Here is a 143550-nt window from a genome sequence, read left to right on the forward strand (position 1 = left end):
CCTAAGGGTTGCAGCACTGTGGAGCGCTGGAGTAGGGTGAAGGAGGTCACTGCAGGCGGATAGCAGCCAGGAGCCTTTCCACAGTCCCCCTCCATACCCCACAGACGACACCCACCCTACCACCAGGGCCAAGGGGGTGGAGGGGGTATTGAAGAGGTTTTCCTGAAGAAAAGAAACGTTTGTTCTTTGAGACACTGAGCCACGAGATCTTACCCTTCCCTAGCATGCCCAACCCCAAGTTTAAATCTGTTGTTCCTTCTCCCTGAGGTCTTGCCAGCCAGGGAGGAACCAGATCTGTGAACAATCAAGCTTTATTTCTACAAAATGAACATTTTAGCATGTCTCCACAGCTAGCCTGAGGTTGGGCTGGCTCAGAACTCATTCAAAATTTCAGGGTTCCCTTTGTCCTTTCTTGGTTTCAAAGCAAGACCAGGCCACACAGTACCCCAGGAATGAGTCCCCAGCCCTAGAGCTTGGTCAAAGGTGGGGTCTGACTGAGGTGGAGGCTGGTGTCACAGGGTATTGGCAGCCTCCCCTCTCCTTCCAGGGAAGGGGCCCAGGAAGGGCCCAACTGGGAAAGCTGGAGCACCTCACCTCACTCCTGTGGTGAGCTGGCCCGGCTCTGAGAAGGGGTGGGCCTCTCTCCCCCGGCCAGATCCCTGCTCTGGCCAACAGGGAAGCGAGGCCCGGCTAAGCTCAGCTGAGCAGCAGCAGGTCCCTTCCTTCCACCTGGCTCCTGAGAGGGACTGCACCCCTGGGTAACCCCAGTACCCAGGAGTCAGCAGCCTTTAGTGCCTGAGTACCATGGTCACAGGTCAAGGAACACAGGCGGGGCCGGGGAGGAGGTATCACTGCACCCTGCAGACAGCAGAGGTCCCTGAGTAGCTGGCTTCTCTGGCCCACAGGCTGGGGTGGCCCTGTCATGGCGTTTGAAAGTCCAGGCCATGGAGGTTGTAAGACAGCGCAGCGTAGAGATGCCTGGTGGTGAAGCGCAGGCAGTACACAGGACTGCTGAGGGGCGTCGACGTGAGAGGGAAGGCCTGCACGGGAGGGACAGGAGTGGCGAGAGCGTCCCCACCGGGAGCAGGGGGAGCCCAAACCCAGGATTCCCAGGCCTAATGCCAGGGGACAGGGGCCACTGTAGGCTTCCTCCCACCCCCTCCAGGCACACCCGCTCCCAGCACAGCCCCCAGTAACAAGTCCTGGCATCCAGGAGGCCTGCGGTGGGCAGGACGCTTACGTGTAGGCAGGCCCTTTGGCGCCGGTCCCACAGTCGCACCACACCGTAGTAGGAGGAGCCAGTGGCCAGCAGGTGGTTCCCGTCCGTCTGCAGGCAGTACAGCGTGCTGTCGTGGGGCTCTTCCCACTCCATGACACACTTCCTGTCCGGGAGGAGGTGATGCAGGGGGAGGTTTGGGGGTGCCCTCCACCTCCACCCCAGCTTCCCCAGAGGCCTTAGGGAGCCACTCTGGCTGGGAGAAAGAGATGCCGAATCACCAAATTCCTTTAAAAGCAGACTTAATGGGGGAAAGCCTCCTCAGTAAAGATCTCTTTCTCAGCAAGTCCCTGGCCCCAGGCAGGTTTATGCCTCGTTTTCGCATCACATGGTTGCTGTGTGTCACCAGACTTAAGGGGCAAGAAAGGCCTCGAGAAAGCTGGGACAGAATGCTGAGGGACAGCACCCTGATGGCTCCCAAGGAGGCTCTTAGCAGGGCCTCGTGGCTGTGGTCTCCTGGGTCACAGGACCAGGGCCGCCAAGGTGGGGAGTCTAAAGCTTGATCTGACCTTGTCAGCTGCTCTCTACCAGCCCCTGATACAGAGTTTCCGTCCCTCTCCTTTGGGCCCGCCAGGACTGGAGGGAGGGCCAGGACTGGCATGGGGTTCTCACCACCTGTCCTGCTGCCCGGCACACTCACCGGACACTGGCTCGGAGGTCCCAGTAGCGAACGTAGGTGTCGTAACCACAGGACAGGAGTGTGGAAGGGGACTCGTACATGACGTCCAGCACCCCCGCCCCTGGGGGAAAGTCACCGCCCAGGTGCGTCATCAGCTGTCCGCTGGGAAGAGAGGCAGGGCAGAGGATGAGCGCTTGTCCCACCCTGGCCCACACACATTCTCTTAACCTTCAAATGGCATCAGTTCCTGGGGAAATGCAGCTCTCCTTCCTGAGCTAGAATTAGATTCCCTTAGGAGGGAGGCCAAAGGAGGAGATGCCCTAGACTCCCACCCCTCTCCCCGCTTCCCAGTCCCTGCCTCTCCCCCAGCTGAAGGCCTCAGTCAGCCACCAGCAGCCCCTCCATCACACCTGCACGCTGGCTGCCTGTCGCCCAGCCACTCCTCCTCGGGACGATGAATGGGCCGTGCTGAAGGGGTCGGCCCCCCTCACACACACACACTTGGTTACTTTATACGCCTTGATCCCGCAGGTCATGCGGTTCTGCGCTGCCTGAGTCCAATGCCTTAATTCCTGCCTGTAATCTGGGGCTCAAACCTCACTGGGGATAAAGACCACACAAAGGGAGAAGGGGAGTCCCAGGAGATGTTAAAACAAGTAAACACCTTTGTGTCTGGGGAGAGAAATCGCTGAGAAAGCAGCTTAGCAGGCTGGTCCCTGGTGTTCCTGGCCCGGCTGGCCCCCGGCCCGGGGCTAGCACGCCTCTGTGATCACAGCCACCAGCCTGCTGGGCTCCAGCTTGCTGCCCCCACCCTTGCCCCTCCCGGTGGCCGAGAGCAGATTACCGAGAAGAACAATTTCTTTGTGACTGTGTAATTCCCTCCGTGACCGCGGCAGTGGGCAGACCCCTCGCCCCAATGCCAGACCCCTAGCAACCACGTAGGGGGGCCTCCTGGCCCTAGCAACTACCCCTCAACATCAAGTGTACCCGCTAACTCCTGTGGCTAGGGGACGGGTAGAAGCGGTGAGTTTCTGCAGAATGACTGGGGGGAATGAAGAAGGGGACATGCTCCAGGCCAAATTCCTCAGCTTCACCCAAGAGATGCTGGGCTCTCCCCCGTGACGTGACGGGAGAAACTGGGCTGTGGACACTTCACAGGGACACCCAGGTGAGAGGCCCCGGCACAGGTTAGGGAGGACTTTGTGGTCTCACCAGCCCAGCTTCGGCCCAGGCAGGTTTCACCAGAGAGCCTGAGGCAGACGAGGCCACCAGCCACATGTGTGAATGTGGACCTTAGCTCCAGTCCTACCTCACACAGACTCTCTGACCCTCAACCTCCCTTCTCCTCAGTGGAGCCGCCATCTTCCCTGAAGGAGTAAAGGAGGAGGCTGTGGGTTCTTTTCTGCCCAACTCTGCCCACGAGTCCTGGGCAGTGCGGTGACCCCCCAGCGAGAGCACTGTTGTTCTCCAGTCAGGGTGGGGGGCGGGGGGTAAGCCTTAAGTCAGCACCCGTGTCCCCAGCCTCCTTCCAAGAGAAGCGCTTCTTCCTCTGTGTGCTGAGGGATCAGACAGAAAGCCTTCTCCCCAGATCAGCATCTCCCAGAGCTCACTAACCTCAGCTCCCAAGAAAGCCCACCTTTCCAGATGGGCCGCCAGCCATGATTCACCACCCCTGGGCAAGCCAGCGCCCTGAGAGGGCCTGGGGTCATATTCTTTCTGTCTGTCTCGTCCACTGGGTCAGGGCTATTTTGCTCCACAGTTCTCCCTCCTTCCAGATTTAGGGGCCCTGCCCCCTCCATTAGTGAGGCCTTCAGGAATGACTGAGGAGCTCTCCCCTTTAATCTGTAGAAGTAATTTCATGTTTGTCTGTTTGAAATAGAAGATGAAAGGCAGTGGAGATTGGGGGGCGTGAAGCCCAGCATGGCTCTACCTGCCCACCCCTGGTCCCAGGGCTCAGAAGGAAGGAGAGCTGGGCACCCATGGACTGAGGGTCGGCAGAAGAAGGGCCACACCCAGACCAAGTTGCCACCCTGGGCCCCTGCCCAGGCAGGGGGGCATCTGAGCCACCGCTGGGAAGTGTCATGCCAGTGTGTGCAATAAGAAACACAGAACTCTACCCTCTGGGGAGACCCAAAGGCCGAGCGAGCACCAGCCCCTGGAGACCAGGACAAGTCCCCAAAGCCCCCTGTCTGCCAGCCCAGCCTGGCCGGGGCCTGAGGAGCTTCTGCCATGTTAGTCCTCTGATTCTCTGAAAGGGCCACACACACTTTAAATGGGCCAATAAAAAGATACAGTTTCTTTTGCCTCTGGGCCTGGGACCCTCGAGGCTCTGTTGTGCAGTGCCTGTGAGGTTAAGTTCAGAGCATAAACTGACACACCAGGCTCTGGGAAATGGCCCGTCTCTTCAAATAGCAGCCCAGCGGTGCCATAGGAGCCCCGCTGGGGCTTTGATTTGGGAAAACAAACAGAAATGGCACCGTGGGCCCTTCGTGGCCCCCACCACAGGACCAATTTAACTAGAAAACTCCAGCTCAACTGCTCTGGTGGAGGAAGCAAGATGAGCTCAACAATAGCCCCAAACTTTGGGGGGAAGGGGGACAAAACAAACTGTTTGTCTCCTCAGCCCCTCCTCCGGGTTCCTTTTCTTACTCCAAGTGTGTTCTTGTAAAAACGATTAGATTGCAATTTGTATAACGTGGTGACCCCCAAATTCAGACGTTTCACCCCTTTTCTCTGGAAAGAATGTTAAGAATGCCTCTCGGCCTCTCACGGTGGGGGGCGCAAGGGGGGCGTGCAGAGCCTTGGCTGTCGCACAACTTGTGTGGGAAAGGGGCTGCCGCTTAGAGCCTCAGGCCGAGACAGGAGCAAGGGCCAGCTCTGTCACTATAGAGGGCCAGACAAAAAGTCCATTCCCTTCCAACTCCTGCGCACAAAGCCGGGGCCTCCAGGAGCCACTGAGGGCTGGGGGGCCTCCACCCCAGCCTCCCCTCAGCCTGACTCCAGCAATTCTCTCTTGACCCAGGGAAAGATAAAGACAGATGGGGCTGCCCCTGTGAGCCTGATGAATGAGACACAGGCCGGGGAGGCCTGGCTGTGTGTGGCTTCCCCCAGGAGTCCCCAGAGTACCTGGGTAGGAAAAGCAAGTGGAGTGTGGCCTCATCCCAGGGACCCTTGAGGAGGGGATCAGGTGAGGGAATCAGATCTCCCTGGCCCATCCCAACCTGCTGCCCAGGCAACTCCACTGAAGCTGGAGGGAAATGGGATGACAGGAACTTCCTGACAGTCAGGGAAGAGGAAATTTAAATAAGATACTTATACCACCCCCCATCACCATCTTTGTGGGGACAGCTAACTGGAGGTAGGCACTGGCCTTGAAGACCCAGATGCCCTGTCTGGGAGAGGCCCTAAGCACCAGGCTGGAGTTAGGCACAGAGGGGCAGTCCCTGGAAGCCCCCTTCCACCCTACCCCCAGTCTGGGTCCTGCAGGCCAGGGAAGCTGGGTGACCTGCGTCACTGCCTTCCTCCGAGTTCCCTCATCCCGGCCTCCACACGCCTCCCTTGCCTGGCCCGCCTGAGCTCCCAGCACAAGCTGTGACCCATAGAAAGTCCTCCTGTGCTAAACTGCCCTGAGGTCAGATAACCCTGGCTCTACCTCCTCCCCCACATCTAAGAATGCCCATGGCCCTCACACCATTTACAGCCACTGTTAACACACTGGGTTCCTGATGATGCTCCTTGGAGATTCTGTGGGTGTTCATTCCTGCATCTGTTTGGGTGTGAGGATACCCCATCTGGCACGTGCAACTGCAAAAATGCAACGATGGCTTTTGGTGAGAGGGTAGAAGGGTGGCTAACACCCCACCTTCCTACATCGTCTCTGCCCCCAGGGGACAGATGGCCTGAAGGTATAAGCTGGACCCAACATGGTCACTAAGAAAATAGGAGGGTTCTGCTCCCTTCTTTCTTTCCACCCTCTCCTTCCCTTTCTTCCTTTCTTTGATCAATAACCATTTACTGAGCACCTTCTGTATACGAGGCATTGTGCCTAACAGAAACTGCAGGGAGATGTGAGATGAGACTTTGAGGGAGACACTGTCCCTTCTTCAAGGAGTTTTCAGTCCAGGGAGGGAGAGAAGTCTGTCATCTATCCAACTAACAATACAAGGGGAGGCTCAGTGGGTACCAGAAGAGAGATGAAAGAGTTTTATAAGGGGACAGATAAAAGAACGTCTCTTCAGTGAGTGACAGGATCGTGACAGGCAGTGACAGGAGATGGGGGGCAGCTCAGGAGAAGGGCCAGCAACAACAGAGGTGCAGGGCTGGGGCACCTGGCTTGGCTGGAGGCATGGGTATGTGTGGGGCACAAGCTGGTGGGATCTGGCTTCCTGGCCACGATGGGCCTCCGGGTGCTCACTGCTCAGCTGGCATGAGAGGAGGGAGTGGTTGTCCTCGTCCAGCCCCCTGGTGGGGAGGAGGGAATCAAGGGGGCAGACAGGTCCCACATATAACCACCCAGTCCGTGGAGACCAGGAGAAGCCCACCAAAGCTTCGCCTACCCCAGTCCCATCAGGTGAGCGGGAAGGGCCCTTTCCAAGCCATAGGGGTCTCACATGCATGCGCGTGCGCGTGCACAGCCCCAGCACCTGCCCATGCACACGTGTTCAGACATTGTGGCTCAAAGGCCAGGCAGCCGGGCAGCCCACTTTGTACTGCTAACAAGAGGACCGTAATTACAGGAAGGGGCAGCCGGGCAGATAAAAGGATACAAAATTTCAACATCTGTTGCCATAAAGGGATAAGGAGAAGTGAAACGCAAAGTATCAGTTTGGTGTCAGCAGGCAGAGAGCCAATTTCAAAGAGTTGGGGTGGGGGGACAGAGGGGACAAGAAAGAAAAAGGGAAGGGGTGGGGGGAGAAAGAAAGAAAGAAAGAGAAAGAAATTACAGGGTTCCTCAAAGAGGTAAAGAAAAAAGAAAATGAGAAAAGCTGTCAATAATACTTTCAAAGGAGAAGGCAGGTACTTTAAAGAGGGGCAATTCCCATAATCACCCCGACTGAGGGCCAGGCCCCCTGCCCCAGGTGGAGGTGGAGGGCGGGGTCAGAGACAAAGCCACACCTGGGTGGGATGGGCACTAATGATGCCCTCAGAGTGGCTCAGCCTGTGCTCAGGACACCAGTTCTTTCTGCAGACAGTTAGAAAGGGTTGCAGCCAGGCGCCCATTGTCATTCCAAACACCATCAGATGCCATGACGTGGGTCTCCCGTGTTCAGTCCAGGGTTCCAAGATAAGTTCCCAGCCTGAAGGGAAGCTATACCTGGCCACATGGTGGCCATCAAGGGGGCCCTATGAATGCTCTAAGGTCACCAACTCCAGCCACAGGGGTGAGAATCAGGGAGGGCTTCATGGTGGAGGTGCTATTTATGCTGAAGAATGAGCAGGGTTTCAGTAGGCAGAGAGGGGGTATCCCAAGCACAGGGGTCAGCTAGAGCAAAAGCTCAGAGGGGAAAAATATAGGGTGTCTGTCAGAATATGTGAGAAGCTTCTTTGCCCCTGCCTTTGCTGAGAAAGAGGAGATTTAAGGGCTAAGGATGGAAATGGAGGAGTCATGGAGAACTGGGGATGATGCGGGCCTGAAGGGAAAGGGGAGATGAGGTGGGATTATGCAGGGGCCATGAATATGGTCACACACATACAGAGCAGTGCAGTACCTAGCCAAGGACTCAAATCCTCAATGCCCTAGGAGTAGCCAAGTCGTCAAAACCCACCCCTACTGACTTCCTTACCCAACAGTCCCCAGGCTGGCTTAGGACCACAGCTGGACCCACCATGACATCTCCAACGCTGAGATCACAGGCCTCTCCATCCTGGTGCCTGCCTCCCCACTGCCACTGGGGTTGCCCGTTGTGCCCTGGTCTCAGGGCACCAATAGTAGATCCAGCTCAAATGTACCTTGGCAGAAAAGGTAAAATCCACAGCAAGGGCAAACCCAGGGGAAGATCACTGGCTTGATGTGTTGTCAAGCCAGTCAGAACCGCCACCCACCACCCGGGTCTTCCAGCAGCAGAGGCGTGCCCCACACAGATAACACCTTCCCTGGGGCTGAGCCAAGGGCCCTGATCAAATGCAGATGGAGAACACAAGATGGGCCTTAATTCCTCCAGACCCAAACTCAGTAACAGGATGGCTTTGGCACAGTTCCTCAGGGCCTAGCTAGGGATACTTCAGTGGTTGGCTATCTGCACAGTCTCTCAGGATAGAGCCCTTGGGGGCCAGGGCCTGGGCCTGAATGCCATCTATCCTCGGAAACAGGAACACTCTAGCACGTCCAAATTGGGTGAAGGACTCTTTCTTCCCATCTGATTTAGACAGGTTAGAAATCCCCTGTCCTTTGGCCTGTCCGCAGCTCTAGGAGAGAGAAGGGCAGGAAAGGAGGAAGGGAGAGGGGGACAGCCAAGTTCCTTACCATCTAGGCAATGGCTTTGTGCCCACGGGTGCTCTCAGACCTGCGTGCTTTCAGCTAGCACCTCCCCATCCCTAGCCCAGAGGGAGAACAGAGTCTCCAGGAATCCTGATGAACAAAGGGCTGAGGGAGCCATGGTGACCTTGAAAGAGGTCTCCAGGCACTGTGAAAAGCAGCCTGAGGACCAGTACTGGGAGAGACACAGATGAGGGTGTGCTGGTGCCCAGCAGGCTGCCTGCACCTCTGAGCCGCGTCCCAGCCCCCACCATCATCCCGAGGGCAGCCCCTGGAGGGGCGATGATGCTCTGAGCAAAACTGCCCCTCCAGTACTCCTCCCCCGCAAGTTGTAGCACACACATAAAAGAGAAAATCCCAGAACTCCTCAAGTTTCAGCGGTGGCAGGTTAAAAGCAAAGAATCCACCCAGCACCAAACACCGCCCGGCAACTGAGTCCTGCCGACGATGTTGCTCCACCTTCCAGATTGGCCTGTCAGTCAGGCTTTGGCATTATTGAAAGATCAAACTCTGTCCTGCCTGTTCATTACCTTAATCCTATTTTCTACATGGCTTTATTATCTGCTTGGGCTTCTCTGGGAAAGACAGCTACAGACAGTCGTCCTGTCCATCCGTTTCCTCCCACCGAAAGCAGATGCCTCCACCAGGGCATCTTTCCCTCAGTCCCTGCACCACTGGTCGTCCAGGCTTCCCTGGGAATGGAAGAGATGTTTAAGCAAGGCCTGGCTCCTCAGTGGTGAGGAGGGGAGTCCGGGAGCTAGAGAGAAGGGAAAGCCAAGTGATGCCCAGGGCGGCCTTGCCTCAGGCTGGCGTAAGGGTGCAATGGCTATTGTTGTCTGGCTTCAGTGAGAACTGAGGCCATAGCTGTCTTGTGCCCATTTTCATTCGGGTCCTTTCTGGGTTCTGCAAAGACCCAGTGTTCAGGGTTAGTGAGGTCTAGGGATTTCATAAGAGAATGTTGAGGCAGCTGGTGCCTTAGAATGCCATCCTGACCATAAATCTGTGCCCAGAAGCATCCCTACCAAGGCAACCACGGGCAGAAGAGGCCGAAGACGACTCAACCTTCCAGATAAAGCTGGGTCACGGTGGGGTGGTGTACACCCTCCCTGCCCCAGCTTGTCCGCCATCCCAGGCCCAGATCAATATTGATGCCAAGCATAAGGTCCAGCTATGTGACTAAATAAAACTGACTTTCAGCAGAAATGCCCCTCTGCAACCTCAACGGTGAAAAAGCAAACAATCCAGTTAGAAATGGGCAAAAAGCATGAGCAGACATTTCACCAAAGAGAATATACAGAAGGCAAATAAGCACAAGAAAACTTGTTCAACATCACTAGCTATTAGGGAAATTCAAACTAAAACCACAATTAACACATCCATTAAAATAGCTAAAATAAAAAATAGTGACACTACCAGATGCTGTTGAGAATGTGAAGAAACTAGATCTCTCAGACACTGGGATCAGAATATAAAGTGGTAAAGATACTCAAAATAGTCTGGCAGGTAAAAAACTAAACACACACTTACTAATGACTCAGCAATTGTTTTCCCCCGCATTAATTCCAGAAAACTGCAAATATATGTCCACACAAAAGCCTATACGCAAATGTTCATAGTAGCTTGATCTGCAATAGTCAGAAAATTGAGAACAACTCAAACGTCCTTCAGTGGGTGGATGCTGGTCAATGGGGAAAGAAACTTTGGTACATCCATACCAGGGAATACTACTGAGCAATAAGAAATAAAGCACGACTGACACATGAATCAACTTCTGTGGATCTCAAGGTAATTATGCTCAGTAAAAAAAAAAAAAAAAAAAAAACTCCAAATGTTAGATATATTATTTCATTTATATAATACTTTTTAAATGACAGAGATGAAGAACACCTAAGTGGTTGCCAGGGGTTAGGGCAAGAAGGAGTGGAGGAGGGGAGGAGGATGGGTGCAACTATAAAGGGGTACATGAGGGGTCTCTGTGCTGATGGAACAAACAGTTCTTTATCTTGACTGTGGTAGCAGTTACATGACTCTACACATGGGATAAAACCGCAAAGAAATACGTACACACACACACACACACACACATACCACACGAATAAGTACAATCAGATAACGGTCTATGGACTGTACCAATGTCAACTTCCTAGACTTGATATTATGTAAGATGTTACACAGGTACCTTGCCTTCCTACTTTTGTAACTTCCTGTGAATCTGTAATTATATCAAAATGAAAGATGAAAAAAAACCCAACAGAATGGCAGGTAATCAGGTGGGAATGTGTCAAGCCTGCCAAGGCAGAGAATTGTGAACAAAAACTGGATATATTTTAACTGTTCTGTATTGTTCTTCTTACGGATCTGTAGGCCACTTCCAAATTTTCTTTATTTTAGAAAAATCATTTCTGAGGATAGATGGGATTTTCTATAGCCACATAGTCAGGCACTCCTTAGAGAAGAAGTATCATGCATCCAGACTGTTGTTGTTGTTGTTATCATAAATTCTACATGAAATTATTTACCTATTATAAATTACTTCAACAGTCTCCTCAAGCTAACAAATGATTCCATGTGCGAAGGTGCCACAGCGGAGGCTGTCAGTGGGTGTTGGGGCAGGGTCCTTCCAGCATCCTCCTGGACCACTCGGCCAACTGAACCAGGGGCTGGCTCAGCCAGCTTTCCTCTGCTTCCCAACCGCTCCATCCCCGCCCACCCTGGAAGCCATGGTGGGCTCAGGAATCTCTTACCTGTTGAGGTCCCAGATTCTTAGGGGTGAGAAGTGCCCACAACAGGCTGTCCCTGTCACAAAGGAGCTGCCAAACAAAAGGAGAGCCGTTAGGTCTGGCTTGTCAGAACTTGTGGCGGAAATGGCTATACAATTGGAAGTGCTGTGCTCATTCTCCAGGGGATCATGGGGTTAAGCCAGGATGAGAGAAGCAGCCAAGAGAGCCATCAGAGAAGTTGTGGGAAGACCATATGGAAGCAAAGTGAGGGCTGTAACCTCCCAGAGCTGCTTGGCCAGAGGACCCATGGATTCAATAGCTGAGTTTGCTGCTTAGACCTGGTTGGGTAGTCTCTGCCCACCATAAAAATGGATCTCTAGATGTGCAACTGAGGCCAAGGGAGAGCAAGCCTGTTGGGCTTCGGTTGTATGAACACCAAGTTCACAATGCCACACCACAGAAATGGTCTCCTGGGAATAGGTTGCTGGGTGCCAGAAGGGGATGCCCTGGTCAGAGGTGAGGGAGGCTGGGGGGCTTTACCGAAGGTTTTAAGAGCTGGGGGAATATGGTAACATGGTACAAGCACCAGGCAGGTATAAAGGCACCAAACTGAGAAAAGGTCAACTATGAAAGGTGGGTAACAACGTGAAAAGGTGAGGGTGGGAAAGTAGGGAATGTGAGGGGCCAGGCAGCCAGGACTGCTGTGGAGTGGGATAGGCGTCAGACAGAGTTTAAAGGATAATGACAGACACTGCCAAGAGGCAGGAGAGAAGGAACACTCAGTATTTCCCAGAGTCTCTCTTAAACCCCTAAAAAGTTCAACACATACAATCTGCAGAGTTTCATTTTAAGTGGAGGCCCAAACCCAGTGAGAAGAAATCTGTGCAATGAGCCAGGCTGGCCATAGTGCTAGGACTAGAACTTGAACCCACAAGCCAGACCACACCTTTGTTAGAGGATTTGGAAGGGGTTGGGAGGGGGAGCCTGCAGGAACCCTGGGCTTGAAAATCTAAACTGGAACAAGAGAGCTGAAAGCAGTTATGTCACTCAGGAGCCCTGGGGCAGGGAAGGGCCATGTCCCTACACGTCTGGGCATGGGGGGAGGAACTGGACATACTAATGACATGTTAGCAATGTGGGACAGCAGTCCATTGGCCCTGGCCTTGCCCAGCACCTGTGGCTCTCTGATCCCAAGCACGTCCGTAGGGAGGTGGATTTCCGCAGTCGGGGCTCTGAGAAGCTGATGGCTTTGGCTTGGCGGGGGGTTGGCCTGCTAGTTGCTGATGGGGAGATGTTAGGGCAGGCATTGGCCAAGCCACTGATTTACAATCAAAATTGCAGGGCAGGGATCTATGTTTCAACCCCAGGCTGACAAAAAGGCCACATGAACCACCCTGGAGCATCCATGCCTCAAGTCAAGACTTCTCTAGGGACATGCTCGGTCTTCCCAGCTTCCTCTCAACCCATAGGCATGCCAGCAGCCACTAAACTAGAGTGACATGCTAAAACAGCCATTCCATCATGCCCCAAGTGACTCCCAGCCTGGGAAGCAGCCACTGGACACTGAAGCCCCAAACTACAAAGCCAGGTGTTATCCTCACTTCCCTCCCCCACCAACATTTTTCTCTTGAGGGTAATCCATTAATAACTGGTAAAGCCAATTACTTTGGGTTGGAAACATAATAGCCACTTAGAAATCATTCGAGCGGGCAATTGGGCTCTCCAGACTTTTGAGGAGTAGGGGGCCAGGTGAGGGGCGCCAGCACAGACATACAGACAACTCTTAAGGAGGCCTATGGCAGGCCTCTGACAGGCAACAGGCCTAACTTAGCGTCAAGGTAAGTCAATGGAGAGAGATGGGAGGCACCTGTAAGCTGAATCCCTGTCACTCCCACAGCTCTGACCCCCAGCAGGCCGGGCCGGGGATGGGAACACCTGGCCCTGGACTCCTGCCCTCTGTCCCTGCCCACCCGGCCTGGCCCCGGCCCTCTGCCTCCAGGAGGAGGGCCTTTCCTGATTGCCTGGACATGACGGCCATGAACATTTCTTTCCAAAAGCTGCCCTTTTCCCTTGCTTAACCATGTGAAGCAGGGAGGAGGCACAGGAGGGAGAGTAGAGAGTCTCCCTGGCATTTGAGGGCTTAAGGGTTTAATCAAATATAACACTCAGTAAAAAAAAAAAAAAAAAACCATGTATGCAACAGTCAAGCAGATTTGGAGCCAGGTCCTGCTTGGAACGTTCACCAAGTCTCACATCCAAACCACAAGGACTATCCAGGAACAGGGATGACAAACCTGTGCTGAACAGGCAGAGGCAGGAGCTGCTGGCTGCTTGGTAGCTTGACTGGCCTTCCTCTTAAGTCCTGCCACACCCTGATCTCACCTTCATGAGACAAATGGTATTTGGGGGGTTATCTTCCCATCTTCATTTTGAGATCATGGACTGTCTGGTGGCTCTTGTGTACTCCGGTGCCCAGCACGGCGCCTGGCCCCAAAGAGATGCCCCAAACAAACCTGTGGGCCTCAACTGAAAGGGCCTTCCAAAGCTCACAGCCAACAAGGCTGGGCAAGCTAGTCACACAAGCTGTGAGCGGGGGGGGGTCCCTCTGCTTCTTAGAGGAGTAATTCCCAAATCACCAGACTCAGACCTGAATGACACATGACATAGTCATACATCGTTGGAACAGTGAAGTCCCTCATAAGCAGTGCAACCAGATAACAGATGAGAAGTACCAGCAATACCTAAAAATGTCAACACACGCATAGACACACATGCTCTCACACAAGTGCATGCACTCTCTCACCCTGAGGGTCTAAAAGTCATTCTGACTCCACAAACTCTACTCTTTTTGGACCAGAAAGCCCTTATCAGAAGCCAGCCTTCTACAATTTCTGGTCTGGGATCCAGTCCCAGACCCTGCCCAGATCCCCAACCTACCGTACTGGCCTCCTGGCCCCAACTCAGGCAAACCTGGCATCACAGAGATCATCATCAGGCCCAAGAAGTAGACGTAAGAGCCCTCACATCAGAGAGACCAGGAGAGTTAGGGATTCTGGTACTCAAGTTGAGGAATAGAAAATAGCAAGATACAGAACAGAGGAGAGGAAAGTACGAAGGAAAATTAGTTGGGTGTGGGCACGGTGAATAGCAGGTTGACCCTGCTGCCTCTGCCTTAGTTTAGACCCTCTTAATTACATTAGGAATTGACTTGACTGAGCACTTGCTGCGTGCCAGGTTCTTTTTTTTTGCGGTACGCGAGCCTCTCACTGTTGTGGCGTCTCCCGTTGCAGAGCGCAGGCTCCGGACGCGCAGGCTCAGCAGCCATGGCTCACGGGCCCAGCCGCTCCGCGGCATGTGGGTTCTTCCCAGACCGGGGCACGAACCCGTGTCCCCTGCATCAGCAGCTGGACTCTCAACCACTGCACCACCAGGGAAGCCCCTCCCTTTTTTTTTTAATAGGCTCTCAGCCATTTTACTTAAAAAAAATTTTTTTTTAACTTATTTATTTTTGGCTGCACTGGGTCTTTGTTGCTGCGCACGGGCTTTCTCTAATTGCGGCGAGCGGGGACTACTCTTCCTGGTGGTGAGCAGGCTTCTCACTGCGGTGGCTTCTCTTGTCACGGAGCATGGGGTCTAGGCAGGCGGGCTTCAGTAGTTGTGGCACGTGGGCTCAGTAGTTGTGGCTCGCGGGCTCTAGAGCGCAGGCTCAGTAGTTGTGGCGCACAGACTTAGTTGCTCCTCGGCAGGTAGGATCTTCCTGGACCAGGGCTCGAACCCATGTCCCCTGCATTGGCAGGTGGATTCTTAACCACTGAGCCACCAGGGAAGCCCTCGTGCCAGGTTCTGAGCAAGTGTTTCAAAAGCATTTCCCTGTCTAATCCTTGTAACTCTATGTAGCAGGTACCACTTTCCCTATTTGACAGACGAGGACACTGAGACACAGAAAGGTAACATAACTTGCTCTAGCTCACATAGCGAGCAACTAGTAGGACTAGAATTTGAACCCAGTTAGTCTTAATTCCAGAGCCCAGGTGATTTTACACCCTGTGCCCCATAAGTTCTCTCCCTAGCACCTAGTATCATGCCTGACACATATTGAAAACTCAAATGCTTACTGAATGAACAAATGGACAAGTGAACAAATGACTCCACCTGGAAGAAGAAAGGAGCGACTGTGGGGCTCTGAGGAGGGGCAGCAGAAGGGGCGTGCTCGGCAGCTGTGCCCCGTGGCTGGCCTGGAGCTGCCCAGCTGGCCCAGGCCCCAGCCGCCTCTGAGCTGGGGCTGACACACTTTGGCAAGAGAGGCCACCAGAGCTGTCACATCATTCACCAACATGCCCATCAAGGGTATTCAGTTCTCTTCAACCCGCATTGGCATTTTAATTACTGTTGGGTAAACTAATTTGTACAAATGAAGGCCGGGCTGCCTAATAGAATATGCAAGCTCTCTGACCTCTGACAGGCACTGACACGAGATACAAAGGCCGCCGAGGAAGGCTTTTTATCTGAGCCTTATTACTCTCTATTACTCCAATTAGTCAGGCTCCAGTGCTCCTAATTGGAGGAAAAATTGCAATTAAATCAATTTTTGATGGGCTGCAAGTGGGTTCCCGAACCGCCCTGCTTGTGAAACACTGATATTATAGCAGCAAAGGTCACAGGCTTCATCGGCACCTGGGGACCCCCGAATTCCCTCGGCCCCCTCCTAAAATACCTCAAGGAAACCTCTGCCCCTCCATCGGCTCGGCCAGCAAGGGTGGGAAGGAGAGAGTCATTAGAACATGTCAGGTCTCATCGCTGTTGCCACCATCTGCTAACCTGCGCCATTGACATCATTATAGCGGCTAAGTCCCAAAGCATGAATGCAGTGCGAAGGTCACACAAACTCACTGGGTGAGGAGAGGCCAGTAGCAGAAGTGCAAGTGACAGCACTGTGAGGGAGGGACCAGTGGAGTGGGAACAGGAGGTCAACAGAAGTCAGGAAGAGGAGAGACATAGTCCAGGGCAGGTGAAGGGTAAGGCAGCCAGTTCCTAATATCCAGCCAACAGGGCACCCCAGGCCACCCAAGGGGAAGGGAAATAGATGTACTTGGGAAGGAAAAAAAAGAAAGACAAAGGAATCTTGTTCTTACCAGCAAACATCCCACCTCACAGTGGGGAAATATACACCTGAATGCTGTCCACAGACCAGAAGGCTGAGAGTCACATCCATGATGGGGGCAGGAGCACACTGTGGGGCCTACCATCTATATAGCAGTGCCTGCCTGTGACGGCTGGGGAGGGAGTGCACAGAACTAAAGCTTAAGAGCAGGGAGGGGAAGGTAAACACAACTTCGTTCATCAAACTAAAGGATAACAAGACCAAGAAGCCTATCTGAAGCTTGAATGAGTAAAGTTTAAGGCAAATGAAAAGAAGTTCCATTTCACGTAGCAACTGGCATACCACTACCTCAAAGAGATGGTGCAGACAGAAAATATAAATTCAAAAGAAGGTTAGCCAACTTCATGGGTGATTGAATCAAAATGGATTAAAAGGGAAAGAATGATGTGCCTTGTCTTCAAGGGGTCAAGACCAAAAACATGTTGAATAAATGATGGTCCATCTACTTAATGGAATATTACACAAACATTTAAAATGATGTTCCCAAAGAATATAGACAAGATGTTTATGATACTATTATACGAAAAAAAAGTAGGGTACAAACAGCATTAACAGAACTATTTTAAGAATAGCTTGTGAGGGGAAGGTAAACACAACTTTGTTCATAAAACTAAAGAATAATAAGACCAATTTTTTTAAATTACAAAGGAGGCAAGAATATAAAATGGGGGAAAGGACAGTCTCTTCAATAAATAGTGTTGAGAAAACTGGACAGCTACTTGCAAAAGAATGAAACTAGACTATCCTATACTATACACAAAAATCAACTCAAAATGGATTAAAGACTTGAATGTGAGATCTGAAACCATAAAACTCCTAGAAGAAAACATAGGCCATAAGCTCCTTGACACCAGTCTTAGCAATGATTTTTTGGATCTGACTCCAAAACAAAAGCAACAAAAGCAAAAATAAACAAGTGGGACACATCAAACTAACAAGCTTCTACACAGCAAAGGAAATCATCAACAAAATGAAAAGGCAACATACTGAATAGGAGAAAATATTTGCAAAGCATACATCCAATAAGGGGTTAATATCCCAAATATATAATTTTGGATATATATTATATATATTACATATATATAAAGTTGCAATTTTGGATATATATATATATATATAAAGTTGCAATTTTACAACTCAATTGCAGAAACCAAAGAATCTGATTAGAAAATGGGCAGAGGACCTGAACAGACATTTTTCCAAAGCAGACATAGAGATGTCCAACAGGCACATGAAAAGATGCTAAACATCGCTAATCATCAGGGAAACGCAAATCCAAACCACAATGAGATATCACTTCACACCTGTTAGAATGGCTATTATCAAAAAGACAAGAGATAACCAGTGCTGGTGAGGGTATGGAGAAAAGGGAACCCTCGTGCACTGTTTGTAGGAATGTAAATTGGTGCAGCCACTATGGAAAACAGTGTGGAGTTTTCTCAAAAAAATGAAAAATAGAACTACTATATGATCAAGTAATTCCCTTCTGAGTATTTATTTTTTAAAAACACAAAAATACTAATTTGAAAAGATATATGCACCCCCATGTTCACTGAAGCCTTATTTACAATAGCCAAGACATAGAAACAACCTAAGCATGCCTTGGTGCATAAATGGATAAAGAAGATGTGGTATCCATATATACAACGGAATACTACTCAGCCATAAAAAAAATATGGAATCTTGCCATTTGTGACATGGATGGGTCTTGAGGTATTATGCTAAGTGACATAAGTCAGGCAGAGAAAGACAAATACTATATGATTTCACTTATATGTGGAATGTATAAAAAACAAGCGAACAAACAAATCAAATCAAAACAAAACAAAATGAAAAACCAAGTTCATAGATACAAGGAACAGACTGGTAGTTGCCAAAGGGGAGGAGGTAGGGGATGGGAGAAATGGGTGAAGGGGGCCAAAAGGTACAAACTTCCAGTTATAAAATAAGTCATGGGGAGGTAATGTGCAGCATGGTGACTATAGTTAATAACACTGTGTTGTCTGTCATACAGAGTGAAGTAAGTCAGAAAGAAAAAGACAAATACTGTATGGTAACACAAATATATGGAATTTAAGGGAAAAAAATGTCATGAAGAACCTAGGGATAAGACAGGAATAGAGGTGCAGACCTACTGGAGAACGGACTTGAGGATATGGGGAGGGGGAAGGGTGAGTTTTGACAGGGCGAGAGAGAGTCATGGATATATACACACTAACAAACGTAGTAAGGTAGATAGCTAGGGGGAAGCAGCCGCAAGGCACAGGGATTTTAGCTCGGGGCTTTGGGACAGCCTGGAGGGGTGGGATGGGGAGAGTGGGAGGGAGGGAGACGCAAGAGGGAAGACACATGGGAGCATATGTATATGTATAGCTGATTCACTTTGTTATAAAGCAGAAACTAACACACCATTGTAAAGCAATTATACCCCAATAAAGATGTTTAAAAAAAAAAAAAAAAACACTGTGTTGCATATCTGAAAGTTGCTAAGAGAGTAAACCTTAAAAGTTCTCATCAAGAAAAAAATTCTCGTAACTATGTGAGATGACGGATGGTAACTAGACTTATTGTAGTGATCATTTTGCGCTGTATACTAATATCAAATCGTTGTGTTGTACATGTGAAACTAATATAATGTTATACCTCAATTAAAAAAATAGCCTGGGTGTAGAAAAGGAAAGAGTGGAAGGAAACACACTAAAATGCTTTAAGCGACTGTGTTTGGGCAACAGAGTGATTAGCAATTCTTTCTTCTTTTAAATTTTATTTTCCAAATCTTCTTTAATGAGCATGTGCTACTTTTTAAAGGGAAAAGCATATTATTTACATCTTGTGAGAGAAAACACAACATAACCAGATATTCCCGCCCACTGACTCACGGCCAAGGACAAGTGGACCCGATAATGAGCTGCCTGCTGGAGCAGGTGTCAGCAATAGTGGTCCTGGCACACCTTGGGCTGAAGCTTTGGGATGGGCCAGTAGCCTAAGGTTAGGACAGGAAGCGCCAGATCAGAAGGGAGGGATCTTTCTCCCAATTAGGTGCCGGCCAGTAGAGAGCAAGACTGACTCCTGATTCCCACAGCGGGCAGAGGCCTGGAACACCTGTCCCAGTGTCCGTCTGTCTGCCTGCCTGTTTTGTCTGTCTCACACACACACACACACACACACACACACACACACACACACAGGCCCCTCTCAGCCCATGTGCATCAGGACAGGATGGTGCAAGTAAGCCACCTAAAAGGTCAGGCTCTGGAAAGAGTGTCCAGAGGCTGGGCCTCCCAAGGCTCACCCTCCTACTGCAACTCTAACAAACAAGGGCAACAAAGCAGGCTTTCTGCTGCCCCACAGAGGAGTACAGTTCAACAGCTGGGAAATTCCTCTATAGAAACACAAAATGTTCATTTTCCATTTTAACCAGTGGTAAAAGGGCAGCCTGGCCAAGCATATAAGACCCTGGCCCAGGCTAAAGAGGTGGAGGCTTGATGTAGCGGCTGCTCTTCCCAAATAAACCAATTCCACTCAAGAAGCAGAAACTTAAGGACCTCCCTGCTGGTTCAGTGGTTAAGAATCTGCCTTCCAATGCAGGGGATGCAGGTTCGATCCCTGGTTGAGGAAATAAGATCCCACATGCCGCGGGGCAACTAAGCCCACATGCCACAACTACAGAAGCCGATGCACTGCAACTAGAGAAGCTCGCATGCCACAACAAAGACCCAGCACAGCCAAAAATAAATAAATAAAAATAAATAGATCATTAAAAAAATCAGAAACTTAGAAACTTAAGCAATGGAAGGGCAGAGTTAATAAAGAGAAAAAATTAACTACATTAAAAACAAAGTCTCACAGTACCATGGAGTAACATATGTTCATTCAATCTATTGAATTTAACAAGATATGTTGGAGAAGAGTTTCTACACTCTATTTTCCATCTATATGGCCTCTAAACACAAGCTTCATCCACTCCCAAGAAGAAGAAATGGCAATATGTTCCAGTGCTAAAGGAAAGACTGACCCGGTCAGACTTCCTGAGAAATGATGAACATTGATTCACAAAACTATGTACCTAACAAGAGGCATGGAAAAAGAAGAAATACATATGGTCTTTATTTGCAGACACTATAACTGTCTACCTAGAAAATCCAAAAGACTCAACTAAAACTATTGCAACAAATTCCAGAGTAGGATGAGGAGGAGGGCATGCTGTGGATGATAGTGGAAAGGAGTGTGGCCTCAGGACTGCTGTCTCTGCCACCCAGTAAACATGTGATCTTGCATGAGCAATTTAACTGGGCTCTAAAGCCCAGTTCCTTTATCTATAAAACAGAAATAATATTAGGATCTAGGCACAGGCTTACTGTGAAAATTATATGAGATAAGATGCTTAAAGCAGTGTATGGCACACAGCAAATACCCACAGATGTGAGCTACTATACACCAGCAATCACCAACCAAAATGAAATTAGAAATCCATTCACAAAAAAGAATTACTTCTGGGCTTCCCTGGTGGTGCAGTGGTTGAGAGTCCGCCTGCCGATGCAGGGGACACGGGTTCGTGCCCCGGTCCGGGAAGATCCCACATGCCGCAGAGCAGCTGGGCCCGTGAGCCATGGCCGCTGAGCCTGCGCATCCGGAGCCTGTGCTCCGCAACGGGAGAGGCCACAACAGTGAGAGGCCCGCGTACCACAAAAAGAAAAAGAATTACTTCTTTACAATTTCTTTGTAAAATAGCCAAGAATAAATCTAATGAAAAAAGACAAAAACAAACAAAAAACCAAGACAGCCCCATATGAAAATACTCTGCTATATCCTTTACTAATGGACACAGAATTGCTGCATAAGTGGAGAGATATATCATGTTCCTGGATGGGAAGCCTCAAGATTATAACTGTCAGTTCTCCCCTAATTAATCTATAAATTCAATACAGTCCCATCCAAACAAGATTTTTTACTTAATCAGTTGATTCTAAAATTCATCTGGAAGAGAAAGTGCACAGAAGAGCCAAGAAATATTTACAAGAACAATGAGAATCAAGTCACTTGACCATGTTATCAATGCTAGAATAGACAAATAGATCAATGGATCAGAATAAAGAATCCAGAGTCATACCCATATATTTGTAGGGTATCAGCAGATCCTAAATGTGGCATTTAAAGACAGTGGATGAAGGGACTTCCCTGGTGGTCCAGTGGTTAAGACTCCATACTCCCAATGCAGAGGGTGGGGGTTTGATCCCTGGTCAGAGAACTAGATCCCGCATACTGCGACGAAGAGTCCACACGCCGCAACTAAAGATCCCACATGCTGCAACTAAGACCCGGTGCAGCCAAATAAATAAATATCTATTAAAAAAATAATAAAGACAGTGGATGAAAGACGAACTAATCAATAAATGGTATAGAAACCATAGGACACACATTTGGAAAAAATAAAATTAGAGCCCTACCTCAGAGCAGACATCAATTCCAGATGGATTAAGGACTTAAACATTTTTTAAAACTACACAGAAAACCCATAAACGTGTTAGAAGAAAATACAGGAAAATAGTTTTACAATCTTGAAGTAGGATAGACATTCATAAGACAAAACAAAACTCTGAAGCCATAGGGCGAAGAAGACAGAACCTCCAAATTACAAAAACTTCTACATAACAGCAGACACTGTAAACAACAGGCCGAAAGGAATCACCAAATATAGGTAGTAGTCAAAAGATTAATACCCAGAACATATAAAGATATCCTATAAATCGCAGGGGAAAAAGTAGATGAATGAGCAAAAATTTTCAGTAAGTAATTTATAGAAAAAAATATATACCTGGCCAAAAAAAACACATGAAGTAATGTTAAACCTCCTAGTAATCAAAAAATTGCAAATCAGAAAACAATGAAAAATAACTGCAAACACATATCGCATTTACCACATACCAGGTACTGTTCTAATCACTTTATATAATTAGTTCATTTAACCCTCAAAATATTCCTACAGGGACTTCCCTGGTGGTCCCGTGGTTAAGACGCCATGCTTCCACTGCAGGGGGTACGGGTTCAATCCCTGGTCTGGTAACTAAGATCCTGCATGCCATGCAGGGTGGCAAAAAAAAAAAAATCCTACATATTTGATGATATTTTTCAGGTATGATAATGGTATTATAATTCCATTTTAAAAGCATCACTATCTTTTAGAATATACACTGAAATATTTATTTATATGCCTGATATCTGCTACAACATAATATGGGAAGGGAGTGTGTGGGCAGTATTGATGAAGCAAAATTGGCCAAGAGTTGATAATTATTCTACTTTTGCGTATTTTTAATTTTTTTTAATAAAAAAATTTTTTTAAGTCACTATGAGGTATGTACTACCACTATCATCCCCCTTTTACAGATGAGGAAATTGAGGAATAGAGAGGTTAAGTAACTCTCTAGGGTCACACAACTAGCATGTGGGAAGACTCATGATTTGACCTCAGCCAGTTGGGCTCTAGAGTCCAGTTCTTAATCACTATTCTATACTCATTCCCAAAGTTAGATATCATTTTTTACCCTCTAGAGAAACAAAAAATTTTATTTTTAAAAACCTGATATTATCCAGTACTGATAAGTGTAAGAGGAAATGGGTATTTATATACTTTGTTTGTGGGGTATATAATCTGATATAATCCAACTGGAGGGCAATTTGGCAGCATCTAAAAACTTTTAAATGTACTTACCCCTCAATCCAGCAAGTTTTTTTCTAAGTATCTTTCCTAGAAATATATCTGACTATATGTACAAACAGGCAAGTACACAGACGCTTCCTGAGGCACTGTTGGTAATAGCAAACCACTGAAAACAGCCTAAGTGTCCATCAACAGCAGGATGGCTAAGTAAATGATGGTGCATCTATATTATTCTGAATTAGAATGCAGCAGTAAAAAAAAAATGTGTTCTGACAGCAAAGGACCTCTAAGCCACATGGGTCCCATAGGAAGAATTCAAGTTGCAGAACGAATGCATATTGTGAGCCTAAAACAAAGCAAAACCATGTATTTGTGTGTGTATACAGATACACATACACACTCATGAAATTATATGATGTCTGATGTTCGCTTCAAATTAAAAGATCTGGAGTGACATATACAGACTTCCTACAAAAAAGGGGTAGGATGGGGGGAGGGGCCACAGGAAGCTGAAGAGAATTTTAATTTTATATTCTCATATATATTTATATACTTCTATATAATTTATATATTTTTAAACTGAACTTTTTACAATTGGAACATATTTATATATTACTTATCTAAAAAATAAAACAAAATAGAAAATGAGAAATTAAAAGGAGGATGGTAATAAGAATTTCATTTTTAAGTTGCCTGAAAGAAGAGTTGGGGACTTCCCTGGTGGCGCAGTGGTTAAGAATCCGCCTGCCAATGCAGGGGACGTGGGTTCGAGCCCTGGTCTGGGAAGATCCCACATGCCACGGAGCAACTAAGCCCGTGCGCCACAACTACTGAAGCCTGTGCGCTTAGAGTCCGTGCTCCGTAACGAGAGAAGCCACTGCAATGAGAAGCCCGCACACCGCAACCAAGAGTAGCCCTCACTCAACACAACTAGAGAAAGCCCGCGCACAGCAACGAAGACCCAACGCAGCCATAAATAAATAAAATAGAATAAAAAGAAAGAAGGGTTGCATATCACTGGCACCTGAATTCAACATAATTCCGAATCTCACACAAACCACACAGTCTCATGACTCCCTCCTGAACCTGGCTGACGCCCTTTGACAGAGACCCTTCACCTGGAGGGCTTCTGAGTGATTAAGGTCTAGAAACAGTTGCCTATGAGAACTCCAGTTTCATCCCTGCTCTTGTAGTATGTACTCCCTAAACGTCTGCTTCACAACCACTCTCTCTGTAAAGAGGTTAACAAGGAGTTTCTTCAAACAGGTGAGCTACTGAGCTCTGCTGGGAGCCCATCAGGGGTTGAAGGCACGGCTTACCCCACAACGGTGCCCTGTACTAGGTACTCAAATGACTACTGCTGCTCTGGCTAGCTAAGCACAAAATATATTTCCAACTTCAAGACGAATCCACTTTTTCCTTTTAGACAGTCCATTTTGTCATCATAGTAGTGGTCACGCCCAAGGCCTGGGTCATCAGGCTGCTAATGTCTTCTCCTGGGCATGGGTGGCCCACATGGTCTGGTGTTACTGGGGAGACTGAGGCCAGACAAGCTCTGGTGTTTTTTCAGGTTTCTTGATGAACATCAGTGGCTGGCATTTGAATAGGGGCATGAGATGGAAGGAAGACAAGAACCACTAGAACCAACTGTGGCCCTATAAACAGAAAGGAAAGTAGAGCTCAACTGGACAGATGCACAGATAACCCAGATACCAACTCAACAATTAATTTTAAAATCTGATTCTTCCTAAACATGCCCACATTAACAAACCACAGAGGGACCCTGAGATTCAGACCTGATCCAGATTTGGGCAGGAGCATTAAGTGTTTATACCACAAATAGAAGAGAGATGAGGACAGGCCAAAGAGGACTCTGTGTGACCTACGATCCTGAGGTCCTATGTCCCTGACCCACTGTCACACTTAAGCCCAGCAATGGAGTTCCCTAGAGATTGACTGGCCTGGCTCTTATTTTTATTCTCAACATTACATAAGCACCAATGTAAGGTATTTTCATGTGGCAAGCATCAAAGTATAATCAAGACCTTCTAGAATGAGGTTCTCTCTGAGGAATCAAAGGGCAGGAGAGCCCACCCACACTACCCACTCCCTGACTGCATGGCCTTCCTCATCCACTGGCCTCATAACTCTGACAGGGCTTAAAGGGAAAGAGGCCCTGATGACTTTCCAAAAAGAAGCCCACGGTGACATCAAGCAAGCTGAAAAAAGGGAGGCAGAGGGTGTGAGTGTTGACCTATGGATTCACCACCACCATGTGCATCCCTGGATCACTTCTCTTCCATCAAAACAGGGGGAGGAGAAGGGGAGATGAAGCTCTGTACTCCTCAACCTGGTCTGCTTGCTGTGGCATTTTCCACCATTACCCTGAAGGCTATTAGTGGTAGAGGAGTGGTCAAGGAGAGGGAAGGGGGTGTCATGGAAGTTGATAGGCCAGTAGGGCCTGCTATGCATCATAAATTATACACAACAGGGCTATAAAAGTGGGATCCATGAAAAGAAGAAAGGAAAAGAGAAGAAAGGAGAGGACTATGTCTATGTACACAGTAGGAAAAACCGAGCCCTCAAGAAAGAAGGTCTCTATCGTAGAGGAGGACCACCAGCTTGGTGTGAAAATTCAACAAATAACTCTCGTGTCAACTCCTTCCCTGTCATGATAGACACCAAAGGCCCCAGAGTCCTCATGCTGGCACAGACTGAGGCTTACTGTACAGGGGGAAGTGGAAAAATCATACAGCTGGAGATAGTAGAAAAGTAAGAATACTGAGGTCCTTTCCTGCAAGACTTCCATTACAGGGCTTCTCAGGAAGGCGAAGTTCCAAGGAACTTCCTTGTTTCCAGATTAGTTGGCAGCACCAGGAATCCTGAACTTGAACTTTGTTCCTCCCCAAGATTTCCTGCCCTCTCGATAACGGCACTGAGGAGGAGAGAGGCAGGAGTCTCTGTGTTTCATCCTGTTCTGCTGGAGTCCTGGAGCCTTAATGCAGGCCACCTGCTAGTCATTTTCCTCTGGAGGAGGCCCAGCCAGGTCAGGTCTGTGCCATCCCAGGACTTGGCTCCAGTCTCTCTCTGCCCCACTGGGAGGGTCCTGGGCCACTGCTCATTTGTCCAACTTCCCGTGTCTACAGTCAGGTTCTTTCCCCTATGCATGTCACATGAGGAAAGTGGCAGGTTTTTCTAAGGACACCATCAACAGCTTACAGAGGCGGAATGTCTAAGCAGCAGAGCAGTAATGAAGTGAAAAAGGAGGTAAAAGGCTGCAGCGCCACGGTTCCCTCCAGACTGACTGACTTTGAGAGCTGGCGGCCAAGGCTCTGAGCTCAGTTACCATCCACATACTAGTGCCATCCACCTAGACACTTTAGGACTGGATGTCAAGGAGTAATTTGCCCTTTATGAAAATACTAGACACTGATTCTTGTCTGCACTATATGCTCTCTCCATACAGGTGATTCCTGAGAGACTTCCCATGTTCTTACATACTCTCCCTCCCTGGCCACAGTTAACTGGTCAAGGGGTGGGCAGCTGACCCAAGCAGGGCCAGTGAGTCTCTGCCCTAGGGTTTTTGGATGCCAGTCACTCTCCATGACCTAATCTACGAGCTGCCAAACTCAGAAACTCTTGGCAAGAGAAAAAGGAAGGAGCTGAGATCAAAGAAGAAACAGAAAAAAAAAAAAAAGAAGAAGAAACAGAGATGAGCACCCCAGAAGGGTAAGTCCTGGCAGCACTGTGGTCTCTGGGTCCAGATATTCCTGAGCCCCGCTGCATTTGTGCTCTTCCTTTGGCTTGGTTGCTCAGCTTTGCCCTTGGATTTATGAGCCAAACATTCCCAGTTTTATTCAAGTTAATGTGAATTTGGTTTCTGTCACTTCCAACCAATTTGTCCTGACCACTACAGAACCTCTATTCAGTAGTCACTGGGCTTCTCACCCACCTGAATGCCCTCACTGACAGATGACCAAAGGGCCTTGCCAGGCACCTATGGGACACCTTGAGGCCTGGCTAAGAACAGACACCTCGACCATGAAATCAACAGCTGGTGGGTCTGCTAGGAGAGCAGATAAACAGGGCAATACCGTCTGGCCTGGAACTTCAGACGGGGGATGAGGTGTTCTCTTATACTTAGGCCCAAGGAGAGCGCCAGGGAAAAAATCTACTCTCCCACACAGCGGTGGGTGGGGAAGACAGTCTATACAAGAGCAGATAACAAGGATGCTGCTTGAGGGATGGGATTACAGTTTCTAAGGAAGAAAGCCCTGATCTTCAGAGATCTGGCCTCTGGGTTCCTTTTTACAGACTGATGAGAGTGAAAGTTCTGCCTGAAACCACAAGGCTCACTCTGACAGGACAGAGTTTGGTCCACTCTCAGACCCTTCCATTTTCAACAACTAGGGTGCGAGGCATCTGAGAAACAGGCAGTTTAATGATACTTTCCAGGCACTTACCTGACTTGAATAAAGACACACAAAATAATTAAAATAGTGATGAAAACACAGGAGTTAACTTTACTATAAAATTAAAAGTTTAAAAATACACACACCCGAAATTTAAACTTTGTAACCCCAAGCAATTCCTTTGTTACAACTTCTTTTTTTTTTTTTTTGGTCCGGTATGTGGGCCTCTCACTGTTGTGGCCTCTCCCATTGCGGAGAACAGGCTCTGTACACACAGGTTCAGCGGCCATGGCTCACGGGCCCAGCCGCTCCGTGGCATGTGGGATCTTCCCGGACCGGGGCATGAACCCATGTCCCCTGCATCGGCAGGCGGACTCTCAACCACTGTGCCACCAGGGAAGCCCACAACTTCTTTTATCTCTTTCCTATCTTGACCCAGAACCAATGGTACCAAAACCAAGGGAAAAATAAATCTGACCCTATGAGCAATCTCAAATATTCCACTGCTGAATCCCTCTGAGTGACAAATACCACAAAATGAAGAAGGAACCAAGCAGAAAGTTCACACATAGGATATAAAATTTTGTTTTTCTTAAAAAACAAAAAATAAAACCAAAAAACCCACATTCTGTCATACAGAGTGAAGTAAGCCAGAAAGAGAAAAACAGGGACTCCCCTGGTGGCGCAGTGGTTAAGAATCCACCTGCCAATGCAGAGGACAGGGGTTCGATCCCTCGTCTGGGAAGATCCCACATGCTGCGAAGCAACTAAGCCCGCACACCCTATAGCCTGTGTGCTGCAACTACTGAGCCCGCATGCTGCAACTACTGAAGCCCACACGCCTAGAGCCTGTGCTCCACAACAATAGAAGCCACCACAATGAGAGGCCTGTGCATCACAACAAAGAGTAGCCCCCTACTCGCTGCAACTAGAGAAAGCCCGTGTGCAGCAACGGAGACCAATGCAGCCAAAAAACAAACAAAACAAAACAAAAACACAGACACACACACACACACAAACACAAATGACAAGCCAGAGAAAAATTCTAACAAAAAGAAAGAGAAAAACAAATACCGTGTGCTAACGCATATATATGGAATCTATAAAAACAGTACTGATGAACCTAGTGGCTGGGGCAGGAATAAAGACAAAGACATAGAGAACGGACTTGAGGACAAGGCGGGCAGGGAAAGGGAAGCTGGGACGAAGTGAGAGAGTAGTATTGACATATATATACTACCAAATGTAAAATGGATGGCTAGTGGGAAGCAGCTGCATAGCACAGGGAGATCAACTCGATGCTTTGTGACCACCTAGAGGGGTGGGATAGGGAGGGTGGGAGGGAGACACAAGAGGGAGGGGATATGGGGATGTATGCATACATATAGCCGATACACTTTGTTGTACAGCAGAAACTAACACAACATTGTAAAGCAATTGTACTCCAATAAAGATGTGAAAAAAACCCCACGTATACCTAAAGCAGAGTCCACCCAAAAACTCTCTCTCTTTTTTCTTTCTGGCCTCACAGTGTGGCATGTGGGATCTTAGTTCTCCAGCCAGGAATCGAACCTGTGTCCCCTACAGTGGAAGGACAGAGTCCCAACCAGTGGACTGCCAGGGAATTCCCCTCTCTCTTTTTTTTTTTTAACTGAAGCTGGCCCTATGTCAGAAAGACGTTTGAAGTCATAAATCAGAAATTAAGTATGAGGAAACCAGGGCCCATTCATGGACAACCACATTCTGGAGCATAAAATAATAAATGATATCAGATGTTATATAAAAACGCTATAAATATATCACTATATATTGCACGAATAGACACATGTGTACATGTGTTTATGTGTATCTATCTATATACACCTATAAAAATTTTAAAGCAAAACATGACAAGCATTTGAGCTTCAGGTTCCTCCAAAGACCCATCTCCTTACAGGTAGTTACTGTGCGGAGTCAGACACAGTGAGCAGCTCCCCGTTCCTGCTTCTCTCCGAGCTATTCCACACCCACCCAAGACCCCGAAATTCCACCCAGTCCTTGCTCTACGTAAAACCTCACCTCCACGCTCCTACTCAGGACTTTGTCAGCAGCCCTCATCTCCCCACGGCCAGCCTGAAGGCACCAAATTCTACCTCCTCACGCCCCTTACTAGGCAAATAACTCGGCATATTTGTTTCCTGGGAAAAGTCAACCCCTCGATGTTTCATTTCACCTCTTTGGAACACTGGAATAAAGGCCAAACACATCAGGAGCCACAGCGAAGCGCTGGGGCCAGGGCAGTACCTGACTCAACGTCATGCCCACCATCAGCGCCACCAGAACCTCCCTTAAAGTACCAACATGTGGGGTACGGTACCTACCTACCTATGCCACCTGTGATCTGTGGGGACACGTGTGCATACACACCTATAAATTACCAAATTACAGACTTTTGACGTGTAAGTCTACTGCCCTCCCCAGATAAGATAAAATAAGATCACCTTATCTTTCCAAATTGTGCTTCTCCTTGGGAAGAAGAAATTTGAGGGGAGGGGTTTTGCCAACTGGAGAGTCCCACCATAAGCCGTATCAGCCACGCCAGATACCAAGAAAGCACATGCCAGCCCAGGCCACTGATTCCTTTCCTGCTGAGTCACCGTACCTCACCCCCACCCAAGCAACATGAAGAACACTGAGGAGATTAGCAGGTCCATCCTTCACCACCTCCCCCCAGACCATTCTTAGCCCAGGGCCAGTAGGTGGCTGCCAGCCACTCAGCCTTCAGTTGCTGACTATCCGAGGTGGAAAGCTATGCTGTGGCTCAACTCCCAGATGTAGGTATTTGGCTCCTGGAAGGACAGAGAACATGGGCCCAGTCACAGCCTTGGGAAGAGGTGTATATGCCCAGCTGGGTTGTCTTGGCCTTGCCCTCCTTTGCCGAGAAGGCACACACAAGTAGACACACACATACAGCCTGTGTTTGCTCCTTTCGGTAAGGGGGCACCCAAGATGCTGCACACATAATCACACAGCTGCACCCACTGCTTGGTGTTTCCACTCCTGATGAGGAGAGGAGAGCAGTCCGTGGGCACACACATGCCCCCCACATATAAACCCCTATGTACCCACTGTGCCCTGCAGGAGGAGTCTCTCTCCTCAATCTTCCTGGGTACTCGTGATTTTTAGTCAGCCCAGGTGTTAAGCCCCGGCCATTTTCTACCCACTTTGGCCTGTCTCTGTCCCTCCCTCTGCCTGCCCACGGTAAGTGCTTTCAGGCCACACAATGAGTGGGAGGAGGAGAAACACTTCTATTGAGGAAGGCGTTTTGTTGTTTCATCACTAAGGGGGGGCTGGGGTAGGGGAGGAGGGGGGACCCACAAAATTTCTAATAAGCAGTTTGTCTCCTCAAAGCTAAAATGATTTTCCTTAATTGCTCAGTGGGCCAGTTTATTGGGGGGGGGTCTCTGGCCCCCCCAGCCTAATTGACTTACTGAAGTTTAACAGGGGCTTTCACCTGGAGAGACTGCAATTATTCCCCCCATCCCACATTCGTACCTGGGCTCTCCCCGCAGGGGGCCTTTGTTCCCCCTAAATACAGCAGTGACACAAATGTCCTCAGCAGCAGGGGAACGCAGGGAAGTGGTAATTTTCAGCCCAACGCAATTAGCTGAGGGCTTTTCAGCCTTCCCCTTGAATGGTGGGGAAACTTCGGCATGTGGGAACGGTGAGCTGGGGCTGTTCGGTGCAAGTCAAACAAAAGAGGCCTCTGAATTGGGCCCTGTGGTGAGCCAGACCAGGGCTGGTGGGGGCAGCTGGGACTGGGGGCTGGACAAGGGACCTACATCGTCACCCACCCAATCTGTGTCTTCCAATCAGGGCCAGTGGCCGCAAACAGCTTTCTGGGAGGCAGAGGCACGCAAGACGGTTGACTTGTACCTAGCACCACAGATCTGCATTTATGAAGCAAAGAAGAAGGAAAAGGTGGTGGATTGAGCTGGGGCGGGACAAGGGGGGCCAGAGGGCCACAGTGCTGTGTCTGTCCGGCTCTCTCCAGAGGTCCTGGGGCTGGAGCTCACATTACGTTTGAGCCTTCATGGACAGCCCTAAATCAGGAAGCTTTAGGGAAAGAGACGGGCTCCCCTGGGAGTGCAGAGACGGGAGACCCAGGGCTCCTCTAACACTTAGGTCTACTGTTGCCGTCCCAGCAGTCCCTACTGCCCAGCTAAGCAGAGGAAAGCGAGTCCTCTGCTTAGGGGCGGCCCTGAGGCTAGGGAGGCACAGGGTGAAAGCAGCTTGTGGCTTACCTGAGGTCAGTGCCAAGGTATCCAAATATGGGCTCCAGCACTGGAAGTAACCACGGAGCCGGCAGCAAGCAGGCCTGCCAGCCTCTCACTACCAGCCCTAGGAGAGCCTGACCCCAGACCCAGGAGAGAGAGAAGCAGTTCTCCTTGAAAGAATGAAAAAATGAAAACTAGAAACAGAAGGGCTGGGTGACAGATGAGCTGTGCATGGGTGAGGGAGAGAATGAGGAGCTGAGATCCGTGCCAGGCAAGAACACAGGCCCGGGCAGGCAGCAAGGCAGGCAGCACTGTGGGCACTGGAAAGGGCCCGGAGCTGGGACTCAGCAGGCGAGCTTTCAGTGCCAGAGCGGCTGCTCACAAGCTGTTTGACCTTGGGCAAGCCTGTAACCTCCCAGGGCCTCACATTTCTTGTCTGTACAATGGGAAACAGTTGTACCAGAGCATTGTCTTTAACTTTTTATAAAAGCAACAGAAAACTTTTGTGAGTTAGCATCTCTAATAGATTTCTAAAACAGGAACCAGAGGAGCTGTTCCGGTTGAGCACAGGTCAGGGGTGGGGGCCGAGCCACACCCACGTGGCCTCCAACCTTCCTGCCTTTGACGCAGACCTCAGAGCCCTACCGGGAAATCCCAGAACCTGAAACCATCCAGGACTACCATACTACTAACACTCCACTAAGAACATTACTACCCAGCAGAACCCAGGACTGATGAAAAGGAACAAAGCTGAGCTTCCCGTAGCACAGGCCACTCTCTACGGCCCTGCCTCCCGGCTGCCCTGGAGTCACACCAACAGAAGTGGGATCATGCCCCCATTTGCCATCAAAACCCTCACCACACACGACAGTCTGTGAGAGCCCAGATGAACTATATTCAGGGGCAATTACGTCTGGGGCACCTGGAGCAGTTCCGCATGTGGCTGATAGACAGTGGTCAGGTCAAACTTTTAACCTCTTTATCCAAAATTGAGATCTGGCTTTAAACACTACTACAGTATGACATGCTCCCCCAACCCCACTCCCTCACTGGCCTGGACTAGCTCTTAGGAACGACTGTTCCTGTCCTCACCCCACCTCCAGCCCTGCCGAAAGAGGTTCAAAGTGATTCCCTGCAGAGGAGTCTACAAGGTAAAGGGCGGCTAAACCAAACACCCACAGTTCAGAGACGTGAAAGTGGACCCTCCCCTCACGCCCTGCCAGCCCTGGAATGGCCTCCTCCTTCTGGGAGCAGCCCATACTGACCACCTGCAGGGGACAAGCAGGCCTGTTGCGCAGAACAACTGGCTTGGCTCCAGTCACATCAAGCCTGGATTCTGTCTTCCCACCTTCTGCTGCCCCTGCATCAGCCTAGTGTCCCACCTGCACAGCCACCTCCCCCTTCAGATGGATGCTCCTGCCCTGGGACTGACCACCACTCTCATGGAACAAGGCCTTGCCTGGGCAATTCCTGAGCTGGAGGCAGGCAGAGATAGGGACCTCATTCTTTCAACAAGTACCTGAAGGCTATCCAAGCCAGCCCTGTGCTAGGAGCTAGGATGTTCAAGAAAATCAAAACTCAGCTTTAAGGCCCAGCCAGACAGTCAAGTCTTCAGTTCATTTTTTTTTTTAATTGGAAACAATTCAAGACAATCAACAAGTTCTAATCCCAAATGAGAGCAAGATCCCTGTGGGCTGAGAAAGCAGACAGGGTAACACAATGGTTAAAAACCATGAGCTCAGGGGCTTCCCTGGTGGCGCAGTGGTTGAGAGTCCGCCTGCCGATGCAGGGGACACGGGTTCGTGCCCCGGTCCGGGAAGATCCCACATGCCGCGGAGCGGCTGGGCCCGTGAGCCATGGCCGCTGACCCTGCGTGTCCGGAGCCTGTGCTCCGCAGCGGGAGAGGCCACGGCAGTGAGAGGCCCGTGTACCGCAAAAAAAAAAAAACAACAACAACAACAAAAAAAAAACCATGAGCTCTGGAGTCAGATGCCAGGACTCAAACCCTGGGTGCATTAATTACCAGATGTGACTTTGAGCATGTGAATTAACCTCTCTTAGGCCTCAGTTTCCTTGCTTGTAAACTGACAATGGTGACGGTACCTATTTGGAAGGATTAAGTGAGATATAAAGGGCTCGGCATAGTGTTGGCGTTTAGCTGGCACCCGTATGTGTCAGTCATCCTCGTCCTCATCATTATCACCATCATCAGCTAGGCATTAGAGAGGCACTGGGGACTCCTGATCCTGAAATGGCCTAGTAAAAGGAGCCTGTATCATTCCCCTCCTGAAGCACCAGGAACTGGGTTAAGAAGAGAGACCTCGGGTTCCCTGTCCCTATTCTGCAGATTACTTCAGAAAGCTACTGTCAATGCTGATGACAGATAGGACGAATTAAACCTGGCCAGGGACGCAGGAGATCTTGAGCCAACCGGGGGCCTTAAAGGGGCAGGTTGGAATCTGTGCCCCCTCAAACTGACCACAGCCCCCTTGGCCCTCTCCCTCGCTCCTGCTCACTCTCTCCCATCAGCCTGCTGGCTGGAATGCAGGGGTCCCTGTGCCAGAAGGCCCAGGCTAGGCAGGAGGCCGGGAGGCACAGGTGGTTCTCAGAGGAGATCCCTGAGCTCCAGAAAGCATTTCCCCCACAGGCCCAACAAAGCTGGGGCTTGTTGTTGGTCAAGACGCCTTTGCTTGTCTGGGCTGCAGCCCAGACGGTGAGGCGGCTGGGGGAGGCCAGGGGACGCAGGGCTGCAGGGTGTGTGTGTGGCAGGGAGGATCGGCCAGCCCTTTTGGCACCAGCTTCCTCCTTCCCTGGGTTTCTCACTTTGTTCAGCACGGCAACCCAAAGAAGGCCGGGGAAAGCACTTTTCACTACCCAGCAAATAAAACCACAGGGAGAAGGAGAAGGATGAAAGGTTTGGGGGTTTTTTAATTTGGTTTTGGGGTATTTAGGTGGTTTTAAAAAATAATAAAAGGAAGTTGTTTCTGCAACCCAATTAATTTCAAACCCAGGATTCAGATCATAGCCAACAGTGATCTCACAGCACCTAACACATATTATCCCTCTTCTGAGACTTGAAGTCCCAGTGGAGCAAGAGTTGGTCCCAAGAGGCCAGGAGGGATGTTTTCTACCTCCTGGATGGGAGTGGTTAGGGATGGGGCACAAGCATGGCTTCAATCAACCCTACCACAAAACTCTGGGAGTTTCAGCTCCCCAGGTCCACAAACACCCATGCAGTCCTACTAGTCATGGGTATGCATGGCTTTCCAAATGGAGGTGGGACACCAGAGGCTGCCGGAGCCCACTTATTCTTAAGAATCATGTCCTCCTAGCCCCAGGCCTTGGCAACGGGCAGAGGAGATTCCAATGGGGACCTTAACTTATCTGTTTCCTTCATTATTTCCACGAAAGGAGCCCTCACTCACAGGTCATTCTGCCTCTGTTGGCTCTCTTCCACTGGGCCCCAGAGCACTGACTCCAGACCTTCCTTGGTCCTACTACCTTAGAGAGAATGAGGGGAGGGATTATTCACACTGGGTCTTTGACAAAGGAGAGCTTTTCATACAGCAGTTTAAGGAGACGTTGGGACTGGGAATTCCTTCCCTAAGCAGCTGCCTGCCATCCCATCCAATTCCTCAAGTCTAGCTCAACCCACTCACACCACATGCCCAACACTTGCTTTGGAACAGATTTTTTCCTGGCGGCATGTTTTTGTCATGCATTTTTGAAGTCACAAACTATAAAAACTACGGGGTTTTCTCTTTGGAAAAACATTAGGATACCAAAAAGCTCATTTGATTGTAAGTTTCCTTTCTTTCCCACTAAGGCACTTGGGATGGGACACAGACCTTTCAGAAGAATAAAAGAAATGACACAGATTTGCAAACACACTTGACAGTGCTGGGGGTTCCTGATTTACTGACTGGGTGACCCACCTCACTTCAGGCTTTCATTGCTACACAGTACCTGTGCCACATACTGGGTACTGTTAGCTGCTGCTAAGTTGAGGTATTCTCAAGTCAAAGGTTTCTAGAGAACCCACTTCCCATCCGCCTCCCTGCTTCTTCTGTGGAAAAGCCAAGGAGTTTAGACCCTCATGATAAAGCTGCTCAGAACCCCTCAGGTCAGCTGCCACCAGCACAGGCCTGGGCCTCTGCCACTTCAACAGCTCCTGCCTCTTCTGTGCTCAGGCCCTGCATTCTCCCAGACGACCACAACTACCCACCGTGACTTGCTTGAGAAGCACACATCTTCTTCCAGAAAACGACATTTCCTTGCACTCCACCACCAATAGGAGGAAAATTAACAGAAAAGGGGAGTCCCAAAAAGAAGATTGGGAAAAAGATAATCTGGAGAAAAATATAAGACCTTCAGGAAACACAGTGATTGCCAGAAACTCAATAACCAGGTCCCTAGCTCCTCCTCCATGCTCTAGGGACGAGAAAATGATGAAACCCAATGGCTTTAAGAATCCACATATATGTACACTCACTTATGTCGAGCTGTCTTCTTGAGGTGACCCCGTCCCAGGAGAAGCAGTGACATCAACATAAAGTAATGAAGGTTAAGGCAGAGGATTCCATGTGGATCATCTCAGGTTGTTCTTGCTTGGGGGGAGGGGCACCCAGAGACCAAGGAACCTGCCTGACACCCTGACACACACTTTACAGATGCCTGGGCTCAGAGACAGGTGACAGATGCATACACAAAGAGCTGCAGAGAGAAGGGCACAGAACCTGTGCCTGAAAATTAAAAACCCAGCATTGGCTATCTATTATTCAGTTAATTTTCATTAGGTGCTAACTGCTTCCTCTGATCATCTCCTCTCCTTTTCTTTGGAGAGGTAGAAAGTGCACAAAGGGATACTTCTCCCTCTTTGTGGGGAGGAATGGGGAAAATTGAGAGGGGGCAGAGAGGAAGATAGAAGTAAGCTGCCTCGTAAGTACCTGAGAAATAAGGTGCTCAGTGAGCTCGTAAATCTCACCCAATCACCTGAAGAAAGGGATCAGGCCTCCATCAGGGATTAGGTCTACCCACCACAGGAAGACATCCTGTATATTTAACGTCCCAGGAACCTCAAGGAGGTTAAGCTAAGTCAGAGACCTGTGGATTAAAAGCAAAGGATGGTTTGAGTGGGAAAAAGCAAAAACTCTAGTCCTTTGATGAAGTCACAAGCAGCACTGATCCTAAATGAGATTTTTTCGAACTACCATACGACCCAGCAATCCCACTACTGGGCATATACCCTGAGAAAACCATATTTCAAAAAGAGTCATGTGGGCTTCCCTGGTGGCGCAGTGGTTGAGAGTCCACCTGCCGATGCAGGGGACACGGGTTCGTGCCCCGGTCCGGGAAGATCCCACATGCCGCGGAGTGGCTGGGCCCGTGAGCCATGGCCAGTGGGCCTGCGCTCCGGAGCCTGTGCTCCGCAACAGGAGAGGCCACAGCAGTGAGAGGCCCGTGTACCAGAAAAAAAAAAAAAAATTTTTTTTTAAATAAAATAAAATAAAAAAACAAATGAGTTTTTGTACCCCTGCTCTTAGGACCCAAGCCATGGGGAAAAACTCTCCCATGACAAAACAGTACCTTTTCTCAGCTTCCGTAAGAACACTGAACACCAGATAATCTGACTGGCTAAACAGAACCTAGACAAGTTGTGTCTTTGAGCAAGCCCTCTAGATCAGAGTTTTCTTGGGGACTGATTGTACTTTAGACATGAGCCCTAGGGAAGCAGCAGCAGGAAAAGGAGTCAGAACTTTAAGGCCAAGCTCATCTGACTGACTCAGATAATCATCCATGGACAGGACCAGGGAGCCCCTGCCTGGACAGAAGTTAATATGCATCCCAGAAGGCCCAGTTAAAGGCCAGCCCAGTCCAGCCCACCCCTTCCCTGGTCCCAAAGGAGAAGGGCCTATGCTTTCTAGGAAACAGCAGTTGTGTTAGACCACTGCACTGCATCTGAATTCCTCCATTTTGTAATTTTAATACAAAAGTTAAGATGGTCAAATATCAAGTCTCCCAGGATGGCAGGCTTTCTGATCAACATTTTTCTTGTCATTCCAAATTCTTCAATCTTAGTTCCAGGGGCTTCCCTGGTGGCACAGTGGTGAAGAATCCGCCTGCCTATACAGGGGACACGGGTTCGAGCCCTGGTCCGGGAAGATCCCACATGCCGCAGAGCAACTAAGCCCGTGCGCCACAACTACTGAGCCTGCGCTCTAGAACCTGCGAGCCACAACTACTGAGCCCGCGTGACACAGCTACTGAAGCCCACGTGCCTAGAGCCCATGCTCCGCAACAGGAGAAGCCACTGCAATGAGAAGCCCATGCACCACAACGAAGAGTAGCCCCCACTTGTTGCAACTAGAGAAAGCATGCGAGCAGCAACAAAGACCCAACACAGCCAAAAATAAATAAATAAAATAAATTTAAAATCAGATTCTTTCATCTTAGTTCCAGAATTGAGGTGCCCACCCCCACCAGAGCTTTTTCGCCTTTTACTGTCAAGGAATGAGGGTGGACTCTAAGCAATCTCCACTGGTCCATCGCTCCATCCACCTTGCTCCAAACTCTGCCTGAAATCCCTGGGTGCTCCACAAAGTTATCAAGAGCAATTCCTGCCTCTTCTTCCAACCTAAATACAATTATACTTTTAAAAGGGAAAAAAACAGCCCAGGGAATCCCCAAAGAGGCCTGCTGCACTCTTCTCCCTTGCAATGAAGCTTAATAATGAAATGCCCCGTGCTCCAATTAGTAAGAAATGCTCATTTTCTCCAGCTGAACACCCCCTATAGATACGTCTAATTTGTTCCCATGCTTCCGTCTCTCTCCTCCATCGAGCTTGCACTTAAAGGTTATGATCTGTTGGTGCCTCCCAGCCAGGCCCTGGCAAGACAACCTGGGGGAAGAGACAGTGTTTTCTATAACCTTGGAGCCCCAGCCTGACTATCCCTGATACCCCTTCCCTTCATCATCACATCCATACACATAATCTGTCTCTTTCAGGCTCTTTATGAGTTGTCCACAAAATGGAAGAGAATGGAAAGGAGAAACAACATTTGGAAAAGTTAAGGGAAAAGAAGAGTAAAAGAAAAAAAGAGGGGGTGGGTATTGCTGTGAGTGCCCATTTCTCAAAGAAAGAAATGTCCTTTGCCACGGAGGGACCCAAAACAGGAGCTGCTCCTTCCTGGTGGGCCCCTTTGGAACTCAGGTCCCTCAAAGGTCTTGGAGCTCCAGCTTCTTTCCCCTCATCAGGCCTGGTGTGTGACTGGCACCAATTCCTGAGACAGTCTGAAGGGTGCCAACAGCAGCACAGAGGAGCCCCTGTGCTCGGGGAACCCTGGCAGGATGTCTCTCCCAGGCAACCTCATCTCAGTGGCCAGCCTGCATCTCTGCCTTCTGATTGTATGGAAAGTGAGGACACAGTCCCTTGCTAAAAACCTGACTCCTAGGATGAAGGCCCCACCCCCAGCACCACACCAGATGCCAGGACCATGGCCTGGCTATAGGTGTGGGGTGGGCAGGTCCTCCCTGACTCAAAGGTATCCCTAGGTTTCTCTCTCCCCAGAAGTAGAGCAGGCCACAACCAGGCTGATGCTCCCAGAGTCTTCCTCTCTTCAAATCATGCATATGCATCTTCTCTCCAGCCAGGCTAGGGGCCCAGAATGGGTAAAGACACCCTCTCCCCCGGCTCCCGGCACACGGCTATACTGCAGCGAGGTGAATGGTAAAGACCGAAGACATCCTGTTGGACCACGCCTAGTGGGTCTACCTGTTACGAGGCCCCAGTTCTTCTCACCGGGGAAAATGCCTCCCCTTCTGTCCCTGGTTTCTAGGGTCTCTCCCCTTAACTGCCGGAGATGAGCATTTGCGATTTGCCGATGCTCCCCCAGACACTTTGCCTCTTTTCTGCCTGGTCCTGTTCTCCCCTGACCCTTACCAATTGCTGGGTAGTCATCTGCAGCGGACTTATGCTCTCCCAGCACCCCTCCTGCTTGCCTCCACCTCCTCCGACCCCTGGAGACAAGGCCCTGCCCTGGCTCCCTGGGACTCACAATCTGTGCTCCTGCCGTACTCAGTCACAAGGGGGATGTAACTCACTTCAAGCTTTACGTGGTAGAACTAACCGCCCCCCTCGGGGGTGGGGAGGGGGGCAAGCAAGCGTGTGCCTGAGCATCCCAAGGTGCTCTTGTTTTCCAGGCACCCCGTCGTAGTCTATGACAGACGCACGGATGGGGGAATCCTCTGCCAGCCAGAGTTGGCATCTCACCCTATCTCTCAAATCTGCCACTAGCCTCCAGGGCCGAAGACCCTCCAAGAAGAAGAGGCCCTGCAAGACAAAGACCTGAGGCCCCCCAGCCTGGCCTCCCAGCCCAACACAGGCCCGCATTAAAATCAACACTCCGTGAACACACAAAACTGACAAGGCAGAGGGGGAGCACACATCGGATACAAAGATCGGGCTCTCGGGAGACGCGGCCTGTTGGTCTCCCATGTTAGCTCCAAGTGACTAAGCGCAGGGTGGGAAATAACGCCATCGTGGCCGCCAAAGCTCCCGCCTGGGCTCCAGGTTGGGCAGCCTTTTCACGGGGAGGATGCCTCTGCCTGGAAAAAAATGCAAGCATTGTGTGGGAGCCATTAATGCGTGAGCCTCTGCACATTCCTTCAAGAAGCAGGAGCACACTAGTCCCTGAGCCCCCAGCCCTGTGCCCCAGCAATTGTACAGGCTTGGAACACACTGCACATGCCACCTGGTCCTTCCCCCCAGGCCCCTGGCTCTGTGAGCGGTGGGGAGGGCCCCGCCAAACACCCTGGCTTCATTGTGCCCCAGAAAGAGGGGACTAATTACTCGCCTACACTCTGGAGCGCCCAGGAAGAAAACAGAGGCCAGTGGGGTGGAGAGGGTGGGAAACGGGGGTGGCGGGGTTTGAAGAAGGGAGAGAGAAAGCCACAGGATACATTTCAAAGTTTCTCTAGCAATTTAGGGGTGGGGGAAAGAAAGCCTGGTCCTGATGTGAAATCATACAGAGGTCAGGGCTGGGTCTCCCACCCTTGTGAGAAAGTGGTGAATCGAAGACGGTTTATCAAACGATCATTTTTTTCTTTTGAAACTGGGAGGCAGCAGCTTGGACAATTCTGCAGATGTGCTTGATGAATTAGGGACAAAAATGGCCCTTCTCTGCCCCCCTCCTCCCCTCCTTCTATAAGGGCTCCCATCGGGGGTTGCTTCTCCCTCCACTGCCTCCCGGGCCCTCCCCTCCCTTCTTCAGTGGTCAGCTGAGACCCCACCCACTGCTTGCTTTTGTACTCTTGGCCTTTGGACATACTGACAAGGGCCTTTATGAGACCCCAATCAAGACCCCCATGTCACAGGTACCTAGTAGAGACACCAGACCTTTTCAAACAAGGGACAACAAGGAGAATCGGCGGGCCCATTGTCTCTCCTCTGTGCTAAGTGAGATGAAAGAGGCCCGCAGCCCCCTCCCCACAGCCCGCCTGCCAATCACCTCTAGTTATTAAGGTCACAATGTGTAAATTCTTTTGACCTGCACCTAATCAAAGATTCACCGGCCCTTTCAAACCCGAATGGGGAGGAGGGGAGAGATTCCCTCCCATAAACCCAGCAAATTCTCCCTCAATAAAATTTCTCTCTCTGATTCCTTCTCTGCTTCCCATCTCCACCCCTTCGCTTCTCTTCACTCCGCCCTCTTCACCACTAGCTTCAAACACAACTGACAAGCCCCATGGAATTACTACCCTCAAAAACCCAAGGAGGATTTGAAAGTTTCTATTTAATTCTCTTTAAATAAAAAGTTTTTGGACAGGCATAGTTGCCCAAGGAAGCCCAGAACCTGGGCAGTCCCTGGGCTCTGATGCCAAATCTCTCCAAATGGCAAAGTGGTCGACTGGCTTTTTCCTCTCTCCTAAATTAGCCTCTCTTGCTTTGCCCAGGATACCACTATACATGAAGAAAAAAACTGGGATGAATGATACTCCCTCACATTGTCACTTAGCATCTCTAGCTCAGTTGCTGACCCTCCAAAACCCAGCTTACACTGAGTGGTTTTGTGAACTGAGGTGAAAAAAATTACCAAGCCCAAAGTAGGCAACCCTCAAGAAAAAAAAGAAAATAACCATAAGGTAGAACAACAGAGAACAGAATAGGAGCCAGAGGAAAGAACTTGAGAGAAAGCAAAACTTAGGATTTTTTGTGGTCTGAAAACTACAAAATGCTTAAATCAAGCAAGGAGAATAAAATGCTTGCCAATCTCCATCAATCAATATCAAGCTACGTATTTTTCTCTTACTTATCTTATCTGTCACTTAGAATGGGGAGAAGGCATAACAAGAAAGGTAGTGATACTTTATGTAAGTTGCCCCCAAATCCTCATTTGTCTACTGTCTGCTCTTGCGGATGCCTTGCTCTCCCTTTACCTGTCTCTCTCCTTCTTTCTCTCTCTCTCCTTCTCTCTCTGCTCCTACTTTTCCTCCTGCCTCTGTGATGGTACCTTTTGCTTCTTGGTTTCTCCCTGCCCAGCTGTCTTTACTTCTCTCTGAGCTTCCTTTTGGTGCTAATCCCTCATGTTATTTCAACTGTCGTCTCCATGCTGAAGCCTTCCACATCTCAACCCTGGGTCTGAGCTCCAGGCCACCACTCCTGGCTGTCTCTGGCCATGGCTACCTCACTGTCCCTTCACTGCCTCAAACAGAACTCAGTCTTCTCAAAGCTAGGGCCCCCGTCTGCCATCAAGACCATAGAGGAACTCAGGCAGGTCTCTCCCCTCTCTCCCCCACAAGCAGTCATGACCACCTACAGACTCTTTCCTGTTTCTCCTGCTGTCCTCAGGAATCCAGTCCGTTACTGCTAACAAAGTGTACTCCGGAAAAGCATCCAAACAGCCTCAGTCTCCCCGCCTCCAAAGTATCCTACACACTGTGCCACCACATTAATCATTTAACTGCTTCAATCTGGCCAAAAATCTTCCATGGTTCCCTATTATTCTCAGATTAAAGTCAAACTCTGCTCTTCAAAGCCCTCCAAAACCAGGCTCCAAAGCTCCCCTCCAGCCACATTGCCCACTACTCCTTTACACAAACTTGTCTGCTCTGAACTCCCAAACTTACCTGCTCTGAACTTCCAAACTTACATTGAGCTTACCTATCCTTTAGTATGTCTTTGCTCATACCACTCCCCTGCCCTCAAGTTCCTGTCTGCAATTTAAATAGAACCATCTTTTAAGTCCCACTTCAAATCCCATGTCATCCAGGAAGCTCTCCTTATTTAACAAAAAGGCTACTGCTTTCCTCTGATTTCCTATCGATAATCTTGACAGTTGATGGCACTCACACTGCGTATATACAGTGTTGTCTGAGTACATGCATAATTTTACCAACTGGAATATAAGCCCCTGGATGGTAAAAACTGTCTCTTGTGCTTCATATTCCCCATGCATCCTTGCACACAGCAGTATTCTTGATACATCTATAAGGCTGGCACTCGGAGATATGCATTACATAGAAAATTAGTTCTGGGTTTGCCTTGTCTTTTTAAAAAAATTTCAGTATTTTAACTTATTTCTTTTCCCACAAAAGGTCCCAAGTATGAAACCATGTTTAATGCTGCAAAAGCAAATGTAAGGAAGGACCTTTTCAGGGTGATGGAAATATTCTAAACTGAATCGTGGTGATGGATGCACAACACTGTAAATTTGTTAAAACTCATGGAATTGTACACTTAAAGTGGGTGAACTTTATATTATGTAAATTATACTTCAATGAAACTGTTTAAAATAATAAATAAAATAATAAATAAATGTAGGTCCACGTATCCTTAAGTTAAATAACTGTAAGGGGAAAAGGAAGGGTTCTCTCTACAGTTACCTGATATTGAAATAGACATTTAAATGTAATTTATGTTTTTTCTATTAATAAAAATAGGCTCATTATAAAAAAAAACTTAAATACAAAAAAGTAAAAAGAAAGTAAATGTCAGCAGAAATCTACCACATAAGAAATAACTGAAAAGATAGTCAAATAACTATCATACTGCTTTGTGACCATTTTTCATTCAACACTATGTTATGACATCTTTGGGGGTCAATAAATATGTACATCTATATCATCCTTTTAATGGCTATATAGTATTCTATTGGGTGAATGTAAAATATTTAACTAGATTCCTACTAATGGATATTTATGTGTTCTTAATATAAGTCTTTATGTATACATCTTGCATACATCTTGCATACTTGTCTGATTATTGCCTTAGGATAAATTTCTAGAAGAGGAATTTATGTGTCGAAAGGTTTTTACATTTTTATTTTGATACTCACTGCCAAACTAATGTAACTTTAAAACTAACTTTTCCTCTCCTTATTCTTAGACTTACCATTACCAGCCTGCAAAGAAGGATTTTCCTGGCCACAAACCTCTAACAAGTGAAGAATCCTTTGAATAATCTTTATTTTTTGTGTTAACTTTTTGTTTTTATTCTCAACCACAAGCTTACCGTGGATGCTAGTGAGACTCAAATTGGCCAGGAAAGTAGAGTACTTCAAACACATTAACCCACGTGTCCCTCTCTCTCTGCCAGATGTTACGAACCTCACCTTCATACCCAGCTGACCCTCCTCTTGGGTCAATTACCATAGGACCCACTCCAATCACTCACTTGGTCTTTTCTCATTCAGGCCCAGGAGGAAAGAGGCCCAGCCTTGGCCAGGACAACTAACGCTACCACTGCAACAAAGCAGAAAATAACAGGAGAAAAAGAAGCATTCTGCAAGAGTAGAGCCCTCAGGAGCAAGAGACAGTGGGTCACATGCTCTGAGCTAGGCCCTCTCTGTAGCCCCTGAAGGCCACGGTGCAGTGAGTTCAGGGTGAGGAGCATGTGCTAAGTGACGACTCAGTGAATCTGGACAGCGTCCTATATGGAAACTGTGCTCCTGAGACTCCACAGAGTTTTGATCAGGCACCACAGGAATGATCCAGGGCAAGACTCAAGCTAATCTCTCTCAAAATTCCCCAGTCAACAAAGAAAGGAGGAACGGACACTTATGGTGGCCTCAAGCAGAAAGGGGTCCATTTCACTTTACCTTGCACATCTCAGCTTTCCTTCCCTCTCTGTCCAGCCAGCACATGTCACATGTGCAACAAGCCACACACAAAGGAGGAGAAGTAACCCCCACCGTTGCACGGTGGCCTCTACGACTGGCGGATATTTATACTTGGAAAAAGCTCATCCTCCACACTGCCTTCTGGCCTCTCTTTGTGTCTTCCTGTCTAGCTCAGCTCCTAGAAAGAAGCCAGTATGAAGCTTCACACCAGACCACTTGCTATGCCAGCATAATGAAAGTGATGCCCATCCCCTGCCTATCCTCATCTCCATCACCACCGAAGCTTCCAGAAGCAACATAGACATAAGTGTCTCCAGCCTGAAGCCAAAAGCCACACCTCTCTAGGTGGGGCAGACAAAGCATGGAAAGTCAAGAACAAGGCCTGGTGACCCCACATTCTGCTTCACCAAGCCTGCCCATGGTATTAAGAGAATCAGAGAAAGCAGAAGATAAAGGGCCTTGGCCTTAATGCCTTCTCAAAGCAGGGAAGCTCCTGCCTTCGGGAGGTGTGCTCTTTAGCCCCCAGGGCCGGTGTGCACGTTGTCTAAAGTGCACCAGCTTTAGATAGGGCTGCTGTTTCCAGCCTGCTGCGAAAACCAAAATACTACACCATGACCACCATGGCCACTGTTCGAGAAGCTGGATTATGGCTTTGCTGTAGGAAGGTGCAGAGGAGGAGACAGCAGTGCACACTGAGCAGGGCTAGAGACCAGTCTGAACACAGTAACATAGAAAAGGTGTGTATGGTGGAGGAGGGAATCGCAACAAAATATGAGTTATAGTTATTTTAATCTCCTAAAAGTTTCTCTCTCAATACTTGAAATCCTCTTTTGCAAATTAAGGCCCTGCTGAAGATTCTGGATGTTATCACATACCAACTGGCACCCCACCTGCCCCTCCTATACTTTTCTGTGCCCCACTCATGTTTTAAATTTGCATTGCAAACTATGAAAAAGTAAAGCTTCCGCAGAAAGCAATTTCCTGGGCCAGCAGCTCTCGGACTAATACTCCCTTTGCAGTTACCAGGGATTCTGCATGCATGTACTCCCTTCCCTCCTCCCGCCAGCCCTCCCCCTCCCCCCACTCCTCCCTCCCTTGCCAGCACCTTCTACCTGAGCCAAGCCTATCTGACAGGGCACTACGGACAGTGTCACAAACCACCCCCTATGAAAATGCCCTGGACAGAAAAAGGAGCAAGAACCAGCTGGGAAAGAGGGGAAGGATTTTGGGTAGTCAGCTTAACAGAGCACCCCAGAGGCACAGTGGTGTGTCTGTAGTACAAGGCTCATAACTTATACAAAACAGGAAATAAAACCCCTGCCCCTAAAAGTTCACAATCTGAAACTTCAAAAAAATTTCACCACCAGGGAAGTCTCTCAAAGAATCTTTACAGGCAGTTTCCAATGGTGTCAACATCTGTCACCGCTAGTGGTATACAGGGATGTCTATTGTCTTCCCTGATGGTGTGAGGAAAATGTTCCAGTTCTTGGATCTCAGGCTGCTAACCCCCCAAAAGGAACTACTACAACAATGAAACTCACGACACTCATGGATGCAGGGTAACTGTCATGGACAGGAGAATTCCTGTTCTTGGGTCTTAAGGCCATGACCAAGCTGAGCCACATGCGACTGTCCTGAACTCAGAGAGGGGAAGAAATACAGCTGACTCTGTGGACTGCCACCTGGAGGTCCCAGGGACCAGGACTCTGGTAGATGGAAAGGTGGTGGGGAGGAGAAGACACCATTTCAAAAAATTTCGTTTGAAATGAAAAGGAAAACAAGGAACTTAAGTCTTGACTCCAAACTGATGTACTGAAATCTGCCCCAAATGGCCTGAGAGCCACCTAATGACAGGAGGATGGGGTGATACTTCCACCTCTGACATGATGCCCCAATATACAAAAACACATTATGCTACTAATCCAGCCACACGTTGCCTTTTTCACTCGGGCCCAGTACAAAGCCCTCTCCAGCCCCCAGTCTACTTACAAGAGTGAGCGCCATTGGCTCAAAAAGCTAAAAGCACAGATATTTCATGAAGATCCCTCTTTTGACTGATCTGAGGGCTGCAGCTAACAGGTGGGGAAATCTTAAACATACGAGTGTTATCATGACAAGACCACTGGAACGGATCAGTGCCATAAGTCAGACAGGGCTAGAAGTTTCCGCCCCACCATCAGGTTCCTCTTTAGCCTTGACAGATCAAACTCAAGCCGAAGCAGGCTACAGAGATCAGTTCAGTCTCCGAGCCAAAGGTCTTCACAGTGAGGGACCAAAGCTGCCCGGACTGGGCCTCTGCCGGCCCGTGTCCCAGATTAATCACCACCAGGAGGGGCTTGGACACCAGGCTGCAATCTGAGCCCAGCAGCACCTGCACAGGGGTCACCCCGGCACCTCCCTCACTCCCTCGGGCAAGACTCCAGGGCATGAGGGTGTCCACCTGTTGACTACGCTACTTGGAACAGGCAGGCCAGACGCTTAGCCATCTTCAATCCCACAGGTAAGTCACAGGCGGTTTGAGTTAGCGCAGAAGGTAGAAAGACATGGTGACTCAAGGAGTGAAGCCAGGGCTCCATGAGAAGGAAAATTCTCAGCCTCTGAACAGAAAGAAAGAGAGAAAGGCCTCAATGCCCCTCTCACCACTGTCTAGAGAGAAAATCTAGCTCAAGACCAGCAGTGAGTGAACTAAGCCCTCAGAGGTTATGAACTAATGAGATGCTCTGTGAGTGTTTGGGACACATTCTCGTCAGCCGTAGATCCACTGGATGCTGACAGGAAGGAGGGAGACCAGAGCAGGGATTTCTTTTCAAAACACCCCCAAATGCTGCCAATACGCCTGTGTGACGGAAACTTAGACATAAATTCACTCTGTGAGGGTGCAGGAGAGCTTCCTCTGAATGCCAAGACCTTGGAGAACAGTTTCCTCAAATGATCTACATCAGTAAGCTATTTTCAAACACCTGTACACATAGAGCTAGTGACTATGTATGGTGCATTACACATGTCTGTCCATGCTAGAATGCACTCTTTAGGACCAATGGACCCTATTATAAATTCTTCTCAGATGGCAATTTCTTTTATATTGTTGCTTCTCTAAGTCTACTAGAGTAGGAGAAAGTATTCTTGAGACAAAAAAAAAAAAAAAAAATCAAAAGGAGGAAGATAAGCATGAAGATCTGTATCTTAGAACGCTCTGTCCCAGGCACTAACTTGTGATATAAGGAGAAACCACTCGGATGGATGCACCCTTTTTCACCTGCCTCATGCCCCAGGGAAGGAAGGGTGGGAGGGGTCTGAGTCAGATTGAAGTGAGTGTCCCTTGAAAGAGTAGAGGAAAGCACAGGTCAGATAAGAGGAGAAAGAGCTCCTACACAGCACCTTCATTTGAGGAGGAACACCCACATCCTGACTGTTACACCTTGTACCTCCAGAGCTCCATCTCCAGGAATTCCCTTTGAACTCCCGGCTGCAACCCAGAGTTAGGATAGAGCAGTGGCTACAATTACACACTTGCTTGGGGTGGGGGGGGTGTGGGGGGATGCTGTATGTGACAGGCCATGAAAGGTCCCTGCCTATAAAACAGACTGGAAAACAAACCCTTAATTTAAATGTTAATGAAAGTGCTGTGGAGACATCAGAGGCTTCCCGGCTGCTCAGAGAATAGCTACACCAGCCACAGAATTTATGGCTCCCCTTCACCCTCCTGCCTCCCTCTCTGCCTCATCACCCACTGAAGTTTAAAGAGTGTAAAAAAAAAAAAAAAAAACAACTAATTTTAACATTAACTCCATGCTTCCACCTTGGGATGTGATTGCTAAATTATCTGTTGGCAGAACACTGATCAAAGGTGGAAAAACACAGGCACATTGCACACACAGCCCAGAAAAGTCAGCTGCAGCTAAGGCAGGAAAATTACCTTCTCTCTTCCTGATGTGGGAAGGGTAGAAGAAATAGCAGTGCAGGTAGGGACTGGAGCTGGGAGGTGCAGGCAGCAGGAAGAGGAGGAAGGCCCTGATCTCTCCCCTGTGTCTGCTCCCCATCTGAGAACTTAGCATGCCATATTTGCTAAGTTTCGTCTGTCTCTCCATCAGACTATGCTGTCTAGTTCACTGTTGTTTCCCCAAGGTCTAGCACACTGTAATGCTTAAGAAGTATCTGGAGAGAGAAAGAGAGATAGGGATGCAAGGAGAGATACAGAAACAGAGACAGAGCGGAGAAAGAAAGAATTTAAACAGAGGCTGAGGGATGGAAATGTACCCCTGCAGCAGGGGCACGGTCTTGAGGCACGGACTTCATGTCCACAGCATCCCGCCTTCCGCAGCAGCACTCTCTGCTTCTAGTTGCAGTGCTTTATTTAAGTCAGTTCTCCCCAACTAGCCAACCTTCCCGGCCAGGGAAGGAGTCGCTCCCACAGATGGGGTCTGGGCCAGCCAGAGCTGGTTGGGTTGCAGGTCTCAGGCCAGCAGCCCAGTACGTGAGCTTCCCTGTGCCCAACATGCCCTGGGTAGTGGCAGAAATCCAGGGTCTTGAGGAAGTGAAACCCACCCCTGTGGCATTTCGTCCTTGCTACTGAGGGATATGTCGGCCGGAGAGGCTTGGCTTAGCACCAGCAATGAACTCTAGGGTGGCGGGTGCTGCCCTGAGATTCAGCAGAACCAGACTCTGATTCAGTTGTCTCTCTACACTGATCTCTTTCCAATCTTAGGTCATTTTAGGCTGGACCAGTGGGCCCACCTAGCATAAGGCAGAGCTTCCTTCTTTCTCCAGGCATCATGCAGCCCCTTCCAGCCATGCCAGTCTCTGGTCCTTCCATGCTGTCTTTGTACCTCAGACTCTCTCATCTAGGGCCACCACACGCAGGAGACTCCCTCTAGTGTGGTCTTCAGCCTGGCAACAAGGGACACTGAGCCACTCCTCGCCTAGAGAAGGTGTCCTTTCCCTAGACAAGCCCCTGACCCTGGGAAGGGAGAAGAGACAGATCTTGATAGCTGTGGGCCACACCATCAGGATGAGCAGCTACAATGGGAAGCATGACAAAGTCATCCATCAGAGTCTTTCTTCAGGTTGTCAATCTTCAGGTTAGGGATCCCCTTCAGGAACCAGCTCTTTATCACCAACTAGAAAAAGCAAAACTCAGAGGCACAACATTTACTTTTGATTTGTCTTCCCCTCAAAGCACTGAGTGAGTTAGGAAGCCCAGGGCCAAAGAGTTGCTGAACCACTGAGAACCAAAAGAATCTAAACTAAAAGTTGGCTGCCTCCTTTTTTCCAATCTTTCAAACCTCTCTGTCAGAGAAAACTCCAGATGCAATTACCTTTCACTAAAGAAGGGCGTATTTCAAAAGGCTGGTGAATGTGTCTGCCACACACACAACACACAGTAAACCCTGTAGCCACTGGGAACAAACACCCACTCTCCCCAGAAATCCACCCCCTTACCAAACAGTACACAGTGATGGCTTTCCTTCCAGACTCTCCCTCACCTCTGGGAGAAATGAAGCAAGAAGGGGCAGCTCCTCCATCAAAACCCCCCAGAGGCCACAACTCACTTTACAAATTTGAATCGGTACATTACAGGCAGACTTGGACTAATCCCCCCCAAAACAAACAGGCCACCACAGTGAGCAAAATTACACTAAATTATATTGTATATTTAACAACACAGCTAAGAAAAGTTTCCACACCTATACCACTCATATGTTTCCCTAATGACAGAAACAAGAGAGAAGGAATTAAAACCCAAGGGTCCTGGGAAGCCTTCCTGACCACACTCACTCACATGATAGCAAGTGTTGCTTGGAGATGGGGAAAGGATTCTTCTGAGCACCTCCTTTTTCTTGGAGGGCAATAAATATGGTGTCTGCAGAGGAAGGAGGCACTGTAGGCTCCTCTCTCTTCCCCTCCAAGGCAAACAGGGCAATGGGGCTCCAGACTCATTTCAACATCAAGGCACCCCCCAGCCAGCTTGGAAGGGCCCTGCAAACCAAAGATCTATGTGCACTGGCACTCCTGGGATGGTGTAAGCATTCACAGCTACACAAATGAGCCCAGGCCTTGATTACATACTGCCTTCCTCCCTTCCCCCTCGCTATCTCAACTCTGGCCTCCAGAAATAGAATGTTCCCAGATCCCCACAGAGGCTTTCAAGGGCCACAGCTACTGTCCAAGATTCTGGTGGATGAAGGCATTGCAGTGACATAAAGGCCTGCCTCGTGGCCCTCCCTCTGCACCACAGCATGTGGCAATAAGCTGGAGACCTGAGCCTCTTCTGCCCTATCCCACATGTGCCCTTCTCTGAGCCTCAATTTCTCCATCTGCCAGGCGGGGAATGACCCTCTCTCTTCCTCCACCAGAAACAGACTAGTTTCAGGCACTTAGTATCATCTGGCAACCACTACAGTTGTGCCCCCATCTTTCCCCCACCACTGAACAAGATCCTCAGGAGAGCTACCCCACAGCAAGTGTTCAGTCAATGCACAGGGAGCACAGAGGAAAGGGAGTGAGAAAAAAAGAGATGGAAAATAGAAGGGATGAAATCAAGTCTTCAACAGTTCATTTCCTTATTCTGAGTATTTACTAACTTTATTCAGCTAGAAATAATCTTTTAATGGCAATACAATGTACTGCATGTTTAAAAAATTCTGCTTTTCTGTGATACTTATGGAAAAGTGCTCAGAACTCTATGTGACCTCAGGAGATCGTATCCTGAGACCAGTTAGGACCCACAATCACACCCAGACGTGTGCCCTTCCACCTCCAGCATCTCAATTCAGTTCCATCTCAACCAGTCCTTTCACTCATCAAACAGCTCCCAGTTGGGCCTCCTCTACAGGAGGAAGGCTGCATCTATAAGTCATAAATCCTAAAAGCAGAGTTATTAGTGTTGGGGCCAGAAGATGGGTTGGAGGGCACATAGGAGGTAGAGGGAAAGGTCCTTGCCTGCCACCTTCCCATGGAGCCTACTGGTTTTCCTTCTGTTTTTTGAGTACCTAAACATGGCTCTAAGCACATGACTGGTATTAAATATTATCCTCCAAGAGTGTTTACAAACCAAGAACTCAAGGTCAAGAAAGGAAGAAGAGGTGACATTCGGACACAGGACAGAATACCTGCTTTCTCCCAGTCATGAACACCTCAAGTTAAGCCTAGGGCTTGAGATTTCATGTTTCATACTACAAGTTTCTAAGTACACACATATGAAAAGAAGGCAGATAAGTCCCAGCATCAAAGATAAATACGATGAATAGCTCTGACAAATTATTTTAAATAGAAGAAAGAGACTGAGATGTGCCAGGTCTCCCAATTGTCCAGGCTCCTTGGAGGACAGCTGCTGGCCACCCACTCTCGTGTTTTTCACAAGGGGTTCACGGTCACATCACTTTAGTGACCCTGACGACCACACTCAACAAGAAAGGTGGCAGGGAAGGGAACAGAGGCAGCCATGGAGGGCAGGAAAACCACAGGGGAAAAGGAAAGGAAAGAGATTCCTGCTGAGTCCGAACCTCAAGAAGAATGCAAAAGAGCAGTGTAACTCCAGGAGGGACAGGAGAAGCCCCAGGGAAGGGTGGAGACGTGAGAGCAGCTAAAGCAGCTAAAGAAATGCTTTACCAGCTGGGAGAGATTCTGGCTGACACAAGATTCTAGCCCTTTTAGTTTTGTAGAGTATTTTCATATTCATTATTTCAGATCATCTTCACAATAACCTAGTAAGGACTATGAAAGAAATGGTATTCATATTTAACAGATGAGGAAACCACGGCTCCGAGGACTTACCCGAGGCCACCCTGCTGGTTGATGGCAAAGCAGAACTCCAGTTTCCCAGAACAGACCCTACAGCTAGGAGGCAGTGTCTTCCAAGATTGGGAAAATGGATCAGTTTACTGAAAGGTTCAAATTCATTGACACAGTGAGAAGAAATGGATCTAATAAGATGAAAAGATTCCTATCCCAATATATTTTTGGGGTAAGAGAAAAAGAAGCAGAGAGAACACCAACATATACTCTGGTCATTTAGTGTAATGACAGAATCCCAAATACAAACTACTTTTTAAAAACAGTCCAAGGGGCTTCCCTGGTGGCGCAGTGGTTGGGAGTCCGCCTGCCGATGCAGGGGACGCGGGTTCGTGCCCCGGTCTGGGAGGGTCCCGCATGCCGCGGAGCGGCTGGGCCCGTGAGCCATGGCCGCTGGGCCTGCGCGTCCGGAGCCTGTCCTCCGCAACGGGAGAGGCCACAACAGTGAGAGGCCCGCGTAACGCATAAAAAAAAAAAAAAAAAAAAAACAGTCCAAGACACCATTTGTGGACTTGGGGAAAAGGTCATCTCAAATAACTGTGGGTCATGGAGCTAAACAGCCAGCCAACAGTGAATGAAAGAGTCATCCCAGGGGCAAGAAAGTACACCAAGAAGACATTTAAGGAGAATGTTAAGAAAACATGAGACCTAGGTTTTCACCAAAGATGGGGCATATCAAGGACTTAGCAGAGGGTCTGGCATAGAACATATGACTAATAAATGTTAGCTGCTGTTAACAGTAGTAGTTATAGAGCAGTGCTAGTAATATTAGGAAGCTAGGTCCTTCCTCAAAGCCAGCTTCCAAGTTGTGGCCGAAAAAGCCCCAAAGTCAGTTTATTGTGATCTAAACTGCTTCTCAGTGACCAAGGCAGACATTGTCCTCAACCTTTTATTGACATCATCTTCAACAGCTGCCACGCTCTATTCTGTTAACAGGTAGCCTAACACATTCCAGAGGAGGTGGCTAGAGTAGAGGGATATGAAGATGGGGATGCTGGGAGAGCCTGTATGTGTCTTTAGCCTAATTCCATGTGCAGGAAGCACATGGACCATCTCCAGCCTTAAGAGCATCCCTCCACCACCGACCTCACCCCAGGCCACCCCAGTCTCCTGAAGCCAGCGGGAGTCCTCAGGTAACCACCAAGATGAAGTCACCAGCCTACCTGTCACCTCCCACCCATACACATATCCAGCCCACAGACACCCAGGCTTGGCTAACTGGCTTTAAAGGGGGCAGCATTAGGAAGAAACTGAGGAGGGGCCAGAGCTCAATGGCTCCATTTTCCACCCTCTGCTCCCACACACTTAGGCCTCTCTACTCCCTGCTGGTCTTTCCTTCCCTTTTTCCTAGGATTGCTAGAATGATTTGTTCTGAACAGCGACAGGTTTATAGGTTAGCCGACACCTCCGCTCTGTGGAATTTTAATTAACTTCTCCCATCGTCAATATGCTAAGGAACGGGGTCTCCATTCTCTGAGGTCAGCAATGTGTTTCAGGTCCTGCTATATCAGCCGTCAAATTGAAGAATTAATGACGTGGCTAATCGGCTCTAATTCTTTAGGAGGAAAAAAATTTGAAAGAAAGTTGTGGAAGGGGCAGGAGGAGGGGTGCAGGCTCCTTGGGGTGAGGAGAAAAAGGCTGAAGGGGGCTGAGCCAAGAGAGGGGATCAACTCTCTCATAAAACAAGTGACTGACTTAAACCCGATGTTGGAGGGTAGTAGCCCTACAGCTTTCCCATTGATCATTTGGTGGGGAGTGAGGGGTGAAGGAAGTGGGAGAAGACACTAAACACCCTGACAGAGCATGTGCAGAGAGGGTGTCTATGTACTCTGCTGGTGGGGAGAAAGGCCCTGCCTGGGTTCAAGAGAGCCTAGAAAGCAGAATTCAGGATGCAAGGCTCATTCAGTCACAGGCAAAACTAGAGAAACACCAGTCCGACCAAAGGGTAGGGTAAAGCCGTCATCAAAATTGGCACTTCTGCTATAATTGTCAACAAATTTACTCCACATACATGATTTTGCACGAGGGCCCAACTGGACGTGGGCCCCAAGCCTCTCCTGATGACGCCCACCTGACCTCATAAAATAAAAGCATTATTACATGGGATAAAACCATACACCAAAACATCTCCCTTACCTGTGCAATGGGCTGATAGCAATGGACCAGACTCGGTCTTCAGTCTGGATGGTGTGTAAACACTGCCCCAGCCGGCCTGAGGCCAAAGGCCATACCTGGAAACAGGAGAGGAGATGCTCTCGTTGGCGTTGCCTGGGATCGGGATGAGGGCTGGAAAATGCACCAGGTGGAGTCACTGTTCCTAGGGTGGGTGGGGAAATGGAGAATCCTTTCTATCCTGTACACACAGAGCTCGGGGTAGCAGCAGAGGGACCTCTCCTGCTTCTGCCTTGCCTACTGCCCGAACAGACGCTGGCTCCCAGTCCTAACCACCCTTTCACGTCCACCTGAGAGCCCTTATGCAGCAGCCAATTGTATACCAGGGAATCAGAAGTTCCACGTTCCTCAGCTGAGACCTGACTGAGAAGCATGAGCAGGTGAGGCTTGCCTCTCTCAATAACCTCCCCGTGTTAGTGGATTTTCCTTTTCCTATCTCTCACCAAGATTTTACTTTGGGGAGGTAGGGAGAGGGAGGAAGATCAAGGCCCAGTATGAGAGGACAGAGATAGAATTAGATTAGAATTAGAGAGAGAGGAGTAAAAAGAAAGATCCAAGGGAAGGAAAAATGGAAGAAGAGGACTTCAAAGTGGGAAGGTGGTGTGTTGTTGTTTGTTTGTTGATAATGCCCAGAATCCAGTGCTATTCATGTCAGCAGGGAATTTAGCACCTAGTGTCACCAAAAGTAGCAGAAAAGCTTAACTCTTTTAAGCTTCCATATCTCCTACTGGTTAAAAATATTGCTTGGAGCACATTATCTGGTCCCTATCAGTCAGGAATGTACATTAGCAGCCACTCTGGGCTTAACTCTAATCAACACTCACAGAGCCCTCTCAGCGGTCAGTGCATTTAGAAATCTCCCATTAAGCACAAGGCCCCCTCACCTCAGCCTACCCCAGATGACACACACAGGGGACTAAGCCTCTAACCAAACAGAGAGGAAACCTCAAATGTACAGGGCTGTCCCCAGACAGCAGCCAAGGAGGGATCCCGAGGAGGCCAGATGGATCAGTGACCTCTCAAGGTCCCTGCAGTGCTATAAGGGGAACACAAAAAAGTCAGACAGGACCTTAGATGGAAGAACTTTCAGGAAACATTCCTTGAGTTTAAGGGGTAGGTGATGGAGTGGGGGTGGTCCTGACTTCTTAGGATCACATGATATCTCTTCTCTATAAAAGGAGAAAGTGTTTCTTAGATTTTGTGTGTCTATGATAGGGGGAGAAGGGTGTGAGTTACTTTTCCCAACACCGGGAAAAGAAAATAAATTTAACAAGAAGATCCTGAATAAGGAAGGGCAGAAAACAAAGGTAAACACCACAATTTTCCTGGAATGCCAGGATTCTGGCTCATTCTTCTGGATTAGGTCACTTTGGTAGCAACTAGATGCATCTAATGACCTCTTTCAGACAGCCTTGGCTTGGAAGAGGTTTGTCTTTTCCCTGATGCAAACTACCTAGGAGGCAGGTTCTTGTTTGGTGTGGGTGACTAGAGACTCTGATTACAAAATCTCTGGGGGCAGCCCTAGGCCTGAATTCACTAGTGTCCTCCACTGAACAGGCTCGTGGATCCCTAGACTGTGAAAACCACAGAACAAGGTTCCTGGTCTCCAGGGGTGGCTCTGGAAGCATGCTGCCAATTTCCCAAGCACGATCTGGGGAAAGTGGCCCTCCTGACCTGCACCAGTAGTAGCACACCATCCACCAAAACATGAGTATGCTGATCACATCTTAACCCTCAGTGATCAAATTCAAAACAGGCCCAACCCTGGAGAAGATATAACTCAGTGGGAGTGGGCATTCACACAGTCCTTATAAAAAGCAGTTGGCGGGCTTCCCTGGTGGCGCAGTGGTTGAGAGTCTGCCTGCTGGTGCAGGGGACACGGGTTCGTGCCCCGGTCCGGAAGGATCCCACATGCCGCGGAATGGCTGGGCCCGTGAGCCATGGCCGCTGGGCCTGTGCGTCCGGAGCCTGTGCTCCGCAACTGGAGAGGCCACAGCAGTGAGAGGCCCACGTACCCCCCCACACACACACACACAAGCAGTTGGCAATATGTATCAAGATCCTTAAAATAACCAAAGCCTTCGACTCAGTAATTCTATTGCTGAGACTCTATCCTAAGAAAATAATCCTAAAACGAAGAAAAACCTAAATGATAAAAATATTCCCTGCAGCCTGTAATAGCAGAAAGCATACGTGGGCTTTAGGATTAGACAAATCTGGGTTTGAACCCCAGTTGCTACTTATTTATCTCTGATGTTAGGGATATTTTATAACTTGTTAGCCTCAGTTTCCTCATGTATAAAATGGGAAATAATGCCTATCTTTTAGGGTTGCAGTGTGGAAAAATGAAGATAAGTGTAAAGCACCCAGCACAGAAGCACAGTATTTGGCAGACATTAGGCATCAATAATGGTGGTCCTTATTACTATAGGAAAGAAATAGATACAAACATCCACCAATAGGAAAAATAGTAACTAAATTATGGTAAGTCCATTGTGAAGCCATTAAAGATGACACAAGTAATTTGCAATAATAATGGAAAACCTTATAAAATAAAGTAGACACAGCAGGGTATATTGGGTATATAAGATATATTATGAATACGAATCAAAACTACAATGAGATATCACCTCACACAGGTCAGAATGACCATCATCAAAAATATCTACAAACAATAAATGCTGGAAGGGGTGTAGAGAAAAGGGAACCCTCCTACACTGTTGGTGGGAATGTAAATTGGTACAGCCACTATGCAGAACAGTATGGAGGTTCCTTAGAAAACTAAAAATGGAACTACCATATGATCCAGCAATCCCACTCCTGGGGCATATATCCAGAGAAAACCATAATTCTAAAAGATACATGTACCCCAATGTTCTATTTAGCACTATTTACAATAGCCAGGATATGGAAGCAACCTAAATATCCGTTCACGGAGGAATTGATAAAGATGTGGTACATATATACAATGGAATATTACTCAGCCATAAAAAAAGAACAAAATAATGCCATTTGCAGCAACATGGATGGACCTAGAGATTGTCATACTGAGTGAAGTAAGTCAGACAGAGAAAGACAAATATCATATGATATTTCTTGTATGTGGAATCTAAAAAAATGGTACAAATGAACCTCTTTACAAAACAGAAATAGAGTCACAGATATAGAAAACAAACTTATGGTTACCAAGGGGGAAGGCAGGAGAGGGATAAATTAAGAGATTAAGATTGACATATACACACTACTTTATAAAATAAATAACTAATAAGAACCTACTGTAGAGCACAGGGAACTCTACTCAATACTCTGTAATGACCTATATGGGAATAGAATCTAAAAAAGAGTGGATATATGTATATGTATAACTGATTCACTTTGCTGTACAGCAGGAACTAATACAACATTGTAAATCAACTATACTCCAATAAAAATTCATTTATAAAATAGATATATTATGACCATGATTATGTGGGGAAAAATTACCCTAAAGGATAGAATGAGGAAATGAATAAATGTAAAGTGCTTATTAGCACAGGGCCTGGTTACATTCTATGTTATTATAAAACATAAAAAGCAAACCTATGCACTGAAAAACACCTAAAAGAAAAAAAAAAACAACAGTTCAAATGTTCCCTCCTTTATAAAATCTCCCCTTCCAAGTCAAATGTGATCTCTCCACCCTCCAAACTTTCTGGCCCTTTCCCTAGAGCCTTAAACTTCATAGTCCTGACCACTTCCAACCAGCTTCATAGCTTCATAGCTAGTGCATGCAGTCTCAACTCCCCTTAAGGAAAGGCTGTATCTTCTTCCCCTTTGAAGCCTCGCATACAGTAAGCACTTATCAGAATGAAAGAAAGAATAAAGAAAACGGAAAAAAATGAAGGAATGATCAGACCTGGCCCAGGCCCAGCAAGAATGTAAGCTACCATCCTATCACATCTCAGGATGAGGCCAGCCTCACCAAAGCCCAGAGGGGCAATCCAAGCTAAGTCACAGTAAATCTGAAACTAGGATTGGGGGCAGGGGAAGGAAGCTCTCTGGGCAGTCCCTAGCTCAGAAGTTTTCCAAAGAAAATGTTTTGTTTCCCTTCACCCCAATAAATCTCTTTCCTAAAACATAGTCCATTTTGGGGAACTCCCAAAAAACAGGCTATAGATGTTTACAGACAAACGTGACTAAGTTCTTATGTAGGTTCAGGTATTAGAAACCTGTACAAGCAGCTGGAGAATTACAGATGCCACCAAAAAGAAATGGAAAGTCAGTTATAAAAGACTAAATGTGGGTAATGTGAACAGGGTCCAGGAAGATGAAGACGGCTAAATGCAAAGACAACAATAGAAGGAGGGAACAGAAGCAGCATCCAGAAAGCCAGAAAGATGAGCTGGCCTGGAGGTCACTGGGAAATCGCAAAACAGCTGACTAGCTTCCTGGAGTTGAAGAACCAGGGGGGAGAATTCTGTCACTGACTAAAAAGAAATCCTCAAAAGGAATAGGATCTACTGCAGTGACAATTTTAGAATTAGAAAGTACCAATTTTAATGCTTAAAAACTCTAAACCAGGGCTTCCCTGGTGGCGCAGTGGTTGAGAGTCCGCCTGCCGATGCAGGGGACATGGGTTCGTGCCCCGGTCTGGGAAGATCCCACATGCCGCAGAACGGCTGGGCCCGTGAGCCATGGCCGCTGAGTCTGTGCTCCGCAATGGGAGAGGCCCGCGTACCGCAAAAAAAAAAAAAAAAAAAAAAAAAAAAAAAAAAAAAACTCTAAACCAGTAAATAATTGTACTTAAAACATGAAACTAACCCAATATCCTAAATAAAATTGCTGTCAATCTTCAACTGTAAGCAGTCTATAGCCCTGAATTGCCACCTGTGGTCATAAAGTTTAGCTGTATACTGCTCTGGGTGTCATACCACAGAGAAATGGATAGAAGAGATGTCACTGAAGGCTTCACGGGGAAGCTTGAAGCTGTGAAATGCTAGAAAATGCTAGAATGAGATGAGAATATCTAGGTCCCACATGCACAAAAGGTTTCTGTGCAAATTGACTTCTGAGCAGTATAGCAAGTTAAGGTTGGTCTCTTTACAAGGAATGGTACAGAGACAGTGACCAATCAGAAACCTGAAGTAAGTATGGGGTGGGGGATTCGGAAGCAAGAGATAGGAAATACAGTTTCCATGTTGGTTCAAAAGATTTTCTGGGGTGAGATGAATTGGGAGATTGGGATTGACATACATACACTACTATGTATAAAATAGATAACTAATGAGAACCTACTATATAGCACAGGGAACTCTACTCAATGCTCTGTGGTGACCTAAATGGGTAGGAAATCTAAAAAAGAGGGGATATGTGTATACATATAGCTGATTCACTTTGCTGTATAGCAGAAACTTAACGCAATATTGTAAAGCAACTATACTCCAATAAAAACTAATTAAAAAGAAGAAGCCTTGATTTTAGATTTCTGGCCTCCAGAACTGGGAGGTAATAAATTTGTTGTTTTAAATTAAAAAAAAAAAAGAAGAAGAAGGATTTCTGAATTTTTCTCAGGCTCCCTGTGCTGACGCACATGTCTCTCTGACAAAATACAAAGTGTAAGGAAAAAATAAGCAAAGGGAGGAGAAACTTCCATAAATACAAAGGAACATATTTAGTCCTTCTTTTTACATAAATTAGCAACATTTTCACATGAAGGTGTAATCACTAGAGGGAACATGGAGCCAGAAAAGTTAGTAAAGATTGCAACTTCTCTCTCCTGAGTCCCCTCCTTATGTGTCCTAGAGTCCCATTTGCTGACATGGTCAAGCATTTTGCTCCTATTAGCACTGTGGAGTCTCCAGATGCTGGGAAACACACAAGCAAGAACCTATCGAGCTTCCTGCACCATCAGCTGAATTATCAGCCAAGTTCCCACAGCAGTCTCAAAGGATCAGGCATGTGTGGGTCCTGGCAAGGGCTACTGGACACAGGGATGGAGAAAGTTCTTCTCTGCCTCATGGGTGAAAGCCTATTTGACCCAGACGTGGAGGAGCTGAGTCCATAAAGCAGGGGTTACACTACTTTATCAGTCTCATTCTGTTGGGCCTTGGCAGATGTCTGACTTTAGACCAGGCAACTTGGCAATGACACAACAAACAATGCCCTCCTCTAGTCGTCTTTCCACTGCTTACTGACCACATCACTCTCCAGAGAAGCAGTAAAAACACATTTTAATTATCAGCCCGATTGCTTATAAACAAGGTGGTAAAAAATTAACCTTCTCAAACAGAGAGCGAGCAAAAGGAGGGAGATTTTAAAATAAAATATTGGGGTTAGAACTCAACCCACAAACTTGAGGAAACTCAGCTCAGGGAGGAAAAGCTGGCCAGGCCCTCTGTTTTTGAGTTCACGCCACATTTCAAGTGAGTGGCAAGCTTCCCAGCCACTGTCCACTCCTTTCCCAGGCCAGCTGGCAGGGACATAGCCTGGCATGGCAAGCTGCATGCCAGAGGCACATAAGTGAGTTCTTTATTGTGTCGTTTCCCCCACTGCCCCAACTCAGTGCCCTCAGCCAATCCTGAGACTCAAGGTCCTATCCACCCTCTCCCACCCCACTCCCTATAGACAGTAGGAAATAACAGTATGTAAGGGGGAGACCACCTCACCTTGGCTGTCCTGTCTCTGGAGCCACTGACAATGATGCCCCCTTTGCAATCCACACAGTTCACCTCCTGTTCATGGGCTGAGTACTTGACAGTGAAGGTGCTATGAATCTTATGAATGCCGATCTTCCCATCTCTACAAGAGAAATAAGAAGCCAACCCCCGAGAGCCAGTTATTCTCTCTGTAGGAAAAGAACAAGTCTAGAGAAACAGCCGGAGTCTCCAATGACTTCCAAATTTGCTAAGCTTTATACAATTCAGCCCAATAAGGTGCTGAGTTTCTAGATACCTTTACTTCTTCAGTATACTTGGGGCTGAACAGAGCTGAGAGACAAAACAAATCTCCCACATGAGCGTATCAAAACCAGTTTCACTTTTCATTAAAGGCTCTTCCTGTTTTCCTTCTCCAGCTAACCCTATGAAGTACCTGCTTTAAATGGAAAAAAAACATTACCCCTTCTTCTAGTCTCCCTACTCATCCCTTTGGAGTTGAGACAGAAAAGTCAGAGGCAAGCAGAAGGTCTCTGAAGAATACTGAGGAGGAGGAAGGAAGGAGAAGCCTGCAGCACTTACCCTCCTGCACTGATAATATGCGAGTTGGCCAGCACGAAGTGGCAAACGTCCTCATCATGCCCAGCAAAGACTCCCAGGGGCCTCCGGTTCAAGCTGGCACCATCTGGGCGGAACTGATAGGCCAGGATGAAATTAGCCTGGGATATGTACAGAGAATCACCCTCTAGCTGCATCCAGGGCATCTGACTGCAGAGATGGAAAACAAAATTTAAGGATCATCAAGATATAGCATGAAGGGACTTCCTTGGTGGGGCAGTGGTTAAGAATCCGCCTGCCAATGCAGGGGACACGGGTTCGAGCCCTGGTCTGGGAAGATCCCAAGTGCCGCAGAGCCACTAAGCCTGTGCGCCACAACTACTGAGCCTGCACTCTAGAGCCCACAAGCCACAACTACTGAGCCCGCATGCCACTACTACTGAAGCCCACACACCTAAAGCCTGTGCTCTGAAACAAGAGAAGCCACTGCAATGAGAAGCCCACGCACCACAATGAAGAGTAGCCCCCGCTCACCGCAACTAGAGAAAGCCCACGCGCAGCAAAGAAGCCAAAAATTAATTAATTATTTTTTTAAAAAAAGAAGAAACCTCCTCAAAAAAAAAAAAAAGAAGATATAGCATGAAAATTCAACTTCAAACTCCAGAGAGGCTGACCAATCCCCAACTTAGCAATAACCTGCAAGGTTAAGTCTATACCTCACTCCCCTCCTTCAAAACTACCTACCCTTAGGCTACCTTTAGAAAACTAGAGTGATTGAGCTTTGTGGTGACCTAATCTTCTTTGGACTTTCTAAAAGAAAGTCAGAATAAAAGACCAATTAAATATCACTTTTAAATGGAGAATGCTTGGGATTTCCCTGGCGGTCCAGTGGTTAGGACTCAGCGCTTTCACTGCCATGGCCCTGGGTTCAATCACTGGTCAGGGAACTATCCTGCAAGTTGCCCGTGGTGCGGCCTAAATAAATAAATAAATAAATAAATAAATAAATAAATAAATAAATAAATAGAGAATGCTTAAGGCTTGAATTACTGGCTACCTATACTTCTTGTGGGTAGGCAGAGCAACGAAAATGCAATGATTGAGGGGTGGGGAAGGGCAAAAAGAAAGCTTCCACCCAGATGAAGTAATTTTTTCATTCTGTGTCCTCACTGATCTGAAGTTTAAGTGATAAGTTTCAAGGTTCCAGGACCTCCATACACACCTCTTTCCCAATAGATCATTTAGGGTGTGATAGAGAAAGGAAAAGAGTGAGCCCAGGGAAGCCCCATTCCCTTGTCTTACTAGAGCAAAAGGGCCTTTTTTTTTTTGGCTGTGTTAGGTCTTCGTTGCTGTGCACGGGCTTTCTCCAGTTGCAGTGAGTGGGGGCTACTCCTCGTTGCAGTGCACGGGCTTCTCATTGTCATGGCTTCTCTTGTTGCAGAGCACAGGCTCTAGGCACGCAGGCTTCAGTAGTTGTGGCACGTGGGCTCAGTAGTTGTGGCTTGCAGGCTCTAGAGCTCAGGCTCAGTAGTTGTGGTGCAGCATGTAGGATCTTCCTGGGCCAGGGCTTGAACCCGTGTCCCCTGCATTGGCAGGCAGATTCCTAACCACTGCGCCACCAGCGAAGCCCAAAAGGGCCATTTTTAAGTGAAAGGAATAAAGCCATTTAGGAAAGGATGCTAATGTACTGATTAAATTCCTAGATCCTCACAGAGGATACCTACATTTCTGTATTAGAGGGTAAGTGTGGCAATGGAAAAACATAGCTCCAGAGCAGTCTACTACAGTTCAGAGACTACAGAGAAATAGTTGGCTCTCACAGGCAGCTGATAAAAGAAATATACAAATAGTTAAAGATTCCCTCTACAAACTGGCAGGAGGAAAAAAGGTTAGAAACCACAGGTCAGTCCCATGGCACAGAGTGAGCCTTAAGAAGAAAGAAGACTCTGCCAGACACCATGCTCTCTGGTGGGGACTAAGCCCCTTGCACAAGGTACATCCCAGCAGCCTGTCCTACACCACATAGGGGTCCTAGAGCTACCAGGTCCCAAGCAAAGCATAGGGACAGATGATTCATCCCCATTTATAGAGACACCATCTCCCACTGCCAAGCCTGTCTGAGCAAACTGGGCTCTGTTTCTTCCCCAGACTCCTTAATACAAGTGTCATAGGAATGTGGAAAAGTTCTGCAAAGATGGACCATTAAATGCAGCTTGGACTTTGTAGTATCTAGTTTCTGCACATGAGGTTTTTACAAGCGTGTGCAAATATTATATGGAACATGTGTAGAGTGTGTGCAGATGCCTGCACTCTCATTCATTATGCACATTCCTCTTCAACATCCCTTGCACGAGTTTGTGGCACACTCAAGTGGGCAGCAAACAGAGGGGTTTGGAATTCATGTGTTTAGAGCCATCTGGTAAACAGCCATTTGCCCAGGACAAGAAACCAGGTTCATGTCAGGTGAACAGTGGAGAATCGCGGGGCAGCCTTGTAACCATTTTGTGTATTTATTTGCCAAATTGCTTGAAACCAGCCCGAATAGACGTCAGGAACAAAACCTTGTTAGAGAAATAAACTCTTCTTTCTGGTAATAAAAGGCAAAAGTGGGAAGCAGAGGGTAAAGCCCTTTGTCATACAAATCCATCTTTCTCCCCTGTAGTTGCTTTACCATCATCACCACCACATAATTTGCAGTAACCCGTGTCAGTGAAAGCAGCAGAAATTGTATATAAGCAAGAGAAAAAGGTCATCAGATGAAGAAGCCTGCCTGAACCTATCGGCACAGGTCCAGGTCCACTGGAATGTGGAATCATGATGTTCCCTATCCATTCCAACCAATCAACAAAGAGCACTTTTTTGGTAGGGAGTCAAATAATAACTATGAAATAATTCAGCATCAATGAAGTATAAAATTTGTGGCATTAGCAGTGCCAAAGTCATTATCTAAATTTCCTGCCATTTTTTTCCAAGCTCTACCTCCTGTAACATACATATCCAAACCTTCAGATCCTATTTTGCTTTTTAATAAAAGTAGGGGAGAGGGCTACAGGAAGCCAAGAGTGAAGGTGTAACTCTCTAGAGTAGAAAATTTTCTTTTTAAATTGTAAAACAAGATGAGCTGAAATATTGGCTTCATTTATTTCTTTTGATGAGGTGCATTAACAGAGGTTACCTCTGAGTGGTAGGATTATAGGTAAGTTTTATTTTCTTCTTTAAGCTCTTCTGTTTTCAAATTTCTACAATAAACATTTATTATTCTTATAATCATAAAAATATGGGATCTGTTAAAATAAATTACATTTTTTATAATCTTTTTTTAAATGTGAAAAAAAGTTGTCCCTCCAATGCCCCTTTTGTGGTATTTAAAGGATCACCAGTGCCCCATCACCCAAGACAGGCATATTTATACTCCAGCTAGGACTAGATTTTTCATTTCCCAGCATTCTTTAATGTCCCAGGTAGCTTTGAAAGAGTCAAGAGGCTACTTACCTGCATTTCCACTTCAGCAGAATCCCCTCTCGGCAGCGCCCCAACCTCCAGTTCTGAGATACCTTCACCCGTTCCTTCACTGGTACACTGGCCATCCTGTGTCCAGACAGAGCAGATAATCCAATCACTACAACTCATTGCCAACCAGAGAAAATTCCCTGGGCTTTTTTTTACAAGTCGGGACTCAAAACATCCAGAAAATATGTGAATATAAGTGAACGGGTTAGGAGACAAGTAAGAAATAACTCTTCTCCCTCCACACTAGGATAATCAAGAAAGCCAAGGAGAACAGCCTGTCCTTTAGAGTGTCCATAGTGATGCCAAAGCTATCTAACAGAGAAGGGATGACGAAGAGTACTGGGACCACTGGTTAGCCATGTGGAAAAAAAAAAATCCCTACCTCACACCATACAGAAAAATTAATTCAAAATAGATCACAGATTTAAACATAAAATCTAAAACTATAAAGCTGTTAGAAGAAAAAATATAAAAATATCTCTGTGGCTCAGGAAGTAGACAACAGTTTAAGACACAGAAAGCAATAACATAAAAGAAAAATCCAATAAATTCGATTTTATCAAAATTAAAATTTTCTGCTCATCAAAATGAATACACAAGCCCCAAAATATGAAGAAATCCTCCCTGTGTGTGTGTGTGTGTGTGTGTGTGTGTGTGTGTGTGTGAATAAGGAACTCTCCTACATCCTTGTGAGAGATGAACGTGGTACAGCCTGGGAAAAGGTCTGGCAGTTTATTATAAATCCAAACACATACCTATTCTATGACCTAGCAATTACCCAAGAGAAACGAAAGCATATGTCCACAAAAGGCTTACTCAAGACTATTCATAGGAACTTTAGTCATAATAGCCAAAAGTTATAAACAGCCCAGGCATCCATCAAAAGGAGAATGGATAAACACACTTCGGTGCATATTCATACAATGGAATACTACTCAGCAATAAAAAGGAAAGAATTATTGATACACACAATGATGTGGGCGAATCTCAAAAACATTCTGAATGAAAGAAACCTTACACAAAACAGTTCATATTGTATGATTCCATTTATGTGAAGTTTGATTAGAAGAATAACTAATGAATGGTGAAAAAAATCAGAACAGTGTTGACCACCAGGGTGGAGATGGGAATTGACTGGGAAAGAATATGTAGAAGCTTTCTGGGGTAACACTTTATATCTAAATCTTGAAGGAATTTGGGTCATGCAAGTGTGTATGCATTTGTCAAAAACGTATCAAATGATAAACTTAAAATTTGACCATTTCATTGTATATAAATTTTTCTTAAAAAAAAAGAACCATAAACCAATATACTCTAGTCAATGATATGTATGCACGCAAAACTGTTTAGAGGTGAAGTATACTGATATCTGCAACTCACTTTAAATGCATGATAAGGCAAACATAGTAAAATGTTCACTGTAGAATCTAGGTGGCGGGTGTATGAGTGTTCATTATACAATTCATTCAACTTTTCTATATGTTTTAAATTTTTCATTCAAAAAATGTTGAAGGGGAAGTGTCAGTAGTACTTTCTGGATGAAGAAAGTTGGAGCAGTAAGAGATGAGGGAGCTCAGCAGCAACGTGAATGGCATAGTTTTGGGGTGGGTTGGAGTGGTAGGGGGTAGGGAGAAGAGCTCAAGTCCCTTGTGAAAGTGCACATTTGGACGGAATTTTGAAACTGTGGGCAAGAATTTGAACATTCCATTTCAGGCCCCCATATCTCCCCTGTGTCTCCTTGACTTGCTCCACTGGACAATACATGGTACACTGCTTGGGACACAGGGTAATAACTTGTCATGTCTACTGAGAAAAGGAGAGAAACAAACATTTCTTCCAGTATCTACTATATCTTCACCTTTACTACCCTTTACTAAAAGACAGCAAGCAAGTCCTGCTTTCAAGATTCTAAAAGATACAAAGTAAAATCTCAAAGTAAGGAAAGAAATCACTACTTAATTAGTGCTGTTGTGTTTGTATTACATGTTCCAGCTTTATTAGAAAGAAGGGAGGGAAGAAAAATATGCATGCCTAGAAAGAACACTAGAAGATTTCCAGACTCTAAAATGGTTAACTGTGGACAGGCAACTTTGGGTGTTTTAACTTTCTTCTTTGTATTTTAATGTATTTCCCAATTTTTCTACAATGTAATATTTTGGTAAAGATAAAAATACTCATTAAAATAATAATAATGCTTTTGATAAAACTGGATGTCAACAGAGCAAAAAATTTTCATTTCATATCACAATAGGTATAATAAATTCCCCCAAAATAAAAGAGTACATTTAAAATAGTTTTTTTAACTAAAAGGCTTTAAAGTATTTAAATTTTAAATACTGCATAGAAGAAAAAAAAAGATTAAAAAAGAGATTAACAAGGAAGGAACAGAGCAGGGGAAAATTAAGAATTAATGCTACGGGTTTTATCCCTAAAGTTTTATCCCTAAAGCTTTTAGGGGACTGATAAAAATCTATCAGGATAACACTCTGTCATCCATATCAAATAGCAGATAAGAACAGTCACACAGGGGCTTCCCTGGTGGCGCAGTGGTTAAGAATCCACCTGCCAATGCAGGGGACACAGGTTTGAGCCCTGGTCCAGGAAGATCCCACATGCCGTGAAGCAACTAAGCACGTGCGCCACAACTAATGAGCCTGCGCTCTAGAGCCCGCAAGCCATAAGTACTGAAGCCTGCACAGCTAGAGCCTGTGCTCCGCCACAAGAGAAGCCACCGCCATGAGAAGCCCGGGCACCACAACGAAGAGCCGCAACTAGAGAAAGCACGCGAGCAGCAACAAAGACCCAACTCAGCCAAAAATAAATAAATAAATTTATTTAAAAAAAAAAAAACAGAACAGTCACACAGAGTTCCCATGATAAACACTGGGGAAACATCCCGAAACAGTAATAGTTTACAAACATGCACATTAAAACAATTAATATAAAGTATCACCTCACATCTATTAAGTGGAAGAACCACATACTAGCTTTGGTTTGATAAAAGGATTTGGGTTTGTTTATATATTGCTAGTAACACTCTGGTATAGCCTTTCGGAAAGGCATTCTGTCAAGAAAAGAAGTTAAATGATAGCTTCTGACTCAGCATTCCCAACACTATATCACAAAGAAATAATTCAAAAGAAAAATATTTTTTTACAAAGATATTTATAGTTGCAGCTGTATATTAGAGCCGAAATCTAGAAATAGCCCAAATATCTGTCTGTGGGGGAAAACGGTATACTAACACAATGGAACATATTGCTATTAGAAACGACAAATGTGAGCACTGCAAAACATTTTGGAAATTACTGTAACAAGTAGTGGTAATTTTAAAACAAAGTCAAATTTATAAAGGTAAAGGTGAGGCGATACTACGTAAAATTATGTCTCCATAAATAGCTCAGAAGAGGTAAACAGATGGAGTTTAGGAAGTATTTTTTAAAATATGTATCACATAATTGCTGATACTTTGGTCTTTTCATTCACCTTTAACCTTTTAATTTACTTTCATTTAAATAACATTAAATGAAGTTGTGAGAAAAGCACAGAATGCAGACATAGGAAACTGGGATCTGGGCCCCAGTTCCGCCTCTTACTAATGATATAACCCTGGTTACCTAGCTTCTCTAATTGTCCATATCCGCACCTATGAAATAAGGATAGTATTTCACACAATTATGGTGTTTTAAAATGACAACTAAAACAAAATACAGGATAAGTTATAAATCACTTGAAAAAGGTTAATTATTTTTACATAAATATAAATATAGTAGTAGTTTATATCGATGAATAGTGACATCACTAAAGCTAATCTAATAATCATTTCTTTTTCTTCTAACTAATTTAATTATAACTCTTGGAAATTGTTCTTCTAATGTCAAATATTAGCCCTCTTTCAGGCTGAGTGATTAGGATTTGGGTACACACATGTTAAAGCTAAAATATATTATTGAATTATTCCACTGGGTGAATGTGGTCCCCAGTTTCACATTTCTAGAGAGTGACCTACACTACTAGATGGTTAGAAAACCTCGGATCATAAAAGGCAGTCAACAGGATGGACCAAAAGAATTGAACTCTTAGTGAAAAAGATTAGACCCACTATCAAATCTTATCTACATGTCCCTCCCAGATATAAAAGAGGAGATTGTTCATAGTTAACCTCTCCTCTTGAGTTAGGTCTAAGTTAGTAGGTGGAGGTGAAACCAAAAATTGAATATTCTGGATCATAGCAGGAAGGAAACAAGGGAGAAAGAATCAGTATATTTCCTGAATTGGGATAAGGACAATACTTCTCTCATCTCCCTGGTCACTTAACTGCCATTTGGTGACACTTTACTAAGGGTCAAAGCACTGCCCTGAGGGCCTGATCACAGAAGCAAGAAACTTTCAAAGTTGAACTTTAGATGCTGCTACCAAGCAGCAGGTGCAGGCATCCTCTCCCACAACCAACACCATAACCAAAATACTTGGCTCTGGTCTTTCAAATCAAATTTCAACTTTTTAAAAACATTCCATTTGGCTTTCACTTGAGAAACAGTTACACTTTGTTAAAAGCAGCTTAAAAACTCAGCTTTTTTTTTTTTTTTTTAATCCCTTTTGTTTGTTCAGTTCTTTCTGATGGTTAGTTTCCCTAGCCGGTGGCCAAATCATATCTATATTCTTATTGGCTTCAACACTTGAAAAATCACAAGGAATAAAAAAACTCCTCTCTCTGAAGACAGGTATCCCTCCCTCCCTGTAGGGATCTGTCACAACCTAGTCAAAGGGAGTCGGCAGAACAAGTCCAAAGTGCCTGAGAAGACAGGAGCAGGTGCCCCTGGGAATTCAATAAGGACTCTTGCTCCCATCCTTGAAATGCTCTCAGCTTGGCCGTTTCTTCAAGTTACTGGTATAAGGTGGGGGTGCTCCCCCCCAAAATGATTAGTGCCCTGTAAATAAACCTCTGGCACAGCTATTAATGCATGGAGGAATCTCTAACCTGGCCTGTGGGCCTGGTGGAACTTCCATTTTCCCAGCCCTCTTTCTCTTGCCTCAGGCTCATTTTTCCACTTGGCCCCCCTCCCTCTCAGCTTTCCGGCACTTAGTCACCATTATAGTTTGACTGCATTCCTGGGTGCATGACCTATTTTAAACAAAAACAACACAACATGCACCCACAGTAAGCTATCAGGCCCCTTAAAATCTTGGCAACAGTGAGTCCAGAGGGGCAGAAATTAATCTAGGAAGTTATCTAGAGTCCCCTTTCATTTCACCTCTCCTCACTCACACCCCAAACCAAAAGCAAATAAATAAACCGAATTTGAAGAAAAATGGCTGGGGGATGAAGGAGGGGAAGTGTGAGTATATTAGAGAGGCATTTACCTGCACAGTCTCTGAGATCAGAAACCTCCTGGATCACAAATCAATTTCCCTCTTTGCCCCATCTTGAAGTTTGATTCCCCTTGATACTGCCAATGTTGCCTACCTGTGTGACTGACATGATTTCCATAAGCATAACTTCCTGCTGCCTATTCAGTAAAGGAGGGTGTCTGTCCACAAGTGTAGAACAAGGCCATCTCAAGGGGAAGTGGGCTAAGAACGGGAGACAGGGCTATGTAAAATGATGCTTGGGGGCTTGGAGTTTTAACTCAACACTGTCTCGATTTCTTTGATCTTCTTGCTCACCAGAAAGCAGATTTCCCACCATACTGGCTGTGCCCACCAGCTCTGCTACCAATACTAAGAATTTGGCTCTAATGTATGTACAAGTATTTAAACAGCCCAAGACAAGAAGCTTCTAACTCTTCATTTATACGTTAGACTAAATCCTCCAATGGCCTCAGAAGCAGAGGTCTATAATTAAGGTTCAAAATAAATCAGCGAAAAATCATATATTGTGTTAAACTGCCTATCCTTCTGGCCAGGGAATAGGGAACAGCCTCAACATCCAAGGAGAAGTGAGATTACAGGGAACATGCCGATCATGAGGACAGGACCAAAGGCAAGGAGAGCATGGAGCAGACCCACATCTCCCTTGAAAGGCCTCCAAATGTCAGCTCCCTTTACTCAATTCAACCTCACCTCCCATGGCTCCACACTCTGCAACTGAACTCCAGTGAAGCCATCTCTCTTTTACTTTCATTCCTATCCCCATACCTTCTCCTATATTGCCAGAACCAGCCTACCTTTGTCCCTGACAAATGCATGCTTCCCCCTTTGGGCACTAGTCAAATTCACCCATTTTTCTTCAAAATCCAGTTTAAGCCTCTACTTCCCTGACTCCTCCAAACATTCTTCTCTCTCTCATGTGAACCCTTAGACTGAACCTACCATAAACTGAGGCACTGTTAGCTTTTCACAGCTGTATGTCTTGTTTGTCCAATACAGTCATAAATTCCACAGGATTGAGTCTTAAAACTCTTAGTACTTCTAAAAGTGTATCTCAACCAGTATGCTGCAGAGCAGTGATATACCAGGAACCCTGAATAAGTGTGCCATAAAATTTTTAATGATTTATAAACTTTATTTTCATTCAACCAAAGATCTACATTTTTATGAAGATATCTGTTAGACAAACCACGGAGCCACAAGATGGCTCATGACACAACTGGCTGAGAAAAAGAGAAAGATTGCGTGTTCAAAGGAACATATATAAACTTTACCTCAAAAGATATAAGAGAACAAGGTCAGGGCAGTAAACAGTTCTACTCAAACAGTAACATACCAAACAGTGAACAAGTAAATGGACAGGTTTTTCAACTTTCTGAAACCTGCTTTTTTTAAAAAAAAGACATTCATCTTTTAATCCTTTAATGTACTATCAAAAGTTTTAACATCATACAAAAATATGTCTTAGACACAAAGGTAAGAACCGTGGTCCTAGCATAATAGGTATTCTGATAGATACTGCTTAGGTATCTATCAGAAATACAGTTCCCCCTTTGGAAAGTCACACTTTCAACAATACCTATAGATTTTCAGGAGCCTAGACACACTACCTTTAAGCTCCAAAGGCCCTTCCTAAAAATGTACAGTATACCACATCTTCAGAAATTCAACCAAGCCCTCCAAATTCTTATGCTAGAGAGGTTCAAGGGAAGGAATCTGAGCAGATGAAGTATCTTAATGTGTCACCCACATGTCAAAGCTGTCCAAAGCAGTTTCTGAAGCACTGGCCATAACCCTGATTCTTTATGTGAGCTTAGGATTTAGGGCCGTGTTCACATTCATTTCCTCCTGCTATTGGTCAAGTTCTACATTTGCAGGGCACTTGACCAGTGTGTGTATTCTGCAAGAGGTTAAGAGATATTAAGCAGGAGAAAAAAGAATTTTATGGTCAAAACATTTTGGACAATACTGAAACAAAATTAAACAGGTCTCTCTAGCACAGGACTTCTCTGAGCCTTTAATTTACCAATGGGCATTGTGAATCCCCAAGAGAGGGGATGTGGAACACAGCATTTCCCACACTCATTTAATCACAGAATCAGTTTTTCAAGAATCCCACAATACAGCTTTCAGAAAGGCTGAGGTAGCACTTTCTGAGAATAAACAACAGCAAGAAAGATGCCACTGTTTTTTGCGAACAGGCTATCTTCTGAGTCATGAATCAGGCACTACCACAGACTCAGAAGTGGATTTTGTTCTCATACCTTCAAAATGACTTTTCCCTGGGCTCTCCATCTGAAATGTGAGGAATAATTATACTGCTCTGCTTCTCAGGGTTGTTTTTTATTGTTTTTAATCTTGCAACTGTGTTTCATATTAATCACCAAAACAGGTTCTCAGCCCAAGTGGCCAGGCTTCAAAAACCCCTGATGCCCTTCCAGCCTGGATGAAGAGATGGAGAGAACATGAACCAGACGCCACCCAGAAAGTTTTTACTCCAGTTTCTCCAGAAATCTCCAGTTTCTAGGCAATTATGATAAAGTCAAACCGCAGCGAAGATAAGGGATGAATGAGAGGTTCCCCTTTAGTAACTCACTTCTGGAGGGAGGCCCCTTTTAATCACACACACCACCTGGATCTGAATCTTGACTCACCTTTTCAGTGTGGAATTTCTAAAGGAAATTCTAAGAAACATAGGAGATCAAAGCTGGATCTACAGGGAAGAAAGAAAAAGAAGTACTGGAAGAGGACTATTTCCCTTTCTCCACAGAGAAAGAACCAGTTACAGAGCTAGTGAGCAGGGGAAATATCATTCCTTTCAGTGAAACAGCTTTCCAGGAAAAGTATCTCAACATATTTACTGTAAAACAATTTAATTTCCCTGTCCCATCACCTGCCACCCCATCCCCATCCCCCCCAAAAGCCCACAGGTTGTGGATTTCCTCTCATTCTTGGCAGAGTTACCAGAAGAAATATAATACCCCCTTCGGACTGCTCCCAACAGCTGCTGGAACAAGGGGAGCTGGGGGTAACCTTCCAAAGCTGCCTCGAAAAATGACCATTCCCCTTGCCAAACCATGTAGCCAGTGAACATAAGACAGCTCTTTTTCTACTTTCTTAAAGGGGAGACCCCAAAAGCAACAGTGTCCCCTAGACCAAAATACTTGCCTCCAGCCTTTCTGTTCTCCTCAACTTGACTCTAAGCTGAAACTTCTAATACCTATTTCTTCCCTAACATGCACTTTTTTTTTTTAATATTTATTTATTTTATTTATTTATTTTGGCTGCACCGGACCTTAGTTGCAGCATGCGGACTTTTTTTTTTTTTTTTGGCTGCGTTGGGTCTTCGCTGCTGCGCGCAGGCTTTCTCTAGTTGCAGCGAGTGGGGGCTACTCTTTGTTGCGGTGCTTGGGCTTCTCATTTCAGTGGCTCCTCTTGTTGAGGAGCACTGGTTTAGGCACGACTGGTTTAGGCACGAGGGCTTCAGTAGTTATGGCATGCAGGCTCAGTAGTTGTGGCTTGTGGGCTCTAGAACACAGGCTCAGTAGTTGTGGCGCACGGGCTTAGCGGCATGTGCGATCTTCCCGGACCAGGGCTTGAACCCGTGTCCCCTGCATTGGCAGGCGGATTTGTAACCACTGGGCCACCAGGGAAGTCCCCCTAACATGCACTTCTTAAAACAATCATCTACTACTTCACAGGACTAGCATTTTTTGTTTGTTTAACCCACCAATATCCAAGTTAGGGTTCTTATCAAACTCCTATTCAAGGTAACTTCCTTGTCTCTGTCCACCTCCCCAATGCCCCATTCCTCATGTATGTGTGCGCGCATGCGCGCGCACACACACACACACACACACACACACACACACACACACCCCTCCTTTCAGGTCAAAAGCCTTCCTAGAGAAAAGTATAGGAACAAATTGCACTGGTTGCACTGTACCCCGGCCCTTTTCCCCTTCCCCAACATCATCATACACTAAATGCACCTCAGTTCTGTCTAGAAAACCCCCTTGCCAGGCAGCAGAGAGACTTCCAGTTAGCCTTCAGCCTCTCAGCTGAGACCACCAACAAAGAAGTTCACGAATGTCAATTGGGGGCACAGGCAATATCTCTCTTTGCCGAGGAGAAACTGGACAGAGCCTCCAGCATCATTCCCCAAAGGTGACAGCCGGGGTCGAGTGAAGACTGTGAAAATTGTACAAGGGCTGGGGGAGAAAATATAATGTACGGAATGATTTGGAATCAGGGGCAGGAGGAGGCGGAGGCATGAACTGGCTGACCCCAAATGTCTTTTCCATCTCTAACTCCTATGATTCTTTGACCTCCAATTTTGTGCTGCGAACAAGGAATGGAAAGTCAACAGACGTGGTGATGTTTTGAAAGAGCCTGGCAGTCTGCTCTTGTCATTTAGTGGCCTTTGCATGTATTTTTTAAGGTGTCTTCAAGCCCTGTCTTCATTTCACAGTTGTCACCTTTCTCAACAATTTGAGCTCATGTCAAACACCAAAAAAGAAGGAGAAGAAGAAAGAATGTACTGGCAATTAATTGTCGGCTAAAGAGGGGCAGGCACAAAGGCCCATTGGGTGGCCCAGACTCCCAGGGAGGGCAACGTGGACAATTTGGATATAATGAAGAACTAACTCAAAGTTGAGACAAAGGAGCCAAACCTCTAACAAGAGATAAATTCTTTCTCCAGATAGTCTCAGTCAGTTTTAGATACAGTTCAAGCCTTTACATGATTCAAGATTCATAAACATATTCTTAATTAGCACAACCATCTTGCTTCTACTGATTACACCTGGAGTTCCATCTGAAAGCTGTTCAAATCTGGGCAAGACTGCTGAATAGAAAGGACTTTCCTCAAGGATAAACCAAATCTTTGGATTCTCAACCTCATCGGATGGTTGACACACACACCTGAGATAAATTCTGGAGTTTATCAAAAATCTGTTTCTGTAGATCAGAGTAGGGGGCATGTCAATTTTCACTGGAAATTCAAAACTCAACTTCTCATTTTCCCAAACAGTCAATCTCGTCTTAAATTTTCAAAATTTATTGAAGCCTGGCCTCAAGAAGAGTCTACCTAAAAGTCTCCCTATTCCATGGTTATGAGTAAGGAGCAGAAACTAATCCAATGCCAGGGTCAATCCAGAGTTAAGGTTAAGTTGTCACACAAAGGTAATTCTTTTCTATGTAAAACACTCAAAAATAATTTTTAAAAAAATGTGTATGCTTCATCAGTAACCTCACTGCCCGTTTGATTTCAAGCAGCTCAAGCACAATCTCTACCTAAGGTGAAACGGCTAGACACAGAAAACTGAAACTAAGAAAACTGAGAGGATTGAAGTATTTTCAGAGATTTCATTCAAAATAAATTGTTTATCTTATAGATTATGAGGACTTTGGATTTCTCCATGATTCTGCCTTGAAAGCTAGGAAATTCATCCCCTACTATTCAAGTTTTACAAGACTGGAAAGGATATAAGCTGCTTCCACATTCTCACAGTCTTGGAGGAAAAGGCCTCTTGCATTCCTCCAGTTTGCATTTGGAGGTACTGACTGTACTAGACCATTTCCTGCTTCCACAGGTGTATTGTTTCATTTATTTTAAACATGTAAACTGAACTCACTTTTATTAACTCACAAAACCATTAAAAATAAGGCCTTTCCAAAACAGTTGAAGATAAATACATCCATATAAGAAACCTTTCAATGAACCAGAGAACAAGTAAGTGACTGCTTCCTAGGTAAGGCAGAAAGGTGAAGGAGAGAGCCAAAGCTACTTTAAGTTGCTAATTGTTTTCTGAAAATCACTGTTTAGGCCCTAAAAGTAACCAGTGAGCAATGCCTTCTCTGTTCAGAGTTAGGAAACTTTATGCTTTCTGGGTCAAAAAAATGCTCTTAGGTGCAATCATTTTAAAACAAACAAACACACTCTGCTTATCTGTGTCCATCTCACCACTCTGGACGTTAATCATCACTGAAATAGATACCCCATTCCCCTGGCCTCAAAGAGCTCCAAGCCTACTAGACCCTGGCTGAGGAATGAATGTACATGCCAGGGCAAACACCTCAGAGCCTGACTCCCTAAACACCTATTGTTAATTCTAGGCAAATCTATCACAGGCAAATGCAAGAGAGCACCCAGGTAATGCTCAAAGGATATTTAAAATAAAATTCAAGTTTGAAAACATACAGGACTTAATTTAGGAGAAGTACTGCAAAAGTATTTTTAAAAATAGATTTGCATACATGGATATACTTTTTTCTTTCCATTCTTTGCTCTTGTTAATTTTACAGTATCAGAATTTACAAACAGCACCTTTGCTCTTCCACCTCTCATACTTTCTAACTTCTTGCATTTAGCCTACATTATAAACTGACGGAGTTAAATTTCACTGTTTTGTTCTTGAAGACTGAACTAGCTTAGTTTTGCCCCTACTGTTCAGGAAAAACTTAAAAGATTGCTATATGAAACATTTCCTTGATTTTTATATTAAAGATATTTCTATTCCCCCAGGCTTTATAAAACTTTCAAATAAGACTGATTTTAAACCAGATGACTGACTCAAGCTGTCTTTGTGTCCACTTAAAAAAGAAGTTCAGGATACCTACCAGTGCTCACTGTTTGGGCAGGAGGCCTAAAGGGAAGCAAATTATTTGTTTGTGGTTTTAAAGTGGCCAAAATGCCTTCAAGCACAAGTATAGACCATTAACAAATCACAAGGAACCAAAGCAGTTCATCTTACTCAACAAAGCTATGATCAGTTAGGAACAGCCAAACTGAATGGGACTTGCCCTGGGCCGGAAGGTCAGTAAATCTCACTTTGTGTTTCCGAGAATTCATGAGGCTCTTCGGGAGGGAGTACAGACCCTAAAGCTCACAGGTTCTGCTGTCATGTTGCCAAAAACATTCAGGACAGGTGAGGGAAACTAAGCAGTGTGTGTGTGTGTGTGTGTGTGTGTGTGTGTGTGTTTTCCCCACCTCCTGTCTTTAGGCAGCATCTCCAAGTCAAACCATCTTCACTTTTGCTATATAGACTGACTAGAGGAGAAGACAAGCAATTAAAACGTTCCATTTTACACCAATTTATTGAGTGCCTACTATGTGCTGAATACTGTGCTATCACTTACACATCACAACATTTAAGTCTCATTTTACTGGATATGTTATTCCCATTGTTTATAGATGATAAAACTCTGGGGCAGTGAAGTTGTGTGGCTTCTGATAAAATGCAGTTTTGTGTTGTGCTTATAAAAACTTATCCTACTGTCCAGTGTGCAGTTAATTAGCCCAAAATATGAACTACGGCCCTGCCACTATCCAACCAGCTGTACCTTCATTGAACTTTGGGCCCAAGCTCCCTGATGCCCTAAGAGGGCTGGGGTACATGCCATCTCCCTCCAGGGATGACAACCACCTCTCTTGGTGGCTTATCACATCTCTGCAGCTGTCCAAAAACAGACCACACTGGTAAAGATTCTCTCCACCTGCTGTAACACGCATACCTTTTCCCCTCAACTCAGAAAATACGAGCAGTGACCCTGCTCTTTATCAAGTGCTGTGGTAAAACAACTTCCCTAGAAAGTTGGAGCTACCACATCCTAGGACATAGGCAAGAAATCAAAACACACATGGCTAATAAATAATAAAGCCAAATCACCTGGCAGTCTCAAAGCACTTTATACTATAAACTGATTTTCATTTTGTTATTATTGCTTATAGAATGCACACTCATTCACATTATCTCTTAGAGCATTTGAAAAGGAAAGAAAAATAAACATAAATTCTTTCATTTGTTCATTCAATCTCTATAAACAAGAAAGCCAAATTTTGCCATGGCTGACTTGGGTTTCGGGCATTTTAGACAACTTCTCTTCTAGGTCAACTGACATGTTCTTTGAAAGAGTTTTTCTTACAAAAAATGAAGGTAATAAGACTTGCATGCCCCCCAAATCCCAAAGAATCATTATCATCAACAACAAAATCATACTAGAGATAATAAAAGTTAAACAAAATTATCAGGTTCAAAATTTCCAAAAGATTGTAGCAATCCTGGACATCATTAATAATACCCAGCTGAAAAACATACTGAAAAAGAGATTGCATTCACAATAAAAACAAAATGAATAGCATATTTAGGAATACTTAGGAATAAGTGTAACAACAGACATGTAGAAACTTTATAGTGAAAACCACAGAAACTTTTGAAAACGCACAGAATTTTTTTTTGCTGGGGTGTTGAGTGAGAGTGAAGACATCACACACATACAAATCCAACAAGGATAATCTAAACCTAACAGATATTAGACTGTCAAAAGGCGGCAATATTTAAAATAGAATGGAAATGGAAAAATACATCAGTGGAACAAAATGGAGAGTTCAGATATAGACCCAATATATATACATATATAATATGTATGTATGTGTGACTGTATATACACATAAATATATAAACTTAATATCTGGCAAAGTAAGCTTTCTAAAACAAAATTTTTTTGTCTTTCTAAAGGGAAAGACAAGAATTATTTAACAAAAAGTGTAGTGGTAACTAGGTAGCTGTTTAGAAAAAAAGAAGGTTGAACTCACCCCTTATACCAAAACAAAAGTGATATTAATCAAAGTGTTAACTATTTTTAAAAATCAAATTTTAGGAAGACCAACAGAATATCAGAGAAGACTTATCAGGTCTGTGGAGAAATCATAAATTTCTCAGTTTGCAGGGGTGGGGGAGATTTTAAAATCACATAAAAACTGACAGATTCTGATATATTTAAATGTAAAACTTCTATAGGCTAAAAACAGTGAAGTAAAAAGAACAAACTGGGGAAAATATAATATTTGCGTCAAAGATGACATACTAGAGCCTAATATCTATGACCCACAAGGACTGGAATCCTTTATAACAGTAACTTCAGGACCCCAATAATAAATGTGCAAAGGCTAGGAAAAGACAATCTCACAGGTGAAACAAACACAGGGGAAAATATTTACGCTGGTCAGTGGTAAAGGAATGCAAAATAACAAAATTTTGAGATACCATTATATGTCCACTAACACAGCAAAGATTTTTTAAATTCTTACATGAAATTAGCTTAATAATTTGTTGCTATTGTCACTGTAACTTGGTACAACACCTTTTTACAAACCATAACCTTTGATCCAGTAATGCCAATATTGAGAATTTATCCTAAGGAACCAATTCAAAACGACATATGTATTATACAGTATGTGACATATCTCAATAAAGCTGTTACCAAAAAGTGCATTAAATTATTCATTTCCTTGTTATCTTTGATAGCAAAAAGCTGCATACAACCTGAAAGTCTAATATTAGAGGAATGTTTTTAATCTCATGGTACAGCCCACAAACATTTATTATGCACCTATTCTGTTAGGATCAGTAGGATAGTAACTAAGAGGAGGAAAAAGTGTGCAGGTGAAAAGTAATTTTTAAAACTGAACAGTTATCTAGAGGTGGTGGTATTATAGCTTTTTATGTTTTAAACCAACTTTCTTTAATGTTGCTATACTGTATTAGAACTACCTTTTTTCTTTTTTAACCCAAATTGCATGGAGTTGGGTGCAATCTGAAAGCTTTTACTCCTCCAATTCCACGGTTTTTTTTCCCCTCCCTATTAACTGCTTACATGGTTAAGTTTTTCATTCGCAGGTCTCAGATCCTACCAAGTACAGGCCAAATTACAATACCAGGCCTTCGTGTACAGTCTATACTGTACTCATCCAACCCCCTGCCATAAGCAGGCACCCTTTTTTGTGTCATTCTGCCTCCATCAAGTCGTAAACTATGGTTGACACTTGGACCAAGGGCCTTCTTTTGGGGTGTGAACCCTTTCCTCCACATTCGATTTTATCCACGCTCTGAAGCCTAACAACCCTTGGAAGGGGGTGAGAGGGTGAATGTCCACAAAAACGTCCTGAAAGGCCACATAGTGGATATGGGTCCTACACCTGGACGGGTGGAGGCCTCTAAAGCCACAGACCAGCCGGGCTCCTCTGGAGCTGAGGAACCCAGGCGGTCAACGTCTGCGAAAAGACGCAATTAAAAGCTGACGGGAGTGCTTAAGATGGCTAATTGTGAGGAGCCGCCCACGGGGAGGGTGCTGACTGAGGGATGCTGTTGGGAGGCCTCCTCGGATGGGGTCCTCTGAGAGGAGCAGGGTGCTCGGGGAGGGATCGGCGGAGGCCGGGTCCGGGCCTCAGAATTCGGGGTGCGACACAGCCCCAGGCCGAGCAGGCCGCGGCGCCCCGCCCTTTCCCGGGACGAGGGCCGGCCCGGGGCGGGGAGCGGGTGGGCGAGCGGGCGCTTACAGGTCGGTGCCGAGACGCGTGAAGCCGGAGTTGAGCGAGGCCCGGGCTATCCGGCGCCAGAGCAGGTCGCAGTTGGTGAAGCGCCGCAGCCAGCGGCACACCTGAGCCAGGCGGCCGAGGGCCTGCATGTCCAGGTAGGAACAGATGAGCAGCAGCAGCTCCTCCGGCAGGCGCAGGAGCGCGGGCCCCGCGGCGGGGCGGCCGGCAGGCTCCCGGGCCCCCGCCTCTTCCTCAGTCGCCGCCGCCATGGCCGCCCCTGTCCCAGCGAGGCGGCCCCAAGCCTGACACCCTCGTCCCTGTGCTCTCGCCGGCCTGGCCTCCTCCCGCTGTCCAGTTCTGACCCTCCACTCCTCCTTCTTCCCATCATATCTTCCTTTGGCCTCCTTCCGCGCCCCTGCGCTCCCTTCATCTCCCCTGACGATCCTTCTCGCCCCTTCCTCTACGCTTCCGCCTCCCTCTCCTACCTTTCCCAGGCCTGCCCTCTCTCCCGCCTCGGCCCCCAGCCCCGCTGCCTCCTTCGCCTGTGGCGGCTGCGTCTTCCCTTCCGCCCCGCTTCCTCTTCCGCCTTGCCCTGCTCCTGCTTTCCCCTTCCTCTTCCCTTTCCTCCGCTTTCCCCTCGCGGCTTTCCCTTCCTGCAGTTTCCTCGTCTCCCCGCTCTCGCCCTCGCCAGGCCCGCCGTTCCCGGGGGCCCCTAAGCCACCCTGGCTGCCCATGAGCGGCCGCGGAGCCGGCCCGACGCGGAGCCAAGCCCGAGCCCCGCCGCCGCCACCGCCGCCGCCGCCGCCCCAGGAGGAGGCGACACCATGTCGGACCGGGTCACATGGGGCGGCGCGGGCCGAGGCCTGGGCCCGCCCCTCACACCCGAGGCCGTGGAGCGGCTTCGGGGTGCGGGCCGAGACCGGGGATATGCCCCCTCCCATGCCCCGGGCCGCCCGGAGCGTGTGCAGGAAGCGCAGCTTACGTTCATCTAGTATGCAAGGCCTGCCGAGCACCTGGCTAAGGCGGCAAGAGGAGCTTTCGCGTTCAAGAAGCGCTTAGTTCTAGCCGCTGCCCTCAAGAAGCACACACTTAGATGGCCTTCCCCCTCCGGTAGCCCTCCTCTACTTCGGCTGATGCCTCCTTTCCACAGGCCACGTACCAGGGCCCCACGAACTGCATCCCTAGAAGTAGGCCGGGTTCTCACACGGGGTGTAAACCACAGTCCTAGCAATGAGCTGGCATTTTAGACGTTTTGGGAGGTTGCAGTCCTCTAGATCCTGAATCCATAACTGCCCAGTCATGTATCAGCAAGTGGTAAAGCCATTAGTCACCACACAAGGGCGAGTGGATTCTCCAAGGTCATCCAGGAGCCCTTTCCCACACCACCCATTGCATTCACAAGGCCACCAATTTGAAGCTAGAGCTTAGAAGAATCTACTGAAGTCTAGACATGCTGTCCTGCACAGGCCCCTCTAGTCACACGTGGCTTTGGGGCATTGGAAATGTGACTAGTCCAAATCGAGGTGTGCTGTAAGTGTGAAAAACCGACCAGATTTTGAAGACTTATAAAAGAAGAATGTGAACTATCTTATTAATAGTTTTATATTAATTACATGTTGAAGTGATAAGATTTTTGCTACATTGGCCTAAATATACTTTAATGTAACTGCTAGAAAGGTTAAAATTATACATGTGACTTGAATTTGTGGCCCACATTATTTTTTCTACTGGACAGCATTGGGGGAGGCAGTAAGATTGGGAAGTGGGAGGAATATGCCTATCCCTGTCTGTATCCTGTACCCCAAATCCTAATAGTAAGGATTTGAGGGTTTTCTTTTGTATTTACATCTTAAGATCCATTTTCAGAAGCAAGAAAGAATGAGAAATAGACTCTGGAAATTATTCAACACCTAGCATAGGCAAGGAGAGACTTAGGAGAGCAACGACATTGCATTATGTCACTGCAGAAGCATCATGTAACAAGGTCAGACCGGAATCTGGCTTTGCCCTAGAATTACTTTTTGATCTTAGCAAAACAACAACAAAAAACCCCACCTATCTTGGCCTTTTAGTGTTCTCAGTCTGTAGTGGAGATAATGCCTCTGCCTTACTTTCGAGGGATAAATGAGATGATCCCTGTAAAATGCTTTGAACTCCTCTAAGAAAATTCTCAATAATAGTTACAGGTCAAATCCTTTTACAAAAAATACCCTACAAAAGGAAGGAAAAAAAAAAGGTACAACAAAGGCTTTGTGTAGAAAAAGATTTCCAAACCCCAGCCAGTGGTTTACTTATTAAAAGCAATATTTGACACATTTCAGTACAACTGAAGAATTTAGACCATCTCTTAGAAATCATTATAAAGAAATCTACTGATTTCATACCATTAGAAGGCTGTTGAGGTAGGAATGCTGAGTATTGAGGTAATATCATCAATTCAACACTTACTGATTTTGCTACAGTTGTGTACTGTGAGCCACTCTGAAAGGAAGAGAGAGATGACTATAGCATATGGTTCCTACATTTTGTGTTCATATTTGTGTTAAACACGTTTGTAATTTCTTACTGTTTGACTATTTTTTAACCGTTCCTTTACACAGAGTAAAACGTAAGTAGTTCATCCACACTGTACCTAGTTTTTAGTGGAAGACTTGAAAGCACAGAAAATTATTTAATTAACCCCAACATAAATCAAGTCAGTATTAAAATCCACAATCACACAAATGCAACTTATTCTTTACCCCATGTTGCCCTCATTGTTGGAGAAATTAAACCATCATTTAAAATTATCAAATCACCCTCTTTCACACCCAAACTAGATATCAAGTGAACTGTTTAAGCTAGAATTTATGGTTTACTGATTTACAAAATAAGACAAAGTACTCACTAGGCAGAAAGGCAAAGCCAAAATGGAAAATTGGCATATATTCTATTATTTGGTAGTGATATGTATCCCTAAATTCCTGAGCTTAAAAAAAAAAAAAAACAACCTACAGTTTAGTCTCAGCTCAGAGAAGCAGCTAGAATTTTTCATCAACCCTCCCTCCCCCACAAAACAAAACAAATCCAATGTGGGGTTTAAACCAAACTTGGAAAAAACTACATCACAAAAAGCACTTTTAAAGTTCTTTTTGGAGACAGGTTATTTTAAAAAATCAGCTGGATGGGAATTCCCTGGCGGTCCAGTGGTTAGGACTCCATGCTTTCACTGCCAAGGGCTGGGTTTGATCCCTGGTTGGGGAACTAAGATCCCACAAGCCTCATGGAATAGCCAAAAAAAAAGGATAAAAAATCAGCTGGGGCTGAAAAGATGGTTTGTAACAAAAGTAAATGCATATCTTCATGGGGAACCTGAATAGTGTTTTATTATCAAAGAAAATAGATATGTTAATAGCCAGAAAAGAAAATAGAAAGAGTACACTGGACTTCAGAACATCTTTCAGAAAAGTCATCAACTCCCTTGAAGTTCAAATCCAGGAACCAATCATAGTGAAATAATATGGGGGGTGGGGTGAAATTTACCTTGTTTTTATAAGGCATTTTATTTTAAATTTTTAAAACTTGCATACTAATAAGTAAACTGAAAACATTGGACTACTTTTAACTTAGAATGCCAAAAACATGGAATTCATAATATTTTAAAACATAAGACTCAATATGCATTTTTTTCATTGAAGTATAGTTGATTTACAATATTAATTTTAGACGTACAGCGTAATGATTCAATATTTTTATAGATTATATTCCACTTAAAGTTATTATAGAACTTCCCTGGTGGCACGGTGGTTAAGAATCCGCCTGCCAGTGCAGGGAGCACAGGTTCGAGCCCTGGTCCAGGAAGATCCCACATGCCGCAGAGCAACTAAGCCCACATGCCACAACTACTGAAGCCCATGACCCTGGAGCCCGGGCTCCCCAACAAGAGAAGCCACCACAGTGAGAAGCCTGCACACCGCAACCGAGAGTAGCCCCCGCTCGCCGCAACTAGAGAAAGCTTGTGCACAGCAAGGAGGACCCAACGCAGCCAAAAATAAATGAAATTAAATTTAAAAAAAAAACTTTCAAAAAAATAGTTATTATAAAATATTGCCTATATTCCCTATGTTGTATGAGACAATATGAATTTCATACTGGGAATTTAGAAATACTAATATTAGTTTACTTTTAGAGAGAATTTTTAAGTACAGATATAAAGTTCTTTGTGTATGTCCATGTAACTGACATGCATAGTAGTGATTATTGTTATAGGTAATGTATAATATATGTTTAAGATTGTGAAAAGGCTAGAATTGTGTGTTCCGTCCATTCTTATAAACATAGGTGACAGTCTCAGACAGGAGCCTGTTCCCACATCCAGTACTCCTGCACCCACATGCCCCTTAGGTAAGTCCTCAGGGCCCCAGCCTTTAACTTTAAAGGCAGATTTAGTAGGGGAATTATTCTGAGATGAATGAGAGAGAGTGAGATTATTTTATGAATGACAATTTTCAATGTCATACATTGGCTCAGACACTCACCATTATTCCTTTATAATAATAATAGCTTATATTTATTGAGCACTTACTATATTTCAGGAACTATCATAAGAGCCTTCCATGTATTGTCTCACTTATTCATATCAACAACCACATAAGGAAGATACTATTAGCCCATTTTTTGCAGAAGATGAAACTGAGGCCTATGGTCACGTTTCCTAAATAACAGAGCAGGTATCAAATCTAGACAGTCTAACCCCAAAGCTTGTACTCTGAACTGTGCCTTCACCATACACAGCAGAAAATGGAATAGGAATAAGGCATTGAATTCAAGGTCCTCTAGGATCCCTTACAACTAATATAGACACACCTAGTAATATACTTTACTTCTGACCATCCGGCCGGTCTGATATCTAAATAAAAGCTGCTTCTAAACAATTAAAGTAGATCCTGCATGTCTCAGTTACTTTTTAAGGGTTAACCATGTAGAACCTACAGCCTCTTAATGCTTTTCATAATCTTTTTACAAGACTTTAAAAGGATTTTTAGGAACTAATATATCTTACAAAAGAATATATAACTAAAGTTTAGTAATTCCTTCATTTTGCTTCAGCTTCAATTTCTTATGTTAAATTTAAGTAACTGTGTGTATGGTATGTATTATGAGCCTTTTTTGTAAATTTGTCCCTACCTATATATATTCAAAGTGAGACTTCGTAGAATGATGTTAATAATGGTTATTTCTAGGTAATGGAATTTTGGGATTTTACTTTGTACTTTTCTGTATTGCTTGATTTTTTTTTAATAAGAAACATGTATCACCTTTACAAAATCAATAAAGTCACTCAAAAAGAAGAATAGGTTGTCCTGCATCCAAACACACCATGCAACAAGAAAGCTGGAGATCTGAAGCCTAGATCATTGCCAGAGTTTTTAACTAGCCACCTCAGTTTCTTCAAACTTTATTTATTCCATTAAAATGTGTATCATGCAATAGTAAAATAATGAACAAAGTAGAGTATTAGAAAGAAGAAATAAGAGGCCTAACAATGAATACAAAAATATTTGAGGCTCTCATAAATAGAAGGATCAAGTCTAAGGTGTTGTTTTCAGAAATTACCAGGTTGGTAGTTTATATTCTGAAATCCTGTTAGAAACACAACCAAGATCTGCTCTGTTTTTCTATGAATCCACTATCTTTGTCCTATTCAAAGATAAAATATTTTAATTTCATATGAAATAATTTAAAGTATTGTTTAAAAATAGTACTTTATGCAGAAAAGACTAGAAGGAAATATGTCCATATGCTAGAAATGGATGCTGATGAGAGGTGGAGTTACGGGAAGTTCTTTGTGCTGTTGCTTTACACTTTTCTGCATTTTCTAAATGTTCTGCAATGAGCATATATTACATAGATAATCAGTTTTTCTTTCTTTTCTTTTTTTTTGAATTTATTTTTTTATACAGCAGGTTCTTATTAGTTATCTATTTTATAAATATTAATGCATATATGTCAATCCCAATCTCCCAATTCATCCCACCACCACCCGCTTTCTCCCCTTGGTGTCCATACGTTTGTTCTCTACATCTGTGTCTCTATTTCTGCCTTGCAAACTGGTTCATCTGTACCATTTATAGACAATCAGGTTTTTTTTAAGTTCTTTTTTTTTAAAAAAATTTATTTAGCTGCGCCGGGTCTTAGTTGCGGCACACAGGATCTTCGTTGCCACGTGCAGGATCTTCACTACAGTGTGCAGGATCTTTAATTGCAGCATGCGGGAGCTTTAGTTGCAGCATGCAGACTCTTAGTTGCGACATGTGGGATCTAGTTCCCTGACCAGGGATCGAACCCGGGCCCCCCACATTGGGAGCCTGGAGTCTTAACCATTGGACCACTAGGGAAGTCCCCATAATCAGTTTTTTCTTTAAAGAAAAAACCTAAGAGGTGTTTACACCTAAATGTAAGAAATAATTTAATTCAATATAATTTAATTAAGCTAATTAATTTTAATATTTTTTAAAGTTCATTTTACAAATCTCCCACACAGAAGAATTCCAAATAATTTGTTATACTTCACCTTCAAGGAGGTGGAGCATATAACTACCCCCCGCCCCACACACACACACGCACGCACATTCCTAAGAGGACTGCATGTGGTGACTTCCTTCCAAAGAATACAATATGGAAAGAGGAGGAAAGAGTAACTTTACAGTGGAGAAGGCTGACAAACACTATTTCAGCCTGGCGATCAACACCTGTTCAACATCAACAGTGGTAAGTCACATTGATAGTAGGTACCCTTGATATACTGTGATGAAAGTGGTACTTTACCTCTGCAGTCGTCCTCCCCAAAAGCCATAATCCCAGTCTAATGAGAAAAACATCAGACAAATCCAAATTGAAGGATGGTCTACAAAATTACCTGACCAGTCCTCCTCAAAAATGTCAAGGTCATCAGAAACAAGGAAAGTCTGAGAAATTGTCACAGCCAAGAGGAACCAAAAGTGACATGACAAATAAATGTAATGTGGTATCCTAGAGCAGAAAAGAGAAAGGACACTAGGTAAAAACTAAGGAAACCTGGTTAGTCCATTAATCATTACAAACGCACAATACTGATGTAAAATGTTGATAATGGTAGTGTATAAGAACTCTGTGGGCTTCACAATTTTCCTGTAAATCTAAATATACAAAATAAAGGTTTTTTAAAAAGTTTATTTTAGCCTTCTGTGACTTTTTACAGGAAATCTTTGCAAAACTTATAATGCACATGAAGGCAGTGTGTTTACCAAGTTACAGAGATTTGCAATATTATGAAACCCTATCCTGTCATCCCAAGTGCAAAAGAAAAAAGTAAAAATAATGTCCCATAAATCATCTCCAACAAAAATTAAACTGCTACTTAAGATTTCTAGTTATCCAAATTTACAGCTATACTAGAAAGATTCACTTTCCAAAGGGTAAGATGTCATTCTAAGATATTGTCCTGACTTTACAACTGTGAGAAACAGACATTTCCAAGCACCAATTTATGTATACGTTACACACACATGTACACAAAATTTAAGGACCATATGGCAAGTAAGGTAAGGGGGTGGGCAAGACAGAAATATAAAATGTAACTGTAGGGATAAAAAAGCAGATTTCTAGATTTGCCAGTTAAGTAACGTTATCATTAGTATGAGATAACCTTCTTATGTCAATAGGTGGTGTTCAAAGAGATTTTGAACAAAATGTAGAGTGCGCCATCAGCATTAGGATCTAAGATGATTCATGGGATATCAGAATTTGTGATTTTTCTGATCTCTGTCAGGACACTGAGTCATTTGGCAACAGATGACGGAAGATATAAAATTTGAAAATGAAGGGAACTACACAATCTTGTGAAATTTTCATGATTATCTGGGGATTTCTTTAAATACATACATATGTAGATAAAAATAAAGTTACCACTGAGATAAAATATATACAAATATGAGTTGTTTTTCAAGAAAAGAATGATAAGTTCTAGGAAAAAAAATTCTCAAGCATCTTCAGTTCTTCTGGAAGAAAGTACCACGTCAAATATAAAATTCTTATTTCTGTTCTATAATTATTACTATTAAAGAATGCCTAACTTCAGGTAAATTTTTTCATTTGAGACATTCAGTACACTGACTGAAACCACAGTGTATAATTTATTTATCTTGTCCTAGGTTTGGGGTCCTGTTAAAAATGTGAAAAACACAAAAGACAACTTTTCTGGAATATCATTCAGTTACATTATTTTGAACTGATGATGGGTTGTGTTCAGTTGTTAGATATAAACAAAAGTTTGGATGTGAATGGAATAAAGATAGGTCTTATTTAATTGGGGGATTTTTACTTTAGTTTTAAAAAGCGTATATATATATATATATATATATATGTATACACACACACACATACTAAGTAAAGAGAATTATGACCTTTAGACCCATATTTAACTGTTATCCTTTGAGAACCTATGTCACCGCTTCTAAAGAATTATACACTCTATATAATGTGCTTTTCCCCCTTTCTTATGGCAGCTGTTTCAAACCCAAATGGAAAGGTGAATGAGAAAAATCCCCTACATTTAAAACCTACCATGGAGAGAAAAGCAGGAAGAAGCCTAAGCTAGCCCCTGGGGATCTTCCCAGGTTCAGCAGATTGACCTGAAAAAGGAGTACAGCTTGAGCTCTTCTTCTTTAGCAGCACAACCACCGGTCAGAGAGGTTTCCAAACACATGGAGTTTAGCGAGACCACCTGCTCCTAACACAGGAAAACGGCCACTGGACCACCAACTCTGTTGCCGCAAGTCAACACCAGCTCCCCTTCACAACAGATGACAGGCTTTCCGCTAGCAGCGTCTCCCGGTAAAAGAGTGAACAAAGAGGAATTAAACTTCACATCTGTGATAGAAGCTCATGGATTAGGAGTGAAATGGACAGATGAAAAACCCAAAACTGAAGTCAGTCTGAAAGTAGAACCAAACAGTAATTGCACAGATATCAGCCTTGGCGAGACAGAGCGAGGAGTTCAAATCCCCACTTGGCCAGGGCATGGGCCTCCAGGTGCTATGGATCCAGCAAGAAGTAGAAAGGAACTTTTGCCCAGGTGCTCATGCCTTCCTCAAGCATGACCAATCTCAGTGGGTGTGTGGTACAACCCAGGAGGCTTAATCTATAATCTCTCAATGCAAATCAAAACTATAATGAGGTACCACCTCACACCAGTCAGAATGGCCATCGTTGAAAAGTTTACAAATAGGGAATTCCCTGGCGGTCCAGTGGTTAGGACTCCGCACTTTCACTGCCAAGGGCCTGGGTTCAATCCCTGGTCAGGGAACTAAAATCCCACCAGCCGTGGTACGGCCAAAAGAAAAATGTCTACAAATAATAAATGCTGGAAAGGGTATGGAGAAAAGGGAACCCTCTACATTGTTGGTGAGAATGTAAAAAATTGGTGCAGCCATTATGGAAAACAGTATGGAGCTTCCTTAAAAAACTAAAAACAGAGTTGCCATATGATCCAGCAATCCCACTCCTGGACATCTATCTGGAGAAAACTCTTAATTCGAAAAGATACATGCACCCCAATGTTCATAGCGGCACTATTTAGACATGAAAGCAACCTAAATGTCCACTGACAGATGAAGGGATGAAGAAGATGTGGGGTGTGTGTGTGTGTGTGTGTATATGTGTATATATACATACATACATACATACATACATACACAGTGGAATACTACTCAGCCATCAAAAAGAATGAAAGAATGCTATTTGTAGCAACATGGATGGACCTAGAGATTATCATACTAAGTGAAGTAAGTCAGACAAAGAAAAATATCATATTATATCACTTATATGTGGAATCTAAAAAAATGATACAAATGAACTTACTTACAAAACAGAAACAGACTCACAGACATAGAAGACAAACTTATGGTTACCAAAGGGGAAAGGGGGAAGGAGGGATAAATTAGGAGTTTGGGATTAGCAGATACAAACTATTATATATAAAAAAGGTAAACAACAAGGTCCTGCTGTATAGCACAGGGAACCATATTCAATATCCATAATGGATATGGATTATTCAATAAACCATAATGGAGAAGAATATGAATATATATATATATGAATCACTTTGCTGTATACCAGAAACTAACACAACACTGTAAATCAACTATACTTCAATTTTTAAAAATCTATTTTTCAAGATCTCCACCACTCAGACCATGCAACAGAAGGAGAGGAATCACTATGATCGGGCCCAACAGCTTGCCCAGCTCTCCCAAGAGTTGAGGTCAACCGAAGTTCCAGTTTCCCTGATTTGAGTCCCTGATTTGAGTCCTTAGCCATGTATGAGATAGCCTGTTGAATTGGTGTTCAGTTAAAGGTGTATAAAGCAATATTTAATATTTTGTAGGTTAAGAGAATTAAAATTAATATCAGCTATTAGAAGGAAGTTCTCAATTCAGTATCCTATGTTAACCCACATAGGGAAATCAATGAACAATGGAATTTTAAATGTTGAAGTGGATGGGATCCATGATGAGATGAAGAGGAAGTAACTAAAAGTCTTGGCATCACCCAACTCCTATAATGTCAGATTTTTGAAAACTATAAACCCATATTCCTTTGGGTAATTTTTTTAAGTTTCAAAGATTTTAGAAAATAAAAGTTTTCGATTTTTTCAAGAGCCTTCCATGTTACAATTAAAATCCATGTTACTTATTCAGCAGTACCCATGATAGAGTCCTAGAAACAACCTGAGAAGAAACAAGAATAGAATAGACAGAGAATAGAAATGTTTGGAACAAATGTATTCCAAACTGTTTAAATACATCATGGGATATCCATAGAGTAGAATAGTAAACAGCTGTGAAAAAGAATGAGGGAGATCAGATCAGATGCATTGTTACAGAAGGATCTCTAATATACATTAAGTGAAAAAAGCAAAACGCAGAGTGTGGATAATATATTGCCATGTGGGGGGGACAGTGGGAAACTATATTTGCCTGCTTTGAATTTTTGTGTGCCATATCTCTCTGGAGAAATACACAAAACCTAGTACCAGTGTTTGCTTCTAAGGAGGAGAAATGGGTGGGTAAGGGACAGGGTTTTTTTACTATACACTATTTTAGACCTTTTAAAGTTTAAACTATTAACTATTTGTATTACCTATTGACTAATAAGCACTATCTCTTAAAAAAAGGTAAAAGAGTATTTTCAAGCATACTTCGGGAATAATGAAGGAAATTGCCACTACCTTGCAGTGGCTCTACAATGAAGAAGGGGGTGGGGGGAATAAGCAATATGTTAACTAGGATGTCAGGAGGTAGATCAAAATTAACATGCAGATTGTGAAAATATGACAATTACTGACGGAAAAAGAATAAAGTCCTTCTCATTGCATTTAAGTAAGCAGGGATATGTTAGGAAAAAAGACTAAACAGAGATAAAATGCTGGAAATTAAAAAATTGTAAAAGTCATTTGTGAAACAAAGCTTCAGAATGTTGTACTATCATAGAAAATGTATAAAGAGATTTTCAAATGAACCCCATTAGATCCAGAAATCAGTGAAACAATTTCTCTTTCTTAAAATGCTTACACAAACACATCCCTAACACACACATTAAGACACACACTGTAAGCAGCCTACGAGACCATTAAGACAATTCTAGACTTTTATAGCTATTTCTTTTTCAGGGGTCATTCTTTACATTTTTACTGCCCTAAATTTACCTCTTCAAGTCACAGCAATGAAGAATTGAGCTTTCTTTCTTTTTTAGTATTATTTTCAACTGAATCTTTTGTACATTTCTGGAATTTAAGCCACCTATGTTACCGCTACTTATCTATAACACCATTGCTTTGAGGGATTAAAGCAGGTTTCTTGTAATACACTTAGATCAAGAGTTATCTGAGTTGAGAAGAATATCCTGTTTGTGTTGGGGATGGGGAATCTTTATTTTTTATTTTTTATTTATTTATTTTGATCTTGAGTTGTTTTGATTTCCCCTGAGAGCAGTAATCTTCAGCAAGTGATATTTTTAAAAAGCCCACACACCACAAAACATTCCAAGTGATTTTAACTCCTGAATGAGGTTGGGCTACCTGAGTGATTCTCTCTCTTCTCTTCTTTGGCAGAAAGGATTAGAAACCTCCACAGAACTTGCTCTCTATTAAAGTGGAGTGCTGTGCATTCATTGGCAAGAGGTGAATTGTTTTCAGATTACATGCGAAAGAGTGTGTGTGTTTCTTTCCCACATCAAAGACTTGGATGGAAGCAGTTCTGAGTATTGCCAGGGATGCAAGAATTGGTGCTAAAGTGATTAACAAAATTGCTTTCCTGCAAAAGAAGCACAAAACATTACCTAGGGATTAGAGGAGGAGAGGGCAAGATTAAAGGTGATGTTGAATTTTGGGTGGAATATCTTATCCATCTTTTTCAAATCATGCTTCAGGGATTCTGTGGCCCCTCCTTAAGGAAACTTGAACAAATCAAAGTCTCGCTTTCTCAAGTTTTGTACACGGGGCGCTGACAAGGTAAAATTAAAACTACTAACGTAAGCGGCACTTACTTTCGACCTCCATATCTTTATCTCACACCACAAATACGTTTTGAATGTATTTTATTCAGCACACACCAGCAACTCCATTGATCAGAGATTATTTCATTTGTAATTGGTTTGTGTGTCCACCTGTTGGACTTAAATGCTAGCGTTCTATAGAATTTCTGAAGTTGTTTGGTTTTAGTGAATCTTGACTTGATTAGTATACATTCCTTTTTAAACATAGCCTTCACAGTCGAAACCTTCACCTAACCAAAATGTAAAAAAAAAAGCCATAGAACCTATATTGTAAATAGTGAAGGAAAGATCATACAGCAAACCTCACAATTCCTAGTTTAGGACATTATTTTAAGGGGTCTCTCTGAAATGCCCTATGACATTCTTTGTCACTTAGCATTTTTTTCACCTCTTTCAGAAACTGAATGTAGGCCTCCCTTCTTCCAAGAAGTCCTCCTGACTTTAGAGTCCCAATCAGAGTCAGACAGAAACATATAGGTACATGTAACTGTTCCGGTATGAATAAACTTTTTCTTCCTTTAAAACATTAAGTTCAAAAAAGGAATGAAGCAATTATCTGGGCAGGTAGAAAAAACATGAAGTTGAGTGTAATAAGCAAAATAAATTCAGAGCAGTATATACAGTATGATACCATTTATGAAAAAAATCTAACACAAAAAACAATATCATAATTCTTTAGGGACCATATACATGCATGTAAAAGTAAAAAATTGGAACAGAATTATATACCTCAAACTCATGGTAGTGGCTGCCTCTGGGAAGGAAGGTAGGAGGTTTGGGGGCCATGATGAAAGGGAATTTTAGCTACATCTGTAATGTTTATTTCTTTTACAATTTCTTTTAAAAAATTAAGATGATTCACTTACACGCAGTTAAGGCATGTGAAGTGTCACTGAAATTCTGGTCTAAAATACATGCATTGCTTGTAGGGTTTTTTTGGTCTGATACAATGTCTCACTTTCTTTATAACAATAAAACCTGTTTCAAATTGATTAAATAATTTAGGATGGTTGTGACCTCTTCCTCTCCCACAATAACATCCTCATAAACTAATGTACTGTGGAGGTGGAATTTATCTTTGTGTGTGTTCTGTAAAGAGTAAGAACACACCGCTGAGTTCTCGGTAAAAAGAATCAATAGATGAATAAATAAATAAGCGTTGTTTGCTTGCTGCCCTGCATGCAATAGTTTGTGGACATTTTCGTTTTGAAGTTGTTTCTTGAGGTTGCCTGTGTGACTTCTTCGCTTTCAGGAACTTGTTGAGAACAATCATTTTTTATCTGTCTTTCCTTTGGGGTCCCGTAAGGTCACTGGACATAAGATAGCTGTGAAATTTGACATTGTTCCAATTTAAATGCTTTACTCCAGCAAGTGCAAGACTGTGGATGCTTCGGTGTGGATTGCCACGGCCAGGCTGTTCCTGAGACTCGCCAGCCCTCCAGGCTTCAAAGCCTGCCATCCTTGATCTCACTAAAGAATGTTTTTGAATTCTATGTCCATCTAGTGGTTGCCTGCAAAGATCTACTTGGCTTTTTCTTTCTTCCTTTTCTTTCACACTTGATCAGTGAGATTCTGTTTGTGATGGGGGTTTTGCCCCCCTTGGTCTTTAATTCTTTCACAGGTGGTTTCAAAGTGTCTATCCTTAGCCCCTGCTTTCTATAAACAAGCAGGAATTCATGAACTGCAGTTACTGATGGCTGTCCTCACGGAGCAATTCTCCTCTCACTTTGAAAACAGGCTGTTTTGTGGACAGTAAAGTACAGTTCTTTTTCGTAGATGAGATTAGAGGCTTGAGGGGAGGCTAGAGGGAGGGGAGTTTTTTCCTTTCTCTTTTTTTATTTTATTTTTTAACTGGAGAGCCTTTGTGATGTAACTCGTTTTAGCAAATTCAAGAACTTTACTTATTTTACACACAGTTAGTTGCACCCTTGGTTAAAGATGACATGGCACTAGGTAGAAGATGCTGGGAATTGCTGATTTGCTCCTTAATTCCAACATCTCCAGCATCCCAGGTGTAAGGTTAGGAGTTGAAGGTCAGGTGGTGACAGAGCTAATGTGGTTGCATATCCAAGGGATCATATTATATCAATTCTACCTAAGAATTTTGATGTGCCATGGGAGTTGACATTTTCTGTCATTAAATATTCTTCGACAGTATCATTTTAATGGCTGCATAGCATTCCACTGAATAAGATGTACCACAATTTACTCAACCAATTCCCTATTGTTGGAAACAGGTGTTTCCAATGTTTTGGCATTATAAAGAGCACTCCATATTCACATTGTTGAATTTGCTGATAAATTCCTAACAGTGATACTGCTGGGTCATAGGGCATATACGTTTGTTAAAGCTTTGAAGATCAGCATTCATTTTAAAATTCAGTTAAAAAAGAGGGATTGATGGACAGAACGAATTGCTACTGCAGCTACACACTTAAGACCCCAAGCAAACTACTACTTAATCAGTGGAGAAATTCCCTCACACAATGTAAGGAGTGGGCATTGTCTGTTAGCCCTCCAGCAATTCGTCTTTCACCATTGACCTACACTGAAACCTTCAGCTTAGAAAAAGAATGTAGAAGCCTCTTACAGGAAGGCTTGATTCAGTGGTACTCAGGGTCCTATAATAGTCTTTGTGTGAGCACTTTCCTCACTGTAGTTCACTACTGGATCCAGGACCAAGCTGAATCTTTTTCACTTTGCTCATTACTGAAATATGATGCTATCTGTGGGGTGGAAACTGCAGTATTTAAGAGTACTCAGGAATAACACAATTGAGAAAATAAGTTCAAGAGGAGGAATCATTCAGGAATAAATGACAAGGGGGTAGCTTTCTCCGTTCTGAACTGCCTAATTATTAGTTGGTACAGCCTATGCCTCCACAGAGCCTTGAACTTGGAAATCCTGGACAATCTTTAGTTATGTTGCTCGCTTCCTCACAGACCTTTGCCACCTTAGGCTTCGTTGTCAGTACAAACCCCTTTGCCTCGCCTCAGTATTCTGGTTTACCCTGACCTCTTTCCATCCTTAGTGCCCCAGCATGAAACCTTCTGTTCCATCCAAACTGAAACTATTTGCTATATTCCAAACAAGCAGCATATACTGTGGAAGGACTTTTGGATTTGGTCCAGATAATCTGGATTTGAGCCCTGGCTCTGCCATTGCTTTATTAGGTGACCTTGGGCAAAACAATCTTACTGAGGCTCAGTTTCATCATCTGTAAAATAGGGATGACAAAGCCTAATTCACTGTGTTATTATGTATATGTTAAACTAGACAACAGCACGTAAAAGAAGTTGCAATTCAGGGCGTGCGGAGAGTGTTTGATAGGTGACATGAGTATCTTGTTTATCCTGGCCTCTGAGCATTTGCTCCCACCTGTTCTCTTTCTGTAAAAGTTCTCTTGAATCCGAATCCCGCCCACCCATCAAAGCAAATTCATGTTTCAAGCCCTCCCATGAAAACTCTTAGCACTCCTTGACTAGACTATTCATTTGGCAGGCCAATCCTTCTAAATGGACTCTCTCCTGGGACAATTTTCAGGGAGTCCTGATACCAATTTTGCCCCAATAATAATAATTAATGTACAGTACTTTACTGCTTACAACAACCTATAAGGTCAACGAAATGGATATTATTGTTATTATCATCCCTATTTCTCAGAGACTCAGAGAGGTCAAGGGATTTGTCAAAGGCCACAAAGCTAGTGTATGGCAGAACTGAAAACAACTCGACTGATTGCAAAGCTTATGCGCTTCTTCTCACACAATAAAACCTACCTCCTGGGCTTCCCTGGTGGCGCAGTGGTTGAGAGTCCGCCTGCCGATGCAGGGGACACGGGTTCGTGCCCCGGTCTGGGAGGATCCCACATGCCGCGGAGCGGCTGGGCCCGTGAGCCATGGCCGCTGAGCCTGCGCGTCCGGAGCCTGTCCTCCGCAACGGGAGAGGCCACAACAGTGAGAGGCCCGCGTAACGCATAAAAAAAAAAAAAAAAAAAAAAAAAAAAAAAAAAACCTACCTCCTTATTTAACTGTTAATGGACATTTGTCCCTCTGTGAAATAATATTATTGCTGAATTTTAGGTCCTTGCCTAAGAAGAAAATGGTGGTGTTCTTGGGTACGGTAACCACCTAAAGAAACTTATTTAGTGTTTTCAGAGGCGTGAAAGACATGCATATAATATGCCAGTTCTTGGGGAAATGTTCCAGGTCAAAACTTTGCGTAAATTATTTCCCTGGGACTCAGAATGAAAGCTGGGCCTTTGGTGGGAAGACGTCCTTTCCCTTATACACCAAGTAATCACAACTCAGAACAGCCCTCTTAGAAATGGTTCCCCCTTGGGACTTCCCTGGTGGTTCAGAGGTTAAGAATCTGCCTTTCAATGCAGGGAAGGTGGGTTCGATCCCTGGTAGAAATAAGATCCCACATGTCATGTGGCAACTAAGCCCACGCCGCCACTACTGAGCCCACACACCTCAATTAGAGAGCCCTCACAACGCAGTGAAAGATGGCGCGAGCCACAACAAAGATCCCATGTGCCTCAACTGAGACCCCATGCAGCCAAGTAAATTAATTAATTAATTAATTCTTAAAAATGAAGTGGTTCCCCCATTGCACTTGCTACCTCTTAGTTGTCCTTCTGCACCACCCCTCAAGGCTCAAGGGCTTCCGCTCAAGGGAACCATAGGTGATCCTAATTAGAAGAGATTCTAAGGGTCATCCTATCACTACATGGTCCTCCAGCACACCAACATATCTCCCTAGCTACACATTTCATTCTGTGACAGCTCAGCAGACATTCTGCAGATTTAGGGAAGGTGTGAGTCCACAGACACCAAAGCAGAGCCATGTCTTCAGCTACCTCAGTCACTGAGTGAGCTACTGCCTTCTGTCCAGAGTGTCGGTCTTACCTGTTGTCAGTAAAAATCCCTGAAAGCCACATGAATCTTGATCTAACTGTTACCCTCGATTATGTTAATAACAGTTGCTTAAACTCATCTCTACCCTGCCCCCAGCTTGGACACATGGGCATTAAAGTTAAATTTGCTGAGTTGCTTCCAGATTTGTTCAATATACATGTATTGAGAGCTACTTCCCAGGTACTGGGGGATAAAAAGGTTGGGGATAGAATCTTCTCATTTAAAAAAATTTTTTTTTATTGAAGTATAGTTGATTTACAATGTTATGTTAGTTTCCAGTGTACAGCAAAGTGATTCAGTTTTATATATCTATCTATCTATTCTTTTTCATTATAGGTTATTACAAGATATTGAATATACTTCCCTGTGCTGTACAGGAGGACTTCGTTGTTTATCTATTTTATGTATAGTCATTTGTATCTGCTAATCCCAAATTCCTAATTTTTCCCTCCCTACAATCTACTCATTTTTCTCAACCCAGTTTCCACTGAAAGCCCCACTTTGTCACAAGCAACAAGCATCACATCAACAACAAACCCCGAGTCACACAGAGACTGTTCATGTTTGCAATCTCGTTGTTTTCTGAAACCAACATTAGGATAAATGTTAACACAGCAATGACTTAATTATACTCTAATTACTCTGAGACAAAAACGGGAGTTTGATCTCAATTCACATACTATTTTGGTAGATTGTTACATATAACGCCAGGCATAATATGCCTTCATTTTTACCCACGTCGTCCGGTGAAGCCCTCTCTCCCTTTTCATGTTGCTGCTACCTCTAATTTTCCCACACCCACCATTCTGTCTCAAACACTAAGACCTCAAAAAATCTCTCCTCCAAAGATCTTAACCTCAAGAGTTACACGTTTTCCCTTATTTCTCAACAGTACCCACCCCTCCCTAGAAGTTCTTTGGCATAACATCAACTCGGTCAAATGAAATAAACAAATATTTACAAAGTGAGGAAGGAGGGAAAGATGGGGAGGGGGACAGCTGTGATTACTGACCCATCCTGCCCCAGCTTTCCCTCACTAAGAGTGGCTTTGGGTACAAGCTCAAAACGGCAGTTAAGATAAAAGTCTAGTTTCTTATGCTTTCCTAGAGACCAGCAATGAACAATTGGTATTTGAAAAATGCTTTAAATACCATTTACAATAGCACCAAAAAATATAAATACTTAGGTATAAAATCTAACAAAACATGTACAGGATCTATATGTAGAAAACTACAGAGCACTGATGAAAGAAATAAAAGAAGATCTAAGTAAATGGAGAGAGATTCCATCTTACAAAGTCAGTATACAAAAACCAATTGCTTTCCTATATACCGGGAATTAACAATTGGGATCTGAAATTTTAAAAAACAGATACCATTTAAAAGTCTTGTTTCTTAGAGTCATTCAGTTCAGGTGATTAGCACATTAGCTTGGTGGCTTAGCAATTTCAACTTGACGGTCCTGTAGTCAGAAATCCTGGGATTACTGAGACCTTTCATGTAGTGGCCCAGATCACATCTTCAATTTTGAATCAAAGCTGTCTTTTGAGGGATCCTAACCATCCCTGGATTCCTCTGAGGTACTATTTGTCAAGTCTTTTCTTTTTTTTTCCTCCAATCCTCTTTCATTTAGGCAGCCACATCTTCCCTACAGGCTCCCATTCCTCATTTTCAAACTTCCCTGCCTCTCTTGCCTCCAACTGGTTACTGAACTTTGGTCTGACACTTCCAAAGGCACCTCCAACTTCTAGCAAGTCATCCTGCCCTGTGTACTGTTTCCCAGCTAAAGTCTGGCTTCTCTATTCCTCACTCTTCTCCACCTCCGTCTCCTCCCGTGCTTTTCCCCAGGGTACAGGTCAGTCCTTCAAGAGTGTACTTACCATGTTTAAATCGTTTTCTTGGAAACAAATATTTGCATATGCAAACCCCACATTTGCCATATGGTTTTTCCTACTTCCCAGCCAGAGGAACTCTCAATTTCATATATATTTTGGGAAATGAATTTTTCCCCAGATGGTCTCTCCAAAGCACCAAAGCAAGGTCAGGGTTTATGCATTCCTTCAAAGGTTCTGGGCAGAGGTTAGAATTACTCATGTTTTCTTGGTCCCATCAGCAGTTATTTCATCAGTGCACCTGATAATGGGATACAACCTGGCTCTTTCTGAGCTAAAAACACACCAGAGTTTAAGGGAGATGTTGAACCATAAACTGGTATCTTCAGGGAAGGGAGAAAACCTGCCCAGTTGCTCAAATAATTTTAAAACAAATTCCCTAAGAATACTTCCACAGGGAGGGAAATAGAGTTTGAATATGAGAAAGATGATGAACCAGGTGTGCCGAAAAGGTTTCTTAGTCATTCTTAGCCCTAGAAGGGCATGGGCGGGGGTGGCCCACATCTCTACTGGGGAACATATTTCCCCCTTTTAAATCAGGAAAGAAAAAAACAACAACATAGCCCCAAATAGAGAATGTTTTCTTTTGTAACTGGAAGCAAACATCACTGATGGCTTTAACAGCTGCCTGCCAACATGGCCTGAGAAGCAGGCAAGCTCAAACATTTTTTGAGATCAACACATGTACAGACATACAGTATATTAGGTCAAGTTATAAATCCAGGAATAAAAGAACAAATAAACAAGTTTCAGCTTTCTCTAGGCTTTCTGAGTCCAATACCAGCTAAATTAGACTCTGAAGCAGAGAAATCTAGCTTCCAAGAAGGCAGGTCTCCCAGGAGTTCAAGTCAAACCTCCCTCTGGTAGGAAAAGAAGGTGCCGTTGTAGATTAACTGGCTGATGGCTGACCAGGTCCAGGCTGATGGCCCTGCCTAGCAGGGGCTTCCCTGTGCCCTAGCCTAGCAGACCCTGAGGATGTCTGCCATTGACTTGATCTTTGACCCCAGTAAATCATTTAATATGCCATGCGCCTTTGTCCATATGTTAATGTTTGGTGTAATGTGGATGAGAATTCCAGCAAGTCTGGGTGTGCCACCCATTAGGGCTAAATCTTTCCCTTTGGAGCTTCTAGGAAGAGCCTTCTGGACAGCTGCATTGCAGAGAACCAAGGTGTCTGGACAAACCACATTGAAATGCCTACAGATGGTGAGACCAACCTTGCCTTAACTGAGACTGAAAAGCAAAAGAACAAATTTGTTCTTTGGTCACCAAAACTGACACAAGACTTTTGTGATAGTTTTGCCTTAGGTCAAGAAACCCACTAGACAGTCATAGATGGGAAATGCTCAATTATTCTCCCAATCCCACCACTATACTAGTAAGATGACCTTGAGCAAGTCACTTAGGCCAAGGTTGTTCACACATGAATTGGTCATGAAATAAATGAAATAGATTAGAACTAAATATTTTTTAATGAAGTCAAGTTGAATAGAATAGAAAATATCAGTGCTTAGTTCACAATAAGTTAACCCCTGTCGTATGTGTGTGTGCATGCATGTTTCCTGAGGTCATGATGAATAATAATTTCTTACTGTGGGTAACAAACAAAACAGCTTCCCACAGTGGCTTAGACTGTAGGCTTTTGATTTCCTCGTCTATCGAGTGAAAATCATTCATTTTATACATATACGTATATATACATAGATATTCACACACACACACATATACATGTATAACGAGCACCACAGTGTGTCAGGCACAGTGGTATGTGACATATACAGGTACGACAAGGCCTTGTCCTCATGGAGCCTCAGCTAGTGGGGGAGCCAGTCATAAAGCAATTACCTAATTATTTGACTACCATTGTGTGAAGAGAGTGTGTAACACCAGGTTCCTAACCTGGGCTGCAGGATCAGGGCCAGCCTTCTTAGGAAGTGACAAAGAAAGAGGCAGACAGTGATGCAGGCAAATAATGGGGGTGGAGGAAGCATTCCAGGCAGAAGGACCAGCAAGTGTGAGGAGACCCTGAAGAAGAAGGAACAGTGTCAGTTCTACCTCATAGATTTCTATGAAGACCACATGAGATGACCGTGGAAACACTTTGTAAACCGTGGAGTGATGTTCAAATGTGGCAGATTATTATTAAAACAATGAATATAAACATGCCTTAAAGATGAGTTTAGTTTCAGCAGGTGGCCCCGGGGCTAGGGTCACCCTGAGCTGGGACGCTGGCACCGTGAGGCTAAGCAGACTCCTGGGCCCACACTGCCAGAAGCTAGCCAGAAACTGGATTCCCATGGCAGGTGCCACGGGGCTGGTGTGGGCCACCGACTGGGGCTGATTCTGAACTGGGTGCCCTACTTCAACGGCAAGTTTAAGAAGAAAAATTAATGAAAACAAAGCCCCTCAGACCCCTCCTCTGGTATCTAGTGGTGCTGCCTCCTTCCATCTGAGTCTGGAGCAGCCCAAGCTCTTGGGGTGGACCGACCTCAAGGAAGTCCACAGTGCAACTTAGACTTTCTATAGTTTTGGTGTGTGAATGCACACAGCATTAAACCTTGGTCTGAAACCTGCCCACCTGGACGAGCTCATGCTGGGGCTTGGTTACCCTGACTGAAGGCCCAGGGGCTCAGCTGACCCGGGGATCCCTTCAACTCCAAATCTAGGAGTTTTCCCAATGGCTGGCAGAAAAGGTTTGATTATTTAAGATGTTCAGTAGATAATACCTGCACAATGTTTTTTATTTTTGTTGGGGGGGGCGTCGGTACGTAGGTCTCTCCCTGTTGTGGCCTCTCCCGTCGCGGAGCACAGGCTCTGGACGCACAGGCTCAGCGGCCATGGCTCACGGGCCTAGCTGCTCCGTGGCACGTGGGATCTTCCCGGACCAGGGCACGAACCCGTGTCCCCTGCATCGGCAGGCGGACTCAACCACTGCGCCACCAGGGAAGCCTGAGCAAATGTTTTTATCTATCACTGCCCTAACAAGTTACCCCATGACTTAGTGGCTTAAAACAACAAACATTCATTATGTCACAGTAAAAAAAAAAAAAAATGAGCTTAGTTACCTTTATTAATCCATTCAGTGACTAGTTGAATACTGCTCAGTGTCAGATATTGTTCTAGATTTGGGGGTTACAGTAGTAAATAAGACAGGACCGTGGGCTTCTCTGGTAGCACAGTGGTTAAGAATCCACCTGCCAATGCAGGGGACCTGGGTTTGAGCCCTGGTCTGGGAAGATCCCACATGCCACGGAGCAACTAAGCCTGTGCTCCACAACTACTGAGCCTGAGCTCTGGAGCCTGCAAGCCACAACTACTGAGCCTGCGTGCCACAACTACTGAAGCCCACACGCCTAGAGCCCATGCTCCGCAACAAGAGAAGCCTCCACAGTGAGAAGTCCGCACACCACAATGAAGAGTGGCCCCTGCTCACTGCAGCTAGAGGAAGCCTGTGCGCAGCAATGAAGACCCAATGCAGCCAAAAATAAAATAAATTTATTAAAAAAAAAAAGATAGGACGGCTGCCCTGGAAGGTTCCCTTTCAGAGAGACAGACACTAAACGCAACAGTAATTTCAGAGAGTGGTAAAGTGGTGCAGAGGAGTAGAGAACAATGGAAGTAGACAGGAAGGCAGGGCTCTCTGAGGGGGTAATGACCAATTCTGAATAAAATGAGATCTGCCACTTTCTGATGATGTGACCTTGGATACCACCTAACATTTCAGGACTCAGTTTCCTCATCTGTTAAATAAGGATACTTATACCCATCTCTTGGGACTTCCCTGAGGATTATCTTGCCTGAGACAAGGAACTCAAGGCCTCCAGTACAAAGCTGAGCTGGCATTAAGAGACACTTCACTGCTAAATAATTGAGTGTCTACTGATCTGATGCTCAAGATATTAGGAATATGTTTAAAAAGATATAGAATGACAAGGAGGAGAAAGTAGGTCTTCTATTTTCAGACCAGGCTGGACAAGTCCTTCAGATGGAGTCGTTAGTGATCTTCCACTCTGTGCCAGTTGGGTCCTCTTGGAAGCAGATGCTGAGACAGTGAGGTGTGCGAGCAGTATGGGGTGGGGGGCAATGGTGTCTGTGAAAGGGAGAAGAGGGAAGAGCGGCACTGGGCAGGAAAAGGCTCTAGAGGAAAGACTGCTGGTTAGAGGAGTCCTACACTGGGCAGAAGAAGCCAGGCCTCACACCCCTGCTATGCTCAGCCATTAGCCAGCGCTGTGAAGAGCATGGTTTCAGCTCCAAGAGCAGCCACGTGGTAAGTTCCTCCTTGAAGGGAGATCTGGGTGGTGCACCTCCATAACTGCCACAAACTCCCAGTCTCACACCAAAGACTTTTTGCTGTCAAAGTAACAGTGCTTCTTTGGGAGAGGAAAATGAGATTTATCCTGACTTGGGGAAGGCTGCACAAAGGAAAAGCACTCCAAGGGCCAGAGAACCCTAGGCCTGATTTTATGATACTCTGCGTCCATTAGGATGCCTCTGACCACAAGTTACAGAAAACTCAACTCAAAATGACTTGAACAATAAAGAACATTTATGGGACTTCCCTGGTGGTCCAGTGGTTAAGAATCCACCTTCCAGGGCTTCCCTGGTGGCACGGTGGTTGAGAGTCTGCCTACCGATGCAGGGGACATGGGTTCGTGCCCCAGTCCGGGAGGATCCCACATGCCGCGGAGCAGCTGGGCCCATGAGCCATGGCCACTGAGCCTGTGCGTCCGGAGCCTGTGCTCTGCAACGTGAGAGGCCACAACAGTGAGAGGCCCACGTACAACAACAAAAAAAAAAAAAAAAAAAGAATCCACCTTCCAATGTAGGGGATGCGGGTTTGATCCCTGGTCGGGGAACTAAGATCTCACATGCTGAGGTGCAACTAAGCCCGCACACCACAACTACAAAGCCTGCGAGCCGCAACTAGGGAGAAGACTGGGTGCTGCAATGAAAGATACCACATGACCTAACTAAGACCCAACACAGCCAAAAATAAATAAATAAATATTGGATTGGTTCAAGATGGTGGAGTAGAAGATCGTGTGCTCACTCCTCCTGTGAGAGCACCGGAATCACAACTAACTGCTGAACAGTCATTGACAGGAAGACACTGGAACTCACCAAAAAAGATACCCCACATCCAAAGACAAAGGAGAAGCTGCAATGAGATGGTAGGAGGGGTGCAATCACAGTAAAATCAAATCCCATGACTGCTGGCTGGGTGACTCACAAACTGGAGAACAATTATACCACAGAAGTCCACCCACTGGAGTGAAGGTTCTGAGCCCCACATCAGGATTCCCAACCTGGGGGTCTGGCAATGGGAGGAGGAATTCCTAGAGAATCAGACTTTGAAGGCTAGCGGGATTTGATTGCAGGACTTTGACAGGACTGGGGGAAACAGAGACTCCACTCTTGGAGGGCACACACAAAGTAGTGTGCTCATCGGAACCCAAGGGAAGGAGCAGAGACCCCATAGAAGACTGAACCACAACTACCTGCTAGTGTTGGAGGGTGTGCTGCAGAGCCAGGGGGTGGCTGTGGCTTACCGAGGGGACAAGGACACTGGCAGCAAAATTTCTGGGAAGTACTCCTTGGCATAAGCCCTTTCAGAGTCCGCAATTAGTCCCACAAAGAGCTGAGTAGGCGCCAGTGCTGGGTCACCTCAGGCTAAACAACCAACAGGGAGGGAACCCAGCCCCACCCATCAGCAGACAAGCGGATTAAAGTTTTACTGAGCTCTGCCCACCAGAGCAACACCCAGCTCTACCCACCACCAGTCCCTCCCATCAGGAAGATTGCACAAGCCTCTTAGATAGCCTCATCCACCAGAGGGCAGGCAGCAGAAGCAAGAAGAACAATTCTGCAGCCTGTGGAATGAAAACCACATTCACAGAAAGATAGACAAAATGAAAAGGCAGAGGACTATGTACCAGATGAAGGAACAAGATAAAACCCCAGAAAAACAACTAAGTGAAGTGAAGATAGGCAACCTTCCAGAAAAAGAATTCAGAATAATGATAGTGAAGATGATCCAGGACCTCAGAAAAAGAATGGAGGCAAAGATCGAGAAGGTGCAAGAAATGTTTAACAAAGACCTAGAAGAATTAAAGAGGAAACACCCAGAAGAATTACAGAACAAACAGAGATGAACAATACAATAACTGAAATGAAAAATACACTAGAAGGAATCAATAGTAGAATAACTGAGGCAGAAGAACGGATAAGTGACCTGGAAGACACAATGGTGGAATTCACTTCTGTGGAACAGAATAAAGAAAAGAGAATGAAAGGAAATGAAGACAGCCTAAGACACATCTGGGACAAGATTAAATGCAACATCATTCGCATTATAGGGGTCCCAGAAGGAAAAGAGAGAGAGAAAGGACCCGAGAAAATATTTGAAGAGATTATAGTCGAAAACTTCTGCATCATGGGAGAGAAAATAGCCACCCAAGTCCAGGAATCCCAGAGAGTCCCAGGCAGGATAAACCCAAGGAGAAACACACTGAGACACATAGTAATCAAATTGACAAAAATTAAAGACAAAGAAAAATTACTGAAAGCAACAAGAGAAAAAAGACAAGTAACATACAAAAGAACTCCCGTAAGCTTAAAAGCTGATTTCTCACAGATACTCTACAAGCCAGAAGGGAGTGGCACAATATATTTCTCATGAAAGGGAAGAACCGACAACCAAGATTACTCTACCCAGCAAGGATCTCATTCAGATTCAATGGAGAAATCAAAAACTTTACAGACAAGCAAAAGCTAAGAGAATTCAGCACCACCAAACCAGCTCTACAACAAATGCTAAAGGAACTTCTCTAAGTGGGAAACACAAGAGAAGAAAAGTACCTACCAAAACAAACCCAAAACAATTAACATTAAAATGGTAATAGGAATATATATATCGATAATTAACTTAAACGTGAATGGATTAAATGCTCCAACCAAAACACAGGGGCTCACCGAACAGATACAAAAACAAGACCCATATATAGGCTGTCTACAAGAGACCCACTTCAGACCTAGGGACACACAGAGACTGAAAGTGAGGGGATGGAAAAAGATATTCCATGCAAATGGAAATCAAAAGAAAGCTGGAGTAGCAATACTCATATCAGATAAAATAGACTTTAAAATAAAGAATGTTACAAGAGATAAGGAAAGGACTTCCCTGGTGGCACAGTGGTTGAGAGTCCACCTGCGCATGCAGGGGACACGGGTTCGTGCCCCAGTCGGGGAAGATGCCACATGCTGCGGAGTGGCTGGGCCCGTGAGCCACGGCCACTTAGCCTGCATGTCCAGAGCCTGTGCTCCGCAACGGGAGAGGACACAACAGTGAGAGGCCCGCGTACCACACACACACAAAAAAGAGACAAGGAAGGACACTACATAATGATCAAGGGATCAATCCAATAAGAAGATATAACAATTATAAATATATGTGCACCCAACATAAGAGCACCTCAATACATAAGGCAACTGCTAATAGCTATAAAAGAGGAAATCAACAGTAACACAATAATAGTGGCGGACTTTAACACCTCATTTACACCAATGGACAGATCACCCAGACAGAAAATTAATAAGGAAACACAAGCTTTAAATGACACAAGAGACCAGAGTGATTTAATTGATATTTATAGGACATTCCATACAAAAACAGCAGATTACACTTTCTTCTCAAGTGCACATGGAACATTCTCCAGGATAGATCACATCTTGGGTCACAAATCAAGCCTTGGTAAATTTAAGAATATTGAAATCATATCAAGCATCTTTTCTGACCACAATGCTATGAGATTAGAAATCAATTACAGGGAAAAAAAGCATAAAAAACACAAACACATGGAGGCTAAACAATATGTTACTAAATAACCAAAACACCACTGAAAAAATCAAAGAGAAAATAAAAAAATACCTAGAGACAAATGACAACAAAAACATGATGATCCAAAACCTATGGGATACAGCAAAAGCAGTTCTAAGAGGGAAATTTATAGCAATACAATTCTACCTCAAGAAACAAGAAAAATCTCAAACAATCTAACTTTACACCTAAAGGAACTAGAGAAAGAAGAACAAACAAAACCCAAAGTTAGTAGAAGGAAAGAAATCATAAACATCAGAGCAGAAATAAATGAAATAGAAACAAAGAAAATGATAGCAAAGATCAATAAAACTAAAAGCTGGTTCTTTGAGAAGATAAACAAAATTGATAAACCATTAGCCAGACTCATCAAGAAAAAAAGAGAGAGGACTCAAATCAATAAAATTAGAAATGAAAAAGGAGAAGTTTCAATGCACACCACAAAAATACAAAGCATCATAAGAGACTCCTACAAGCAACTCTATGCCAATAATATGGACAACCTGGAAGAAATGGACAAATTCTAATAAAGGTATAACCTTCCAAGACTGAACCAGGAAGCAATAGAAAATATGAACAGACCAATCACAAGTAATGAAATTGAAACTGTGATTTAAAATCTTCCAACAAACAAAAGTCCAGGACCAGATGGCTTCACAGGTGAATTCTATCAAACATTTAGAGAAGAGCTAACACCCATCCTTCTCAAACTCTTCCAAAACATTGCAGAAGAAGGGACACTCCCAAACTCATTTTACAAGGCCACCATCACTCTGATACCAAAACCAGACAGAGATACTACAGAAAAAGAAAATTACAGACCAATATCACTGATGAATATAGATGCAAAAATCCTCAACAAAATACTAGCAAAGAGAATCCAACAGCACATTAAAAGGATCATACACCATGATCAAGTGGGATTTATCCCAGGGATGCAAGGATTCTTCAATATACACAAATCAATCAATGTGATACACCATATTAACTAATTAAAGAATAAAAACTATATGATCTTCTCAATAGATGCAGAAAAAGCTTTTGACAAAATTCAACAGCCACTTATGATAAAAAACTCTCCAGAAAGTAGGTATAGAGGGAACCTAACTCAACATAATAAAGGTCATATACGACAAACCACAGCAAACATCATTCTCAATGGTGAAAAACTGAAAACATTTCTTCTAAGAGCAGGAAGAAGACAAGAATGTCTACTCTTGTCACTAGTATTCAACATAGTTTTGGAAGTCCTAGCTATGGCAATCAGAGAAGAAAAAGCAATAAAGGAATACAAATTGGAAAAGAAGAAGTAAAACTGTCATTGTTTGCAGATGACATGATACTATACAAAGAGAATCCTAAAGAGGCCACCAGAAAACTACTAGTTTTGAATCCATGAATTTGGTAAAGTTGCAGGATACAAAATTAATGCACAGAAATCTCTTGCATTCCTATACATTAAAAACGAAAGATCAGAAAGAGAAATTAAGGAAACAGTCCCCTTCACCATTGCCAGAAAAAGAATAAAATACCTAGGAATAAACCTACCTAAGGAGGAAAAAGAACTGTACTCAGAAAACTATAAGACACTGATGAAAAAATCAAAGATGACACAAACAGATGGAGAGATATACCATGTTCTTGGATTGGAAGAATCAATGTTGTGAAAATGACTATACTGCCCAAAGCAATCTACAAATTCAATGCAATCCCTATCAAATTACCAGAGGCATTTTTTACAGAACTAGCACAAAAAAATCTTAAAATTTCTATGCAGACGCAAAAGACCCTAAATAGCCAAAGCAGTCTTGAGGGAAAAAAAATGGAGCTGGAGGAATCAGACTCCCTGACTTCAGACTATACTACAAAGCTACAGTAATCAAGACCATATGGTACTGGCACAAAAACAGAAATATAGATCAGTGGAACAGGATAGAAAGCCCAGAGGTAAACCCATGCACCTATGGCCAACTAATCTATGACAAAAGAGGCAAGGATTTACAATGGAGAAAAGACAGTCTCTTCAATAAGTGGTGCTGGGAAAACTGGACAGCTACATGTAAAAGAATGAAATTAGAACAATCCCTAACACCATATACAAAAATAAACTCAAATGGATTAAAGACCAAAATGTAAGACTGGACACTATAAAACAGAGGAAAACATAGGACAAACACTCTTTGACATAAGTCACAGCAAGATCTTTTTTGATCTACCTCCTAGAGTAATGGAAATAACAAAAATAAACAAATGGGACCTAATGAAACTTAAAAGCTTTTGCACAACAAAGGAAACTACAAACAAGACAAAAAGACAACCCTCAGAATGGGAGAAATTATTTGCAAATGAATCAACGGACAAAGGATTAATCTCCAAAATATATAAACAGCTCATGCAGCTCAATATTAAAAAAACAAACAACCCAATCAAAAGATGGGCAGAAGACCTAAATAGACATTTCTCCAAAGAAGACATATAGATGGCAAAGAAGCACATCAAAAGCTGCTCAACGTCACTGATTATTAGAGGAATGCAAATCAAAACTACAATGAGGTATCACCTCACACCAGTTAGAATGGGCATCATCAGAAAATATACAAATGCTGGAGAGGGTGTGGAGAAAAGGGAACCCTCTTGCACTGTTGGTGGGAATGTAAATTGATACAGCCACTATGGAGAACATTATGTAGGTTCCTTAAAAAACTAAAAATAGAATTACCATATGACCCAGCAATCCCACTACTGGGCATATACCCAGAGAATACCATAATTCAAAAAGACACATACACCCAATGTTCATTGCAGCACTATTTACAATAGCCAGGTCATAGAAGCAACCTAAATGCCCACTGACAGATGAATGGATAAAGAAGATGTGGCACATATACACAATGGAATATTACTCAGCCTTAAAAAGAAATGAAATTGAGCTATTTGTAATGAGATGGATAGACCTAGAGTCTGTCATACAGAGTGAAGTAAGTCAGAAAGAAAAAGACAAATACCGTATGCTAACACATATATATGGAATTTAAGGGAAAAAAATGTCATGAAGAACCTAGGGGTAAGATAGGAATAAAGACGCAGACCTACTGGAGAACGGACTTGAGGGTATGGGGAGGGGGAGGGGTGAGTTTTGACAGGGCGAGAGAGAGTCATGGACATATACACACTAACAAACGTAGTAAGGTAGATAGCTGGGGGGAAGCAGCCGCAAGGCACAGGGATATTAGCTCGGTGCTTTGTGACAGCCTGGAAGGGTGGGATGGGGAGAGTGGGAGGGAGGGAGACGCAAGAGGGAAGACATATGGGAACATGTGTGTATGTATAGCTGATTCACTTTGTTATAAAGCAGAAACTAACACACCATTGTAAAGCAATTATACCCCAATAAAGATGTTTAAAAAAAAAAAAAGAAGATGTACATATATACAATGGAATATTACTCAGCCATAAAAAGAAACGAAATTGTGTCATTTGTAGAGACGTGGATGGATCTAGAGACTGTCATACAGAGTGAAGTGTCAGAAAGAGAAAAACAAATATCATATATTAACACATATATGTAGAACCTAGAAAAATGGTACAGATGAACCGGTTTGCAGGGAAGAAATAGAGACACAGATGTAGAGAACAAATGTATGGACACCAAGGGGTGAAAGTGGAGGGGGTGTGGTGGTGGGATGAATTGGGAGATTGGGATTGACATGTATACACTAATATGTATAAAATAGATAACTAATAAGAACCTGCTGTATAAAAATAAATAAAATACAATTCAAAAAATAAATACATAAATATTTTTTTTAAAAAAGATCATTTATAATCTCATACAATAAGTCTGGAGGAAGGAGGGCCCCAGGGTTGTTTAATTTAGAATTCAATGATGCCATCATCGCATTGTCATTTTGGATGAAACATTTTTCAATTCTGACATCCTCACTCAGCATGTCACGACTGTCTCCATTAGCACCCTTCATGATTCCAAGATTGCTGTTGCAGTTCTAGGCATCTCAGGTGGACAAGATAAGATCTAGCAGAAGACAGGCCCTATCTTCCCATGTGTCTTTTTTTATCAGGAAATTCTTCTCAGAAGCCCCCCCACCCCTGCCCAGTGGACTTATCCTCATATCTCATTGGCCAGAATCTCATCTTATACCCACCTGTACTCAAATCACCAGTAAGACCAATGGGATTGCCACGACCTGCAGACCTGGTGGGTCTGCAGACCTGGGATAATGGAGTTAAGAAAGTTCTTTTATTTTTAATACGTGACTTTATATACATATATATGTATACACTCACTTATATACACATATACACATCAACTATGTTGAAATACAATCTTCACACTAATATATAACTTTTTTAACTGAAAAAAATATTGATCCTTAACTTTTTAAAAATTGTGATTGAGAGCTGAGGGCCGGACACCAGGGAGGAGATGCACCAGCCCCAAGTGACAGGCAGAGCCCCGATGACATTAAAACAGCCCTGGGGCTAAGTGGAGGTGAGAAACAAAGACTCAGGGAGATTTGGGCTGTGCCTGGGTTCCACAGCCAGCAAGTGACTGAGGCATCACTTCATCCAGTTCTTCTGACTTTAAACCCTTCTGCTCTCTCAAGTGTCGGGTGCCTGCCACAGGTCATTCATAAGGATGTTAATCATTTAGAAGGATGGGAGCCTTCCCTACCTGGAGAATGCTTTTTCCTGAACTCATTTTAAGTCTCTTTTTTTTTGGGGGGGGGGGCGCGGTACGTGGGCCTCTCACTGTTGTGGCCTCTCCTGTTGTGGAGCACAGGCTCTGGACACGCAGGCTCAGCGGCCATGGGTCACGGGCCCAGCCTCTCCGCGGTATGTGGGATCTTCCCGGACCAGGGCACGAACCCGTGTCCCCCGCATCGGCAGGCGGACTCTCAACCACTGCGCCACCAGGGAAGTCCTGAAAGTCTCTTTGATTTGCCCAAGAAGCAAGAAAATAAATTCTAGACTAAGTGGGAAAATATTCTGCTTGAATAACATATTTATAAGCTCTGGGTGTTGTATCAAAATCCCCACATTGTGGAGAATCCTACTGCCTGCTCCCACTGGCAGAGTATGTGGTTGCCTATCTCGTGTGTTTTAAAGTTTGCTAGAAAAAGCTTCCTGCCTCTAAGTATGTTGCCTTAGACTCTGCCGTTACAGAATGTAACTTAATGTTAAATAATTTTGCCCTCTATGTTCTTGTGATAGGGGTGAGAACCTCTTTTAAAATCAAAATACTCCTAAGGTGATTTTCAGCGAGAATTGTGTTTGACTTGGTACCAGAGTCTGGACTGAGTTTTACCAGGTGTAGCAGATGCTGCTAGTACCTCACCCATGCCTGTCTATAGGCTTCTCACTGCTACTGAAAATATCCCCCCTGGCTCCCTCCCTATGTGCTACTGAAAATATTATCTTAGAACAGGAGGTCCTGGTAAGGAACGCGGAACTAACAAGCTACCACCAACCAGAAGAACTTGGGAGAGGTTGAAAGGAGAGAGGAGATGCCAATCCATATGTCCTACCAACCTCCCAGAGTCCTTCTCGCTGGAATCCATCTTGGCTGAGTGATGCACGTGCCACCAGGAAGGACCCTGAGTCAGAATGATCGGCCAGAGACAACCCAGGAACTAATCCCATTACCATAAACCTGAGACTGCAAGCCACGTAGCAGAGCAGTTCTCCTATGTTCCCTTACCCTGCTGCTCTCCCGCCAGGCACCCCTTCCCAATAAAGTCTCTTGCTTTGTTAGCAAAAAAAAAAATTGTGATTGAATACACATAACATAAAATGTAGTATCTTAACCATTTTCAAATGTATAGTTCAATGGCCTTAAGTCCATTCACATTGATGTGATACCAACACCATCAACCATCCACAGAACTCTTTTCATTTTACAAAACTGAAACTCTGTACCTATTTTTTTAGAGGGGCCAGCACAGCTCCCCACTCTCCACAGCACCCACTGCTGGGCTCCACCACAACTGAGGGCAGCCAAGGGCCTAGCCAAGGGCCCTTCTCACCAGAGCCTTTCCTAATGGGCCTTCTCGGCTGGGCTCAGCTCTGGCATGGGGGGCTGGGGGCACTCATGCTGCTACCACTGTTGGGCCACCCACACTAGATACTCACCCTGGGGCTGCCACTCTCAGCTCCAAACTGCTCGCCCTGGTTTGCCCTCCTGGCTCCCTCCCTATGTGCCTATTAATCAATAGCTGCCCCCCCAGCCCCTAGCAACCATCATTCTACTTTCTGTCTCTATGTATCTGACTACTGTAGATACTTCATATAAGTGGAATGATACAATATTTATCCCTTTGTATCTGGTTTATTTCACTTAACATGTCTTCAGTTTCATGCATATTGTAGCATGTATCAGAGTTTCTTTCCTTTTATTTATTTATTTTTTAAATTAATTAATTAATTTATTTTTGGCTGCGTTGGGTCTTCGTTGCTGTGCCCAGGCTTTCTTTAGTTGCGGCAAGCAGGGGCTACTCTTCGTTGCAGTGCGCAGGCTTCTCAGTGCGGTGGCTTCTCTTGTTGCAGAGCACAGGCTCTAGGCGCACAGGCTTCATTAGTTGTGGCACACGGGCTCAGTAGTTGTGGCTCGCGGGCTTTAGAGTGCAGGCTCAGTAGTTGCAGTGCATGGGCTTAGTTGCTCCACAGCATGTGGGATCTTCCCGGACCAGGGATTGAACCCGTGTTCCCTGCATTGCCAGGCAGATTCTTAACCACTGTGCCACCAGGGAAGTCCAGAATTTCTTTCCTTTTAAAGGCTGGATAATATTCCATTGTATTTATTTATCCATTTATTCATCAAAGGACACGTGTTGCTTCTACCTTTTAGCTATTGCAAATAATGCTGCTACAAACATGGGTATATAAGTACCTCTTAGGATCCTATTTTCAATTCTTTTGGGTATATACCCAGAAGTGGAAAGTGGAAATGCTGGATCAAATGCTCAGTCTTTTTTCACTTTTTTTTTTTTTTTAGGAGCTGCCATGCTATTTTCCATAGTGGGTGCACCATTTTAAATTCCCACCAACAGTGCACAAGGGTTCCAATTTCTCCACATCCACACCAATACTTGTTATTTTCTGTGCTGTTTTTTAATAGTAGCCATCTTAATGGGTACAAGATAGATTCCCATTGTGGCTTTGATTTGCTTTTCACTAACAATTAGCGATGTTGAACATCTTTCATGTTCTTATTAGTCATTTGTATATCTTTTTTAGAGAAATGTCTATTCAAGCCCTTTGCCCAGTTTTTAACTAGGTTGTTCGTTTTCTTGTTGAGTTGTAGAAGTTCTTTATATCTTTTTGGATATTAACTCCTTGTCATATTTATGATTTTCAAATATTTACTTATCAAATATTTATCAAATATTTATTTATCAAATCAAATATTTGATTTTCAAATATGTGACTTTTTTAAAGGTTAAAAGCTCAGGCTGCGGAGCTGATTGCTTAGATTCAAATCCTAGTTGTGCCACTTACTGGTCTGGAGGTGGGGGAAGGGTGAACATCATAAAAAAATCCAGGGTCTGCCAACAAGGAGAAAGGGTAATATCAGTTAAGTAGGCAACCAGCAGAGTCCTTTACACAGTACTAGATGTCAAAAGCAGGTAGGTGTAGATGTGGCTTAATGTCAGTTTTCAAATCAAAAGCAAAATGTCAAGTCATGATAGAAGATAGCATTTCATTGAGTCTGACTATGCCAGGCCCTTTACATGCATGATCTCATTTCATTTATCCATTCAACAAGTATTTAATGAAAGCCTAATATGAACCAGTGACTGGTGAAGTGAAAACAAAACAAAGCAAGAAATCAGACATTGTGCCTGCCTTCAAGGAGTTTACAGACTTTGGTGAAAGAATCAAACAAATTACAACAATATTAAGTGTTATAAAGGACAGGCCCATAGTCCTATGGAAACTGACCTGGTCAAGCAGATCAGGGAAGAAGTAGGTACAATTATTATCCCCACTGGAATGTAAACTCTATGAGTACAGTGTCCTTGTCTGTCTTATTCACCAATATATCTCTGTTGCCTGGGACAGTGCCTGACACAAAATAGCTCTCAATAAACATTTGTTAAATGTTTCATTTTACAGATGAGGAACTTAAACCTTCATTTTACAGATGAGGAACTTAAATCTCAGAAAGGGTAAATAATTTGACCAAGGTCACAGTCCTAATTCATGCCAGGCAGTAAGAACTGCAGCTTGAGCTTTAAACCTTTTAAATAGTTACACATTAAAAAAAAAAAAAGAAAACAAAAACACTAATTTGAAAAGACACATGCATCCCAATGTTCATAGCAGCATTATTTACTTTAGCCAAGACATGGTAACAACATAAGTGTCCATCAACAGATAAATGGATAGAGATGTGGTATATATATAAATGGAATATTACTCACTCATAAAAATGAAATTTTGCCACTTTCAGTGATTTGGATGGACCTGGAGGGTATCATGCTTAGTGAAATATGTCACGCAGAGAAAGACAAATACTGTATGTTATCACTTAAATGTGGACTCTAAAAAATAAGATGAGTGAATATAACAAAATAGAAACAGACTCACAGATATAGAGAACAAACCAGCAACTACTATGTATAAAATAAATTAGCTATAAGGATATATTGTACAGCACAGAGAATATAGCCAATATTTTATAATAACTTTAAAAAAAATTTATCCTTTTTTTATTTTATTTTTTTTGGCTGCGTTGGGTCTTTGTTGCCGTGCGTGGGCTTTTCTCTAGTTGCAGCAAGTGGGGGCTACTCTGTGGTGTGTGGGCCTCTCATTGCAGTGGCTTCTCTTGTTGCAGAGCATGAGCCCTAGAGCACGCGGGCTTCAGTAGTTGCAGCACATGGGCTCGGTAGTTGTGGCTCGCAGGCTCAGTCGTTGCGGCGCATGGGCTTAGTTGCTCCACAGTGTGTGGGATCTTCCTGGACCAGGGCTCAAACCCATGTCCCCTGCATTGGCAGGAGAATTCTTAACCACTGCGCCAACCAGGGAAGTCCCTTTATAACAACTTTAAATGGAGTATAATCTACAAAAATACTGAATCACTATATTGTACACCTGAAACTAATATAATATTGTAAATGAACTATACTTCAATTTTTTTTTAAGTAAAAGGATTTCCTTAACTCCATCATCCCAGGTCTATAGAAATAAGTATTCTCTTCTTTGGCCTCCTGAAGCATTTATTTCAACTTGCAAGTATGGCCCACATTGTACTGTAGAATACAGTACAGTACTGTAGCAGATTTCACACATGACTATCCACCTACCATCTTCCCAGCTCCAAGCCTCCTTCCCCCAGAGAAATAGTAAACTGTGAGCTATTTAAGAGACAATATCTAAATGTATGCACAGTGCGGTGCTCAAGAATGTAGGCTCAGAGTTCAGACAGACCTGACGAGGAAGCCTGGTTCTGCCGCTTACTAATTATATGAACTTAGGTTCTTTACTTAACCTTTCTAAGCTTCTGTTTATCTGTAAAATAGGGATAATACAACCCGCACCTCACAAGGTTGTTGTAAGGATTGAGACAATGCCTGCAAAATATTTAGGATAGTGCTTGGCACAAAGTAAGAACTCAGTAAAAGTTTGCAGATATTCTATACTGGAAAAAATGAAACCAACATCAATACCTCCCCACCCCCAACTGGAAGAAAAATTATATGGTGTTTTTTCTAGGGCAGGGATGGGCGGCTTCAGCTACTTTGGTTTTCATTCATTCAAAATGCCCTACTGGCAGCACTGCCCTGAGCCACAGTCTCTTGTGGAAGGAAGGGATTGACCAGTAAGCGGGTGACCCAAGAGGGTTCCAGAATCACCAAGTTACTTTCCCCTCCCCAACTCTGAGGGTTCTGTGCTGCTTCTGCTCAGGACTTGCCAGTCCTCCACCTCTTCCCTTCTTTTTTCCCATTCCTCCCTCCCACTTCAAACCCTGGGAAAAAAATCAAGAAAAGCACACCAACCAAGGAGCCTTTTCACTTCATTGTGTTTTCCAGCTAGACCTGAACAGACATCGATCAATTCAGCCCGCTCTCACCCTCCCTCCTCTCTTCTCTCATGTCCTCTTTGTGTTGTTTTTTTTTCTCTCAGACTGTGTCTTCAGGCTTAGGAAAAAGCAGTTACCTCCCAGCAGCATGAGGATACAAGAAGCTTCAGTTGCCAGTAGCAAACACAACATGATTGTAACAGGTCCCCCTGGCCCTTGGCGCTGAGAAAGGCCAAGAAGCAATGGAACCCATTTGGATTCTCTGAGAAAACTCCTCAGCTTGACCACTTCTGTCCCAACCCAGGCTCAGCTGCAACGAGTCACATAGAAAACCTCAATCTCCCACTTCTCTAGCAAAGAACCTTCTGAAGTCCACCCCCATCCCCAGACAAGGGGTTTTCATTCCAAGTTTGAGGAAATCTGGCCAGTTGGACCTGGAATCAACGAAGATGAAGACAGAATACACCTTTTGCATTTCAAAGCAGCCTAGTGGGATTTTGTTTTTTTTCCAACAGGGTGACTCCAAACTGGCAGGACTTTCAAAGCTACAATTTCCATGTCCCCAGCCCTCACTAAAGAAAAATGTCCTGGTTAGCTTGGCATGTGTAGAGGTTTTGGTGTGCAAATGAGAAACGTTTAACAAATAGTTAAACCTGAGCTATGAATCAAATTAGTCTAAACAAGATTCTCCCCCATCCCCATGCTGTACTAGTTACCCTACTTAATTCCTACCCTAGACATATATTCAAAAATAACTACTATTTATCAAGTACCCAGTAAGTACCAGGAACTGAACTAAGTGTTTTATTTACTTATATTGACTTATTTTATCTTCACAACTATGCAAGACAGAAATTTGATTTATTGTTTCCTCTGTGAAGAACAGACAGGTTAAATAACTTCCCCAAACCCAGCACAGTTAATAAGCAGCAGAACTAGAGTTCAAATCTCATCTCCAGCACAATAACATGGATGAATCTCAAAATCATCAATGCAGAGTGAAAGAAGCTGGGGGCGGGGACAGGGGAGAGTGTTTACTGTACAATTCCATGCATATAAAATTACAGAATATATGAACTAATCTATAGTGATAGAAAAGCACATCAGTGAGTGTCTGGGATGGGTGGAGGGAAGGGGCACAAAGAATGACAAATCCTTTGTAATCTTTGAATTACAAAGGGGCACAAAGAAACTTTGGGGGATGATGGAAACTGTTTGTAATCTTGATTGTGGTGATATTTTCACAGGTGTACACTTATACCAAAACTGATCAAATTGTACACTTTAAATATGTGCAGGTTAGTGTACTTCAATAAAGGTAGAAAAAAGTACCCCCGAAAACCCCATTTCTTAAATTGTTTCCACAAATGTATTTACTCTTTGATATAATTGATATTATAGGGCCTAGCCTGACTCTGGTTCAGATTTTCATGCTGTTGTCTCTGGGTCCTGCTGGGGTGAGAGGACCTAGCTATTACTGGCTCTTCTCACAAGAAACTCCAGTTGCCAGGATTGTGATTCTAAAAACCTTTTGCTCCACTCACAGTTAGACCTAATATAATGTCAGTGTGATTCTCATGATGATCTAAAGCAGCAGTTCTCAACCTTTTTGGTCTCAGGACCCTTTGACATTCTTGAAAAGTGTTGAAGATCCCAAAGAGCTTTTGCTTATGTGGGTTATATCTACCAATATTTACCATATTAGAAATTGAAATCGAGAACTTCTATAGATAGTTAATTCATGTTTTAAATAATGAACTCATTACATATAACATAAATGACATATTTTTATTAAAAATAACTATATTTTCCCAAAAAATTAGTGAAAGGAGTAGAATTGTTTTGCATTTTTGTAAATCTATTTAATTTCTGGCCTCGTAGAAGACATAATTCTCATATTTGCTTTTTTATTTAATCTGTTGCAATATCACATAATTCTGGAAAATTCCACCATATACTGGTGAGGGAATAAGAGTGAAATAGGCAAATAAAATCTTAGTATTATTATGAAAATAATTTTGACCTTGCGGACCCCTGAAAGAACCTGGAGGAGCCACGGGTCCCCAGAGCATACTTTGAGAATTGCCGATCTAAAGTGTTCAAAACCATAAAGTATTTATTCCAGTTCTTACGTTCCCATCTCCATTATTTTACCTCTCCTCCCCAAGACCCTGTGAAATCCCGAGAGACAGAGGAAGAATCTGGGGCGCAGAGAAACATCAAATGGAAGGTTGTACTAGTAGCTCTCCTTCAAAGTCCTTTCCACCCCTGTGAGTCTGAGGCATGGGCTATTTTTCTTTTAAACAAAATCAAGAGAGCCAAAAGCTCAGCAGGGACTAGAAGCACAGGATGCAGGGACTAAAGCGCAACAATGAAAACATCACAGAGTTTCCTTATGACCCCCTCACAGAAAGAGAAACAGCTGCCTCCTCTTGATTTACCCCATAGAAGGTGTCAGAAGAAGAACCTGGAGTCCTGAAGACATTTCAGACAGATCTCTGCTCTTACCTGTTCCCTAGACAAGGGCCTGTGGGGGCTAAACCAGCTCTGGTCCAAACACTTAATCCAGATCAAAACTTTGCCCCCTGCCAGGGGGCAGCGGACAGGCCATGAGCTCAGGAATCAGTCAATGGGAGTGTGAACATTGTTCCTCCTTCTTACTAGCCATGTAATCTTGAGTACAACTTTGAACTTGGGTTCAACTTTTCTGAACCTCAGCTTCTTCATCTGTAAAAGGGGAATATCTATCGTATCCGTCTGAAGGGATTACTGTGCAGATTCAATGAGATAATAATATGTGTAAGAGTTCCAACAGAGCACCTGGCACATGACGGAGGCTTAATCTTAGTGACTGTTACATTTTTGCAGAAAAGCAAAGGGCAAGATGGAAATATCACAGCTTCCAGCACCAGATAAGCCTAGGTTCGAATCCTAACACTGGCTTTGGGCAAATCATTTCACCCACCTTGTAGAGTTATTGTGAGGACTGATTGAAACAGTGTCTATAAATTGCCTGGCATCTAGCCCATGCCCTATAGAAGGTCATTGTTATTATTATTGAACATTTGCAGCTGTGGCTACAGGGTCATTAATTTCCAGGGAGAACCCCTCATCCTCAGAATCAGCCCATTTGTGGTCCAGCCCTCAGCATCCCTGGAAACAGGTAAGGATGGCTGGCTCTCAGTCAGTCCTGATAGGACCTTTCCAAAGGAGTTAACCCAGTCTTCACTTGACATTTCCCATCTCCTAAATGTCCACCAACCGGGGATGTTGCACAGAGGCCATAAAATAATAGGAGAGTTAATGTCTCCCAAGACAGAGGGAGCATAGTCACTGCATGTAAATACCACCCGGTACAGAAGAGAAGCTGTATATGAGCTCAGGATTCAAACTCAGATTCAAATCCTGGCTCTACCACGTATTTGCTAACAGCAGGGTCTAGGACAAATGACTTAGCCTTTGTAAAGCCAGTGTCTCATTTGTTATTGGGAATAATGATAATAGCAGTATTAAACATAAAGAGCATTTAAAATAGCGTACGTAGAAAATATTGGTAAATTTCACCTATTGGGCTTCCCTGGTGGCGCAGTGGTTGGGAATCTGCCTGGCAATGCAGGGGACACAGGTTCAAGCCCCGGTCCGGGAGCATCCCACATGCCGCAGAGCAACTGGGCCCGTGCGCCGCAGCTGCTGGGCCTGTGGTTTAGAACCCACGAGCCACAACTACTGAGCCCACGTGCCACAACTGCTGAAGCCCGCGTGCCTGGAGCCCGTGCTCTGCAACAAGAGAAGCCACCGCCTGCGCACTGCAATGAAGAGTAGCCCCTGCTAGCTGCAACTAGAGAAAGCCTGCGCACAGCAACAAAGACCCAACGCAGCCAAAAATAAATTAATTAATTAATTTAAAAAATTTCATCTATTATCATCACTACCTTCTATTATTGTTACAGCGGCGTTCCAGTATTTTTAAAACAACACAATATGTAGCTCATATTCCCACCTAGACCATAGGATCACAGAGGGGCAGCACGGTTGTGGAAGAAATTTCCTGTTTTCACTTTATGTACTTTCAGAAGTTTCTTTAGCAAGTACTAACGACTAAGATAACATGGAAAACTTAGCAAAGAGGAGGAGAAATTTTAAAGCTCAAGCTGAGCCCAGCCCCATCAGAAAGTACTAGTCCCGAGCCTCAAAGGACTAGACCATGTGACTGTGGTACACTTGGAACTAGGAAATCCCATCTGAGAGGACCAACCAATCAGAAGGCACTCGGGTGAGACCGGTTGTTCTGCCACTGAGACCACTGTGGGCCCTGAGGAGCCGCATGCCCTGCTTAAAGTCACGCAGAGCCCCTGGTGCCTGCACAGTAAGGCTCTTCCTTGAAGAGGGGCCCAGAAAAGAGTTGAGAAAGTGGGAGGAGAAGGGGGGAGTAGCAGTAACAGAGCTGTAGAAAGGTTGGAAGGAGAGCAAAGACGGGGAGGCGGTGTCAGGGCGGGCCCCAGAAGTAGAATGCCTGTGGGGTGGACGTGGGGCAAAATGAGAGGGTGTGAAGAAAAGATTGCACAGGTGACTGGTAGTTCTGGAACCTGTGCAGAAGGGTCTCCTACTCTCTTCTCCAGGGTGGGTTTGAAAAGGATAAGGCGTGATTATTGAGAGCTCACTGAATGCTACTTTATATACCTTCAATCCTATGAGGGAGGTTGAGTAATTTGCTCATAATTCCAGATATTAATTGATGCAGCCAAATTTCAACCTCAGATCTGACTCCTAGATCCCTGGCTGTCTTCTGCGAGATGAGCCGAAGGGCCTTCCCAGCTCCACGTCTGTACAAGGGACGCACTGAGAGAAAAGACAAGGGAAGAGGAAAAGGATGGCAATGAGGGGAGATGAGGGAAGAAGGGAGTAATCAAGATACGGAAAAGAAGGGAAGAGTTTGAGAACAGGAGGGAGATAGGAAAAGCGAAGAAGAGAATGGAAAAGGATAGAGCGTGAGGAGGAAGGGGAAGCGTCAAGGGGGAGCAATAGGAAAGGAGAGGAGAAAAGATGGAACCATGGTGGAACAGGGGGTTAAGCCAGAGGAAGAGGAAGAGGGATTGGGGGTGGGGTCTTAGAGGAGTCAGAATCACCTGGAGTATAAGCCTCGGAGCTGAAGGAACAAGGGTTGGAGTTTAGTAGGGATTTGTGGTTTGTTTTTTTCTTGCTGCGAAAGTATGGAGTGTGGAGCTGTCAACAGGCTAGTCAGCTCAGCCAGAGTGTCTGATGGAGGGAAGTTGGAACTGAGGTCGGACGCCTTATGGCCTGTACTGTGGTGTCTCTTAGGTGAGGCTGGGTTGCCATGTTCAGCTTACTGGTGTAACAAATGTGTGTGTGCACGTAGCACCCTCTTCTAGAGTCCTCAGCAGTTTGAGCTGAAGTTCTTCTTTTTATTTTTTTTTAATATTTCTTTATTTATTTATTTATTTTGGCTGTGCTGGGTCTTAGTTGCAGCACACAGGATCTTTGTTTTGGCATGAGGGATCTTTAGTTGCAGCATGCAAACTCTTAGTTATGACATGCATGCAGTATCTAGTTCCCTGACCAGGGATCGAACCCGGGCCCCCTGCATTGGAAGCGTGGAGTCCTACCCACTGGACCACCAGGGAAGTCCCTGAGCTGAAGTTCTTTTCCCTTTGTGGGAAACCAAGCTGTGGTTTTTCAGTTTAAAAAAAAAAAAAAAAAGTATTTTGTTACTAATGTAATGATTTCACAATGTCTTTATTTTCATTTTTTCTCTAAAGATCTGGACAGGTCCTGTGTTTGATCTTAAACACTGTAGACTAGGAAGGGAAGATTTTTCTTTTCCTTCTCGGGTTTTTGCTGAGGCCCTGGGCTTCAGTCTGTAAAAGCAAAGTTATTGGAAGAAGAGGGCATACCAGAAAGGAAAGAGCAATGGAATATAATTCAACAACAAAAAGGAATGAAAGAACTGTTACATGTTATGACATGGATGAACCTTGCAAACATTATGCTAAGTGAAAGAAGCCAGGGACAAAAGACCATATACTGTATGATTCCATTTCTATGAAATGTCAAGCATAGGCAAATTCATAAAGACAAAAAATAGATTAGTGGCTGCCTAGAGGTAGGAGAGGATGTGGGGAATGAGGGAGACTGCTAAAAGGTATGGAATTTCTTTCTGGGGTGATGAAAATGTTCTAAAATTGATTGTGGTGATGGTGCACAACTCCATTTAATTTTAATATATTAAAAACATTGAACTGTACACTTTAAATGGATGGATTGTATGGAATGTGAATTATATCTGAATAAAGCTGTTACCAAAAAGAAAAAGAAAGGAAAGGAAAAGAAAAAGGAGAGAGCAAGGAAGTAAAGGTGGAAAGTATTCTATATCTATTGTAAGGGGCATAGAATGGATCAGCTGGCATTTAATAGGAATAAAACTGAGGCCCAATAACAAAGGGCCTAGAACTTCATGTCAAGGAGTTTGCACTTGGTCTTATAGCCCTGAGCTGTCCAATATAGTAGCTACTAGCCATATGTGACTACTGAGCATTTAAAATGCAGCTGTTGCAAATGGAGGTGTGCTGTAGGTATAAAATGCACACCAGATTTTGAAGACTTAGTATGAATGAAAGAATGTAAAGCCTCATTAATAAGTTTAAGTTGATTACATGTTGTAATAATATTTTTGAAATATTGGGTTAAATAAAATACATTATTAATCTTACTTTTTAGAATCATGTTTATTTTACTTTTTAACATGGTTACTAGAAAATTTCAAATTACATATGTGGCTCACATTACATTTCGATCAGACAGTGCTGTTATAGATAGTGGGAAGCCACTGAGGGTTCTTGAGTCAGAGCAAGGGTTGGCAAATGATTTCTGTAAGGGGCCAGATGGTAAATATTTTAGGACTTGAGGGCCGTACAGTCTCTGTCACAACTACTCGGTGCTGCCATTGAAGTAGAAAAGCAGCTATAGACAATGCGTAAGCAAATGAGCGTAGTTGCATCCCAATACAACTTTATTTATGGATGCTGAAATTTGAATCTCATATAATTTTCACAGGTCATGAAATATTATTCTTATTTTGATTTTTTCCCCAATCATTTAAAAATGTAAAAGCCATTCTTAGCTTGTGGGCCATACTAAAAACAGGCAGTGAAAGGGATTTGGCCCATGGACGATCATTTACCCACCTCCGAGTTAGAGTTAAGCTGAAGTCACTGAAAATCTCTTGCACCCACTGACACCATTGGTGCTCTCCCCACACCACACACTGCTTGGAAAATTCCTTCTCCTTTGCAAGCAGCATGGATTCACATAACATTTGATCTGGAAGCGACGGTAGGGATCACGTCCTCCCACTTTCTCATATTACTTTTGAGGAAACTGAGTCTCAAAGAGGTAAACTCACATAAACAAGGTCACATTGCAGTGAAGAGGTTCCAAAAAATGGGAGCTATTGCAAGACTATTAGGCAGCAGCTGGCAAAAAAAGGAAGGGTCTAAGGCCAGAGTGAGTACCTAGGTCCCATTCAGGGACTCTGCATTCTAGCTCATCTATCTATCCACTCATCAATTCTTTCATTCATCACTTATTTTTTGAGACAGTCTGGGTGCCAGGCCCTATGTGAGGCTCTGGGGAACCAGACACAAATTAATTTGGTCACTAATCTTGAGGAACTCATAGTATAGAAAAAACATATTTTAAGACATATATCCTGGAAGGGTAAGGGTGAGGACCTCTGAGGAGTTATGGCCCAAGCAATGATCAGAAGGCCAAGCAGGACCTAGCCAAGTGAAGGAGAAGGTGGGAAGAGTGTTCTAGGAAAAAGGAACAGCATATGCAAAGACGTGGAGATAACAGTGCACAAAATATTCAGGGAACTGTAAGTAGATCACAGGCGTGGAGCATTAAGTAGGAGATGAAAGTGGGAGGGGTGAGCCTGGAGGTCAGTAGGACCCAGAACATGGAGATCCTCTGTATGAAGTTAAGAAACTTCGTCTTGATCACATTAGGTGGTGAGGAAACACAGAGAAGTTTTAAACAATGAAGTAACACAGTCAGACTGAGTTTTAGAAAAATCACATTGGCAGTTTGCCAGGCAGAGAGGAGAGAAAAAGATTCCATGTGGAGGGAACAGCCTGTGCAGGGACTGGAAGAATGCAAGGACCAGTAACATGAGTGATCTGGTGTGACTCAAGCATGCAGTGCATGACAAGGAGTGAGAAGAGATAAGCCTAGGAAAGAAATTGTACAGATGGTGGAAGGTCTTCAGATTCAGGCTGGGGAGTTTGGATCTGATTCTTCAGGTACCAGGAAGAGGTAAGTCTGTCATGGGAATAAGTGGGAAGGTAGAACATGGACTTAAGGTCAAGTTTTCCTAGCTCTGCCATTTATGACTTAAGCCTCAGAGGTATAGCAGAGATAATAAAGCGATGAGTGTTACACAAAATAACGTATAAATAGTACGTATCACTTTTTAAGAGCCTGACTCACAACAAGTACTCAAAATATTAACTCTAAAACCTATATGGGACAGGTCACATCAAAGGGCTCTCAGTTCCTATGTGAAGGAGGAGGCTGTGGAGTGGGATACCCCTGACCTCCTATTTTTTAACTCCGGCTAACTTTCCATTTTTTATGTGGAAAAATCATTGTGGGACCACAAGTACACATCTTAGGAGAGTTCTCTTTAAGAAGCTCAGAGGAATTCATACACCTGCCTCTGGCATTATGCATAGATTTCTCTAAAGCAGAGCACAGAAAGCCAGCAGCTGAATTTGAGAGTGCTGGGCAGTCTCTCCAGGACCTGGTGTCAAACTTTGGGTTTGTATAGTCCTCCCAACCCCGAGTTTCTGTGAATTTCACATTCATTTTAACATCGTCTGTATGTGCACAATAGTTTATATATCAAACGTGAGAAAGGAAAAATATTTTATGTATATATTTATAAATGCATACAAAAGCTCACCAGATCCCAGTAACTGGTCTTCTCCAGGATAGGTAATGGTGTGCATAGAAACAGAGGTTGGGGGACTTCCCTGGTGGTGCAGTGGTGAAGAATCCGCCTGCCAATGCAGGGGACACGGGCTCGAGCCCTGGTCCAGGAAGATCCCACATGCCACAGAGCAACTAATCCCGTGAGCCACAACTACCGAAGCCCGCACGCCTAGAGCCTGTGCTCCACAACAAGAGAAGCCACCACAATGAGAAGCCCATGCAACGCAACGAAGAGTAGCCCCTGCTCGCTGCAACTAGAGAAAGCCCTTGGGCAGCAACAAAGACCCAACACAGCCAAAAATAAATAAATAATAATAAAATAAAGTGGATATTATAATAACGCCCATCCTCTAACAGTGTTCCTATGATGATTTGAACGCAATAATGTTTGTTTAGGAAAAAAAAAAAGAAAAGAAAAGAAACAGAGCTTGGAGGGACACTTACTTCCTACTCTTTTGAAATTTTTGAAGAACCATGGATGTGTATTGGCTATTTAAACAAATTAAAATTTTAAAATATAAAAGTATTTCTGCTTTCCTATAACAGAGGTATACCAGATGCACTGTTTGTTTAACCTCCAGTTTTACTTTCCAGTGCCTTGTTTAGTCCGAAGTCAGAGCAGTGAATGAGGTGACAGTCTTGGTTTCTATCCCTCACTGCAGGGCTTAGAACATTTCTGTGACCCAGGCCTCCCAGCTGGGGAATGGGGAGAGTGGCACTCGCCACATTTCCCACAGGGGTAGCATTGAGAACTGGCTATCTACTGGTAAAGGATTTCAGGATCTGGGAATGAAAGAGAATAGATTAACACAAAATACTCTTGCTTTTTAACCCCACATAGTTCTAGGGAAATCTAATATAAAGGCTTCAGATCCATTTACACTTGCTGCACTAAAGACGAATGTTAGTGACATTGACAATTGTCATTTTCTTTGTAAACCTACTTGGTGACTGGGAGCTACAGGAATCCTGCTATATGAGTCTGCTCTCTTTGAACAACAAAGTCTCAGTCTGACCTATCTGAAACAGACAGGAAACCTGCCCACCTGAATTACAGGTCTCAGCTGAGAAGCAAGGTTTGGTATCCACACAGTCTACCTGGATAGCATTTGCCTAACTGGGTCCAGTGACTGTGGCTTATCTTTCAATGAGGTTCTCCCTTCCTACCCTCTGTAGTGCCCTTATCCAGGGTGGGACGCACAGAAGGCATTTAACAAAGGATGGCTGAACTAATGGCTGGCTGGCTGCTTGGCTGACTTGGGAGTGCCCTCACTTTACAGACAGGGAAACAGAGGCACACAGAAAGGCACTGCCTTTAATGAGTTCCATTATATAAGGAATCACTGGTTGAGGCAGGAGTCCCAGTTCATCTCTTCTCTTCTACTCTCTGAACAGAGAATGCTTGGGAAACTCCTGCATTTCCATCTTCAAAGTCAAGGAAATAAGAGAAGCAGTTGTAAAACAAGACCTGAATCTAGACAATCCAAGTAAACGACTCAGCCCCCATCCTTCCCCAGATCTGTTTCCCCATCTGTAAAATAAAATAACGGTATAGGTAGGGTGATCGCTCAGGTGTTCCCTCTACTCTGAACACACAGCCCTATGTACACCAACCACCTTGGACTATCTCTTCCTCCAAGTAGTATTCTTTAATTCCTTGAGTTTCTCAAGAGTTTCAAGGGGGCGCTGTGAATCTGGTTACCGGGCAGCCAGCAGGCTCTCCCTTCCTCAGAGCTGCCCAGCTGCTCCATCTCCCTGCTGGTAACCAAGCCCTTGTCTGCCTTTCGAGCCACCCAGCCCTTTCTTATTGTTGCTGTCTGTTTCCATTTGCTCCTTTTATTCTCCAGGTTTTCCTTGACTCTGATGTTTTTCCCCCTGCTGCACAACAAGCCCTTCTGATCTCTGTGAAAGGCAAACCCGTGTCATTCTTCCAAATCATCATTGTATGACATGTTTTTATATCAGCCGGACAAAGGAGCTATTTGATCAGGGGGTATGGTGTGTGATTGTAAGAAATTCAGCTAGTCGGTGGCAACCATTGTTCCCCAAGCGGCTCCCTGACCCCATTCTGTTCCAGGAAAAACTCCCTGAGAGTGGCCTCTATTCATGGAGTCACACCAGTCCCCAGCCGCGCTCCAGGAGCGCGCTCAGTTCCTAGCGCTGTCACCGATAGCTGCCCGGGCCACCCTTTAACTCTTTCATCAGCATTAGGTTTCCAACCCCACAGCTGTTATCACGGCCGTGAGCTCAGGGGGTTAGAGATATAGGCATGCTCTCTGCTCTCCCTCTTATCTGGGAGAAATTCAACCTTCCTTTGAAATGGTCATTTGGAAATTACCCGTCTGCTGCTTTCAGCACAGCAGGCCTGGCTAGCATGCCCGGCCCTCCTCGGTTTTCCCCCAAGGACAGCCTCCCCAGGTCTGCCAACTCACAGGCCCTGCTGCTCCGCTCTGGGCCTCCTGGTTTGGAGTCTGGTGGTACCCCATGACTGTTTCTGATTGCCTGAGGTGGGGTCCCCGAGTCTTTGGCAGACTGTTAATTAGCCCCCTAAAGACGAGGAAATACTTCCACACAGTAACAAGTATTACTTGCTTGGTCTTCCCTTCCCTCCAGTACACGTGGGGCCCCTATGTGTGTAAGGCTTTGTATTGGGTAGTGTAGGAGAGATAGAACTATATAAAAACTGGCGCTGAGAACTCAACGCATCAGGGAAAACGAGACAAGTAGTCATGTATCTGCAGAAACATCCATAATATTTTCTCATTATTAACGCTGTGCCATTAAAACAGTGTGAGATATACCCAAACTATCCTGGCCTAACTGCTTGGCACACAGGCTACCCAACTTGTTGGAGTGCTCAAAACCACATACAGTTGGGAGCTATGTACCTTTCAAAAGATCCACACACTTAGCTCCCTTAGCATTACACATCTGCAGAACAGCACAGAGAACACTGGAAGATTCTGTGAAGCATCTTAAAACCTAATAGCTTTGGGATTTTCCTTATTATCACTATACAGAGACTAGACATGGAGGAACTCACGCAAAACCAGTGGCTGAGCAAACACTCAAACCTAGAGCCTGTGGTTCATTTCTCCCCTGGTTCATTTTTTTAATTCATTAAGTTCTGCTTTTCTCCAAGAAGCTGGCAATAGATCAGACTGTTGCCAGTTCTCTCTAACTTCTATCAGGGTGTCACGGAGCTCAAAGCCAATAAATGTGCCAACTCAAGAGTCTAGAATGCTAGTTATAAAGCAGAAACTAACACACCATTGTAAAGCAATTATACTCCAATAAAGATGTTAAAAAATTAATTAATTTTTTAAAAAAGAGTCTAGAATCCTAAATGAGGCTCCTTCTCAGCTATATCCCCCATCAGTGTTTCTGTGCCTTGAGTCAATAGAATGGCCTTTCCAGTAAGAGGATCTTAGCCTGGTTCCTCCATTTCAATTCCCCTTTGGCCCCAAGGCAACACCCACAATGTAATAGCTACAATATTAACAGCTATCCACAGTGACCAAATAATTTGTTTTCCAAAGTACTAATTCAGGTTACAACATAGATGAACCTTGAAAACATTATGCTAAGTGAAAGAAGCCTGACCCAAAAGGCCACATATTATATGAATCCAGATATATGAAATGTCAAGAATAGGTAAATCTCTAGGGATAGAAAGTAGATTAGCAGTTTCCAGGGGCTGGGAGGAGGGAGGGAATGGAGAGTGACCGCTGATGGTACAAGGTTTCTTTTTAGGGTGATGAAGATGCTCTGGAATTAGATAGTGGTGATAACTGCACAACTTTGCCAATATACTAAAAACCATAGAGTTAAATAGTGGTGATAATTGCACAACTTTGTCCATTTACTAAAAACCATGGAATTAGATAGTGGTGATAATTGCACAACTTTGTCAATATACAAAAAACCCATGGAATTGTATGCTTTAAAGGGGTAAATTTTGTGGCATGTGAATTATACCTCGACAAAAAAGAAAAAAGATGGGGGGAGGGTAATACCACCTAAAAAAGAGAGTTTGTCATCCAAACCAGGATCAAGACACTCTGAGGTATTAATAATTACTCTAGGAAAATATGCATAAGCCAGGATGTATGGTCAGTCCATCTAGAGACAATGAACTTGATCCCTGTGTGCCACCTCCCTTTACATCTTCCCCAAGGAGCCTAAGAATGGCCTAGAGTCAACTCAGTCCAGGATTCCCTGGCCACCATGGCCCCAAGGACTATGCGAATTCATGTTCTCATTCTTCTTAGCTTTTCTGCTCCTGAATCCCCCAAGCCATTTGAGATTCTGTTTCTTCTTTTATTTATTTATTTATTTGTTTTTGACTGCGTTGGGTCTTCGTTCTGTGCGCAGGCTTTCTCTGGTTGTGGTGAGCTGGGGCTACTCTTCGTTGCGGTGCGCGAGCTTCTCATTGTAGTGACTTCTCTTGTTTCAGAGCACGGGCTCTAGGCACACAGGCTTCAGTAGTTGTAGCACATGGGCTCAGTAGTTGTGGCTTGCGGGCTCTAGAGTGCAGGCTCAGTAGTTGTGGCGCACGGGCTTAGTTGCTCCATGGCATGTGGGATCTTCCCGGACCAGGGCTCAAACCCATGTCCCTGCCAATCCCCTGCATTGGCAGGCGATTCTTAACCACTGCGCCATCTGGGAAGCTCTCTGTTTCTTCTTGAACGTCCCTCCTCTTTTGTAATAAGCTTTAAAGGTTTTCTCTACTGTGACATTGGACCTCTTCCTACTCACCCAAGATTCATCCACTCATCAATTCATTCAGTTATCAGACAATTAGATGTTACCCCCTGTCCCAGGCAGTCAGTATAGGGGCCGAGGAACATAGATTAAAAAGTCAAGTTTCCTTCCTTCCAGGAGTTCACTTTCTACTCAGAAGGTTGACATTAAAGTGAAAGGAAGTAGAACCACTTTTGAGATAGAAGAGTGTATTGGGTACAGGGAGGCCCAAAGGAGCGGAGAGTTAACTCTTCCTGAAGCTGGGGGTGTCTAAATGCCCACCACTTGATTCCCCAGAGGGACTAGGAATGGACCTAGTGTGGCATCCCACACAAGGAAAGCAGCTTTTTCTGCCCTTGGTTTCCTCTCCCGTTTCCCCACTCCCTCGTGGTGCCTGCTCCTCGGTGGGCCCTCAGCCCCTGCAGCACACTGGGATACTACCTTCTGCAGCTCTGGAGCCTCTTTCCTGGGAATGACCTAAACTCCAACTCAGATTCCCATTCTCTGGATGTCATCTGGATCTTTCCTTCCTAAGTGTACTGTGTTCTTGCCCACTTTTCTGCCCACTCACAAAGGCTTATAAGGTTAAGCCTCTTGACCAAGGTCACACAGCTGGTTAGTAACAAAAGCCAGGCTAGAACCCAGGTTTAGTCCTCGAAGTGAAGTCCTTCTGAGCTTCCAATGAGGGGTTTTATTTTCCTAACAAAGTGCCTGTAACCTGAAGAGGGAAACCCCAGTCAATCTTAAGTCAGTTTTTTGTTTTGTTTTGTTTTCTATGTTTTTGCTTTAGCCGTCAGCCTAGGCCATTCCAGGGGTGGTCATTAAGTAAGTGATTAGCGACACACCCCCCTCATGGGGGCATGTCAAGGTCTCAGCACAAACATCAAGCTGGAACTTCTGATCGCTCACAACCTGCCTGTGTAACCCCAGTCCCTGTGCCATGCAGCTCAGAGCCCACATGCCAATGGTGCTTCTAACTAGGCAGAAGGAGCAATGGGATTTGTTCCCAATTAATACAGAAGAAAAGGTTCACACTAGGAGGAGTCTGAGGCAGAAAATCTGGGAAGTTAAGAGCTTGGGTTTTAAACGCCAACAGATATGGGTTTAAAGTGAAGGAAGGCATTCCTTCACTTTTCTGAACCTCAGTTTCTCCGGTTGTAAAATGGGGATAAGAACTTATTTAGGGAATAAGATCCTCACGGGATTAACCACTACTGCAGAGTAGTATTGTGAGGGCGAAATGAGGTGAGGCGTGTAAAGAAAGGGCTTACTTAGCACAGTCCCTGGTAGATAGTAAGCACTTAATAAATGGTGGCTATTATTATTATTTTCTAAAACTACTTCTAATCTTCAAAGAATCCAAAACTCTGGAGATTGTTGGTAAGTCTCCTCAGATCATGTTTGCAGCCCCCTTATTTGCCCCATAATGGCAAGGTCAAACACTAAGGCATCCAGATTGGACTTCATTCGTGTATTTACCAAAATTTATGAAGCACCTACTATATTCCAAGACTACTGGAGGAATTATAGTTATCAATAAGTAGTTATAGCTCAGTGTTCTCAACAGAATAACACGTGAGCCCACAGAGGATTGCCTGGGAGATATCACGGGGAGGAGGCAATTTCAGGTTTTGAAGGGCACATAGGGGTTCATCTAGGTAGTGAGAACAGCACGTGAGAAGACAAATGCATGGGAGAGCATGGAGTACTTGGGAACTGGTCAAAAGATCTGTATCACTAGACTCTCCCACAGAAGTACAAAGAGATAAGTTTGGAGAGTTGTAGCCAGACTTGAATTTTATCCTGTGGGCAAGTGGAAACAGGGAAGATTTTTGAGCACGCAGGTGACTTGAAACAATCTTTGGCTTTGTTTAGAAATTTTTGTTTTGGCTGCTTTGTAGTAGGAAAAGATTGCAGAATGAGCCCCAACATTTTGGGGGCTGGGGAGGGGTCCTGGCCTTCCTCTGCTCTGGTACCCAGGAGAGGGAGAAGTGGGTCTCCTCCCCACTTTTTGCATGTGCTTTCAGCTCATCCAAATGTCACACAGGTTCTGAGGGACTTTCAAAGACTTCAGAATTTTATCTTTAACAAAACAGGGCTGAGGTGAATTCCTCTCAAAGTTCTTATTGTCAGTAGTATTCAAAACTGTTATTGATCTTGGAATCCAGACTCCTGAATTTTTTTTTAATCCACACTTTAATTTAATTAATTAATTAATTTATTTTTGGCTGCGTTGTGTCTTCATTGCGGTGTGCAGGCTTCTCATTGCGGTAGCTTCTCTTCTTGTAGAGTACCGGCTCCAGGCGTGCGGGCTTCAGTAGTTGTGGCACGTGGCCTCAATAGCTGTGGCTTGAGGGCTCAGTAGTTGTGGCTCGTGGGCTTTGTTGCTCCACGGCGTGTGGGAATCTTCCTGGACCAGGGTTCGAACCCATTTCCTCTGCATTGGCAGGTGGATTCTTAACCACTGCGCCACCAGGGAAGCCCCAGACTCCTGAATTTTACCTGACTCCTGGTTAATCAGCTGTATGACCTTGGGCAAGTAAGTTTCTATTCCTTAATGCCTCTTCCTTTCAACCAGGGGGGAACTCTTCCCTCCCAGAAATTCCCTAGCACCATGTTGGTACCTGTCTTAGGTAACTTTTTCCATTACATTCTGCTCTGCATTGTTAGTCATTGGCGTGCTTTGCAGATTGGAAAGACTAGAGTCAACAGATCTGGCTTTAAATCCTGGGTCAGCCACTGACCAGCTGTGTGGCTTGGAGACATTATTTAACCTTGCTCAAGTCTAATTTCCTCCTCTGTAAATTTGAAATATTGATACCTAGCACATTGAGTCATTAGAAGGTCAGTAGAAAGAATAATTGAAATAAAGTATGTAAACACTGCCTGAAACATTAGGCACTCACTAAAGAATATTTATGTGAACACACTACACACACACACACACACACACACACACAAGAGTGCACTGTGGTCCTGGTACCTAAGCACTTTGCTTAAAACATTTATGAATATAGACTCAATAACAATATCGGTATTGCATTCATGCCTTGATTTTCTTATTTTTAAAAGGTAATACTATCTGACTCATCCTCACAGAACAGTTGGAATAAAATTGAAAAGCACACCCATTTTTAATTACCTATTTGATATCTGACCATCATTTGTATATGCAGTTTCTCCTACTAGACTGTAAACTCCCCAGAAACTGGAACAAAATAATTGCTTTCCCTGTGGATGAGGGGTGGAGTTGAGCCTAGGGCTTGGTGCCTGGCAGTGGAAAGAATCCTTTTTAAGCCCCACATTTCACATGGAGCCTGTCCCCAGCTCACTACCCATTCTCAGTTGTCACCTTTGCTGGCCACACAGGCTCAACGTAAGCATCACAAAAGTTGACTTCAAGTTTGTCCTTGAACATGATATCCTTAGTTTCTTAGTCCAAGCCCCAGTCACTAATGGCAGCCAGCAGCCAGACCTTCAGATGCCCAGATGTTGGGGAAGCGAGCAGGGACCAGCAGGGTCTGTCTACCCACGGGGCAGGACCAGTGCTTGGTGCTGACCCCAAAGGATAGTCATCTTGGAAATCTGATCTAGAGAGGCCGCAGGTGAAGGGCAAGGCCACAGCCTCTGACTAAGCTCCTGGCCTTCAACACAGCAAAATGACTCCTCCTCAGAGCCCAAAGCTGCCTGCTACTCGGCAGTGCCACACGACAACAGCCCAGTCCCCGGGACCCAGCCCACCACCTTACCTTTTCCCGTTTCCAGGTCGGATCAACTTCAAGGCTCCTCTGAAACGAAACATTCTGCTGGGTTGGGATTCGCTGTCTGCCTTCAGAGCCACACCAGAGCAGCCTAGTAGCTCAGCTAAGAGCCAATCTCAGCCACTTGGAGGGCCTGGAGCTGTTCTGGAGGTGGAAGAAAAGATTCCCTGTTGGTTCCCAAAATACTCAAAGTCCTTGGCCCTCTGAAGTTCCTTCTAATCTACGTTTGAACCCTTAGAGGCAGGCAGGGTGGGGGGTTGAGCTTGGGACAATCCACTCGGCCCGCTGAGGGCTTCTTCTTCAGGGCTCTGGGCTCCTGGGCAGAAGGGGGAGGAATCCTTCTAACAACAAGACTAGCATTTATTGAGTGCTTCCTCTGCCCAGCACTGCTCCGAGTACTTTATCTGTGTTACCGTTTTGGGCCTCCACCTGTAAGTAGGCATTATCATGAATCTTATTTTACAAATGAGGAGACTGAGCCCCAGAGCAGTAAAATCACTTTCACAAGGTCACCGGGATCCAAACAGGAGAAATGACCACTCACAGCATTTGCATGGTCACACACGATGGCTTGAGGGGGAAAAAAGAGTTTATTTGGACATTAACTGGGGTTCTTGGGCTCTAATAAGGGATTTGAAGACTTTAGAGCCTGGCGAAGCAGAAGGTGCTTTAGCACTTGAGTCCAAAAGCCCCAGGGAGATCCTAGGTTAACCGCTAACTAGCTCTACCACTTGGGGCAAATCGCTTAACTCCTTTTAGCCTTAGTTTCCCCAACGGTAAAATGGCACTGGTCATACTGACCTTACTGGGCTATTGTAAGGATGAGAAATAACACAGCTTCCTGGCACCTGATGCGTGCTCAGTAAACGGTAACTGAGGCTCTTATTCTTCCCTCCCCTCCCTTGGGTGTCCTGGCAGGCCTGCCACTGACCGACCCAGAAGCCCCTGGAGTAAGTGGAAGCAGCTGGGAGGGGGGCGGGGAGGAGGGGAGGGGGCCGCTTAAGGAACTGCAGACCAGCCCTGAGGGCCTCACAGGGGATATTGGTCCTAGCCACAGGTGCACCAATTACTCTCCCCTGGAAAGCCTCGGGGTGCACTTCCCCCTCGTTTTCCCACTCGGCTCCGCTGACCCCTGGGTCTACAGCAGGCGGTGGCAGCTTCCCGGCACCAGTCCGCTGGCTGGTCGTTGGTCTTCAGGTTTCACAGCCTCCCTGAGGCTCCCGGTGCTTTGCAAGTTTTCCCTCCCTTTCCCGGCCACTTCCCAGTTAGCCTGGGAGCTTCTCTGTGGCAGCTCAGGTTTCATTCCTGGGAGCTTTGTTCCAAATGGAAGTTTCTGGTTGGGATAATCCCTGGGTGTGAGTGGTCATTGCAGGAAGAGATGGGAGCCTCTCTGAGAGGCTGTGGGAACAGGCCCGCTTGTCCAGATGCTGAGGAGGGAGAGAGCTCGGCACCTTCCCAGCGGGGCCGAGGCGGTGGCCTGAGCCCACCCATCCCTTCCTCTCTAGAGGCTCCTTGCCACCATCTTGCCCTGGAAGCACAGAGGACCCTGCCGGGCTCAGGCCCCCCATCTCCCTCACCACCTGCCCGAGTGGGGATGTCGGGCACGAAGGGTGAACCCGAGGGGGTCCCCACCCCTGAGCCGCCCACAGCAGGTATCGTTTACATCTGTTCTATGAAATACCCCCCTATATATACAGGTTTTCCTCAGGAAATAAGGTTCTGCCGCTAAAAATTTTTTGAAAACAAATAATCTAGGTCAAACCTTTCACCTCCTAGATGACGACACTAAGGTTCAGGAAAGACGAACTACCCTGAGGATTCCACAGCTACTCATTCTCAGCTCCTATCTTCTCTGTGAGGGCTTTTACGATTCAGCCAGTGGAGGACCTGGTGCTAACCCACTGTTGTCCACGCCCCGTGGTACGGCAACCACAGGTTTACACGTCTGCGAACCCCTATACCTGGGGGTGGCCTGAAGGAGGAGCCGTGCCTTGTCCTCTCAAGCCCCAGCGACTCAATACTCTGTGCACGGGACTGAGCTGGGGCTGAGAGGAGTCAAGCTGAGCTCCATCTGGAGGATCTCCCACCCGATGGCCTCAGAGCCAGCATGGCCTCAACCCCAAGCCATCTGCCCTCCTCCCCGGACCCCTTGCCTCGCCCAACCCCTGCTCTTCCTCCGTCTCGGCCTTCCCCATACCTCATCAGAGTTGACTGTCTAAAGGCGGCCACCGGCGCTGGAAGGGAAGCTTCGGGAGTCAGGGGTCCAACTCACGTGCTCACCGTTGCCTCCCAACACTTGCTTTAATGCCTGGCTTAGAGGAAGTGCCCAGTGGGTTGGTCATATATCCGTGTGAGGCCCTGGGGAAGGGAAGAGGCCGGAGCACAGATAAGAAGTCTTGAGTGTTGATGCTCTGTGTTCTCCGTGTGCCTCTCTCCTTGAATTCTTCCCAACTCCAGACATCTCGAACTTGATTCTCCCCCCAGCTTGCTGCTTTGGGGGTTGGGAGAGGGAGGCAAGGTTGGGTCCGAGGAGCAGGGCGGGAAGGACCTGCACGAGGGCCTCAGGGGTGAGCAGGAAGCCTTGCAGAACAACAGCGTCTCTGCGCCCTCGCTTCTCCCAGGTCTCCGGGGCCCAGGCCTTTGGCTGGCACACCTGCTCCGGTGAGTGGAAGGGAGAGCGAGGTCAGATTTACGTGCTTGAAGGACGTGCCCTTTATCTTACTCAGCTTCCTGGCTGCCTCGGGCCCAGGAACACAGCCCCCTGAAGATTCGCCCGCCCTCCGGGCTCCTCATGGTGCTGCTTGGATGTCATCATGGTGCACACCTGGGCTCCCAGAGCCTTCGCTCAACTGGCCCGACCCCTCTCCCAGAGCCCATCCCCACAGCAGACACCATGTATGAGGAACCCTTGCTAGGACACTCTGCAGGACCCCTTACACACTCTTTGTGACAACTCTATAGGGTGGAGCATGTTCCCCATTTTGCAGGTAAGGAAATTGAGGCCTGGAGAGGTTCACACAGTCAGGGAGTAGCAGGGCCAGGATTTAACTTACTTCCGTCTGATTCCAAAGGCACAGCTGATTTCTGGCTGCTCCCAGCGCCATTTCTCTGAATTCCTTCTCTGACTTTACTGAGGCCTCGGTGGTGGGGTTGAGGGGTGCCTCGTTAGTGTCAGTGGTCAGTGCACGCTCCAGGGGTGTGGGGAGAGTGAGAGGCAGCTCCCTTCCCTTCCTCTCCCTTCCCTTCCCTCTGTCTGCTTTTGATGAAACTGCCCCCACCCGGAGGCCTGCTTCCTGGGCAGGCTCCTGGAGAGCGTCCTCCACCCACACAGGACCCTCCCCTCCCTCACACACCTGTGCACACTTCCGCCTTACCGGGCTCCCCGAGGCAAAAATAACCATTCCAGACACTGCACGCTTAGGCCCTGACTCTCCTCACTAAGCACAAACCTTTAGCCTTTCGGTCACGGCTCACCTTGTCTCCAGCTTTTATCCAGAGCCCCAGCTACCTGTCATGCCTGGCTTAGGAGTGCCCCCAGGAGCCACCTTTCCCTCCCCAGACTGCTAGCACCTCCTCTCAGGAAGCCCCTCTTCTACTCTACCCAAGACCCTCCACCCCGCCAGGGAGGATTGGGCCTGGCTTAATGGAAGTCACTGGAACTTGAACCCAAGGCACAGAAGTCAGCCCCAGCCCTCAGAAGCCTAAGACCCAGCAATACTGACCCGGCTCCCCTATCAGAACTGCGATCAGGCAGACCCTACATGGTGTATTACCCACGATGAATGTTTTATGAGTTTGCTCTTCATTACTGAGGGCTGAAGGAGGCAGGGAGGGGTAGGTGATACAAAAAAGCCCAGGGAGAGACTGGGCAGGGAGGCAAGGTGGGAGGACATGAAATGGCCCGGTGTAGGTTGTGATGGGACAGGGGGATTTCCCTATGAAGAAAGATTTAGCAAGAGTTGGTCACATCTGTCCAATTGACATGATTAAATGTTGGTGGCTGGAAACAAGGAGGAGTCCAAGAAGGTAGAGGTTTGAGCCTGGGTGTTTGGGAGCTGTGTGCCTGTGGGCAGACAGAGGGACAGCTGGAATTTGGTGTTGGCCCTGGTTACTATCACCCTTGAAAGTCACTGGCTGGTTCTCCAGGCAGTTGGCTTGGGTATCAGGGCCCAGTGCCCCAGCTCCTCGGGGGCTCACCATTCTGCTGCTCCCAGGCTCAAGGCCCAGGCGTTTTCTGGTCCTCTGAGCTCAAGGTAGGAGGAGGCTGCAAACAGTACTGAGTTCTGTGCAGGCTTCTTCTTACTCCCTCAAATCAGTGTCCAGGCCAAACCCTTGTTTGAGCACCTTCAGCCAGGCCCAAGCTACAGCCCATCTGATCCTTCATGACTGGGGGTCTGGCCTTAATCCCCAAGTGCCAAAGCTTGGGACCTCGCTTGGCATAGGTTCATGCCCTGACTCTCCTCCCACCATGTCCTCCCCGACCATACTCAGCCAAGGAAGGGAGGGAAAAGGAACGCAGATCCCCAAACCGATCCCGTGGCCGCAACTTGTTTCACTAACATCTGCCATCTGCATTGTTTCATCCGGCATCTGCCAGCCGGGAGGAGGGGGGAGTACATGAGGGTGAGCCCTAGGGCCTGCGCAGATGGACAGTTAGTTCTTCAGGGTCAGCAAGAGACCCAGATGGGGAAGGGGGGCACTCAGAGGGACCTTACTGGCACAACCTCCTGCAGTAACATGGGACTGGGGGCTCCCTCGGAGTTCTTGCCAGCTCCCCATCTGTCTTGCTACCACTTACTCCTCCTCTCTCCAGCTCCTAATTCCCCTTCACTCTCTCCTGTTAAATCCTCTGGTTGCTATGGAAACCCAGCGGTGGGGAAGGAAGCAGAATTTTGGGAGGTTCTGAGTCGTCCATCCCAACAGGCTCTCTTAGATGCTCCTTTGTCCAGTTTAGGAGACACTTATTACGGCTTGAGAAAAAGGAGGTGAGCTTGTGCCAGATAGCCTTGAACCCTCTTTTAGTAAGACTGTGATGTCCAGGTGGGCTTAGAGGGTCACCCATCCCAGGACCATCCTCAAGTCTCCCTGACCTTCAGGCATTTCCTAAATCCTGACCCAAGTCCCGGATGCAGAGAACCCACAATGCACCTTCTCCATTCAACAGCCTCCACATCTACTCTCATTTTACTAGTTGATTACCAAGGTTTACTGAACACCTACGATGTGCCAGGCACTGTTCTAGTCACTGGATATTCCTCATAAGCCAAGTCAAAGTCCTTGCTCTCTTGGGAGGAATAGGCCAACCAAAAATGGGTAAATAAAAAACAAGATAATGTCAGATATTAATAAGTGTAATAAAGAAAAGAGAGCAGAGAATGACAGCAGAGACCTACAAAATGAGCAGTCAGCCCTCCAGCAACCTAAAGGAAAAGTATTTCAAGCAGAGAGAACAGCAGTGCAAAGGCTCTGAAGCATATGGAAGCCCGGCTTGTTTGAGAAGCTGGAAGGAGATGTGGCCGGGGTGCAGCGGATGAAAGGGAGAGAGGTTAAGCCATACAGTTAGATAGGCAGACAGGGCCCAGAGCATGGAGGAGACCTTTCAGGCCATGGAAAAGGAGTCTGAATTTAATTCTAGATATGGCAGAAGTAACATGATCAGATTTATGTTTTAGAAATTCTGGCTACTGAGTGCAGAAAGGATTGTAGAGGGATATGAGAGGAAGAGCAGTTAGGGGGCTGTTGCCATAAGCCAGACAAGAGCTGATGATGCCTTGGAGCAGGGAGGTGGCAGTAGATAAACAGAAGAGTAGATGGACTAGATTTGAGTAGTGTTCCAGAGGTAAAGGCGGCAGGATGAGAGGCAGGCGGAGGCTGAAAGAAGAGTCAAGGAGACCCCCAGGTGAAACCAACAACCCCCTTGTTTGCTGGGTGCATCCTCTTGGCCCTGAGATTGGTCAGGGATAGGAGGGAAGGGAGACAGTTGATGACAGTAAAACTCTACCCAAAGCCCACTTAAAGCTTTGGGCTCAGAAACTGGTGTATTTTTCCTATATCATCAGGACACACATCCTCTTGGTTTTCCTCCTACCTAACTCATGGGCCACAATATTTGCTGGTTCCCCCCCTTCACCCTGACCTCTAATTGTTTGGAGGATACCAAGGCTCAGGCTTGGCTCTCTCCTCTTCTTTGGCTACGCTCACTCCCTAGGAAATCCATTCCATCCCCTGGCTTTAAAAGTTGTGAGTTGAATACTCCCAAATTTATATCTTCACATGAGACCTCTCCCTTGAATTCCAGACTCACATACAACTGCCTACTCAACATCTCCACTTGAATATTTTTTTTTTTTTTTTTTTTTTGCGGTACGCGGGCCTCTCACTGTTGTGGCCTCTCCCGTTGCGGAGCACAGGCTCCGGACGCGCAGGCTCAGCTGCCATGGCTCACGGGCCCAGCCGCTCCGCGGCATGTGGGATCTTCCCAGACCGGGGCACGAACCCGTGTCCCCTGCATCGGCAGGCGGACTCTCAACCACTGCGCCACCAGGGAAGCCCTCCACTTGAATATTTATTTAGTCAGCTCAGACTTAACATGTCCAAAACAAAACTCCTACTCTTCCCCTCAAAATCTGCCCGTTCTAGAATCTTCTCCATCTCAATAAAGGGTCTCTCCATCCTTTCAGTCACTCAGGCTAGAAACTTTGGAAACCCCTAGACTCTTCTTTTTCTCTCACAAACCACACCCAAACCATCAGCACATCCCTACTTGCAAAAAATGTCCCAAATTCCAATCTCTTCTCACCACCTCCAATGCCCTATCATCCCTCGCCAAGATTACTGCAAAAACTTCGTAACTAGTCTCCCTTACCCCACTACTGTCTATTCTCAACACAGCAGCCAAAGCAATCTTGTTATTAACAAAACTTAATTCAGATCATGTCACTCTAGTGCTCAAATCCCCACAATGGTTTGCTGTCTCATTCAGGCTCAAGGCTAAAGTCTTTTCAATGGCTCTACATGATCTGCCCTCATCACCACTACTTATATGCTTCATCTCAGCTTCCATCATTCTCCCCACCCCACTACATCCATACTACACACACTACACCTGTATCCTGCCTTCACTCTGCTCTAACCACACTGGCCTCCCTCCTCTTCCCCTGATGCTATAAGCTTGTACTCGCTGGTCCCTCTACCTGGATGGCTCCTCCCCCAGATAGGTGCATGCCTTACCGCCATCAGGTGTCTGCTCCAGCATTAAGTTTTCAGTGAGGCCTTCTATGACCACCCTACTTAAAATTGCTACTACCTTACCCCACCTTCCACACTCATTCCCTCTATTTTTCTCTGTAGTGGTTGCCAGGGTCTGATAAACTATACACTGCTTGTTCTCACCCCACCCACAGCCTCCTGCTACAATTTGAGCTCCATAATGACAGAGTTTTTGTCACTTATTTCCTGCTTTGTCCCCTCTACCCAGAACAGAGCCTGGCACATAATAGGCACTCAATAAATAGTGACTGAATAAATGAATTAGAGTAAGACCTGCAGTCCTCAAGAGGCAGCCTGGGTCTGGGAGTTAAGACCTGATCTTTCAAACTAGCTTTCATGCCGGCTGTGGGACTTCTGGGCCTCGGGTTGTCTATCTGTAGATGGTGGAGAACTCCTGGGGTCCTTTGCTACAGCAGCTTTCTAG

At 45.0% G+C, this 143550-nt stretch overlaps 1 protein-coding gene and 1 pseudogene across 4 annotated transcripts; one reads left to right on the plus strand and one right to left on the minus strand.

Moving 5' to 3' along the window:
* Positions 1-295: 295 nt before the first annotated feature.
* FBXW4 (F-box and WD repeat domain containing 4) lies at positions 296-81853 on the minus strand. Of its 4 annotated transcripts, none has more exons than XM_032608679.1 (9): positions 81068-81853; positions 65341-65436; positions 61873-62058; positions 61303-61435; positions 54623-54717; positions 11115-11180; positions 1917-2057; positions 1241-1382; positions 296-1040 (listed from the first exon to the last, which is right to left on the minus strand). In XM_032608679.1, exons 1-9 carry the CDS (start codon positions 81778-81780, stop codon positions 921-923), a joined length of 1692 nt encoding a protein of 563 aa, XP_032464570.1. In that variant the 5' UTR covers positions 81781-81853; the 3' UTR covers positions 296-920. The 4 variants fall into 4 exon arrangements, with proteins under 4 accessions (XP_032464570.1, XP_032464569.1, XP_032464572.1 ...); XM_032608678.1 differs by having other exon boundaries at positions 1241-1327; positions 81068-81846; XM_032608681.1 differs by lacking the exon at positions 61873-62058 and having other exon boundaries at positions 1241-1327; positions 81068-81846.
* Positions 81854-102602: 20749 nt separating this feature from the next.
* On the plus strand, positions 102603-102820 carry LOC116741318 (annotated as a pseudogene).
* Positions 102821-143550: the final 40730 nt, after the last annotated feature.

This window comes from Phocoena sinus, chromosome 16 (genome assembly GCF_008692025.1).
Source record: "Phocoena sinus isolate mPhoSin1 chromosome 16, mPhoSin1.pri, whole genome shotgun sequence".
Lineage (NCBI taxonomy): Eukaryota > Metazoa > Chordata > Mammalia > Artiodactyla > Phocoenidae > Phocoena > Phocoena sinus.

What these genes read in the sequence shown, in the direction of transcription:
- FBXW4 (XM_032608678.1), bottom strand. Translation starts at nt 81,780, where the DNA reads ATGGGCAGCCAGGGTGGCTTAGGGGCCCCCGGGAACGGCGGGCCTGGC. An exon ending in ACGCGTCTCGGCACCGACCT is followed by an intron (nt 65,437 to 81,067) that starts GTAAGCGCCCGC and finishes GTCTGGACACAG; the next exon opens with GATGGCCAGTGTACCAGTGA. An exon ending in CTGCTGAAGTGGAAATGCAG is followed by an intron (nt 62,059 to 65,340) that starts GTAAGTAGCCTC and finishes CCATCTCTGCAG; the next exon opens with TCAGATGCCCTGGATGCAGC.